Source organism: Acanthochromis polyacanthus, chromosome 12 (genome assembly GCF_021347895.1).
Source record: "Acanthochromis polyacanthus isolate Apoly-LR-REF ecotype Palm Island chromosome 12, KAUST_Apoly_ChrSc, whole genome shotgun sequence".
Lineage (NCBI taxonomy): Eukaryota > Metazoa > Chordata > Actinopteri > Pomacentridae > Acanthochromis > Acanthochromis polyacanthus.
In genome coordinates, this window is record NC_067124.1 from 11,477,409 (window position 1) to 11,621,587 (window position 144,179).

At 40.2% G+C, this 144,179-nt stretch overlaps 1 protein-coding gene and 1 long non-coding RNA gene across 2 annotated transcripts; one reads left to right on the forward strand and one right to left on the reverse strand.

The window, feature by feature from the left end:
- Positions 1-1,379: 1,379 nt before the first annotated feature.
- Positions 1,380-17,186, reverse strand: sall3a (spalt-like transcription factor 3a). Its single transcript, XM_022209677.2, is given in 7 exon segments — positions 1,380-3,058; positions 3,567-3,904; positions 4,289-4,892; positions 4,894-4,997; positions 5,000-6,164; positions 6,167-7,443; positions 15,785-17,186. Coding segments are annotated over 7 exon segments (4,002 nt in total). The 5' UTR covers positions 15,867-17,186; the 3' UTR covers positions 1,380-2,626.
- A 1,669-nt stretch (positions 17,187-18,855) lies between these two features.
- On the forward strand, positions 18,856-72,135 carry LOC110961887 (uncharacterized). The gene is made up of 3 exons (XR_002596396.2): positions 18,856-19,426; positions 19,540-19,623; positions 70,661-72,135. It is a non-coding gene; the product is annotated as an uncharacterized LOC110961887 (long non-coding RNA).
- The last annotated feature ends 72,044 nt before the right edge of the window (positions 72,136-144,179 follow it).

Here is a 144,179-nt window from a genome sequence, read left to right on the forward strand (position 1 = left end):
GTGTGTGCGTTGTGTGTGTGTGCGTGTGCGTGTGCGTGTGCGTGTGCGTGTGCGTGTTCACCCACATGCCGACCATGTGTCAAGTGTCCTGCACAAGGAGGGCTGAACGCTGGGAGGAGGCCGTCCTCGCTTTACCACTCACTAACAGACACAATGATTTCACTGAATCCCACACGGCGAACGCCACAACCCAGACACAGCGCTATCTCACAGTTTTACTCCCAAAACAGCAAAGGAAGGAAATGCTTTGGTACACTTCAAAAAATATTGTTTCATTATGACATGATTTCCTGATTTCTCACTATGTAACAGTCATGATGCATTTGGAGGTTTTATGATTATCTTATTGTGGATTTGTGCTTAACTGAACAATAATTGGCAGGTAGATATAAAATATTTGTTGCAATATGATCTAAAAATTCTAATTAAATGATTCTCTACTACACAATTTTAAATAATAAATTAGTTACCTATTAAAGGCAACAACATAGACCTGGAATAACCTCATCATCTTTGTATTTAGAAAAACAATGAAAGTACATAAAATAACAATTTATAAATTATATATTGCTACAAAATGCAATATCATTGTGGCAAACTACTGTCATGGTATTTTCATTTGCATATGTAAACTGTGGATTGGCAGGATATGAGGCAAAGCTGACATGCACGCGCGCCCACGCACATACATGCATATGCGCATTGACACACACACACACACACACACACACGCACAGAACACGCCTGCGCGCGCACACACACACACACACACACACACACACACTTATCAATCATAATTTTTTTTCCACACTAAATCAAGCAAAAACTCTCTGTCGAGTAACTACAATCCAAACACTGAACAAATGCATAAAATTAAATTATTTGTGATGATTCTATTGAGAAAAGTGTAAACCAAACATCTGGGAAAAAGTGTTTTAACTAAACAACGTGTTTAACAAAGGGAAACACATTTCTTTACTGAAAAACAAACTGGCCACAATTTTGGCCAATTTCAAAAGCAAAAATAGCCATGTTTGAGCGCTAAACTGCTTTTTTTTTGCTAATTAATTTATTGTATTAAATACTTAAATGTTGGGTTTTGCACATATTAAGTAGGAATAGTTTAAAACTTATGTGAAATTTGAAATGTTAATTTTGGCTGATATTAAATGCTCAAACATTTTGGTCTCTGCAAAATCGTTTTTTCCTGATTCAATATGTTAAATATCAAAAATAAATGAGCGGACTATTGGAAAATTTAAATAGCAATATTAGGATAAAGAAAGACATTTTCATTGACATGAGTAATCTTGCATTATTTTTTAAATTTATGCAAATAAAAGGGTGACAGAGAAAAGACAAAAATGAATGCAGATAAGGAGGATTCAAACACACCCTGTTTCTTTTTTATTTAAGAAGGTTTTGATTGAGTGATGAGTTTGCAATCTGACGAGTAGCACAGATGCAATAACAGAGAACTGACTCTGCCAATTGTAGGAGTGTTTGCTGAAAACAATGAAAACAGCACATAATAGATAGCTGAGTCAAAAGGTTAACGGTAACTCACAGACAAAACGTCTTGTTTTTAAAAAGTGCATTCACAAACATGACAAATACTCTCAACTCATGATGTCTATTTTTATGCGATACAAAATATGCATACCTGTTTTAGATTTGTCTGTATTTCTATACATAGATATTTCTTCAAAAGGATCACTTCTTTTTTCTTTTTACAAAGGTTAAAAGCAGGGTTGTTGTCATAGCAGCTTCGGATATCTCTAGCCTCTTTACTATATAACAAGATACACATAGTCTCGACAGATATCCAAATAAAACCTACTAATTTTCTCGGTTGTCAACTCATGACATATTGTCTTTATTGAAAGAGATATTCATCAGTGAAGCCTGCAGTTTAGAAAAAAAATGGATCAATAAAATGCTTGGGCCATTAAATATATTTTTGTATACCCGCTTTTTTTGTTGATATCATAAATACTAAAGACACAGGACAATATTATAAGACAATGCTAGGAGACTAAATGTAAAGATTAAAATATTTCAAACATCATTTTTTTCAAGTTTTCTAGTTCATGAGAAAAAAAAAATAAAATCAGGCGAGCACAGAAACACTATACTTCAGTCTTTTCTTCAGTCTATCCATGGCCCTTTATATTTAAAAGAGCAACCATAGAGAAGGTTGCCGGGCAAAAGTCAGACCATCTTTAAACAAAACTCTGTCCGTTTGTGTTTTAGTCCTGTTCAGATAAGACGCTTGCCCATCATAACTGAGGCAGGATCCTGGTTTTTCAAAGGAATTCATAAAAGCAGTCAAACATACTGATAAAAACCAATAAGTACCATGCAAAATCTTGCAAGACGACATATTCTCAAACAAGAGACAAAGTATTGTTCGTATAGGCGAAATATCAAGTGAAGAGGAAATGGGTGAATAGCAAAGACCTCTAATCAATACTAAACACTATATTTCCAAAACCAAACGAAAAATATTTAATCTGTACATAATATAGTACGCATGAGTTCAGACTGGATCAGCAGTTTCTTTCCTCACTGTCAGACTCTTAGTCTTTGCCAAACGCCTACCTTGGAATAAAACAGAAAAGTCTCTTTAATTGATCCCAATCTCTTTGTTCTCCTCCATAAATCTGGAGAAGGGACGACTGGCCGCCACCTCCAGACCAGCTTTCTCCATACTCGTCATGGGAGGGCTGTTGCCGGTGTGAACACGGTCCATTCCTCCAGGCATGGCTCCCAATGAAGTGATTCCTGCACCGCCAAGGCTGACAGGCAGCTGGGTGATACCTCCATTCTGGATCACAGAGATTTCATTGTTCTTCATGGCCAGGCCGTTTGTGATGGCGGCTGCGTACTGGTTCCAGAAGCCCGGGTCAACATTCATGGCCCGAGCCGCCAGATCCTTCTGAAACATTTCGCTGAACTTCATGGCATCCCCACCCAGCAGGGCCATGGGATTCTCCACAGACAGTCGCCGACCCCTTCGGGCTGGAGCATTGTTCCACATGTGTGTTCCCATGTGAACCTAAAATTAGCAACAACGATAAAAGAAAAGAAAAATGTAAACATCATAAGCATGTCATTGAAAAATAGCATCTAACAAAACGTTATGGTTTATAACGGAAGGAAAACGGCTCAAACTGAACATGAAAGCATTCAATTTTGTGGTACATAAGAATTTTTTTAAAGTGGAAACTGTTAATAAATGACATAAAATGTGCAGACATGAACTAAATATTATGTCAGCAGCTATTTAAATCAGTCAATAGCACATCATACCCAAAGATAAATTTGAAAGTTTGGTTGTAGTTTAATATCAGAAAATGACTGAATTCTAATGTATGCTAGTTGTACATATAAATTGTTCCTGCTTTATTGAGCAAATAATCAGAAGAGAAGTGGTTTAGATATGATGAACATCTCCAAAAGTCTTAAGCCGCAACTGATTCCACATTAAATGCATATTGGGAACCAGAATGACCCCATCTATATAAAATCCAAATTGGTACCATGTATATTAAGCAGGATCATACCTTCAGATTGCCCTTTGTGGTGAAGGCCCTTCCACAAATAGAGCAGGCAAAAGGTTTCTCCCCAGTGTGTGTGCGCTCATGGATTTGCAGAGCACTGGCTGAGGAAAAATTCTTCCCGCACGAGTGGCAATTGTGCTGCTTCGGAGTGCGTCGTGGAGGCGGGGGAGCCAACATGGGGTTGATGCTGGGGCTCATGGTGGTCGGGGGCGCTGCAGCTGGAACCTGAATGCCCACGGGCAAGTGAGAGTTGTCGCTCAGAGACAACGACTTGCCGTGTCCGTTCATTTCCATTTTGATCATGTTTGATGCAGTGCTGGCCAAATTAGGAGGGTTTAGCCCTGAAGAAAGAAAATATGAAATGTATTATAATATTAAGGCATTAGACCTACGCAGGATCTTTTTCATCAACTGTGAGCCTCAAAACTGCAAGGAAGCATCTTGAATTTGTCAGATTTGAAAATTTACAACTCACTCTTGAAACCCTATTACGCTATTTAGGCTGATGTTTCTTTTGTGTGTTTTAGTAATTCAAATATATAATGTTTTCACCTACATTTCCTCAATCTCTGGTTATCTGTTTATCATTTACCAAGCTTTTTGTGTCATAATTATTTAATTAGTGTGAATACATGATTTAGCAATAACTATCATGATATCTGTAAGAATTTGAAATTCACTTTATATGATTGTGATGTTTTTTAGCTGATTTTGCACATACACACCTCGATCTCTATTTAGAAACAGCATGTTGAAGTGGCTCTCCTCCTTGATAAAGTGTCTACCAGGTTGAGTGGCAGTCAGGTCAAGGGCCCCAGTGCCTTCAGTTGCAGAAAGCGGAGATGGGGTCTCTGATTTTTCTGACTTCACTGTTGCCAAGCCAGCTGTATTGTTCTCCTGGCCCTCCTCTGCTGTCATGGCACTGCTGTTGATATTATTGTTGAGTGTAGCTGGGGACTTGGATTGCTGGATCTCAGAATGGCTGTGAGCTGGGGACAAATGCTGCATGGAGCCAGAGGACTCGGACAAAGCAGGGCTCCCCAAGCTTTGACCTTCAGCATCCCCCACTGCAGACAGGGACATCGTGGTAAAGCAATCAGTCTCCCCTCCAAAGTTGCCGCCGTTCTGTGCAGGCTTCTGACCAAATGAGCGAGTCATGTTGCAGTAGAGTCAATCATCTTCATCTGGGTTCTCCATTGCAGCAATGCTGGACATGATGGAAGTTGGTGGGAGCTCCCCAGGTGAATATGGTTTCAGTGGGTCCATTTCTCCATCTTTTAGGTCAGGTTCATCATCCATAGCCTGCTCCATTTCATCCAGGAGGTCATCAATCATAATTACTCATCGCATCTAAGCTCTTCTCATCAAAGGAGAGGTCAGTTTCCATCTCCTGCAGGCTTTCGGGGACAGGAGTATTAGGGATCTGCCCTCCATGTGCATACGGATGTGCTGCTGCAGCACAACGGCATTGGTGAACTTCTTCTGACATATAGGGCAGGAGTGCTGGACCCGAAGTGGAGGTTTGGACCTATGAACACCAAAGTGTGTTTTCAAGTTTCCCTTGGTGGTAAATGCCCGCCCACATATCTTGCATTTGAATGGCCTCTCACCAGTGTGGATGCGGTAGTGCATCTTCAGAGCACTCTGGCAGCTCAGAACACGATGACAGATAACGCACTGGTTGGGGTCAGTCATCTTCTTGTCAATATTCTCAACAAGCTGCTGTAATTTTGATGTCTCTGAGGTTTGCATAGAGTCTAGGAGGCCTCCGAAGGGAAACTTAGCCTTAAATTGATCTGATAGCATGGGAAGGACCGGATGGGACACAGGATTGGAAACTGAGTTGGGGCTACTGGTGGGTTCAGGGACCTGGCCGCTGCTGGATGACGTTGTGGATGTGACAGCAGAGGAGAGAAGCACTTGCGTTACTGTAGTTGTGGTGGTCGTGTTCTCTCCTGGCCTAGTAGAGCAGCTAGGGGGCAAAAGAATGCCTTCAGGTTTCAAGAGAGGAGGTGCATCGCTACCTAGGCTCGGTTTCGGGGACAGTGACGTAGTGGTCATGCCAGAGTCAGTGATGATATTTGGGGACAAAGATGCACACTCGCTTGAGGGTGGGGATGGCCTCTGAGGGGATCTGTTGAGTGGAGTGAGGCTTGGAGACTCACCAAAACCACCCATCATACTAGGGAGCGTTGAAGGCAGCTGGAGCCCGACAGAGGTGGGAACAGTGGGGAGGACAGGTTTACTGTCTAGCCATGTGGTTACAGGTTTTTCTGGAGGCAGCGACATGCCATACGGGATGCCTGAGCTTGTGGGCACATTGTCCAGGTACTCTGGCACAGGATAAGGGTTCATCTGAATATGTGGATATTTTTCTTTGTGCCTCTGGAAGTGGACTTTCAGATTCCCCTTGGTGGAGAACCGATTGCCGCATATGTTGCATTTGAAGGGCCTCTCTCCAGTGTGGGAACGTAGGTGGATCTGTAGGGCGCTGTCACTGCCAAACACCTTAGCACAGAACCGACACTTATGCTTGAAGAAGGGGTCTTCAGAGCTGGGCTTAGTGTCAAACACAGACACATTCGGGGGCTTCCCCTTACGTGCTTCATTAGAGCTGAGAGGGGGTCGAGCGCGTTGGCTGTGGCTGCTATGCTGGCCAGTGGATTGGGGAAGATAACGCTGCTCGAAGAGCTGTGAGGTATCAGTGGTAGACTGGAGGCAGAGCTCAGGAGGCTGCTGTGACTGAGTGAGGGAGGGGTGGTGGAGTTCCTGGGAAGAGCTGAGCTACTGCTGATGCCACCACCTCCTGTTACACTACTGCTAGTGCTAATGCTGTTGTTTGTGACTGAGGATGAGCAAGAGGGAAGCAGAGATGACAATCCTGTACCACTTTGTGAGGGAAACATTGAATTATTAGAGGATGTGTTTGGAATTGAAGAGTGAGACTGCTGACTGCCACTTTGTGGTGTCTGAGAGAGAGGCCCCTCTATTGCTGAGGTCAGAGGTGAAGGGCCTTGACCACTGAGTGTGCCTGGCAACCTAACAGGCAGCTGATGGACAGGAGGAGTGATGAAATTATGCAGCTGTAGCTGACTTGTGACAGGGGGGACACAGGAGGATACAGGGCCCTGGCTTCCAGCAGCACTGCTGTGATGGTGGCTGAGAGCAGGCTGTGAGGCAGACTGTCTGTTCATGAGAGCCACCTGACTGCGTATTTGTTCGATTAGCTGCAGCTGATGGATCTGCTGCTGCTGGAGGGCCATCAGCTGGTCTAGGATCATGGGAATAGCCATGGTGGAAACCCCACTGCCTGCCGCTGCCCTTACACTCTGTGAAAACTGGGCAACTGCAACCCGAGTGCCATGCAGGGTCTCCAAGGTAACATTGGTGCTTGGCATGGTGTAGCTTGTAATAGCAGAGGGAACGACATCATTGAGCTGAGGTAGAGAGCCATCTGGCTCAGGGGATGTCACATCTCTCTCTTCAGGATCCACATTTTTTCCAGGAGAAAGCTCCAGCTCCATCTGCTCGTCCTCCTTTTCCAGGACATTGACCCCATTTAAGGTTGCTGTCTCTGGGACATCATCCCCCTCACCAGCAGGACTGTGGTTGCCCTCCCTGGGGTCCTCACTGTCAGCCTGCTCACTGGGGCAGCTGGGTACAGGAGAGGGCTCTGAAGGGTACTCCTGGGAGGGGTTAGGTGTGTCCTCATTGTCATTCACTATGAGCACCAGGGGGTTCTTGGTGCAGCTCTTTAAATGTTCACAGAAGTCTGACCACTTGAAGAACTCAGCACAACACTTCTCACATACGTGGGTTTCCTCACTGCCGCTACGGCTCTCGTTCCCGCTGTCAGCATCATCCAGCACCTCACCTCGGGCTGCAGGGAGAGAGGGAGGGTCAGGGCAGTGGAAGGGGATAGGAAAGAAGGGAGGAAAGAAAGGAGAATTAATGAATAAATAATCAATACAGAATCCACACATATTTTGCAGTGCAGTGCTGCAAAGATTTAACCTTTGATTTTTTTTCTTTCATTTAACATAACCAAAATCAATATTCTTTTTTGTTTTTTTTACTCTGAACAAATTGCCCTAGTTCACCAATTCTCAAACCCAGATTTGTGCATTCACACCCTCTCCCATAGAGCCAGCTAATAATTTTCTTTGTGCAATCCATCAAATTATGAGGGCCCATCAATTGTGGATACTGCCGCTTAATGAAATTCCATAGAACCTATTGATTTCCAATATTTCATACAATTCACAGCTGCCTCATCTGTTGGGTACAAATCAGGACTTTGATGGTCCCATTAGGATTCCCCTTGGCTATCAAGCTCCGTCATTTCCACCTGAATTTCAAATGCCCAGGCCTTTTCATTTAGCATTACAAAGGTAATGTTTTAGCTCTGAATCTAAGCGAGTCCCCACTTGCCTCAAAAGGTCTGAATTTTAGTTATATCAGAGAAAATGTATCATCCAATGGAAGTGTTGTTGAATCTATAACTCTCTGCACTTACTGCACAGTGAATAATAATGAAGTTGACTGTTTAAATTGTGTGCCACCATGATCTATAATTTAAAAGTGTGCCCACTTTAAGATTTTTTTTAATATGTTCAAAATACAAAACATTCCCTCTCACTTAAGAAATGCTTGCTGTTGCCCCCCCCCCTCCCCCCCTCCATGCTCTCTGATATAACTCAACAAATTACATGCTAGTACCATGGCAGCAAAGTCTCTGATTAGTTACACATGTTTAATCACAGTTGTAGGAAGCCACTTCCTCTTCCACATACAACCAAGAGTCAAACAAACCAGCACAAGCTCTGAACATGGACCTAATTCACACCTGAACCAAACCATGCAAAAATGGCCTCCCTTGTAAGTTTATTTTTTCTGTTTAAGTATAGTTATCATGAGTGTGTGTCTGTGTGTGTGTTGTTTTTATAAATACGTCCCTTTCATGATGAGTAGGAAGTGAAGTCAATCACTGCCAAGGCATCTAGCTCGTACTTTATTTCAGTCTCCTGTTCAGTTTACATTCAAAGGCCCAGCGTATATCTGGTAATATAACTATTTATCCAGAAATTAAACCTCCTTTATATACACTTTACGCTGTAAAAATGTTAGGACAATTTCACAGGCCTTCGTTGCAAATTAAAGTGATTTATTTAATGGTCAGTGTAAAAGGGCTGCTGCAAGTTGCTGTAAGTTGTTAGCTGCTTTTATAAATGTTTAAATGATGAATGACTAAGAAAGTAGTTAAAACTGGGTTAATAATTATCTGTATGTTTATGCCTGCAAAACTAAAAGCAGCGTAAAAAATATGTCTGAATGTGGTAATACTGCTTCTGCAAGTAGAAATTTGTTTGCACTAATCATGGGAGAGAAACTCGCCCAATAGATTTAGAGATACAAAAAAAAAAAGATGCCAAGAGCGACCTCAGAAAAAGGAACTACTTTCTGCACGTTAGCTCAACAATAAAAATCCTATTGTGCTTTGTAATGAAGCGACTGTAGGATTCATACGGTGCCTCAGCTAATTTCAAAGGTTAAAGTGGAATGAGGCATGGTGAAGCAGACATGAAGCATTTGTGCCAATTACAGTGACTCATTAGTAAAGAAATTCATCACTCCTTCTATAATTTGCGGGCAAAGGGGGTGTGCGCTATCACGGTCTGGTGTCTGTGACTTAATTATCAACGCAATGGTTTTGGACAGGCTCCGTGTTCTCTTCCTTACTGGGGGCAAGAGCTGACAGAGGGAGATATTATTTTACTTAATCATGTGTGTTGCCATGAAAAATAAATAAATAAATAAATAATCTGAGCAGCAATGAAGACCAGCTCAAAATCCTACACACGTTATTTTGGAATGTGCATTATATCTACTTGGCAATATCAGTGTCACTTATTTGTAAGTATAAAAAATTATAATTCATCCTCAAATAGAAAACAAAAACTGAATACTGAAAGGGAGCAAGTGACTGGAAACGTCAGCGACACGTGACAGCAGGCTAAAAAGCTCCTTAACCTCAACAGCGAACAGCAGCAAACTCATTTCCATAATTGAGGGTTGAAGGGTCAACACAAATGAGTAGGCATTGTGTTGAGCTGATTAGTTATTAGAATGGTATTACTGTCAATCTCTTTTATTCATTCATACAATTACAAGTGGGGGCCTTTGTATGCCTCTGACCTCTTTCACTCACTCACACACACAGACACACAGACACACACACACACACACACACACACACACACACACACACACACACACACACACACACACACACACGTTCTCTCAGACAAAGACCATTAAAGATTCTGTCCATATGTACAGAGATAAACGCCTAAAAATAAACACACGGCAACACACTTGCAGCTGGAGTGTGCAGTAGTGCTATTGCACAGGGCTGCCTTGTTAAATTCACCCTGTGCATGTTTAAAAAAAAAAGCTAATTAAGTTTTTATTCTTTTCTTAAATTATATTTTCTAAATTTAAAATACCCTTTTCTAACTGACATTTTTAAACCTTTTTTTGATAGTGTGTTAGAAAATATTATGAAAGACTTGTCCACATTGTGACCACTGCAATAAAAAAAAAAAAAGATTTAAGAAAACAAGTAAGGTGCAACAAATTTGCTGTTGTTTCTGTCAGTTTAAACTTTGCTTCAATTAGTCACTATTACTTACAGATTTTCTATGTCTCCACTGAAAACAATAAAACACTGTTCACTCTCCTAATCTGAATACAAGCTGTATTTGGATCAGCATCACAGTGTCGTACCACTGCAGCTGTAAAGGCGACATATTTGTGGTTGTTTTGTGTTTGCAAGACAGTGTAAAGGTGAGTGTGTGTTTGTATCTGTGTGTGTGTGCGTGTGTGTGTGTGTGTGTGTGTGTGTGTGTGGGTGGGGGTTGTATTGATTTTCCTATAGCATGAGGAAAGGAAGGGATGAAAAAAATCCAATCCGTTTTTCATTCGTTTAAGAGTCTTCATTTACTGAGATGCAAATATTAAGCTGAACGCAGTCCAATAGCGGGATTGTAGACACTGAATCTGTGTGTCCGCTATCATGCTCAGCAATCTTTGGCATGCTAACTGAAACCGCTAATCTGACATATTATATCAGATGAGGTATTCATTGCTTTCCACTGATTCTGTGAAAGCCCACAGAGCTGGGCATTGAGCGGAGCATTGGGCAATTACAAATTCTCAATTCTGAACAATTTCCAGATTCACGTAATGAATACACAAAGACAATGACACTGGTAGCATGTAGTCCGTGTTAAGGTATTGGTATCTCATTAATAAAAGGGTATTATAGTTTAAATAATTGGAAGCTTAAACCCTCTTCGTCATACAGTGAAAACTTGAATTTCATTCACATAAAGCCAAGCAGTAATCTGTAAACAGCATCTGTACCTCCACTGTTCCTATAGAACTGCCCTCCTTCTGCCCCCTTTAAATGCATTATTCTAAGAATCTGAGGATAGCTTAGAGGACCTTTAACGAGATGCATCACTGTAGGTTCTGCTCAAGCTGGGAGGGGAGAGCAAAAAGAGGCCGTTTAGGTTGGCAACAGTGTTGAAATATTTTAATTTTCTTGCTGTACTTCATCAAAAAAATAGAGTAAAAATCACACTTTAACAACCCTAATGTTAAGTGCTCATTTAATTATTTAAATAACAATTTATTTTGAATTGTCAGCAGTTTTGGAGTTTATTCTGCGAAGGATAAAAAAAATGGTGAAAAATCTGATTTTACTCGCACATCTGCGATGTGTTAATTTCCATTTTTAAAATACTGAGGTCTGTTATCGCACAACGTTTAAGCCTTGCATTAATCCTAGTACTTAATTTGCATTTGTTATTTTTAAAATCTTTCAAAAAATTAGATTTTTTTCTGCTGTTACACAGTCCCTGAACAGTAATGTCTCTGAGACTGCACCCTGCTAAGCATCTCCCTCGGATGATCCCATGCATCCTCAGAGCTGCAGAGCGCTGAGCCCAGCTCTGAGTGTGTGTGTGGAGTGTGTGTGTGTCATCGGCCTGGTCAGCCCTACTTGCAGAGTGGTACAGTCATATCTGCACTAACAGAGAGACCTTTGTCATCGCCTGCAGATGTGGAGCAGCAAAACATTAACGATTTGTTTTGTGTAAGCATTTGCAATACAGTATTCATGACGGCACTCTGTCCAGATGACCGTGTCGCCCCGTCAGATGGCTCTGTGTCTCTGGATTCACACAAGAACTCGAGGTGAGCAGGAGGCTTCGATATCGAATGGATGTCCATCCTCTGCAGTCAGGAGAGACGTTTGAAAAAAATTTTGCTTTGTCTCTTTGTAAATTAAGATTGTTGGAGTCTAATTTTCAAATAATAAAAAAAAGAGATCCCCTGCATCATTGTTGGACACATCTCAGCTCACTGTCTCCTCAAATCATCGAAACAAAAGCAAAACAAAATCCTCACAAGAAAGTAGAAAATTTACCTCTTCAGCTGATTGCTTGTTAGCTCCCTCTTAAATCCCACCAAATCTGCTGCTTGCCTCATGCTAAATAGACCTTCCCTCACCCCGTACAGTCCTTCCTCTCAATCAGGATCTCACTTGTTCATATGTGTGTGTTCAGTGCTGAGTAGTAATTAAGACACAGCCATATTTGAGTGCCTTCTTGAAGACATCTTTGGCACAAACTATGTGGGTGGTCCACAGGCCTGCACCCAATGGTGGAGAGGGGATTAAAACAAAAGGCAAACAAAATCCCCGCTGCAGGGGGAAGTGGGCAACAAGCATGTTGTCACTGTCAGCAGGGACTTTCTCACTATATTATACATATTTTTTGCACCTCATAACTACTCATGTAGCGGCCTCGAATACTGAAGAGAAAGGGGGGAAAAAGGTTCCGCCTAACAATTTAACTCTGTTTGAGAACGATTTTGACATTGAACTATCATGTACAGTGCTGACAATGTCTGCATACAATAATATAAACTGTTCAGTAAAGCATCCCCACCATGTCTTTCCTGAGAAGTCTCCTCAGATGTTTCATCTAATCTTTACACAGCAATTTTACTGGGAAAAAAAACTTATTTTCTAAGTGCAAATGATCCTTTGCATGTCCAAAAATAACCTGAGCAAATTTACCTTTGAAATTCCTCTAAATCTTACTGTGATTATACAGAATTTGCCTCACAACTGCACCCCCACATGCACACCTGCAGAGACGCTGGATGCAGAGGAAGTGGTGGTGAAAAAGGAAGACGCTGCTTACACTTTCTAGGACACGAGTAAGCTGTGCTGCCAAGGTCAGCGGCACACATGTTCTAATTGTACAAGGAGCTTGACATCTAGCCGGCAGGATCTGGCTGGCCGGGCGAGACAAAGGTTAAGTCAGCAAGCTTTGTAAAGCACTCCTAAGGCAGACCCCCCCCCCCCCTTCCCCCTTCTCCTTCCCCTTCCCCCTCCCATCCTAACACACAAACCCCCCACCCTCCGTACCCCCAGGGGGGCAAGTGTCCGGAAGGCCTAAGGGGGTGATGATTCGCCAGACAAGGCATTTCATTTTAGGTTTCGTGTTTTGGGAGATGTGGCACATTAAAGACTCCTCACTGAGCTGCAGTGGCCTAAAAGACACATTTAAAAAGCAAGCCAAAAAAAAAACGTCAGATCAAATTGATGATTTGGGGAACAAAACTGAACACAAAAGGTGAACTTTACACTCTCTGATCTGGTGGAAGATTTTTGGTTTGCTGGCTAATTTTCATGAAATGGATGCGTGTTTTATGAAATGCTTCGGAGACACCGTGTGTGTCCTTGAGCACAATCTGAACACCACCCGAATGCTTCTCTTCCTCTCATTTTCCCACCCCTTTAAGCCCAACAAATATGGATTTTAAGTCTAAATCAAACAGTGGCTGACAATTGGAACTTTTGAATTCCTTCGACATTATATGCAATGATTTGTCAAGTCCAGCAATCAATAGTGTTCGTCACAAGCTGCACCACAGCAGCAGGGAGCGGAGAATCTGATCATGCTGCAATGATATACTGACAGTGTGACATTTGTAGCTCATCGTGTAAGGTAGCTTTGGATGAGACATGGTATTTATTCGGTTTATTTAAGTGTGTATGAGCTCACTGTGCTCTGCCAAAGGCTTGCAGATTGTTTCACTGCTGTGTCTATCCTGAAAACAAAGTGCGCCAGTATAGTGCTCCAACAAGGCAAGAACATTCCACGGCCACTTCCAGTCTTAAGCACAATGGCACTGACAGCATTACAGTATATGTTTTTTATTTTTATTTTAAAGCGAAACATCCACGTCGAGGTTAAAATGTAGAACAAAATCCAAAAACAGAGTGTTCAGATTTTTAAAAAATGCTACATTTCTTTCCCTTCTCGGTGGATTCGAGCATTGTCTGTTTTATAAATTACAATCTAAATCTGTAAACAAATTACACCTAAATCCAAATCATCCAAATATGAGATTTTACCACAGGAAAAGAAAGACCTCTTTTCATTCCATGATCCTACACGAGAGCAACCTGATGGATGCTTCCTATCTCTGAGCAAAATATGACATCTCAACTCTGAAACAGTAACAAGGTTTGCCTTTGTGTTTAATTGCTCATAAATTACGGAAACCTAAAGTGCAAATTGGACAAAAGAGCCAAGAGTCATCAGTGTGATCCCCCTCCAAAACCTCACGTCAACATGCAAAGAGAGCTGCTCCCCTGAGATTACATCAGGCATTTCTATTCTGAAGAAGCCCTGGAAAGTGTGTGTGTGTGTGTGTGTGTTGTGTGTGGCTGGATGTGTGTATTGGCCAACATGGGCCAAGAGAGAAAAGGTAGAAAATAATAGCAGTGATTTGCTGCGCTTCGTGGATAAAATGAACCAAAACAACATACATTTTTCTAATAGAAATGAAAAGGATTAACAAAATGTGAGTGTCAAAGAAAATTCTAGTGTTAACTGAGGTGAGGTGTGGTAAAGTAATATAAAACACTGAAAATGATTCTTAGGTCTTTTCTTTATAAATCTAATGTGATTTTTCTAACTGATTTTTATTAATGTACTAGTTTTTAATAACAGTGTGTCAGTCATATTTAAGAGGATTTCTGCAAAGCTCAATAAGTCAAATTATACCCATCAAGTTGTCCTGTTATTCCATAATTCCTGCAGCTCTCCACCTTGTTTCAGAGCTGACTTTAGCTCTATAATGATGGTTTTGTTGCGCAGAAGCCTGTGTACAGGCTAAAGGATAAATAATCCCCTTTTTTTCCCTTCTACATGGCGAGGACGAGCTCTGTCAACGGATCTTGTCGAATGTGAGCAAAAAGGGCAATCAAGTGTGCTAAATTTATGTGAGGGGGGTAAACAAAACAAATTTTCCATAACAAAACAAGGCTTCGACCTGCAACAGATTCCGCATTTTGCTCCTCGCAGTGCCAGACAGGCGAAGTTGGACAAAAGACACGAGTGGTAATTTAAAACACAACATTAAATCTAACTGTTTTCATTTTTTAATATAATAAAAAATGTATGATTTACTTATTTTTTCTGCCGAGTTAAAGATTCCCAGTTTTAGCTGCTCGGTAATTTCCCACTTGTTAATTTGTGCGTGTGTTTACAGATGGTGTTTGTATTTCGGTGTGCGCGCATGCACGTAGAAAATCAACTGGAAAGGACTGACAACAGTGGGCTTTTTAAGCACACAGCTTTGATATTAAACCACGTAAAAAACATAAATCTGTTCTATTTTCGCAACCAGGGCCTTTGAAATAAAGGCCTCCAAACCGTAATGTGAATGTTTTTAGTGTGAAGACTTCCAACTCTTCGATGCTCCAATAATCCTAAAAGTCATATCAGCCAGGAGCCGATCATATGATCCAGTCTGGATGAGATGCAGGTCAACGCATTCTTTTTTTTTTTTTAGGTAGGGCGAAATAAAACAAACTGCAAAACTTCCTAATCAAGAAAGGAAAAAAGCGTCCCTGTCGATTTAACTTATGAATCTATTGTAATGGATTTATTAGAAATTGTCGCATCTATATTTAGGAACTAAATCTCACACAAATCCGACAATAATCCAAACTATAAGGGATTTGATTTGAGGTGAAACGGCTTCTAAATCGGAGTGAAGTGTGGAAACAGCAGACGAGCTGTTTGCGTGAAGAGCAGCTGTGGGATAAGAGAAGCTGACCTGCTCGGATCACTCACCGTGCTCGGAGATCACCCCGGCTAGTGCGGGATCCTCGTCCGACTTGAGGTGCTGCGGCTTGGCTTGCTTGCGTCGGGACATGCTGCTGCTGGCGTTGGTGCTGGCGATGCTGCTGCGTTTGCGCTCCGAGATGCCTCTGCGTTTTGCAGATACATCAGCGAAGAGCGAATGAATCAACACAGTAAAAAGTTCGCAAATAGTCTGGCAGCGCAGGAGAGAGCGGAGAGGGGAGGAAAGGCAAGGAGAAGGAAAAAAAACACAAAACTGAAATTAGCCCGTGTTTCTGCTGCCGCCGCTGCTGTTGCTGTGCGTTGGATTGCGCATGTCGGTATAATAATTATGATAGTGAATAATGCCTCGCGATTAATGGCACCGTGTGAAGGTGGGGAGGATTGGCTGGAGTCCAGCGGACGCGCATTGAATATGTTAATAAGGGACGGACTAAGCATTAGCTGCTTCACTCTCAGACTTCATCCGTCTCTTTTCTCTTTACTATCCAACCTCCCCCAACAACACAACACAACACACCAATCTCTTGTTATGCCCAGTTCCAGGGGGGTCTACAACAGGCTTCCTCCCCCCTCCTTTCACTAAGCGCACAAGTGCTAAGGATTCCACCGGCGCGTTTCTTCATGAAATGTCTCTCATCTTCATCACTCTGACCTCTATGATCCCACTTTTTTCCCTCACAACTTCAGAAAGCGTCTTCTCGTCAAGTCTATATCGAGATCTTGGCTTCAGTTCTCACACTTTCTCTCTCGGTAACTTCTTTTTTTTGTGGCGTGTGTGTGTGTGTGTGCAGAGGCTGAACACACACCTTCAGAACTGGACTCAAAGGAAGCGACGTTTGCGGTCTGTGAGATGTTTCGAAGTTGCTTTTTTTTTCTTGATGGACACTTTCTGGTGAAGTAGTTAGGTCTGAAGACGGAAGCAGGAGAGTGAACCAGACGAGTTAAGTTACTGATAAAAGCCAATAAACTGTTACCGTTTTTCTTTCTTTTCTAATGGTGCAGCTCCGCTCTCCAAACTTTGACGCGCGTCTTCCGAGAGAGCGGTGCCACGATTAGCACAGCCTTCCTCTCGGTGGCAATAAGAATGTCAGTGTGATCAAAAAGTCATTTGTCCGGCAAAAAGAGACGCCCTCTTCAGTGTCTCTTATCGCGGTGAAGTTCCTCTCGTACTCCCTCCGCTCGCCGTGTTTTAGCTCCCTGGTTGCGCCCTCGCCTCCGTGCGCTCTCCAAAAAAAGTGGCTTTCCTGGATATCTGGTGACAAATACGCTAACGCCGCTTGTTTCAAACGAAAGCTTCAACTCGGCGTGTTTCCTTCTGTCGACTAGCGGGACTCACATCGGAGCCAACTTTGAAGTTATCTTCTGGCAACTCACTCGCAGTGTCCGGTCTCTCGTTTGTCGGACATCGGCTCGCTCTCTCTCTGTGCGTGTGGGGGACTGCGCTGTGTGTGAGTCAACCCCCAAGCAGGGGTTCAGCCCATTGTTTCAGCCACCACTAGGATGTACCACCACGTTTCTGTTCAGTGGATGTCCTCAGACTCCAGTGTGAACACCCAGATTTGACCTCCCATCATATAATATCTCCCAGCTCTCAGTCGCCGCCTGTAAGGGATAGCTGTCATATTAATCTCGTAGAGTGTTTTCCTTTTCATGAGATCGGCGATTTTGTGGTTCCACCGGTAGGCTTTCCATCACAACAGGCCGCCTGTATTTTAACTGATTTCTACTTTATGAACCTTTACGCACAGCGGCCAGCCACTGTTGATGTAGTTTTGTCCCGTACAGTCAGTAATCATAGTGAATTATTGTAAAAAAAAAAAAAAACTTTATGAATAAAAGTATTTCAAAGCGACATGTGTGAGTGAGTGGCCTGTTAAGCACATCATACTAGGTTTTGAAAGATGATTATTTGCCATTATTACGCACAAAATCAAAAGAATTCAAAAGTGGAGACATTGTTGTGCTTTGGTACCAGCATATTGAGGTATTGAACAAACACTTCAACCCTTTACTTTGCAAATTGTTATTTGCATTGAAATGTCCAGACGCATGGTATGGTGGGAAGAGGATTCAGAGGATTAGGCTGTGAGACGCCGAGTGGCATGTAAATAGGGCAAATCAAAAGCCTGCATATTCCTTTTTTTAAAAATTGAATGAACATGATTTGCGCAGGGAACCTCTATGTAAAACGATTTAATTTTACCATCCTGGTCATTTTGCAGACTAAATCATAATTCATTTTAATATTTCAGAATTGTTCATTGTAAAAATAGTTTAGAAAATGTCCATCATCACGTGTAAAGCCTGCATATTTCTGAATAAACCTCAAACCATTTTACTGTAATGATAGATGCTTTTTCAGTTAAAAAAGGGGGGGGGGGGGGGGGATTCAAATAGAGCCTCTGCCTTCTCTCTCTCCCTCCCCCACTTGTCTGTTTGACTTGTCTATTCCCCTGCGTCCACCTCATATGAGAGACAAATCTGTTGACAACAAGGTCGTCCTGTGACCAAACTTTCTGTTTTCTTCTCCCTCTCCTTCTCCTTTCATCATCCCCCTTTTGAAGTTATGTCCAAAAGGCTGTTATTATCTGGTATTAATAGATGCAGCCTCCAGGAAGACAAAATCAGCTATTGATAATTGCAAGGAGTATACGGCAGCTACTGTATCGATCGGCGTGTCCTCCACTCCCCTGGTACCGAGAGATAAGGAGACACACTCTTTAGAGCAATATAATTTCTTTTGACCTATCTGCTTGCTACAGACTTATGATGAATAGCCACAGTGGCTGAAGTCCTTTATCACCAAGTTACCCCCTTGATATAATATTGATTCTTTATAACTAGCTCGCCACACAAAAATCAAACTGTCCACTTGGCCATCATCATCATCAATATCATCACAAAGGTGGGAGGAATGAAGATCCCTTGCCCCTCTAAAGGCGAGACTGCACATTCTCCTCTGTAGGCCTAATCTTTATTTTGCTGATGATGAAGGGAACGGGGAAACGAGGCGAGGTGCCATTTAAGACGAGGTGCCATTCAATCCGGTATAGACACACGAACACACAACGCACACACATAACAGACAGATAGAAAGCTTTTCTGGAAGTAATTCATTTGGTGTGAAATCTTTCCAACACAAAAGCTTTTGTGCCTGATTTTAGGTTCTACAAAATGTGATATTCTGTCTCCTTAATCCTATAGTTTTATAGGATATGTCTGTTCCCTATGAATCATTAATTGCTCTTTACTTGACTGCAGTGGAAAAGTTAAAAAAAATAAAATTACGCACGTGTGTTCCATGATGCTGCAGATACATGGATGCGCCTCATCCTTTAACCTTTACGCACTGTTTTTTTCCTTGCTGCATAGCTGGAGCCCCATAGGCTTGTAACAACGGGGCCACTCTCTCCATTCACCGAGAGAGGGGAGAGCGGTGCTGGTAGAGGAGGCGAGAGGCGAGGAGGTGGTGGTGGTGTGGTGGGGGGAGGCGGTAGTGGTGAGAAGGAGGGTGGCAGAGGAGGGAGAGGAGAAAACGTGTAATCACCCAAACAACCGTTTCTTTTTTCTTCTTCTTCTTCTTTTTTTTTTTTTTTACCCATTTCACCCCCTCTGGATTCGTGTGGCAAGGTAAGAAAAAAGGCTACTTGGCTCCTATGCTCTGGCCCTCTCTGCATCATAAAGTGCACCGGCAGACTTCTGTTACAACTCCTCTGCTCCTCTTCTCTCTTCTCCTCTCTCAGCCTGCAGTCTGCCGTGAGGCTATGTGTCTTTCATTGCGGATACCGTGACGGGAGGCCGGACCACCGGGAGGAAAACACCAAGAGGTAAATGACGCCCGGAGTTTGAATTTATGACTCTCGTGTTCCCCTGTGTCATTGTACTATTAGAATAGTGTCATCTTAGCTCTCTTTAAATGCGATATGATATTTAGTGTGTGGATTGAAACGCATGTGATTAGACCGCGAAAGTGGCGCAGCTTCAATTCGAAAAAAAAAATCGCCCTGTGCGTCAGTGTCCAATCAGACGCCTCTGCGCCGCCGCAACTGGTGCCAAGACGCATTTCCACGTACCGCAGGCTACTGTAGCAGCCTATGGCAGCCTATGGCACACTCCTGAGGCTGCATCTGCACCAATCAGAGAGCAGATGCAACTTTTTCCTGCTCGCGGATCATCCTTATAAGTGTCTCTGAAGACAAATCACACCAGTGTATCTGTTTATTTCATTTTATTGAAATCTTTGTATGAGTTTAAGAATAATGAATGGTTCTTACTGTGTAGTAATATCAATAATGAGCATAGTAAAGTTTGATACTGTGTGATTATCCCATGATTCATCCCATAATATTACAGTATTGCTTGTTTGCTATTAATAAACATAAATATTTAGTTTTAGTGCCTCCAGTAATAATAATGTCAGCAGGAATATTTTATTATTAGTATTATTTAAGTGATATTAAAAAGGCATCAGTGATTTTTCACTTTTTTAGTCGCACTACACTTTGATATATATATATATATTCTTTTAACACCTTGTTCTAGTCATTGCATTTTAAATTGTAAAATAAGATCACTATAGATGTATAAAGATTACGGTGACATGTGCAACTACTAGGGGTAGTGCATTAAGTTTTTGTAGTGACTTTAACTGCACATCTTTTTCCCTTCATCCTGTGTAGTTTGTGTCATTATGATACGGTGGCATATTCTTCTAGTGTCCTTTGATTTAAGGATTAATTGTCTTTAACTGTAGAATATGATGACCAGACTTGCTTTTATAAAGATCATTGGGACATGTATTTTATTAGGGGTCTCTTTCCTAGGATTTGTTAAAGGAAATAGTGAGGAAGTAACTGTGTGTAGTATTATTACACACTTTACAATACCATTGCCTGTCTGAATAACATGACACAAGAGAGTTAATTTCTTTTATGTCATGTTTTTGCTGTGTAACACATATCCATTAGCTGGATGTGTAACACACACACACACACACACACACACACACACACACACACACACACACACACACACACACACACACACACACACACACACACACACACACACACACACACACACACAGAAAAGTTGATAGATAATTGTGGACATCATGCATAAGTAATGACTATTGTAGCTGGGACTGTACTAAGTGGCAACTGACTGTGATCCTCATCTGAAAACAGAGTGTTTTAATTGCACTTTGATCGGACATCAGGAGACTTTTGAATCTGTCTGAGAGAACCCATCATTTTTTAGTTATCATATCAGGACCCACTTATCTTGCTTCAGTCGAGGCCAAGCTGAGATAAAATGTGACAGGCAGCTCGTACCTGAGATGAGTAAAATTTGATCTGACTGTTCCAATCTGGCTTAATTGAAATGAATTGAATCAAGCCATTTCTTCTGCTACTGTAATTAAATTAGTAGCTGGGGCGTAATTGGACATCGAGTTGGCACTTGAGAGGAGATGACAAAATGCTCATTGCTGCCACCAAAGGACTATGTGTCAAATTCAGTGTGAACGGCATCGAACCAAATAGTGTCTGACACGCTGACGAGGCTGCCGCTTCGCTCCAAGTAATCCACAAACAAAGACACACTCAGATTATCTGCCAGACTGAGACACTGCCTCGTGAGAATATGTTGAGATATGCGTGAGGCTTGTTAAAACAAACTAAGTGCAGAAATAAGCATATTTACTGAATAGAGTACATCAAAATTGAGACTTCTGTGATTTGTTTTATAGCTCAGAATATTGCTTTTGGTGGGACTGTAAAACTCTAAAATAGTTTCAGTACTGGCAGCTCTTAAAAGAATTGAAATACAGGATGAAAAACTCTGGATTTTATGATTATCAGACGAAAGACGAAATTAAATATAATCCTGCCGCAGCTTGAAATGTGCACAGGTGCAATACCTGCAGACGGATATATTGGTGTAGATATAGACCTACGTAAGAGCATTATTGCACTTTGAAGTTTTCAATGGTATCACATATCTCTTGTATACACTTGGCCCACCACACAGGAAGGGAAGAGGGTTTTACTGCTCCAAGGCCTTGGTCATCTGTGCCTCTAATGCCATTTCCAAGAACAATGAGCAGAAAAGGGCTAAAGCCGCAGTGATGACACTTAATCTCATTGGAATTCCTTGTCAGGTTTGACCTTGGAAAGATATTAGCCACTCGACAAGTGACTGTGTGTGTGTGTGTGTGTGTGTGTGTGTGTGTGTGTGTGTGTGTGTGTGTGTGTGTGTGTGTGTGTGTGCGTGTGCATGCGAGGGGAGGGCTGCCTCTCTGTGTGCAGTTATGTGATTGTAAGTTTCTATTTGTGTATATGTCTCTGTGTGTTTTATTATGTCTTCGTAATTAAACCAGGTCCAATGAGCTTAACAGCAATTTTAAGTTTACAGTTGCAGTGTGATCTTCGCTGTTAGTTTAACTGTATTCGCATGGAGGTGTAGCACTCCTAATGTGTTGCTGGAAAGGGTGGGGGAGGAGGTAGTGGTGGTGGCAGTGGGGGTAAGAATGGGAGAGACGTCGCATGTGCATGAGAGCAGCCAGCAGCCAGACCAGTGGGCTGCAGGGATCTGTGGCCCAGTGATATGTGTGCCACATTGTCTGTTCAATAGGGGCCTTTGAATTTTTAAACAGCATCAGTTACTTTATACTGTCATTGTTTTGGCACCATTTGGATTGCTTAATCCTGGTAAGTGCATATCTGCACTGTCGTACAGTGCAGAGGTGTGTGTGCGTGGGGACCTGCGTACATAGGCTGTTGCATTACTATTTAAAAGTATTGCAGTTTGTCATATTGGTAAATATATGAGGTAAGCTACTACTATAGTGTGTCTTTTGTTGTGATTAGTGTGCAACTAAAGTTACGAGTTTGTGTAGGTGAACACCTATGTAAACATGTGAGAGTGAATCCAAAATGAGATAAAAGACAAAAAGAATTCATAAGGTTCCTAACAATAATTCAAGCCAGCTAGTTTTAACAAAATGCAACATCCTGCTCACGGTCAGAAGTGTGTGTTTTTGCTCCTGAAACGACATCTTCAATTATGTCCACACAATCTTCTGTGGCTTCAGACTTAGATGTTTACACTACAAAGAGGCAAATAATATGAACAGGGTGAGGTTGATTGCAAAAGGCTTACAAGCTTTAAAAGCAGCAATTAGAGTTTTGTTTTGTTTAAGGGACTGGTAGGAAAGTCGATGATAAATTTTTGCATGATATTATGTTTATATATAAAATGCCATAATGCATAATGCAATAGTATAATAAATACCACCGACATTCTCACAGAAACCTCCACTGACTGTTACAAAAAAACACAGAAAAGATTCCATTTAAAATTTCATGCGCTCGTCTCGACTGCTCTTGGGAAGATTTTACGTTCCTGCCTTTGCAGTACTGGATGCACTGACATGTCAACAGACCTTCAGCCTTTCACTTTCTCCCAGCGTCTCTGTCTCCAGGGAGAAATATTTGCACAGGGAAGCCTTCACTGTACAGTTTCTATAGTCTTCCGTCTTTGTCCCCAGCCTGACTTATTTATGGTAACCCGCTAATGAGCTATACGGTCTTTTGTAGTGAGAGACAGCATGTGTAAACATTTAGATTTTTTCCCTCAAGTACAAGGCCAGATCCCCCAAATTAAAAGGCACAAAGTGAAATGAAATCACGGAGCAACATAACACCTGATCAAATACAAGGTTACCCATGCAGTGTTTTGTGTTTTGCCGTGTTAATGCCCTATGTTGCTATCAGTCTGCCGTGTGTTTTGGAGGACTGCCAGCCAGTGGAGGAAGAGCACCTATTTTGTGGAGAGGTAATTGCTACACAGTAGCCTCTGATTGCCAGGATCTTTCACTGGGAACGGCCCCGGCTCCCTTTTCACTCGCACCGACAGCCTGATTACAAATCATCTTATTGATTTGATGAGTGCAAGATGTTTGCTAATAACTGTTCTCATACCATCTGTTAATCTTTGTTGTGATTAAAGAGGTAATCCCAATACCCATTATTCCCAATGACAAGAGCGGGGATCATTCTCTTACACAAGCTTTAGTCCCTCACAGGCCAAGCAGGGTTGAGAGGGGGGAGCTTTGAAGGGAGGGGGTGATGCACTGCCAAGGATATCAGTGATCTCCGAATGCAATTGAGAAATCTGCTCCACCTCCCACATAATAAATGTGATACAAAAAAAGAAAAAAAAGAATTAAACCCCTCGCTAAAAATCCATTACCTCGCATAATCACGCAAAATGATTTTTCTTAAATATGATAATAAATCACCGGCTGAATCAATAGCCTGCAACTGCTACCAACCAACTGCTATGCCCTGATAACGGATCAATCAATATTTAGTATTTAGATTTTAATTAATACCTCGGCGGGGCATGGAGAAATATAATCTTTGATTTAAAAAAAAGGGCCAAAATAAAGAAACTTATAAAAGCGAATGTGGGGCTTGTTAGCATTCTACAGTTGTTCCTCATATCTGTCATTGATCAGTCAATCGCTTTAGTTGTGATTAAGGACCCTTCAAAATCAAGCTTTGTGCGTGAGTTTGTGTGTGTGTGTGTGTGTGTGTGTGTGTGTGTGTGTGTGTGTGTGTGTGTGTGTGTGTGTGTGTGTGTGTGTGTGTGTGTGTGTGTGTGTGTTGCATTGGGGAGGTATGGATGCGTGTGTTTACATGGAAACATACTCATCGATCATGCTTGGTTAGGCTGAGCTAAGCCTCAAAAGCACCTGCTGCAAACTGTGCATGCACAAGATCACAGACTAACATCATGTGTTGGATTACAAGTGAGAGATACGACAGCACAGGAAGCTCCTATCAATCTTATTGTAAAGTTTTGGAATACATGTATCTTTTAAAAAGCATATTCAGTTTATTTGACAGTACAACGCAACGCTTTGTTCAGGCCGTTTTTCTCAACACAAAATGCAGAAACCCTAATCTTTACACTCCTGCATGGCTACAGATTTCTTTCACGCGCTGGCTTGAAGCGGTTAAACAGTCGCTTCCTCCAACTACTCTGCAGCATACAGTAACGACCAGCATTTAATTGGCTGTTGTGCAACTCTAACAGAAACACTTAGGCAAATAGTTTTAGAGTGATGCATTTAAGATCTTTGCGTCTCGAATATGCACGCGATGGCCCTTCTGTAATCTTTTCTTAAGGTTTTAAGTGTTAAACACAGGGCTGCCAACTGTTTTTCAATTGGATTGGCTCTTGGGGCATTTGTAATTGGAATCCTTCTGCTTTATAAAGAGATTAAATTCGATAAATATAGAAAGAGAAGGGCAGAGTTTGACCATCAGGATCTGCATGTCTAATACTAGATTAATAAGACACATTGATAAACAGGATTCGGTGTTAATCCTCCTTTGAACGAGTGCATTTGACTTGTAATCTGTTGACTTGTGTCTTTCTAGACTTTCTTCTTTATTAAGATATAAAATGCTTAAAGTAATTTGTACTAAATCACTGTGGAGGTTAGCAAAGAGGAAGCAAATAATACGTGATGTGAAGTAGCGCTTCAGTGGTTTGTACTTTAGTGTTATGTTGCAACTTACCCACCATTTGGAGAGGAGACTGAAGGGATGCTGAGGCTTTTGGCTGAAGGCCGGGGTGGCTCCTGGTCCTTGGGCAAGTCAAAGTGTGAAGTGAGCTTACAGGACATGTGCGTGTTGCTCCGGGTTACGGCTGGATTTAAGTGTCTCAAGGCTGCCTGCTGCCTTACCGGGGTCAACAGGATATTAGGCCATAGCAGGACAGCCTGAGTAGTTGGTGTTTCTTTTAAGCTGATCCCTGACACACACATCCACTGTCACATTGACACACACAGGAAGACATATAGTGGAGGTCAGTTTAACCAGCCTGGGTGGCCTCACCTCTACCTTTGGGGAATCTATTTGGCAATGAATTATCGAGTACGTCTTTATTATTCAAATAGAGATGCCACTTATAGTAACAGAGCAGATTCCCCAACCATGTATTGTGATGTGCATAGAAGACATTACAATGCAAATGGAATATTTCCCTGCATAACACACCACAACCATCAAATTGCAGTTATCAGTATTGAGCTGGAATATCAGCTTAGCTCTGTGATAAAGCTCACACACCATGAGACTGGACTGGATTGGTAAGTCCCTATTAATCCCTTCTTACTGTTGGGTGGACAAGGTGCCAAGGGGGCCCAGTGTGGGGGCTGGCATGGGGTGTGCAGAATGAGTCAGCTGCTGCCCGAATTACTGTAATTCAATTAGTGTATGTGTGGTCATACACATTTGTAACAGTGTGGGTGCATGAGCTGTTAGAGGCAAGGTAACATCAACAAACCACTGACTGTGTGCCGTTAAATCACAGCCCTAAATGTGAGACATTATAAGCATCATCAACATTCATATAAAGATGTCAACAGCACCATCTACATTGTATTCGTTTACAGGGCAGCAGAAAACAGGCAGTTCTGGTTGGCTTCAGCGACAGATGTGAATAGGATGACTGAAAAAAGTCCAGGGGCAGAAAAGCAGCAACAAACTAATTTTCATGAAGATTTATGGTCCTAATTTTGAGGGACGCTAGCATTAGCAATACCTCTGGTGTCAGTATGAGTCCACCAGTTGTCATGGCAACCAGGTTGAAATATTTGTCCACTATATATATAGTCTAATTAAATAAACAAAGAAGCATTATTGAATATTTTTATATTCATTTCCATATTAGAGGTGTCACTTGTAATAAAACATAAAACTCAGAAAATTGTCACTAACTGGGCCTTTAAGCTCTCTGTAGCATTTTAGCATCTTTAAGGTGCTGGAAAAAATTACTTTCCAGTTTTACCTGAGAGTCACTGCTCTAATCAGTCAAGGTTCGAAAAGTTGAGTTTCTAGCAAAAAAAAGTTTTGTTAAATTTTTTTGACCAACAATAAACAACTGACGAATAACGTTAGCAATTAGCTTGTGAACATAGTGGACCAGTATACCAGTTCATAAAAGATTAAGGCAGGATAATTCAGTAAACTGAGCTGTGTAAAGGTTTAGAATTTGTTTAAAGTTTGTAATTTTTTATAGGTACAAATTTCTGGTAACACTTCATTATTCAGTTAACGTTGTCATTTCTTGTGGTACACTGGTTCAGTTAGCAATTCGGTAACACTAGCAAAGCACAGGGGTTGTGAAGGATTTGGACTTCTTTAACCCTTTGGGCAATTTTGCTCCTGTTACATTTGTACTCACTGTTGCCTCATTTCTTTTACTGCAATATAAAGTCCTGCACCTCTATTGAAACAGCACAAGCATGACTACAAGTAGTAAAAAGTCACAAATGTCTTTTATACAGCATAACAAAATTACAAAGCCATGAATTATAATAAAGTTTTTCTTAATAATCTGAAATTAAATTCCACTGATTATTCATTCAACAAAATGTCTTGTAGAACATTTTCCAAGTTCCCCCTGGTAATACCAGGAAATAAAATGTGGCTCTACACACTATAGAGATTTCATTACTTTACAACTTCAGTAAACTAGGCTTGTTTTTTTTTTTTTTACTACTCTGCACATGAATTCTAGAAAGAAATTGTACCATGCTGAATGTATCTTTACATGATCTATCTTCTTGGATCGTTTTTGAGTCATGCTGTATTTATTTTATTGCTCAAGTTTGTTTTATTTTCCTCTCAGTCTGTCTAATTTGTTTCCACACTTGTCTCCTATCTGCTCTGTGTGAGCACAGTTTGCAGTTCAGTTGCAACAAAAGTATCGATTTGTTATTATTTTTTACAGCATACGATTACAGCAGACGGATTATTTTTGGCAAATTTGTGAATGAGACATGCAGAATAAAGTGAGTTTGAAGAAACAACAGGATTTATGCTTAAATGTGAGTATTTAGTTGAAACTGGAAAGTTGAAAATCCAGTGATTCTTTTGGTTTTTAATGTATCTGGCTCTGATAAATGGTGTAATTTTGGTGATTTAAAAGACAAGAAAATATGCCTTTCAGCTAGACGGGTTTTGTAGTTCAGAAAGTTAAAGAGACAGGAAATAGGATTAATCTTGAAAGTAACATATTGACTAAGCATTATTTCAACAATGTGGTTATGCAGACATAGAATCTTTCCTGAAAGTTGTCTGACTCATTACTCCTCCTTTCCATGAAGGCATTTTGTTGAGTTGGCATCTAGTTCACACATAGTTCACCAGCATATGCAGAAAGAGGAAATTTAATTTTAAACCCCTGAGTTTTCTCATTTTCCCAACACGTTTAGTCGAAAACTAGTAAAAAAAAAAAAAAAAAAAAGATAATTATAACCATTGCACTAAATTATGTTGCTTTTTTAGATAAATAAGCTACAACTGACAAAGAATGAAAAAAGAAGAGGAAAAACAATGAAAAGCAGTGAAAAGGAAGGATTGAAATAACCCTGAATTAGAGAATGAAGATAGCGAGTTGATGGAGGATGACAGACAGTTGTGGAGACAGGGTTGTTAGTTTATGTAGGCTGCGGGCTGAGTCGACTGGAAAATTTTGATCACTTTAATTTACTATATCCAGCATTGCTTCTCTCCCTGTCCAGCGCTTTTATCAAGCCCTGTGAGCCTGTATTGATTTTTTTATTTTCTGCCCAGGATAAGAAGACAGAGAGTTAGGGAGCTCTGGTGAATGGAGAACTTTCCTCAGATTGCTGCTATTCTCCAGCTTATTGCATCCTGTCGTTTGTAGTTTCAGATGATGTCCAGTACGCCATGGCTGCTCCAGCCAATAAACAAGGTGACTAACAATGGAAGAGGGCCAGGAATGAAGAGAGGGAGACAGGCCAAGCACCACACTAAACACAGATAGAATACAAGGGTGGAAGAGAACGTTTTATAGGCAGGTTGCTTTGTTTTATGGCATTTTTTGTGACAGTATTATGGTGACTTTGCTGTGGAATAAGAGCTTGTTTGTTTTTCATGATCATATTTTCAAAAAAAATCTTTTTGGAACATCTGGAGGACACCAGACTAACCTATTATTTTTGGTATAAAGCTTGTCTTTGTTAATCGTTTGTTACAGTAAACTAATTAATACGAGGCACAGATCCTTTCTAGGGCTGTGTAATGCTTCTCTTTGGAATACTGTAATGGTCAAACTTTAACTTAAAGGGACTATTTTCTTTCATTTTTTTGCTTCTAATTGTAAATTAAAGCTCAAAAATAAGCTTATTGTCAGTGAACAACTAGGCATAGTATGATTATTTTTTTGTCATTTTGATTGCTTTGCCACTGTCTCTGTCCCACACCATGCTTTCATAGAGTAACCATGTTAGAATTTAAATTCTTGGACTGAAGGCAAGAATACTATTTAACATTTTTGTGTATTCTTGTTACTAGTTCATGTGTGTCTCCCTGAGCAAAATTAATTATCACCTTTGCCCCAAAGAAAATGCAATTAGAAAATAGAGGTAATGGTTTTTTTTTTCTCCAAAATGAAATGGGACAATGGTTTTGTCCCCAGTTCATTGCTATTTTTTCTTCTTTTTTTTTGATAAAGTGTATCAGACAAATTGTTGCATAAAATCTTTTCTTTTTTTTCTTTTGGTGTTTTTTCTTTCTTGTGGCTGTGCATTTGCATTTTCGAATGTTAGGGGGAAAGGTGTGTGTGTGTGTGTGTGTGTGTGTGTGTGTGTGTGTGTGTGTGTGTGTGTGTGTGTGTGTGTGTGTGTGTGTGTGTGTGTGTGTGTGTGTGTGTGTGTGTGTTTTTGAGAGAGGAGGGGGTGAGGGGGAGAGAGAGAGAGAGAGAGAGAGATTAGTGACAGTCTGATAAAAGATGTCTCCAAAACCCTAATTAAAATTGAATACCCCTGCAAATGCAAAGCAACATGCAATCTGCAGGTATTTCATTTAGAGCAACTATCTCAGTGCGAGGCTGTTTTTTATGTCTTTTTCATTGCACACAAATAGCTATCCACCTTTCGTTTTATTTTTCACACTTCCACATCTGCCGTCGTCTTTGTCAGACCTCACAAGTTTGCCCTTCTCTCCCTCCCTTGATGTCAGGCACAATGACAAAATAAAATCAAACTGAGGTACCCGTAGTGTGTCCCTTTTTTTCTTTCAAATCACTTTCAAGGTTCAGCTCATTAAACTGCTGAAAAAAAGAAATGCTTCTCCTAATGAAACTGCGAGCTCTGCGTCAAGTCGTTGTATTTTGATAGCACAAACAGGCTCATAAATAAGACTTTATTTCTGATCAAATGCTAACACTGCTAATATTTTAAGATGGGCTTTATTATTACTATTTGAAATAATTGTCTTTTTGTTGCAGAAATAAAGCTGAGTCAGTTCACTAATAAAAACAAAATGAACAGAGTAATATTTTAATTTGTGCATCTTAAAAGTTGTCTATGACTTTCTTCTGATGCCTGCTGTTAAATTAAAATTTAATTCCTCCCATCATCTCCTTGTTACATCATTAAAACAGAGACTCATCTTCTGTCCTTGGCCTTCAAATATCTGTCACAGTTTTGTGAGTAAAACGAGAAGAGTGATTGCACTGTACAGCGGAAAACCATGTTTGAGATGTGACCTGTGTTGTGGCTGCAGTAGCACTTTCGCTTCCTCCTGTCTGGATTCAGACTGCCGGCCATGTGATCTCACTTCAGAGGAATCCACACACACTTGTCAGTGTTATCAGCCACTGGTGACCCAGGATTTACCCGCCAATTTACGTGAATCACTTCAGGCTCTTACGCCAGTCTGTCAGCAGACTGGACTGGTATTATATTACTGTTTATTTTTGTGCATTGTGATTCAACAACCAAGTTTTAATTCCTGATTTCATTTGTGAGTTCTAGTGAAGGTTGAAACTAAGATTTTCTCTCTCTCTCTGGGAGAGAAATGTTTTTAGATTGTAGTTTTGGTATGCCAGGAGTTGTATAATGCACCAATAAACCATAAGAGCAACAAAAGTTTAAATTCTGAGCATTTCAGATCCAGAAATCTGGTCCTGGACCTTTATATATGAAACAAATATAACTGTACAATAGGAGAACAGGAGCCAAATCTCACATTTAGATTAAATTTTGTCTGTAAATACAATAGAATATGAACAAAATTTAAAAAAGGTTAAATTGCAAAATGAAAACTAATCAGAAAGAAATGTTCAATTGATACAGAGATGGCTGATGTAACCATGACCATGCATGTCCAACATTTTGCAATGAAAAACACTGAAAATGAGCTATAAAAAACAGAAAAAAGAAACAAAAACAAAGCAGAAGTTGACAAATACAGTGTAAGGAAAGAAAAAAACATTCCATTTTTCAGGAGCTTTGGATTTCAAAAATACTCAAAGCTCACACCTATAATCATTTTTACTTGGCTGCCTGCCAAACATATGAGGAAATTGCTCTGGGTTAAGCTACCGTTTAGTCATAAGGATCTGGTCAATTTGGTGCACTGCCAAAGCCATGGCCCTGAGTCACTTTACTGTATGTATTTTTTTGTTATCCATTCCCAGAACACCAGTTGAATCATACAGCAAATAAATAATCCCCAGCACAGACAGCTTAAAGCGGTGAGTAATAAACATGTGTCTTGGGCATGTGGTAGCTTTCCCTGAACCACAAAGAGCAGACTTTTTTAACCTCCTCATTTTCCATCCAGACAGGTATTAACTTCTTAAATGACATCTTGTCATGTTAACTATTGATTCCTGTCATCATTAGAGTGTCAAATAACGAGGGCCTTGCCTTGACAATTTTGTTATATGTGCCAGCAGTGACAGTCCCATGTGTTAAAGACATATTTACTTCACTCTGGGATCAATAAATGCTGTGAGCCAGCATGAGAGTATAGGCCCTTACCAGCGTTATCGATGCACAATGTATCACATTATGAAATATGCGTAGGAGGAAGCTGCCCACAAGATTAAGGAGTCCTCATAGATCAATGAAGAGTATGAGCATTAATATAGTGCCGCTACTTCCCTCCTCCTGGACACCCCAGGTTATTTTTGCTCGCAGGGTGAACACGCATGCACATAGACGTGCTTTTGCGTGAACTAGGAGAATTAGATTTGCTTGGTGGTGTCACAATCCAATATCTGTCATTGAAAGGATTCTTTTCACTCCCACGGCCAAAGGTCTCTCATTTTCAGCTCGGGCAAAGGCTGTAAAAGTGTAGTTCTTGAAGATTTTATACTTATTTACGTGTTAGAAAAGCTTACCTTACCTTACTAACAATACCTCTGTGTGTGTGTGTGTGTGTGTGTGTGTGTGTGTGTGTGTGTGTGTGTGTGTGTGTGTGTGTGTGTGTGTACATGTACGTGTTTATCTATACCGGTGGGGACCTGGTGGGGACTTCAACCTGACTATTGCTATATAGGTGGGGACTCGTCTCACGGTGGGGACCTAAAATGAGGTCCCCACGGGTGGCAACAGCGTTTTCTTGGCCATGTTGTTATTACTAAAAAATGTAAAAGTGCTACAACGTTTCTTTAGGGTTAGGCATTGTTTTGGTGAAGGTTAGGGTTAGGGTTAGGGGTTAGATATGAATGGGAGTCAATGGTAAGTCCCCACGGGAATAGCAGAACCAGACGTGTGTGTGTGTGTGTGTGTGTGTGTGTGTGTGTGTGTGTGTGTGTGTGTGTGTGTGTGTGTGTGTGTGTGTGTGTGTGTGTGTGTGAGTGTGTGTGTGTTTGCTGTCAGAAAATGTTCTTTCCTCAAGTCATTTCACTCTTTTATCTCATGCTGAAATTTAGGTGCAGCAAGTTGTATTAACCCTTGCGTGAGCTTGTTTCATTTTGCTCAGAACTACAATGAAATCTTCTCCTTTTTTGTCTCCCATAGTGTATTTTCAATTCAAAATTACTCACTCACCCTGTGCCATAAATCTGGCATTTTTGCCCGGTAATCATCGTGACCACATCCAGTTGACCTCATATATAAACTGAACTCATAAACATCATTTCCCACGTTGCACGTCAGGCCTATATGAGCTCTTCATCTGAATATATCCCCACGGCGGATCACAACAGAGAGCGTGTTGTCATCCGGCTGACCCTTGAAGTGGCCAGATGAAGGGCAGCGAGGAGGAGGAGGGGTGAAGGGTGGAAGGGAAACTTGGGCCAAGGTCAAGAAAGCTAATTTGTTTCCTGCGTTCCCTGCCGTCCCTGAGAGGCAGACCACACACTGCCCATACAAGGGGGACTTTAATGTGGTTAGGAGGGATAACATAGTGTTGAGCTCATCAGCTACTGGGTCCTATATCACATAGGAAGGAATCGTGTGCTTCTGTGTATCAAAGATATTACATTTGTGCTGTTTAAACACTGGTCTTGGAAAAGGAGAGCCACACTTAAAGATTAAGATAATAAAAAGATTACTTTCATGTTCTGGAGGGACATCACATATTTTCATATCAAGTTGTACTATGTAATACATAATCATTTTCTTTAGGTAAAATAAGCAGAACAACATTGTTAAAGCAAAGTTATTCTGGATCATTCATGAATGAATTCATGAAACAATAGATAGATAGATAGACAGATAGATAGATATACATAACTGTCCAAAAGTTTGGGATCACCCAGACACTTACATGTTTTCCATGAAAACTCTCACTTTTATTCATGTGCTAGCATAATTGCACAAGGGTTTTCTAATCATCAATTAGCCTTTCAACGATGTTAGCTAAAACAATGTAGCATTAAAACAAAGGAGTGATGGTTGCTGGAAATGTTCCTCTGTACCCCTATGCAGATATTCCATTAAAAATCTGCTGTTTCTAGCTAGAATAGTCATTTACCACATTAACAATGTCTACACTGTATTTCTGATTGAAGTAATGCTATCATCATTGGGGGGAAAAAATGTTTTTCTTCCCCAAAATATGGACATTTCCAATTGACCCTAAAATTTTGAACTATAGTGTGTGTGTGTGTGTGTGTGTGTGTGTGTGCATGAACAAATATTTCTTTTTATTATTAAATACTATCATTAAAAATGACCTAAATCATGTTTCACAGACAGAGTCATGCCCACTTCAAACCCCTTACAAGATCATAAAGAAACAAAAATGCACAAATCATGTAAAAGAGCCATTGCCAATGCAACATGCTGAACAAACAGCACACACAGTATGCAATGATAGCTTATCAGCATTTCTGATTATTAATTCTGAATATTTCCTTGTCTTCTGTCAAAGGAAAATCTGACTATTATCTACATGCATTTGTACCTATTTATCAGTATACTGTCGCTCAGTCCATATTAAGACATTGTGTTTGAACGATAAGTGTCACATGTGAAGTCTTCACCTGCAAAGTAGCTACTAATTACAAATTTCAGGTAAATGTAGAGTACAAAAGTGCTTCACTGTGAAACTGAAGTAAAAATATCGAAAAAATACAGAACTTAAGCAGATGCACTCATTTATTGAGATAAATATGTGATTAATTCTATGCTACCTGTAGTTATCAGGAGCTGATATTTGTTTTAATCAGTGAAAGTGTAGAAGCATTCAGGACAAGCAGAGACTTGTGAGTGTAGTCTTCTGTCAACAGTCATATTCTCAGGACAGGGATTTATCTTTCCACACATATGCTTTAAATTATATCCGTGGTAGTGTGTATATATGTGTGTGTGTGTACATATTTGCATTCAAACTTTCACTTCAAAACTACCAATTCAAGCTGTTTCCAAAGCAGTTCTACTTTAAATATATTTGTCAACATACATATTATTGTCACTGGTGTTCATTTTGACATTATTTTTACCATTTTTTTGCACATTTTTATGAACTTCACTTAATATTAAAGTTGGCCTCCTCCATCAAGCGCTTGTTCTATTATGTGACTTGAGATTCTTTTTTGGTGGAGAAGCTAAGTGCCATCTTTTTTTGAACAGTCAAAGTCATAGAGGAAATGAATGCATTTGCCACCTTAAGGGCACACATGGTACCTCTGCTGAATCTGTAAAACAGTGGTTAATCACTATCTTCATTAGAACATAGCCTTTAGTGCAGCCATAGAGAGAAAAAACTTAAATTACTGAGCTTCCACATTTTACAAAGGCCAGACCCTGTAATTCATGGCGCAAAAGTGTGTCTATGTTTGAGGAAATAACGTTGATTCATTCACTGTACAAAAAACCACATTGATTATTCTGGCTTTCAAAACACTCAAAACTAAAAAAGTTTGCCAACTTTGTAATGGATGAATATATAGATTGATGGACTCAAAGTTACCAAAGAGATCAGTTTTTTTTCTTCTCTTTAATTAGCACCTGTGAGCTGTTTCCCATTAACACTGTGCACATTAAAAATCCCTCTGCTTTTTCTAATTAAGTAAAGTGGAAACAGATTAGATGGCTTCTTTGAACAAAGGTCAGTGATTGCACTTTGTCTCGCCCCTCTGTTTGTTTGTTTGGCCGGCACTAGGAGAGAGTCTGCCACTTCTTCCCAGAATGCCACTTCACAATCACTGTTTGTTTTACGGAACAGTCTTTTCTTACCCTTTGTCTTCATCTCCTTTCAATCTTTTTTTTAGTGTTCTCTTTCAGAATGTGATCAATAGATAAAGACGTGCCTCTCGCTCGCTACTGTTAGCTTTTTTTCTTCTCTTTTTGGTTCCATAAAAGCAAACATATATTGTGCTCCACAAGTGGGAAAGAGAGTCTGATGCGATATAGATTTTTTTGGCTGATATGATTATGGCACACATGGAATGTCAGCTTAAAGGCGGCCTGATGAAAGATAAGCATCAATCACCGATGTCTCTGGAGAGGCTGCTAAGCATGACATGGTTGTCAAGAAGCAGGAATATGGTGACTCATCCCTCGCTAATCTCCCTTTCCTGGAGAATTGATCTGACTTTCATATCCATTACCATGGCTTCCATAGCTGCTGTAATGAATGGGCCAGACTACAGACATACTTCAACACTGAACTCGTCTCTTAGACAGAAAAAAAATAGAGGACAGAGCAACTGTGATTCATGTGTATATCCTGAACATCTCAAAGTGGAGCCTGTGCACCTCCATGAATCCTCAGCAACGTGAAGAATAGTCTAATTACGCTGCAATTTAATTCACAACAAAGGATTTCACACAAAACGTTCAATAAAGTAAGCTCAGGTGACGATCTGTGCTATAAAAGTGCCAGTTATGAATCTCTATTTTCAGTCCCTGATATAAAAATGAATGTGCGTCATGCCACTTTTAGTTTGACACTCTTGACATGTATCCGTTCATATTGCAAAGAGGAGTAGAATTTTGTAGATACGCAGTTCAGGGATGCACTGTTGGTACAGTGTTGTATGAAAACTGACTTTGTCAAGCAGATCAGGTGCCAGATACACATAAGAAACACTTTCTAGACCAAATAGTCCCACAGCAATCCTTGGCCTTACATAAAAAACACTCCGATGCCTCTTGTAATGGATCAGTTCTCCATGTCGATGCATACTATAACATGAGGTAGCAGAAGCAGTAGTGAGAGAAAAAAAGTCAGATGAGTGCATTTTTGATAAACAAGTGTCCTGATATTACCTTGACGTTATACCTTTTACTGTTTGTTTTACTGTGTTTAGTGTTTCTTATTCATGTGAAATATTAGCTGAAATGCAATTAAATATCAGCTTGTGTGAGGAGAAAATATTGGAGAAGTGGAAAAGGAGGCATATTTCTGTTGATTTTTTAAGACTTTTTATTATTAGTTAATTTCAATCATATTGCCTAGTATCTTAAATGAATACAAAATATGACTTTTAGGTAAACTGGTCATAAACATAATGGAAACTACTACAGGTAATGTCTCAGATTTTTTAATGGCCTGTAATTAAGCTACAAAAAATAATTGTGTCCTCCTTTTCATATTAGCAAACAATTCCTTTGAAAACACACAAGCAGCAAGCAGCAGACCTGCAGAGTGAACACACTGCAGCCGGTCAGGATTCAGAAATCCTCACTCACTCTGACCTTTTCTCTCCAATAAGTGGTCAGCACTCGCCTGCACATTTTTTCCCCCTAAAATCCATCCCTCTGTAGGATTCTTATTGGTACATTGTTGTATGATTATCACCAACACATTCTTTCCTGAATGCCCTTTGTAAAAAAAAAAAAGAAAAAAAATCTGAGTTACGCATGAGAAGAAGCTGACAAAAGCAAGCAGACAGGAAGGAGAGAACGACAGAATTTAATAAAGTTCAACAAGGCAGAAAGGATTGCACAAGCAGTGAATAGCGATTCTGCTTTTTTTTCCTCTTTTTTCCTCCTTTACAACTTCTGCCTACTTAAACACTTTTACACCCCATCCTTTTATCTGCGTCTGCATTCACAGAGAGGAATAGCTGGACACAGAGGGAGATGCTCATTCCGTTTTTATTTGAATGTTGACCAAGGATGGCCACCATCTGTGCAAACTGTCTGACTCTGTGACTCTCCTGCATCTCCAGCCATAAATATCAGACGGAGCTCCACTTCTCAGATAATTCACACATGGCAATTTATTGCCGCTGCTCTGCTTCGCCACTATTTAGGCTTTTATCACTATTCTCTTAAGTTGACGCAAAGTGAGGCACTATATCATTTTCAGCAAACAGCCATTTCTGTCTAACATCATCTCCTGTCCCATTCACTGTGGCATCTGGTGCTTTTGTTTTTCTTATTCCTCATCATAAAGAAAACCTCTTCAGTCTTTCCAGAAACCCAGCCTACACTTATCTCTTGCTGGGTGCGTTTTTTCCCTCGGTCGCTGAAAAGCCCTCCACTAAGCTCAAACTCACAAGGGGAGTGGTGGAAATGGGGTAGATGACATTGTTTTCAGTGATATGGATGTGCGGCTTAAAGACAAAAGTGTTGGTTGAATGTTGTCATGTCAATAAGCCATCAGTCGCGCTGCTAACAATAAGTTAATGATTCCCCAGCAGTAATACATTTATGAATAGAGAAGTGTCTTCTTCAGCCCAGCGGGTGTGCCCATTAAAACAGAGCATGAACAAAATAATTGTGATTTGCAGATAAAATCCACTTTAGAATGGGATTCCAACTGAGGAATTGTTGAAAGAGCTGTAATTTTCCACTAAAACGTGACACACACTCACAGGAGCCCTGCTAATCAACTTGAGTGTGGTGTGTATGTGTGTGTGTGTGTGTGTGCCTATTGTAAAGCCTACATGTTTATGTTAAACATAGATGAAATTAGAACAAATGCATCTGCCGAATTCCAGTATATTTAAAGTTTAAAGAAAGAATATCTCATTTTTTTGTTTTTTTCTTCCTGCTTTACCTGTAACACTTTTTGATTCAGCGTATAGTTAGAAATAGTTTTATATTGATAAAGGAGACTTCAAGAAGAAGAAAATGTATCTACTTTTTAAATTTTGTGGAATAAACAATATATACAGAGTGGCTTAAGTAGGCTTACAGTTGTTTCATTATTTGTTTTCAATCTATTTTATCCAAACCATAATTCCAAACCAATATTCTATATCCCTTTTTCACATTTTGCAAATCTTATCAAGCTATTTCTTCCAATTTTGGTTTAAATTTTTATGTTGTTTTAATTTTTTACAGGGATTGTGAGCTATGGGAAACAAATTAAATCAAGAGCAAAGAAAGTGGATACTGAAGCAGCTTTGGAAGTGTTAAAATGTGGAGCAGGTGCACACGTCATAGCAAGAAGCCTTTAACACTCCCCCACCTTCATGCCAGGCAATTTATCGCATAAGAAATGAATTTGAAAGCACAGGGTCGGTGGTTGATTTACCGAAATCATACCTATTATATGAAAGCAAACTTTTGGCCCATCCTTTAGAAAAAACGTATTTAACAATAAACATGAAGAGACGTTTGTACGGAATACATTTAGAATGTAAAGGTTTCAGTCTGGATTTAATGTTTTCGTCATTGCATTTTGTTCTCCAAAAGAAACATCAGCATCAAACATTGCTAATAAGCTGCAGAATGAACAGAATAAGTTACTTTATCTTTTGAATGAATAAATAAAACAATTGAATCCAAATCATTTTTCTCGTAAACACCTGAATAGACTAGTTTGAAGTGAAATGAATGGACTACAGGTTGTCACTATAACATTATTGGGGTAGGAAACATAACAAAGTCAGTCAGCTACACCAAAATATGTTAACTTTATGATTATGCTGTGATATTTCTCTGACTTATTGAATAATATGTCTTTGGAATGACATGTAGTAAATGGCCATAGGCTGGATTTGAATCCATGGCTGCTGTGTTGGAAACTATAGCCCCTGTTTCCATACAGCTCTACTACATTCTTAGATATGTTTTGAGGAAACATTTTTTGATACAAGATCTATCAATGTATTGTATCTTTGCCATGTATTCCGTAGCTTTCCCACTGTGGCTCCTTTTTAGCCAACCAATCATCAGGTGTGACAATATAATGTGACGGGTGAAAATATTGCCAAAATTCAAAATGTAGTGTTTGTTGAATGTGAGTTTTTGGAGACAAATTTGGAACAAATGACATCTTAATCCTAACTGTAAGCTCATTTCTATCATTAAAATCAGCTACTATCTTACTTTAATGCTTCCCACGATTGTTGTGTGTGAAACAACACACGAAAAGTCTAAAATGCGTAGATATGACAAGTAAAACAAGCTCCAGATAGCATGCTATTTATACACAATCCAGTGATATCATCTTGGCCTTTGATTAAACTGATGATAAGAAAAAAACTCCAGAGTAGTTGTCACTTTGTGATTTGGTAAAGTGCACATGTGATAACGTTTCTGAACCACCACAGTTAAATTTGACATTTTGTGGAATCAACTCCATAAAGTCATTTCTTTCTTTCTAGTCTATGTGTATTTGTTTGGGCGTAAAGCAACCTAAGTAGAAATTTGTGTTAAATAACATTGCTGAGGGAGGAAAAAAACAATAGAAACTCAATATGACAAAGGGGAACAGCTGGGTGAATACGTGAAGCATCTGACTAATGTCAGAGTCCAGTCCGGTTAGAAGATGAAAAATAGCGGGGATGAAAACTTGCAAATAAGCAGTAAAAATAACCAAAGGATAGACCTTGAACTGGTTGAAACATTTACACAAGCTAAGTTCATTTGTTGGTTTGTGAGTAAAGTGTTGACTACATATGCAATGTTATTTAATAATAATAAATGTTATTCCTGAATTTTTGAAGTGAAACCACCAAGATATTTATTGTGAGCAAAGAAAATTACCAGCCCTGTGTCCTAAAAATAGCATTCCTGTCCAACTAAAGTGCATTCTCAAATATAAGGGAAACATATTTTCTTCGGGGTCTTAGCCATTTATTTTGTTACTCACCTTCCATCCTTTTCACCCATACAAACATGTATTTAAAGGGATGGGACTCGTCACCGTAGCAACCTACAAAATGAAGGAGATGCTTCAAAAATGAGACAAAAAGGCTGTATTATTATAATGCTAGCTATGAAGTAGTTCTGGTGGCAAACCTATGCAAACAGTGAGTGAAAGACAAAGAAAACAGCACTTGAAAATTAAGCTTAAATCAAAGAATAATGGTGATAAATATAGTGTCAGGAATTTATAGCAAAAAAATATTCATTTGACTATCATTAAGTTAATAAGCTAAAGTGAAGTAAGCTGGACATTCACTGATACTTCCTCAGATGTGATTGAAAGATGTCAATTAGCCAGAGCTTTTATGCCTCTTAAGTATTTAACTGAGTCTTGGAAATGGGGACAGAGCCATTCTTTGCAGCTTTGGCCAAGTAATAAAACGTCTAGACACCAACTAACATGAATTTCCCCGAAGAATTAGTGTCATCAGTGTGAGAGCGCTGCCCTGTACTCTGGGGTGCAGTTTGAAATACTGTCATTTAAATCAGTGCTCACCTCTCCTCTCCTGCTTTAATTGAACTCTGTGGCCTCCTGTTAAGACCTCTTGTTTAAGAAAACAGTCAAGTCCTTTAGCTGTAATGAAGGTAAATCAAAGTTGTTCAAACTACTTTCTGGCTAATGTGTGTTGTTATGCAGGCATCTACAAAATTTGACTCTTCTTTTATAGCGTCCCCTGCCTGCTTCGCTATTTGGAAAAGAAGGAAAAGTACAGCACACAATAAAACAGCGCTTACATCCACCTGTGGCTGTTGGAGGCTAATTACTTGAAAAGAATGCTGATGCCTCCTAAATGGAAAGAGCTCAAAGAGAACTTCCAGAAGAAAGAAAAAGCAGTAGCTACATGTAGCATCAGTGGCATGTAAGGTGATTTAGATAATGGCTTTTTTATTATTATTTGCTTATTTATTTATTTTTGACTTTCAACAATTGGCACTTCAGAGGAAAGTCCACGCAGAACGTGTCCATCTATCACGCTGGCTGCTTTTCCACAGCAGTGTTATTGACACAGTAAATTAAAGGAGGCACGCATCAGGTAGCTGACAGATCCGAGGTATCAGCAGCAAACTGCATATAATTGCACTTCTTCACACTTTCCCCCGCTTATTTTAACATCCATACTTCTCATCTATACTCTGTAAGTCCCTTCAGGAGTTTATTTTATGTACGTCTTAAAAAAGCAACAAAGAAAAGGTAGGTCCTACTTTATTGGGCACATATAAAAGTCGTCCTCTTCACCTGAAAGCATGCATGTGTTGGGCAAATAAATTCACTTTTATTGGGTGCACAAAATAAAACAATGTAAAATTTTCACATTTCCCATAAGGTATTTAATTTATCTATTCTAGCTTTGATAGTCTAAAGTGGAATGAGAAGGTATTTCTATTAAACAAATTAGGATCATTATAGGATTTTTTTCTCCAAGTTGTCCCTTTATATTTAAGAGAAAAATAATTTCAGGATTCATTCAAATAGGTTTGTAAGAACAGAAGAAGCGTTGCTTAGCCCAACTTTTAAAAAAAATAAAATATCTCATGTGTCTTACCATAGCATATTTCTGCAATAAAAGCACTCTTAATCTTTCCACTTTTAGAAGTTTCATCTAAAGTCTCAGGTCAGGACTGACACGTGAAAACATCTGCTTAGCTCTGTCTGTGTTCAAGTGTTTAATAATGGTGTCCTTGTTTTATAAGAGCTTCTATTTTAGCTGCTATAACTCAAGGCCTTTCATTCTGAATATTCTTTGCAGCAAAAACTAGTTAAGGACAGACAGATGAGTTTGGCGTTTGCATAGCAGAGCTGCTAGTGGCCATACGGTTACTGTAAAGATGTTTTTTGCTTGTTGCATTATCATGTTATGTAACAACATTTGGCTTAAACAGAATGTTGTTTTGTTTCCTCTTTCAAACAGTCCCGGCCACTGAAAACTCTTTAAGACTTTAACTGTTTAGAGCTGAGCAGATATCAGTGAGAAACTTAGAGAGAGAGAGAGAGAGAAAAAAATGCCACTTTTAATTCAGCGCCTGGATCCTCTAAATGGCATGGCAAACTGCCCTGGTTACCATGGCTATGAGAGGGTTTGAGAGCGCATTAATCATGAGGATTTAGGTTTCTTTCTCTTATTCGAAAAAAAAAAAAGACAGAATCTCTGAGGCGTCCTTTATGAAGCTGATTTATGATGTTCAATATCTGGGTGTACAGATCATGAGAAATGACTCAGAGAGGTGACAGTAAAAATAGTGGAGTGGAGCTTTGTTTTTGTCATGTTAGTGGGAAACAGCAAAGTGTAAAGAAAAATTTGATCACTTGAGCTCAAATCTAACATTTCGGGATTATTACATAGTAGAATTCAGCATGTTCTCTCACATATTACAAACTTGTGCTGTGTCATGTGTGGATGTCAACTTGTGAAAAGAGCTCCTGAGATGCAGGTTTTATGGCTTAATGAAGATTAAATGTCTTGGAAAACCTTTGGCGTTCAAAAGATGTATACATTTGCTACAATGGCCACATTTGGCACGTAACCAGCCCCGTCTTAATTGTGCAATCTGGAACTAGTAGATGATGTCTGATGCGGCTGCACTCAGACTCATCTTGAGTAAATGGAGCTTTTTGTGCCGACACATTCTACCTATGACAGACGGGCAGCTGATAAAAATGAGATCATGCATAAAGAAGTATCGCTCTTGCCGCTGTGCCACTTTTGAGCAGCGATTTTTCCCCCCTTTGTCTTTGGTCAGAGACAGCAGATTGATGATGGTGTGACAGAGTGACATTGCATTCTGGGAACCAGGGAGTATGGCTATAAATCCATGGCGATTCAGCTTTACAATGGCCTACTGTTTAGCCATCAGAGGGGTACGAGGTTGTTACTGCAACACCCCAGTGAGCTGCTGGGGTACGACCATTATGCTTTCTTTTGGAGGAAAAAAAAGGGTAAAATGAAGACACCAGGGGGAAAATAGCCAGGATGGTAATGAATTATGAAAAACCTAATAGAATTTTACAAAAAAGAAATAGAAAGGGGAGAGAGAGAAACTTCTTTAGGGAGTGGAAATTTCCCACACTCTTTGGACGCTATGATTCTTTTCAAGAAGATCTGTCAAATCAGAACCTCTGCTGTATTAGAAAGCAAATAAAACACATCAACAAATAAACACTCCAAGTTCCTTATTGACCTTGGAGAAGCAGCTGTGTTGTGAGTGCAGCTCAACTTGGCTCTCTGCACCCTACCTCATTGTGGTGTGAGTGCATGTCTCTGTGTGTGTGTGTGTGTACGCGATCGCTTGTCTCTCTGGTGTGTGTGTGAGTGTGTGTGTATGAGGAGAATAGAGCTCTTGAACATGAGTGTGTGTTTTTGTTTCAACTACATGTATTTGTGTGTACACTGAATGGCGACCACTTTGTAGTTTGGCTGGTTATAAACAAGTTAAAAACAAGTTACAAAGCTCTCATAATATTTTCCTTCCGTTCCTTTGGGCATAATTTCTTATTAATATATTAATAATTTTATGATTTCAGACATTTTATCATTGACACCCATGAGAACAATGAGTTTTTCACAGCTCTCATGTGCACACTGTAGAGGAAAAATACACCAACAATGACTTTAAGATTAACAATAAAGATAAGGCAGAGAACAAATTACTTGTGCACAGATTGTTAATATGTATTGTCTGTGCAGGGTTGTGGCACACGCCTTGCAAGACAAATAATGTAACATAAAGTATTGCATGAACACAAGGGGTGTCAAACTCATTTTAATTCAGGGCCCACATTCAGCCCAAGTTTATCTCAAGTGGGCCAGACCAGTAAAATCACAACATAAAAACACAGAACGACAACTACCAACTATTTCCCTTTGATTTAGTGCAAAAACGTACATTCTGACAATGTTCACATTTAATGATCTTTTTACAAAACATTAGGAACAAACTGAAATTTCTTAAGAAAATTAAATTCAATTTCAACAGTATTATGCCTGAATTTATCATTTATACATTACAACTTCCAGATCACAGTGTCTACAAAGGCACAAAACATTTAGTCACAGGTATCTGGAAGTGAACAATCTAGTATTTTACTTTAAGAGCAAACCAACTTGTCAAAATCTAGAAATTATTTTAAATTTACATTCATTTTCTCTTTAATTTTTATACTTTGCAAAGTCATCCTGCGGGCCGGATTGGACCCTCGACAGTGGGGCAGTTTTGACCATGTGTTTCACACGTCTGTTCTGCACTACTCATGCAGTGTGCATATACTGAAAGTGTGTGTGTACTATATATAGTCTGCAAAAATTCCATGTGACAATGAAACTGTGCTACTTACAGAGATTATATTACACGTACTGAAAAAAGTATGTACAGTAAGAGGATTTAGTTTCACAGTTGTTTACAGGAACACAACTGTTCATGAAAAAAGAAACTATTCTAATGTCTTGTTGTTTGAAAGAATAATTTAACATTAATCTGATATTTAGGAGAAGAAATGATAAAGTCTGGCTCACTGAAAAAAAATAACCTCTGATGCTATGCTTCTCAGAGGGTGAAACAATTAATTGAAGAAGTTTTGACACAAAATAAGAAATGTAAAATTCTGACTACCTCTTCTGTGCCTCCAATATTCCTTTGAAATCACATTTGCTTCCTTCTTTATAAACCTGAAACTGTGAAATTTCCAACATTACAAGAAGAGTAATAAAGTAGATCCAATTTAAGCAGTTGCTGGGACGCATTTTCTGGAGATGATGTGTTTGTTGGATTTTTTCTCAAATTTTCAATGCTCTGCCCACCACAAACTAAACTTTACTGGGGCGCCGGCAGGAATGATATCTGCAAATACGACTGTAAACTGTCTGCATGGCTCCATCCCACGAGAGGTGAGAGAGAGAAATTGCGTTGGTGTTGGTCTGTGGGTGAAATCTGGGTGAAGCAGCCCTTTAAATAACACAAGTGAAACTGAAATACTGTAAAACCAAACACCCCCCCCCACATGAATAAATGGGCACAGTCATTGAGTGGAAAATATTTGACTCCTCCATTTGATCACCACAAAGACTCTTGGTGATTTTGGCTTGGTAATGGGAGCCATACCTCTACTACTAGTGTTCCCAGAGCCTCTGCTTCCTCTTTCCCTCCCCGATGAGCTGGAGCTGGAGGCAGCTCTACTGTATGTCCTCTTCCTGTGTGTGATCGGGCCTGCAGCACTTGTCATCTCCCTGGTGGCAGCTTAGATTCTCCAATTTTTAGGTTAATTAATCAAAAATGATTTCTTTTCTCATTAGCCATGCAGTTGGTTTGCAATCTGCAAAATCGATGTTTTACAGATGTTTCCCTGGGTTTTGTTTTGCGAGACGGTGCTGATTTTTATTGGGTATAGATTTAAGAGGGTGCTGAGGGATTGTGAGTTAACTCAGCCACACACCATCACACACACGCAGCCACAGACACACTAAATGCATATTATAAACAGTCACACGCCCAAACAAACACCAGCGTAAATACAGTGCGTACAAAACTGACACAAACTCGCAACCTGGCTCCTGCTAACTTACTTTCAGTGCCTATAATCTTAAAGAGAACAGCGCGTTGAATGCAATCTGTTCATCTAACTGATATGGACAGCAGTTCTCGCTTTCTCCAGTTTGGTTCGCCTGTATCGACTCGATTGTTGCCAAACCCAGGGGGTTGAGCCACACACACACACTCTCTCTGGGTAGCACTCTTTAATCACGTAACAGCTTCTGGTTCTAGTTCCTGTTGGTTGTAAACAAATGTAATGTTGCATTTCCTGCAGTCTAGACATAACAACAAACCTGGCAGAACCAGAGAAGGGAGCGATTGCGGTTGCTAAGCAGTGGTTGGCACGAGGCATCAAACAGGGACTGAGTTGTAAAGGAAGGAACACGGGGATGGATTCAGCTGAGGTGTTGGACACCTTCTGTAGCCTTAATTTTAGCTTTGTATCATTGAGAAAGTTCAGAAATCTTTTAAAAAGTTGCTATTTGGTTCAAAATTGTTTGTCTTTAATCACCTTGTTTTGTTAATGATGAATGCCGTAGTTTACTTTGTGTATAAAAAAGTGTTTAAAATGTTACAACATTCTCATTTTTGTCTTTTGGTATTGATTCAGTCCTTCATGGAAACTTTTGGGATCCTGGAATGTGCCCATTGTGCCCATCTGTGATGCAGTTGTTCTGCTGTGTGTACTATATGGTTGTGTGTGTTTGCGCTTACATTTGTACTACATCAGTCCCCACCCACCGTTCCACTCAACTACACAGGAAAAAGAAGATGAAGCAGAGGAGCAAAGGAGCCCAAACAGAAATTATTATTGATTTAATCACATAATCAGCCGCAAACACTTCAGGCCAAGATAGCAAATCCATAATAGCCTCCCCACATAACCACCCTTACAAATTTACCATCAAAGCCCTCTGCGCACACACTGCAAACACGGGAACCAGGGGTCACCTTCAGTCGCTGGCAAAATATTGACTTTCCTAATGCTTCTATATGTTTTTGAGTTAAGCATTATCAATCACCGATAAGGGCCTGATGTCTCTAAAACATAACTGCTACGGCAGAGGGATTACAGCATCGCTTTTCTTGTCATAATCTAAGCATATCTCTTCAGACAAAAGGACAGAATGGCAAAATCAATGTTGTCAGAGCCAAACATTTCCCACTGCGGCTGGTTTAGTCTGTCTCCAGATGAGATACAGGAAGTCCGTTCATGAGACATCTAGGTTCATCTCAGTGAAAAATGCTGCAGTTATTGTTTCAATGCAAAGTATTTTAATGATGCTTTTAAAAATAAGGTTTTCCTCCTCACACTTTGCTCCAAATTTGCTCTTTTGTTTTACTGAAGCTATTTTAATACTTCAGTAGTTTCAATGAAGCACAATAATAAATTGGGCCTTGTTGAGTGAAAGAATGAATTTCATTACAAAACTACTTTTATTACCCACAGCAACAAAAGCCTTTGTGCTTTTTTTGTGTTTGTTTGGCTTAATCGTGCATTACATGAAAACTTTTATGGAATATAAGAAAAAAATGGTGTTCAGAATTTGACATCCTTTGGCTGAGCTCTGTTCCCATTAAATAAAGATAAAACACTTCAGTTGAATTTTGTTGCCTTGAGAGCAGCTGCAAGGCCTCAGCATCCAAATGTAGAATGAGGGGGCAGGAAATCTCTTACTGAATTGGTTTAGGCAGTTTTTCCAATTTTCCCCTGCTTTTGATCAGAATGTGTCATTTTACAAATTAAGTACAATGGATAAATAACATTTGCATTGATAATGTGTAGTGCCAAGTCTGTTTGTGACATAAAATACAATGATTTTAACTCAAAACTGACACTAAATGGTTCAAATCAAAGCCAGGCTGATGAAATGCATTTAATACTTGAATGAAATCTTCATTTTTGAAACTACTTTTCAATTTGCAACTATTAGCCATTTATCCAGTCCACCTTAAAACACAAACACTATCTTTTCCATTTCACACAAAACATGTCTTCAATAATAAGGAAAAAAAACCTTTCAACATCACAGGTTCTATATTTTTGTGGATTTTATGCTCAAAAAGAAAACAGCATCCTATCAACGATGAACAACATTTAGTTAATAAAAGCCAGATATCGACTTCAATATTTGCTTTGTTGTTGAGCACATGACAAAACACAATTTCTTTCATTTGGCTCGGATGCATAACAATGAATCCGATTCAGATTTTAACACTCCCTCAACATCCATCTTTCCGGTGATCTATCCATTCACTTGCCTATCCTTGTCCATCTAGCCCGGGGCTATGGAAGCCTAATTGTTTACCAAAGGGTTGCGGCTCATTTGCTCCTGGAGATTGGGCCTAATTAACACTAACTTGTCTGAACACCAAGGAGCGCTGTCCACTCCACTTTAATCTAATCTGTACTCTTTCAAAAAATAATGAGATCATTTACACCTCATTAACGAGCAATGTAATGTCTGGGCATTAATCATAATGATTGCTTATCATTTCACTTTGCAATATTATCTCCTCTAATGAAACTGTTCACACAACTGCCAAGAGGGCCTTAATTGGTCGTGTGAAATCACAGAGCACCCGGCAGCTTGCAGCGACGTGTGTGAAGTTCTAATTTGCATGGGTGGGTTGTGGGGGTGGGTGGGCACAAGAGGATCGCATCACTTAAGAACATACTCGCACATACATGCACACAGAAACACAAGATAAGGTGCATGGATAAACTGAGAAATTGTGTTAGGCAACAGACAACAACGTAGTTATATAGTGCAAGTAGGGTTTCTTCAAACTTCAAATAAAACCTCCAGACTTTTCCTTCAAGCCTTTTTCTTTTTTAGATGTTTGAAAATAAATGTAGGCCCTGGATGTCTGCTCTTCCTCTCTTTGACATAAGATCCATGCCAGTGGTGGATGTGATTATCCAGGTGACATGGCATCCACACTGATCCCAGCTTTGTGCCACCGCCGTGAAGCCAAGACAAGAAAAACACCCATCCAATATTCCACTTTTCTCCTGCATTGTAACCTCTTACTGTATACCCCACCCAGCTGGTCATCCACTGGCAGCCCGGCCTCCTGGAGGATGTTTTAATACCAGTTAGAATATATCATCCCTCCAGAGTGTGTGTGGACCACCTAAAGAGGCCATGCTTGACTGGAAGGAGGAGAGCGCTGAGGCTGCTCTGTGCCCTGGCTCCACAGGCTTAGGAGGGGCTTAGGTGCGGATGTCATTTACTCTTTCTCCCTGGTCAGAATGGCTAGCTGCTAATTGTGGCCCCTGGTCTGTGAGTTGAGCTTGTGTAGCTGAGGAGAAAAGGCTTGCCTAAATTGAAATCTGAGCAGCGTGTCTGAGAGTCAGAGCCACTTCCCCATTCCGTTTTAAGACACGCTCATAATTCCTTCTGGGGCTAATTTTATCATCCAACAAAACAATATTTTTTTCTGTCACGGCACCTAAATCTTACATCTTTTCCTCTTTTTTGTGTCACTTCTGTTAATATGATCTCCCTTCCAAGACCCCAATCATAAACTCAAGTCCAAGAGTGTAACTGGGTCGAGATTGAAGAAAAACACTCATTCCTAGTAAAATTGTGCAGTTCATAGTCTCCTTACAAGTGTTTATTTGTTCATTTTAGTCATATTTCTTGGAATGCATATGTACATTTTATTGCCTGTAAGCCTTTACTGTGTTGCAATGTCATTGTTCAAGTACTGTTCACACATGATATCCATGCTCTGCAGTCATACAACTGCAAATTTGAGTTGGCATTTCCAAATCCTGGCTATTTTAAAACCTAACTGCTCTGCTAATGCTCACCTAGCATTACAGCAGCTAAATATACAGAGCTGCATTCACTCACTTGTTCCCTAAAATGTTTGTTCATTATCTGAGTGGACCTCCACAGAAGAGGCTAAAATATGAGTATTACAGTCTGATGATATTTCTTAAGAAAACTTAACTAATGTAACAAGTCCAGCTGCTAAGTTCAGCTCCAAAACGGAGGATTTTTAGTGTGTGATTCCACCAATAAATGTAGGATATTAAGTAGGACTTTGCATTAGGACTGCATTTGTCCATTCACTTGTCCTCATTGTTGCTTTTTATCATGTTTCTTGTGGCAGTAGTTAACTTTTATTTAATTTCAATCTTATTTTTGTTGTGAAAAGGGGTCACATATTAATACAGTTATGTTTGGCAGCAGTAAAACTGGGAGCACACACAATATCTGATCATTATTTTAGCCTTCGACACGACTCCGAATCCCAACCTTAACCCTTCCCTCATGGGTCTCACCGCAACCATAACCCTGACCTGAAATATGATTATACCAGAGACTTTCTAGGATTATTATAAGACCATTTGTAATGCAGAAATCGAAGTGGATCCAGTAGGCATTCAGCTGGCTGTGTTAAAGTCAAGTCCAAATCCACAGGACACCAGAACAAGTCCAAGTCGGTCCACAGAGCAGCTTCAGCTCCTCAAATCTCCTTTTTCTCTGTAACTGTCAGCTCCTCTCTGGCTTATTAAAGGCCCCGGTTAACATCCACTGTACAGTGGAGTGAGTCAAGCGGGCTGACTGCCATAACCACGTGCAGATATGATTTATTCTCTCCCCGAGGACCTATCTAATGAACAGAGATGTATGCTCAGCAGCCCTGTACATGTAACCTCCATGTGCTCGGAGGACGCTGCGCTGTAATATGATAAGTACCATGTCGATAGGCTGTATGATATGCTAATCATAGTAAAACACAGTGCCTCAGGCTCTCCCTGTGTTTATTTATGAAGGTTTGACCTGAGGGAGAGCAATAATCGGCTTTTCTCTGAACTCTCTAACCCTGGAGCCAAGGGAACCGCCAATCACACATATCTGAGTCCTATTAATTCCCCCACCTCTCTCCCTCTCTCTTTGCTCCCCCCTCAACCCGAGCTGAAATGGTAGATTTATGCAAACAGCACTGAGTGTGCATTTTCCTGCCCGCAATTTGTCCAGGGCACATGTCAAGCACTCAAATCATTAAACTAATTATTAATTGGGACTGACGTAAACAAGTTTGTCAGCAGCCTGCCGACTTAACTGTGTTCTCAGCTCAGCAAATATAACGCATTGATCTGATGGAGCGCAAAAGCACACTTCTCTGTGGTCCAAAATCCATTACAAGAACTCTGCATGCATATTTAGTGTAAAAAGTTGAGTAACTATAAAAAAATATATCAATATTAGTGGATTTTTTTGTTAAAAATTTGCTGATATCTGATGATAAAGGGCAAGCAACAGTATTATAATAATCCTGTAAGTTGTTCTAAAACAAAAAGCTAAAATCTTGTGTAACACCTCAACCGAGAAAAGACAAGCCAGTGTCCCTTCGCTTCAGCTTTTCTTGGCTTTGACTTTGACTGTTTGTGTCTCACTATGGATCGGCTTGTCATGAGTGCAGCTCTCAGCCACTGCAAACATAAGGCTGTGCAAATATTGTGAGAAAAGAAGAGAGGCTGGTTTAAGTGAATGCATGATGCAGAATGGATACCACTAACTGTGGACAATGCCTCATTTTCATATGCATACTGTATATATACATTTTTATAGCCATTTTTTTTTCTTTTTGATAAGCCTGTTTTTTCATACAATGTTAATCTCAAAGAATTTTTTTAAAAATGTGCAAATGTGTCTCGGGGTGGCGGGCGTAAATCAGAGCTCAGGCCTTGCATCTGTGAGCTCGGAAACAAAGGTTTGTTTGTGTGCCTCAATCACTCTTGCTCATGAAAGCAGACACTTACTTGAAAAAAAAATCCTTCTCTTTTTTTTTTTTTTCAGGGAAACACTCTAAACCAACATCCTGGGTATAAATTTGCAAAACGCAATACAGGCCTGATTGTGTGTTGAGTGGATGTGGGGTGCATACGAATAGACCCCAAACCCCTTCCTCTCTCCTCCTCCAAATAGTACTACTCATTCCCTCCACCTCCCTCCAACCCCTCTCTGTTCTCATGCAGCCAAGTAATGTACCAAAAAAAGAAGGCTCTGAAGTTTTTCTGTTTTTCTTGTTACAGTAGTGACTTTCAACATGACAGTGTAAAAAAAAAAAATCAGCTGATGTGATGATTTCCTCTCCATTTATGTTTTCACAGGTTTGCCAGTAAAAATGCAATGTCATTCTGAACATCTGTGTAAATACTGTGAAAGTTGAAGTCAGTTTTAGCTGCTGCCAGACAGTTTCACACAATATCACAGTAAAAATTTCAAGTAGCTTGATTTCATAGTCGAAAAAATACCCCAAAAACAATGGAGTCTGACTCCGGGCAGAGCTGCCTTCATCACGTCATTTTTAGGCATTCGTGAGATAGGCAGCATAAAGTTTCATATGCATTACCAGTCTGCAGTGCCACAGTGAAGGCTGAGGGCTGGGACACGCTGAATGGGAATACTGGGAAACAAGTGAAGGCCTTGGCACTGACACCAGGTCAGCCCAAAGGCCCCTCACCGCCCAGCCCTCAGCACCAGGTGTTCCCTTGCATTCAAATGATACTCTTATTCATAGACTGCCCCAACTGGAGTATTAAAACTCAAAAATTTGCAACTGAATGCTGATATAATCCTGGAAATATATGTTCCATTAAAAGTAGCCCATTTAAAGGAACAAGGCGATCTTTGTGTGGGGCTTTATGTATATTTATCAAGCCGCTAAAAGGGAACCAGGGGTGGGGGTTAAGGAGAAGGGAGGATGGGGGGTGGCAGGGCAGACTTTCCAACTGTTTACATGTTAATTTCAAACTTAACAGCCCTTGTCCTGAAACTATTTATACACCAAATGCAAATCAATTTCTTCCCCTTTTGTTATTGGCTTTTTTTTTTTGCAAACACTTGACTGTTGATGGAAAATGCTAATTAATGTGTGTATGGAAAATTACGGAGTTATACCGCCCGGATTTGAGTGACAGGTTGGATTTTCTTGATTAAATCACAGGAAGGCAACCAAATCCTATTTTCTAGTTTGACTACAGCAGATGTAAATTAGTGACCTTCCCTTTTTAGTATTTCAACACACAGGAGTTAGAACTCTAAAAAAAAAACACTCCTCATTTTATTGTTCGCTGGGTTACTATATTGAATCTAACAAAAGTTGGTTCTTATGGTCAGCTGTTCATTAAGTTCAGAAAGCTAACTGGGTGTTCAGCTTTGCCTGTCAGTAATTTTATTTCAGTTTAGCTTTATGTGCCACACATAGTTCCTGCCTTCTACAGGCATCCGATTATAGGCTGACAATTTCACTGCAGAACCAAAAACAACTGAAAAGTTCTACCTCAGATTTGATCAAACATGTCTTCAACTTTTATGTTGATTCTATAGTCAAGACAGTTTTGACAAATGCACATTGATGTGAAAATGGTTGAAAATTTTGGTTATATTTCCACTTATTTTAACCCTTTAACAATCACAGGCTGTAAGTAAAACAATTACAGTCACTATTCAAACAGTGTAAACCATTTTAAGGTACAGTATTACAGCAAAACTAGCTACAGGACTACAAGTGTGCACTTCTGTCATTTATATGGGCACAAACTTTTTGAATTGCTACATGCTGTGCATTATTTTCACTGTAAAAGTCCATTGAGCAAAATGCCTCCACGTTAAAAGTTTTTCATTAAAAGAAAAGGGAAAAAAAAGTGATTTTGGTTGTAAATACCGAAAACTCACCAGTAATGCAGAATGTACATGCATGTCAATAGTAAGCCAGTCCAGTTGCTGCTATTTTTGTGGTGGATTCAAGATTGACAGCATTTTGATTCACCGTATTTAAAACCAACAGGTCACTTATGCAACTTGTGTCCAAGCTAATGACACAATCTACACCCCAAAAAATATATTTATTTGGGCTCAACAAACCACATTACGTTGGCTCTACAATCAAACTGTTAATTACCACTGAAATTGTCCAGACATGTTTAGATAGGGGATAAGAGGATTCAAAATCCTGAACTAAAGCTGAAGAAAAATTCAAGTCAAACCATTTTAATTAAGTTGAAGTTTGGTTTTAAATCAACTAATGCAGAAATTTGAGTTCAAATTATACACGGTATTACCTTTTAACAATTATTAACATTATTATGTAAATCCAACCCATCAAAATAATGTTTGGAACTGAAAAGGTTCATCTAAATGAGCAGTTTTGTCTTGCAATTATGCATTGAATGAATGCATAGTTGCAGAAATTTGGTGGGAATATTTCCCTTGAAGTACTTTTTAGAGGAAAGTAGTTTGCCTTCATTTAAGTGTAAGCATAATCTTTAACTAAGCTTAACCCAGTGTTTCAGCTGCTTAACCTTACCCATGAGTTAGGATGTCTTAACAACTGAAAGGAAAGAAACGGCAACACTTCAATGCTGCTTCCTGTTGCAATGAACTTTTAACTGAATTCAAGTCAAATACAGTAACATCGTCGAAACTTATTTAATCTGAACCTGAAAGGAAAGCGCAGAAAGTGAAAGAGACTGAGCGAGAGAGATTTGATATGAAATGTGGTCAGCTGAAAATGCCATGGCAACTGGTCAAGAGTCCAAAGAGAAGGAATGTGTCTAATGAAATGCAACAATTACCCCCCCCCCCCCCTCACCCCCACACCTCCCACCCCTCCCTCACTCTGAGTGAATGAGTGAGTATGTTTTATGGTTGGAGTGCCAAGACTCAACTGCAGCTTTGTTTAGACTGGTTTCAGATGTTTGCCTCATTATGTTTAGGTTTTGCTGATTGTTTTTTGAGACAGATTTGATTGAATAAGCACATGTCATCACTTTAGCACTATCCTCCAAGGGCTTTTTATGCCAGTGTCAATAAGTGATAAAACATCTTTTCATGAGTGCATATTTTTGTCCTTCTCCCTCACTTGATATTTTTTGGTTTGAGACTCAGGAAATGACAAGGTCTTTTGGAGTGAATAGGACATCAATCAATTATACAGTCATTGTCGCATTCGCAAACCTTGTAATGTGCGCGCAATACTTTAAGGGTAAATAAATTTATATGAAGGGTAAAAACACTCACTTGTAAGAGTAGTTTGAGTGCTTCTTGCCACTTAGATTCAAATAGTAAAAAGAGCCTCTTTAATAAAAGCACCCAACTTTGACAATAAACCAATCCATTGAAATGAAGTGTTATTGCTGAAGTACTGTATGTTGGGAGAATTAGATTTTTCAAGACAGTTAGCACATGAATAGCTCAACAAAACCTAAAAAATGCACTTTTCTGATTAAAACGCACAGTAGATGCTGACTGCTTTCGCTGGTTTCTCCACATAAAACATGCATAAATCAGCCATCACTGCCGCCTCTTTCTTTCTGTGTGATTATGATGCTAATATCACCACTCTAAACAAAGAAACCATTCCAGTGACAGAAACGAGAGACATAACACTCTTGTTTACAAAAGAGAGGAAAGTATAGAGGTATTATGTGGGCTACAAGACTGTGGGGCAGAGGGTGATGCCTACAGGGAGGTTGCGTCGGCCTGCAAACCGATCACCTGAATTATGCACAATCCATTGTGTCCAAATATCAAAAATTGATGCGTGAACATCCTGCCCCTCCCTCAAACGCTGGCCGAAATTATTATTTATGTGACTGCAGAGCTGCAGAGAGACAATTAGTCATATTCGTATGCTGAAATTAATTGAGAGAGATGCGGGAGATAAGGACAGAGAACAAAGGCAGCTTTTTGTCACTTCTTTGCATCTGACAGGGATAATTAGATATATGAAATTGAAATTCCTCAATGGGGGTCCTGTTGACAACACTCTCTTCTGTTCCATTCCTCTCCCCTTTTTCTTTTGTGTTCCTGTTTATGCTAATTTGGACCCAGTGTTTTTTTCCCCTGACCGCTAAAAGCAGCATCCTCCCCAGCTTTCTGATTTAAACCATTGCAGAGCAAAGAGCAGCCTGTTCATGCCTCTACCTTACCTGTGACATGAGGATTTACTGAATTAATTACTTGTTACACATTATGATCAGTAGAATTTTACATTTGTGCATGCCTATGTGAAGCCACAACACATCATCTTTAAAGATATATAACTGATAATATATTAATTAATGCAACTTAAATTACTCTTTTGGAACTTTTGATACAAAAGTTTTTATTGTATGACTCATTTTATATCATAACATCACTTTATTAGCTTTACAATCTTGTACACCTATTACTTAACTAGTGAGAAAATGTGTGCTTTTATTCTGGAAAGTCGTGTCATTCTCTGTGAAGCATCTTCAGAATCATAACGAGGTAAATCTAAATGAACCATGAAACTGCTGGCTTTACACTGAATAATAATCCAGTCTCACAAACCAGCTTAGCTACACTACTTGAGAAATATAAATTAAAGGGCTGTTTTAAAAAAAATAAACAGTTAATTTTTTTTATAATGCAGTGGTTCATCTATTAACTAAAGTTTATTTTTGATCTAATTATTTATTTTTTAATGCCTTATTTAATCAGTTATTACTGAACATTTCCATACCTTTGTGCATTTTCAGCAGTTTGTCATTTAAGCCTGTTAGTATCATGTGAACCACCCTCGCAGTATCAGTGAGGAACATCAAAAGAACATTGTGGTTTGAGTGGAATTATGGGTTATGTCACCTTTCACCGCAAAACTATTAGGGGCCTCTCAATAGTTTTTCCTCTTACATGAGAAACAACTGCTGTCATGTTTCTCACAACGACTAAGTGGCACACAGCAGAGCCATAGAAAAATATGAAGTTTAGTTTGTGTTCTTGGTGAAAATTCTGGATATAAAGCATGATGTTGGATCGTTTTTGTGAATGTTTTTAAGTGGGTTGGCACTCCAGCTGCACTTCAGCTTTTATTAATCATCATGTCTGTAGTGCAGATGGCACTTGTGTCTTTCACAACCAGATCCTGATTTAATTTTTCATCACAAAAAAAATAAATTAAGGAGTCTGAGAGCATTTTGATTTGTTTCAAAAGAGCACAGATGCCTATGTTGTCAGATTCAGGGGTAGTTAACTAATAAAAACACAGAAGATGAGTGCTGTTAGAGCACTGCTTTGCGACCAAAACGTACATTTTGTTTTCAGAGTGATTCTATTAGGTATTTTGATGAAAGCTAAATTTAAATTTACCCTTGGCCCCTGTAATGACAGGTTGCTGGGTATTTTTAGAGATATTAATTTGAGGTTAAGACATTGGTCTGATATTAAGACTTGACCAAGACTGGCAAAAAAAGAGAAAAGAAATGGGTTTGAAAAAAAATGAGGATGGAGCGTGGTTGCTAGAAGGGGAAGGAAGGCAGGATGGAGATATGAATTGAACCGGAAAAAGCCTTGTGTCTAATGCTTGCCACATTCGCTCTTGAATGAAGGTCTAATTAACCCATCGGTATTTTGTGCCAGCGTTCCCAGGTCCCAGCAGCCCCTGGGCCCATGCAGTCACTGAGCGTCCAGAGCCAGCTGCCTCCCAAACACTTGCAGGTATACAGGCCAGGCTAATAGTCCTACCACAAGGGAGCCAAGATGAAAGAGCAGGAAACTGCTGCCAGAAGTCCTGAAAGGATTTATGCAAAGACAGGACAGAGATGTTGGCATGTAGCGGCTAATCCCACCTAAACTTACCCTTAGCTGTTTATGCTTCCCCAGATAAATTTGTACCACCCGAATCTCACGTGCAAATTAGAGAGGATGGTTTCAAAATTAAGGAAGCTAGAGGTTTGCTAAGGTATGCATGCATGAATCCTTTCAATAACTATACATGTCAATAGATATAAATGTTTGATTTTTGATCATGCTGGCAGCTATTTCCTTATGATAATCACACACTAATAGTAGAAAATGTATCATTTATCCATCACTTTTGAGAGTGAGAAACTCATTTACTGATTGAAACTTAAATGGGTGGAGCTAAATAATTATGGGGGGTGAGATAGAAGTACTTTGATGTGTAAACTAATGCTTTGATTGGTCCCGAGTATGGATCAAGCTACAGAAACAATGATTTTTACTTCCATTTAAATGACATTCCTGTTTTAAAAGACCTAAGCCTAAAAAATAAAACAAGAAAAGTGAATTTCAGATGTAAAATAGAGTGAACTGACATGCAAAAATGAAAGCCTTAGTTTGTCTGTGCTGCAGGCACAGCTATTGCAGTTCCTCTGTTGCATAAAAGCCTCGGAAACTGCATGTGTACAAGTTTGTGAGTGGTCATCTCTATGTTATTTTTAAATACAAACACACTGCAGTCATTCCTCCTGCTGCCCGGTCAGCAGCGTAATGTCTAAGCAGAGGAATAGTGAGTAATCATCTATCTGTGTGGGATGTGATGTCCATGAAAGAGCCAGGCGGGGTGGGACGGGAACATCGCCAATCAAGACGACTCCAGATCCATCCTGAGGAACAGGAATTCCCACAAGCTGGACAAACATGTAGTTTGGGGGTGGATGGGGAGGAAGTGGGGTGCTTGATAGTCTCTGTCTCTCTCTTGTCTTTGAACATTCTCTAGATATTGTTCTATCTTAACACTGAAACGCTCCATCCTTCGGGGTCATCATCCTCCCCCAACACCTCCTTTCTTCAGCTGGGCTATTTCTGCTTTAAAAATGTGCCATTTGAGAGCCAAAAAGAAACACTTTGGTGTAATGTGTAACGGAAAATATATATATTCTAAAAAACAAGAGTGCTCATTTTGAAGTAAGTTTTCTCTTGAATATCACTGAGAGGGACATTTCTCAGGCTGTCTGTCGTGATTTTAACAGGCATATTTTGGTGCATATTCACACAAAATGTACTTTAGTGTGGAGAGGATGAGGAAGACAGGAAAAGCTCAAGAAAAGGAGGATGGGTGGAGTCAGTATTCACCTTGTTTTCTTAGATGTCACTATTTGATGGCTCAGGAAGGACAGAAATAATAAAATGTGTAAATGCGGCGGTCTGGAGAATGTAAACTGTGTTTATCCTAATCTGTTCAGACAGAAGCACTGACAGACATGGGGCTAACTTGATTGACCACAACGTTTAAATTTCTGTTTCTTTTAGGGGAGTTTGTGTGTTTTCGTTTCACTTGAGGGTTGTAGGTCTTTGTGTCTGGCAGAAATGACCCCGACTCTATATTTCTTTCAGCATTCAGAATATCTAGTGTGTGTACTTTTGCAGCAGTCTCTCAGCGAGCACACACACACACACACACACCACACACACCACACACACACACACACCACACACACACACACCACACACACACACACACACACACACAACACACACACATCAGTGTTTGTGTTTTTATATGTGATTACCGTGAATCAAGTCTTTGTGCATGGCTCAAGTCATAAAACAAGAGAGAAGAACATCGTTATGCTAGTGGGGGCACCTCGCTAAACGCTCCACTGACAGAAAATGAAAAGCTGTAATTCCTCCTGTGAAGTGAAGTCTGACTTGTCGGAGTAAAGCACTTCCCTATCCTTTTGTTCGGATCTCAAGGGAATTATAGAGGAGAGAGTGAGATATGGCTGTTAGTACGACACCGAGCCCTGACCAGAATGAACGTCTAAGTGATTTAGACCATGACAGTTGTATTAAACTAATGAAACCACATTATTTTAACCTGGATATTCATGTTTTTGGATCCACAGAGAAACTGAAAAACATATTTTTTTGCAGATTGTTAGTTACGAAGCAAGCATGCAAATAATGTTTACAAAATAGCATTTTTCTGAAGGAAAGCACTTTGTGTTTTTTTGTGTTTTTTGCAGAACTGATGCTATCAGCTCTCATATGATAAGCAAAGAAGAAGTGGGGGGTGGGACTGGTGAGGTGGGGAGGTGGTGCTTGAGGATCAATGGGGCTAATAAACAAATCGATGGAATGAAACCACAAGAAAAAGTGAAGTCATTAATTTGCAGAGACAGGATGATCCACAACCATGCATTGATTAGAAATGAGGTCTGTGGGAAACCTTCGGGGGGTATCATATTAGTGGAGGGAAACAATGGCATGGCTTGGGTGTGGAGGGGGGGTGGGGGTCGCTTTTTCTCCGAGGGATTGCTCCTGAACTGATGCAGGAGAATAGGTTAACCGGCGGATCAATGGCCTCTTCGGGATAACTCCAAGAAGACACTGGCTCTTGTGTTTGCACTTCTGGTTGCACTGTCAACACAATATCTGCAGGTGTGATGTTTCTCTTGCTCATAAGTGCTGTCACATTGATCCTCACCTTCCTACGCTCTCACCGGTTTTTGTTTTTTTTTTAATAAAATCAAGTGTACTCAAGCGTGATTGTGATATTGAATACATCATAGAGTACAAAGAGGTCTGCAGATAAGGTCAGGGGTGAGGGCTAATGTTCCATTTTTATCAATATTATTATTGTTAATCATGATTTGTAATCAATAATATTGGAGTGAGTTATATACACTGAGGCCTATTACACAGTACTATGAGGGCAGTGGTGCCTGTATGATTTGTAGTTTGGAAAATGGCTGCTTGAATATGGAAGATATTCTAAGAAAAGTCGTTTCAAACAAATTGTAACAAATGTACAGTACAGTCTCTCTCCAAACTTTGGCCTAACTGCCAATCTTTTTGATTCTGATGTGAGATTCACAAAAATATTCAAGTTTTCCACTGGTCAGGGGTTTGTCCGATCTGCAGACACAGCGCAGCTTTTCTGCAAGCCGTTGGGGTGAAAGAGAGAAAAGAAAAGCAGGTGATGTAAGATTGACGACTTAAATACTTCATCAATCAATGCTGCAGCCAATGTGTTGTTTGGTGATTGGTGGAGAATTCAGGCAATCCATCTTTCCTACTAGCAACTGGCATTCAAGATTCTCTTCAGGTTCTCCATGTATTGCCGTTATTTCTTTATTTCCAGGGTTAACCTGGGCTGCAGATAATATGCGTGTGTGTGTGTGTGTGTGTGTGTGTGTGTGTGTGTGTGTGTGTGTGTGTGTGTGTGTGTGTGTGTGTGTGTGTGTGTGTGTGTGTGTGTGTGTGTGTGTGTGTGTGTGTGTGTGTGTGTGTGTGTGTGTGTGTGTGTGTGTGTTGTGTGAGCGGAGGAAGGGGTGGGTGGGGGCAATCTGTCCCTTCACCTGTTATTAGAGTGTGTTCGGCATGTATGCTGTGGCGAAATTTGCCCCCCCCAACCACCACACACACACACACACACACACACACTCACAATTCAATCCATGATTGGGCCCTTCTATGCTCGCTCAGTTATTCCACAAAAATTTGAAGGCATTAGCATAATTACTGTAATTATACGTAAATGACATCATAACCAAGAAGAAGCTTGCATCAGCTTCGGTAATGTTTTGTAAACTGTGTGTTTTAGCAGGGAATTAGCTGAATTGCTTTACATTAGACGGCTCAAGAACTAATCTGATTCCAAACTGTAAATGAACCTTAAAAGGTCAACTTACCAAATGCTTGAGCTCAGGTTTAGATTCTACTGGCAATGAGGCATTGAAGAAATCCTGATTTACAGTAAAAAAAAAATAAAGCCTTTATAGCAGGAATCACAGCTGCATTTTCTTCATTGTTACTGCACATATTCCAGTATGTGCATTATATAGTATGATTTCAAACACAACCGTTTCTCTCCTTCCACACTGTGTCTAATCCCTGCTCCTTCTTTTCCCCATCTCCCTCTCTCCACCTCCATGAGGCTGTAGTAATACTGAAGCCCCTGGGTTTAGCTTAATTAAAATACATCCTTTTTGTGTTCCCCTCAGAGTCCGGTGATAGAATAACTATGCAACAAGGTTAGCTGTATTTAGCTCCTTGAGGAGTTGGCCAATGTTGTGTCAGGCAGCCACTCACAGCTAAATCAACAACACCCAGAGAAGAGAGAGAGAGACAGAGGCAGATAGACAGAAAGAGAGTGAGGGGGGATACAGGAGGGAAAAAAGATTGGAGTGAAGGTGGGTTGAGGGGTCCCACATCATACAAACCCCCGAGTTTTTCACGCTAAGCAGCATTTTCATGCTAAGCTCCGAGCTTGAACTGAAATCCTCTCACTTATCCTCAAATCTAAGATGAAACACTGTCAGATGTACTGTGATCCAGGGAATTTGGTGGGAGACTGACAGGCCGAGTGCAGAGACGTATGAGTGACTGATGCTGAGAGGTGTGTGTGTGTGTGTGTTCTTGTTAATTTGGAGGAGGAGGAGGAGCAGTGAGAGAGTGGAGAAAAGTGTGAGGGGAGGAGATTTTATACAATGATTTGTCAGAGGTAGACTGTGTGACTCATGTTAATTTGATCACTGGTAACCAAGGATGCACTGCAGAGTCAGCCACATCGACTGAATTGTCCTTGTAATCCTGCCAATCATCTTAATATTTCAAAAGATTCATGGTTTTTTTTTTTTTTAGTTTTTTTAATGCACATAATAAATAATTAAAAAGTCTGCATTTGGTTCACAGAAAGCGTACTGTAAATGACAACAATTTGCATACTATTACATCTAATGTTGTGCACTTTGTATGCTTTGCAGTCAAATGTTTCATGTGGGGCATTGGGGACGATATTTGGAGGGTGTGTATGTCCCTCATCTCTGAATAGCTCTAAGGCATAAGCAGGAAATAGAGTCCTGGCATTTTGTTTTGCTTCAGTGCTCCTTTTTATTAGAGAGGAACAGAATCAGCATAGAATAATAATTGGAAAATTGTAAGCTTGCTTTCATTATAATTAGCGAGATCACAGGATGCAATAATCCAATTCTTTTACTTAAAAGCAAGTTTCCTCATCACTCTGCAATGTGTTGCAGGATGTGTAACCTCATCCCACATGGACATACCAGCGAAACGGTGAACTCACCCTCTCTGTCGCCCCCCTCCTTACATGTAAACACCAGCATGCTTGAGTGTGCTCAGACAGCTGAACATACACTGACATATGAGCGCCATTTAGAGCCACCAGACGTGCACATAAACACACACATGCACACACCCCAGCAACATACAAATAATTGAGTAAGATTTGCTGGCACATTAAGTTTAATGTGTTTGACATTCGGCAGGAGGAAATGGTATAAGCATGAAGTGGAGTAGCCCACGCTGCGTCTTTCTTCAATCAGGGCACTGCAGGGCTTCATTTTACAGCCCCGATGCAAACCGAGACCCGTCAAGCTAATTAGCGCTGTTGCAAATGGATGCAGGTCACAGCTCTCAGCAGATTGGTCCACAAAAGGGTCACAAAGGTCAAACCTCCAGTATGGAATGATATAAACAATCATCTATAGACCACAAACCAATCAATCCCTTTTTACACTGTCCACTTCCTGGTTGGTTGCTTTCAGAGGTCAGAGGTCAACAAACAAGAAAGACACCTGAGCCAGTGTGTATGAAATTGGAAGCACATACTGCTGATCATCTATTCATCTGTGATTTAGCAATAAATATAGCATCAAGTATCAAATACACTTAAATATATTCTTGAAAGGATCTGATGATGAGTATTTCTTTCCATGCCTGCTTTATAAAACAACATCATGCTACCATTTTATTTTTTCAAAACTGCTTACCAGATCATTTTGATGGTACACTCATTATGGTTCCTCTTTCATTCTGTCTTTGCATCCCAAATGTTCTTGCATGATTAAACTTAGGTTGACCAAGATTTCCCATTAGAAGTGTGTAACCCTTACGGCTTTAAAAAGAAGCTAACTTGGGGTAATCGGTATAGAAATTATCCTAACACTGGTTGCCACCCAACATAAAATGTAAAAAAACAAAAGACTCTTAGTATGAACTTCATGGCAAAGGCAAAGAGATCAATGAGGAAACTGATGACAGAAACTAAGAAAGAAAAAGAGAAAATGACCAAGTGAGAAATAGGACAAAACAAAATCAACTGACTTTTACAGTAATCAGTCCCTCCAGGAATTCATGATGTTGCGATCGCGTGAATTCACGCGAAATCAACCAATCTCCGCGAATTTTGTGCGACCTTGCAATTTTGTCCAATCACCGCAATTTTCCCGCAATTTTGGCCCGCCTCCCGTGAGTTCCACCAATCATAGCAGCTCCCAGGGTAAACGTAATGCACGTACGTCACCGAATTCACTTCCTTGTTTATGGTTTGAAGATGCAGACATGTGCGATACTAATGTCTCTCATTTACCAGCAAAAATTACTGCTGAAGACCATGATAAACAATTAATTCACTGATGTTCTTCACCAAAGCGGAGCTAAACAGTTTTACAACCGTGCAATATTGTGGTGGAACACAAAAAGAAGAAAAAAAATCATCGATTGACACACACTTTTTTTAAAAACACGAAACATATTAGAACGGCTGGAATGAGCGAACAGACCAGACAAATCACCATGATGGAAACTGTTGCATCCAGATCCATTAGAGCACTGAAAGAATGAAGGTAAATTAGATTAATTATTCCACCAAAGAACACAGCAGAGTTATGTGATGATCAGCGTGTGTGAATCATTCCTCTGTGACAAACATCACTCAAAACGGACTCAGGGATGAAATTTTCAGGGTCGGTCAGAAATGACAAGGACCAAATGATTAGACTTTGGCAGTGATGCGGCTTAATGTTTGGATCCACGGATTTGTTAAGGATTCATAGCGGCACGGCGTCTGATAGCAGCACCGGTAACCATGGCAACAAGTTAACACTACCTCAGCGGCCCGCTGACGATCACATGATCGTGATCCTACAACAAATCTACCACTGTGGACGTATCGGAAATGATACAAGGAACAACTGATTAAATTGTGGGAGTGTTTCTGAGTCCCATCAATTCCTCGCCCGCTACATATTCGGGGGGGCGGGGGTGGGGGGCGGTAGTGGCGGCGGCTTGTGGCAGAGACGGCCCGAAAATTCAGATCCTTTCTCATTTTTAGACAGTTCTGGCCACCATTTCCTGATGAAAGATTGAACCCAGTGTAAACCGACCTTCGTTGCCTTCGTTTTGTCTTCAGTTAAACTGAAGAATTCCCAAACAGCAGAGGTCTTCGGCATTTTGTCTTGCGTTTATGCAATGAAGTGAAGCGTGACGTCAGAGTCGGCAGCCACCCGGCCATTCGGGTCGTGTTTACAAACACGGCAGGATGAGCCAAAGTGGGCCGAAGGCGCAGGAAAGAGACGAGCTCCGAATATTTTCGTCTGGGGGGAGGAGGGAGTGATCACATAGACATTTGTGTATATGTTATAGACATATATGTATATGTTTATGTGATGACATGATGAGATGAGCCGATAAGTGCCGATGTGGACCGAAGACGTAGGGAAGACGGTAACATGGCATATTCTTTCCGCCCGGTGACGTCCGACGGGGGGGGGCGCGAATATTCGGATACCAAATTAATATCCTGATAGTGCCGAACGAATATTTGGATATTCGGGATATTCGGGTCCAGCCCTAGTCATATCAAACTAGTATCTGGCTGCTGCTGATGTCCCACCATGGTGTGGTAGCTTTTGTGGAAATGGGTTGGAACGTTAAATAATTAATTTCGGAATAAATATTGTCAATTACAGTGTTGAAACATGTTCTACAAGCTGAAAAAAAATGCAGCTTTTTAGCAATTGTCACAGTCTCCCGCAATTTCATCACAAACAAATAAGCTTAGAACATCGCAATTTTTTCGAAAAGCTGCCGCGAATTCAGGCATTTTCGGCCGCAACAATCACGAAAACGCCCGCGAAATCCTGGAGGGACTGAGCAGTTGTTTGCGAGATCTTTGCAAAATAAAAGATTAGCAGATAGATGCTGAGTTCAGGAGGACAATTCCATGCCGCTATGCATAACTTTAAAGCTGCTGTCCGGAGTTTGAATCGCAGCGTCTCCCAGAACACTGTTGGTCCCACCCTCCCTCCCTCTGATTTCGCCCCTTTATTTGTGCACGCGCGCAGTACATGAGAGGAGTGCCCGGAGTGCTGCAGCATCTCGCCTGTTTTGCTGTTTTCCCCTCTTCTACATTTAGTACATTTAGTAAATAATAAAGGAATTACGTTAGAATGCTGTATTGAGTCTAACTTGTCCTAATACCAAAATAACATGAATCTGCTAGGACGAACTAGTAAAGTTTCAATATGTGATTACACTCGTGTATCCCTCTCGATGACGTTGTTTATCAAACTTAGTGCATTTACGCGTGTATATGTGTTACATTTATTTATTTCTATCTAGAGTTCAGAATTGCATGACTCCTCTGACGAAGAGTATGTCCCAGACGCCCCAACATCTTCCTCCAGAGGTCGGGCATCTAAACGAAGCCGTCAGGTGGGCTATGGAGGGCCGTGGTCGGGGAGCGAGGCGAGCACCCCGACCACGGCATCTAAACGAGCCGTCAGCCGGGCTATGGAGGGCCGTGGTCGGGGAGCGACGCGAGCACCCCGAGCCAAAAACGTCCTGCAGTCTCTTGGCCTGACAAGCCGTAACTTTTCTGGAAGTTGCTGAGCCCTGATGCTCTCTCCTCCACAAGCAAAACAAATGTGCGCGCGGTTGCGTAGTGCGGAGCTCGCCCACCTCTGCATGGACTTGCTTGCTGTGCGCGTAACCGTTGATTGACAGCATGACAAAGCTGAAGCTCGAACTTGATAGGTCGGCAGCAACCGGCGCTTTTTGGAATAACATGGGGGTCTATGAGAGGAAGGCGGAGCTCAGGAATAAATTTTCATATCGCGTTATTCTAACTTTATATTATAGTATCGAACTAGACTAACACATTTAAGCTTTGTTAAAAAATGATACATAGATTGAAAACAAACGGAAACTCCGGACAGCAGCTTTAAGCCTTAACTCTTACGTTATGTAAGGGGTCGCCCTTCCTGCATTTATTGGAAATTAGGTATAGAAACCAATTATGTTTTGCGTATTTCTGCTGTAAAGTTTGCCATTTGAACATGGAGGTCTGTTTGCATTGACTCGCTTTCAGAGCCGATCTCAAGAGGTCATTTGAAGAAGTTTTTGACAGTTTCATTGGGTTAATTTGTCAGCCCAAGAGGTTGTGATTTTATTTTGATAGAGGGTTAGCCACTGTCTGCACATCTCAATGGAAAAAGACCTACAAATCTGACTGCAATCGTATTATGTGTTAGAAGAAGAAACAAGGAAGTGGTAATGTTTTTATTGCTGTGATTCAATATCCTAAAGTGAGGGAGGTGACAAAGTAAAAAACAAAACTAACTAACTGTGTAAGTGAATTACATTTATTAAGCCACAGTTCATGTAACAGGAAGCTGCCTGTTGCTGTTGACACTAAAATTGCTGGTTTGCACTGAGATTATGATTTTGTGTTTTGTTGCATGAGTAATTGATAGTCTGTGATTTGATAGTTTTTACCACTTACACTTAAAGCGACAGAATAGAATGCAGCAGAATCCTATAATTCCCACTTGTGGCCATGGAGGCCACTGTTGCCATTGCTCAGGTAAGATTCCATAGTGTTGCTTTAAGTCATTTTTACTGAATGTGGTCATTCATTTATTGGTTTTTATTACTTGTTTGTATTTTCAAATCTCACAATAACGTGTCACATCTTGAAAAATAAGCCATATTTGATGTTTATTTGTAACTTCTATTGCAAATACCAGCAAATAGGAAAAAAAAAATTGAAATGTCAGTCAACATTTTCTTTCTTTGCAGTCAAAATTAAACTACATTGTGTGTTTTCATGCACGCTGAATGAAACCACTTCAACATCAACATGGAGTTCTGCAATTAGCCGAACAGAGAGAAAGGACAGAAAGGCTGAGAGAAAGGGGGGAGGCGAGGGAGGGAGGGAGGGAGGGAGAAAGATGGAAACCAACGCTTGAGGAATTGAATTACCGGAGCCTTTTCTCATTATCATTTAGCCGTCTTTTATGGCCCACCAGTGAGAGATGATGTTCCCATGACCCCACACAATACACAGACATATTATTCAATCTTGCCTCGATGAAATTCCTGCAAATAAAACCTTTGTGCTGGGCAACAGCTAATTATTTGACAGATTGGCCCCCTTCTGGCTCAGGTTACAGTGTGGAGTGGCCATGTTTTAGTCCCCCCTGCCTCCCCCCTTCAACACACCACCAGCACTCACCCACTCTCCCCGGCCCGGTGCAGAGAGGGGCCACTTTGAGAAAATCCCAGAGGGCCTCATTCTTTTCAGGAGATTATATATTTCAGAACCCCACCTCCTCCTCCTCTTCCCAACCATCTATCCATCCAAAATCAGGCGAGCGTGGTGTGTGTGTGTGTGTGTGTGTGCGCACAGGGGGGGTCTGTGTGTCAGTGACAGCAGTCATTTCATAGTTTAAAGGGTGTTCTCAAGCAGAAATATTTAATCTTCCACGAAAATAAAGATCGCTGGTGGAAGAATGTGATGGAGAGAGTGAAAGAAAGATCTATAAAAAACATGTCAGATAAGTGTTTTGTTACATTGTATTTATGCTGCTTTGAGGAACTACTGTACCTATGAATCTAGCTTTTTTTTGTAAAACCAAATTAGAGAGTGGGGAACATTAAGGGATTAAAGTTTTGGGTGGGCATGACGTTGGCTTTGATTCAGTCCACTAATAACAAGAGTTTGTCATTAGTGTTCGGACATGGACCACAAGATAAATGCCAACACGTTTAAATTATCTAGAGAGTAATGGCATTTTCCTTCATCCCTTTCCCTCCCCATAAAGATCCCTTGTTGACGCAACTATGCAGACATTATGAGTTATCAGCACAGGTTTAATCTGTTGCTTATTTTGAACACCATGCAGACGGTATAATTCAAGAGGACGTACATGTTTAAAGAGGTTCAGACTAAACAACGTGTTGAAATAATGTAAGGGAACTCCACTGGGGAACAATCACATGTGACCATTATGCTAGGAAAGCATGTATCTCCCTAAATGTCATCTAACATGATGGAAGACTGTGATGCTAATTTATATTTGGATTTATTTTGTCTATTACATTCCCAGAGAGACTGCAATGTGGAACCCACAATCTATAAAATATATTGTATTTTCTATCTGGTCCTATGTCACAATATGTATTTTAAATATTAGACCTAAAGCTATTTGACATAAAATGAAATTATTACTTTTATGGCTTTTATAGACATTTATATATTTTATTTTGAATGCTGATAATGACCTCCAAAATGCTAAAACTGAAAGAGAAATCCACAGATTGTGCCTGTAAAACCCACCACACTTTAACCCACAACCCTAGAGAACTAAAACAAGGAACTGTTGCTACTGTTTGGGGCATTTCGGCTGCCGTGCTGTTGGAAATTGACATAGCTGAATATTTCTGAAAAAGGAATTGATATCATATAATGAAACAACAGAAAAATGGAAGTTGGAATTAGGTTTAAAGGAAATGCAAAGGGTGTGCCATGCATGCAATGTACTGTACCAGTTTCCCTTGAGAAATTCTCCATGTTGAAACTTGGTTATGCAGCATATAAACTCAAAATGTTGACTGAAATTACTTAATTCTTATTAATTGGTCGACTGACAGTAATTCAGCACATATCTAAGGATACTGCTTTAGTACAAATATGCATGAAGAACTTGTTATCCCCAATGCTGGCTTATTTTTATGTAAATTTTTGATGTTTTCAAAATCATACTACCTATAAAACACCACTTTGGAGAAACTCAAAGACAAGTAGATACTTTTTTCCCCTAAAAACTTGACAATGCCCCTCTTTCACACTCTCATTCTCCACCTCTCGTGCATCAAATTCTTGCTGGGATCCAGTTGCATGTCTGGGAAGCTCGACTACTGTGTTCACCTGGCATGAACCCAAGCGAGCGGAGCCTGGAGTATTCATTGCTTAACCTGGGTGAAGGTCATATAGTCGAGCCTTTCCCTGCTCCGCTCCCCAATGAGCAAACATATGGTCATGGAGCACCTTGAACATGTTTGGGTGACCACAACTACTTGGCCTGAGTTGCCACAGCAAAAAAGAAAGTGGTGCCAAAGGAGGTTCCGGCCCAACTTGTAAAAGCAGAACAAGGATAAGCAGGGAGTGGGAGGCTGCTAACCACAGTTATCATCAATAACTAGTTGCTCGCACACATTTCAACCAGCTAGGAAAAGATGTGGAAAGCTACACTCTCTAGCTGGCCTGTTTCTGTTGATATAAATGCCTGTAATCATAAGGTACAATATCATCACCCCGTTGTTCAAACAGCCAAGCCTCGTCTAATCGCTTCCACGTTTCCTCAGTGTTAAGCTCATTAGTGGGTGACCTAAAGGCATGTAGGAAAAAAGACAAGCAAGAGAGACAAAAAAAAAATCTTTGGATAATGGATGCTTGCTGTTTTGAGACAGTAAAAATAAACAGGTCTGTGGCTTTGATAATGAATATGCTGCAAACATTGGCCCAGAGTGTGAGTTTATCACAAACGTCCAGCTAATAACACAACTATGTGCGTGCATGTACAGTATGCATATGAGTCGCTGTGTCTATGTCATTGCATGTGTGCGTATTTATCTCCGGGCAGGAGGTGGGGGGAGGTGGGAGAGCGTTGAAGATGATGATGACTCGCTGTTAGACTTTGTGAATGGGGATATGAGAGTGTCTCTGGTGTCTGAGTGTCCGGCCCAGGTGGCGACTGGAAGGCTGACTTCATTAGCCTTAAAGAGGAAACAAAGGAAGATGCATTGTAAAAAAGTGCCATCCCTCATCTGTGAGGCCACCGCCTGACACATTAGGAATCTGTATGCTCAATTAACCACTGGCAGGCTCATTTTTCCTCTCTCTCTCTCCCTCTCTCTCTCTCTCTCTCTCTCTCTCTCTGACTTTCTGACTCTCTTATCCCCTCGCTGTTGATCAAACAGAGCAAGCTAGAAAGCAAGCCTTAATACATGGCATGTTTACCAATGTTTTAGTTTAGTGTCAGTGGGCATAAAACTTACATTCTCATGTGTGAAAGTGTCACCTCCTAGTTAAACATTTGCACTACTATCTCCATTTTTTTGTTACAGGGAGAAGATGGAAACTGGATGTATGAGGAGAACCATGCCAACAACACATCGCTCCCGAAGTTCTATTTGTATGTGAGTTCTGTTATTAGGACCTATTTATTGTAGGTAATTTTAAATGTGACATTCCTGTAAGTTTATTCATTTACTATAAAGAGAAAGTACATATGCAAACATATGACGCATCATACATTCCATCATAACATTATATTTTTCTGTAATGAAGTATAAATGAGATATATTAAAACAAATCAGACAATGCCTCTTAGATTCAAGCAAGCACGTACATCCATCATTTGTACAAATAATGCTTGAACTAGCACCAACTTCTGTGCTTGCGCTAGCCATTCGCCACTTCGCCATAGGCGCAGCCTTCCTCAGGATGGCGAAGCCATTTTTAGCATGTTTAGCCACGGTGGCGAAGCTAATTTTGCCTAATAAATGTGAAAAAGGGTTAACTTAGGGCTGGGCGATAAATCGAATTAATTAGATTAATTCAAGTTTTTAAAACCCGACGATTTGAAAATTTGCAAAATCATAAAATCGAGGCAAGCTTAAATATGAATTCTTCTTCTGCCTTTCACGACTTGTGCACTGGCGTTTGCTTCCGCTTCTCATCTCCTTCCGCCAAAACACTCACACCCCCTAGATGAATCTCATTAGCTTTTTTCATGAATCTCGTCAGGAAAGTAAGATTCAGTACTTTCTAGTCTTAACAAGTATTGAGTATGTATTTTATGTTACAGTGACATGATTGATATATTGATTTTTTTTACAGGAATTGTTGTGCATATTTCTTATTACTTAGAAATAAAAATAGTCCAGTTGCAAATTGTGTGTGAGTAACTTTTTTAATTAAACTGTTGAAGTAATCTGAAGCAATACTGAACATAATTTTTGGCCTCAAAATGCACCAGAAGGCAGGAAAAGGACTCAGTTTTTTCAAAATTTCCCGCACCGCAGTACAGATACTGAAAAAGTGTGGCTAAATGTGGCTAAACAAAATTCTAGCACTTTAGCCACAGTGGCTAGAGACAAATTTTCCCTAGTGTAAGCACAGAATTTAGAACTGCGCTCCTGTAAAACTGTCCTACTCATGATGGACAGTTGTTTCTTTAATATTAAAAATCATCCCAGTTATCACAGCAGAGTCAGTGTTGTTCACTTTCTCTATTGAATAGCAATTCTTTTTGCTTGTAAAACCCATAAACCAATAATACCCACACTGCAAATGAAGTACCAACTGTGTGATCAGAAATATTGCCTTAAGCATCTATCCTTAAAGCTGAAGCAGTGAGCTATCGAAAAATGTCTCTTCAGTTACTTATACAACACCGTTTTTTAAAAATAATTTCAGACTTATATTCTTCAGCCCTGACACATGTGACAGCACTTGAGATTTGTCAGTCTTAGTGCACAACTCGTGTAAACATGATGTGTAAAATCAGTGGCGTACCCATTAAATATGCAAAACTTGATGTTTGTATGGCTCTTGACTCCATTCTTCACATGTAAACACACCAACAGTTCTTCCTTTGAACTGGGTGGCAACCTGAGGCTACTTATCTTCCCATGAACCTACTGCGAAAAATGACAAATGACACCTGGCTGAGGTGGGCTTCTGGTGTGTGGACAGGGGTCACCGTGATACGCATCACCCTTTGATTAACGAGTCGAGCTGAATGCTCTTTAGAAATCACAGGGGTCACGGCTTAGGAGGCCTCCATCCAACACTTCGCCACACTTCACAACACCAACTTTTTTTATCATCAGACCCCACCCCCCACCCCCCTCTCTTCTCTCTCTTCTCTCTCATGTCCCCCATTCTCTCCTCCCCCCATCTACCCCTCTTTTGAGGTCCATCAGAGAGATGAAAAATGGCATGCAGCTGGCCGAGCACTTCCTTCCTGATGTGGGGGGTCAACAGTTCGCTATGCTGATAAAGACTCTTACACCTTCTTTAATAGTAGCTACTATAGCAGCAGAGCTACACTCGCACAGGTTGCTTTGCTGCATCGTTGGACATCTATCACTCCCACCCTTGTCTGTATTTTCTCTCATTACGTTGCTCATCATTGACTGCCTGTGCACACAGATAAGGTTTTTTTTTTGTGTGTGAAATTATTATCTAAATATCCCTCTGAATTGATTTTAAAATAACAACTAGCAGTAAAACCATTGCATCATATACTTTTTTGATGTCTTTTTGGGATTGGATTGGCAGCAGAGTTCAGCCTGGTCAGATCTTGAGTGCACTCCAAAAAAGGTGCTAATCATAATGCTGAGCTAGCCTTGTTGAGCTGCTAATTACCTCCATTATGAAGATGCAGAGGCCTGATCAGAGGTGCCTCGGTGTGTACACGTGTACTTGCGTGTGTGTGTGTGTGTGTGTGTGTGTGTGTGTGTGTGTGTGTGTGTGTGTGTGTGTGTGTGTGTGTGTGTGTGTGTGTGTGTGTGTGTGTGTGTGTGTGTGTGTGTGTGTGTGTGTGTGTGTGTGTGTGTAAACAGGAGTGTGTACCGGCCTGTGTCGATTAAGAGGAGGATTAGCCGTCCATCCTGAGGAGGGAGGCAAATCGGGGGTATGAGGAGAGAAGAAGGGGGGAGGGCAGTGGTTGTGGTCGTGATGGGAGGAGGGCGTCCCCCTCCTGGAGACGAGCCCTGACCTTCTCATTTCATCCTCATTAGTATCTCATGTCAACAGAGCAGCCACTCCTTAATCATCTGCTATCATCCCAGGACTACACACACACACACACACACACACACACACACACACACACACACACACACACACACACACACACACACACACACACACACACGGCTAGTTTCTCAGACAGTCACTCACACATCCTGTATACATAAACATATATCATCAGAAATTTAAATGAAGAGTATGTGATACACAATAAGGTGTTAATTACATTTTTCCTGCTTAACATTCAGTGGAACTTTGGAGATGTCTGGTAGCTATGATCTTCAGGTACAGTGGAGGACAGTGTGTTTAAAAAAAAGACTTGTAATCATGTAAATAACCCTCTCAACCCAACGCAGGGAAGTGCTATCAAAATTCCAACTGAATTGATATGCCTTGTTTATTCATATCTATAAACGAACAATAAATCCGATGTGTTTATTGGCCTTGACTTGTGGGATCCAGTGGTGGCCAGCAGCATGGCAGCATGGCACAGGGTGGGCTCGTCTGTCTGTGTCGGCCTCGGTGCCACAGAGGCTCCAGCAGGGTCGCGGGGAGCGGGGGCTCAGGGTGCCAGCACAAATGAGCTCCATTCATTTCCCTACTTCGGCATATGGTGGCCCATTGTCCTCGGCCACAGAGGCAGAAGTGATGCAATTTGTTGGCATGTCCTGTCATTTTCACAAACTGTCCATCCCACTGAGGCCCTGGCCAGCAGAAGACAAGCAAGGGCAGCTTGTTGTTTCCTGATACAGACATAACGTGTGTGTGGGTGTGTGTGTTTACTGAAGCTAATCCAGAGCTGGTAGCAACACCAAAAACAAGACACATGTAGTGATTCAGACAAATATTTTGATGAGGAAGAGGAAAGTCAGAAACAACAAGATCAGTCAGAGTAAATAAATGTGTAAATCTTCCCGAAGATTATAATATGCAGTATGTGTGTCAATCCCAATTGTTTACCGTGCTCTAACAATAGTTTATCCTTATTTACAGAATAGATTTAATCTGATCTGGGCTTTAAGACATGATAGCCTCCTTATTTGCGACATGATATGTAAAGACGTCAGCTTTTACAGTGTGACTCATATAGGAAAAACAACAAAACGCTAGCATTCACAATGAAATCAAAACCAACGTTTAAAAAAATAAAGAATACTGAAACCGCAGATTATGAGTGAGAGTGAACTGGGCAGCTCACCCCTGGTCTGTTCCTTGTTTCACTATGCCAAGCATGAAGCTACTGTCTGACAGGAGAGGGGAAGAAGTCTTGTTTAACTTCCTGAAAAAGCACACTTTTGGCATGAGGTGCACAATATAAGCAATGCAGCAGCAGCAGAAAGAAACAAAGAAGTGTCTAGACATGACTGCATTTAGGTCAGACAGAGGAAAACATATGATCACACAGTCATGCACAGAACGATGGTAGTATATGGTGTTGACAGGCGTTTGGATGGCCAGGGTCAAATGTCACTGAACCCATTCCACACTAACATTTGTGAGTGTGTGTGTGCGTGCAGTGCATCATCCTCCCTTCACAGCATTGTGTCACTCAATATTGGCCGTGTCGGCTGGAGGTTTTGAACACTGAGCTCACAAGAAGAAATCAACAGAGCACCTTCAGACAGAAGTCGACTTCACTTCATACCCCGTGAAGATTGATGACGGCGGTTGTTTCAATGGGTTTAAGGAACAAGTGGCCCTCAGAGACTCATTATACCTCAGCAAGATTTGGAAAATGGAGTGACACTGGTCCTGATTACTGAATTCATCATTTGTATTGGACAGTGTTGCTCTTTAACAAATGTCAGCTGGATAACTGTACCAAAACCACTAGTATGGTTCCATGTTCTCTACTGTAAAAGAGCTGAAGAAAGAAAGATTCTTCTTGCATTTTTGTTTTGTTTTTGTTTGCCACACATAAGACTTGTATAAACAGTCAGATAATCCATCTTTGTCCTCCACACAAACATTTTAACCAGGCTGGATGTCTAATACCCCAATCATATATCCCTGACCTCAATCCTGGCCACACTTCTCCATCCACCTCCTCCCCCTTGTTCAGCGAGCCACCATGCTGAGGTAACCAAGCTCCCTCACTGGCCCTATCCTTAACCCCATTTGTACCCTGCACCCCCGTCTGTCCCCCAAACCTGTCAAGGAGCGGCTTCCCATGTCCATCAACGGGTGATGGATGAGGTGGAAGGTCACCACCCCACTCTCCAGAGTTCACTGATCCCATCAGCCATGCAGACACCTCCGAATCATAGTGGGGGACATTACTAAAATCATACATTTAGAGAGAGCAACCTTGAGGAGGGATGCTTTGCAAAATTTGCTTTTAGAGAAATGTGTCATTGGCAATAAGTCATACCCCTGATATTCATTGGCTGCTGTGGATTTGTGATGCTTTTAACTATGGAAACCAAGCAGGAGTGGAATTTTAAAGTAAAAGTTAAGTTAAACTATTACATTCTTTCTCAATAGAGCACAATTGAGTAGAAAAAGCAAGTATATAACCTGTCAAACAGGCTGCACAAGTAAAAGATTGTTTGTTCTGTTGGGTAAAATGTGGAGATTTATTGCATTTTTCCTAATAACAAGACTTCCTTTCATTAAATAGATATCCAGCACTCACTTGAAAAATAGAAATGATTTGCTCAAAGTGATTTCCCATGAAATGCAATGAAATTTGATTGTACCCTGGTATAAACTAGTGAAGAGTCTCACCCCTGACTGACCTTAAATTGCCTCTTGATGCCTATGGCGCTATAGGAAAAACAGTAGCCCTATTGGCTCATTTCACATATGTCCTGGTAAACAAAGCTACAAGATATGATTGCTGATTCAATTGCAGAGGAAACCAAAAGAGCCAAACTCAGATCCTGGATGTCTGTCCCCTACTTTTCCAGCAACAGAGAAGAATCCTGCCTCCTTTGCAACAGGCAAAGGAGGCGGGATTTTCTCATACCATTCAGTGAGAGGGAGATTGATATACTATAAATACACCAGAAAAATAAACAATACACAATTGTGTCAACCTTCACTACTGACAGGGGCATAGATCAATGTTATTTCCCGCTTTTGCAAAAATACCTAATTCCCCTTATTTAATCAAGCGTCTCTTTGCTTGGGCTCTTCTGGCTGATTTATTACAACCGCTGCCTTTATGAGTACCTGTTTCATTTTCTTGTCTCTGCTCTGACATCTAAAGTGATAGGAATTTTATGCTTTTGATAACAATATGAGTTTCACTTTGGCCTGGAATTCATGGCCCTGTCAGCGGCCAATAAATAACAACAGCACCATGAAAACATTCACAAGCTTCCATGACAAAACATCCACCCAATGAGATTTACCTTGGGATGGAAGCAGAGAGGATGAAGCTATGAATAGAAAAATGAGATATAGATGGAGAGGGGGGCAACGCAGGAGCGGATGTCAATGGGAAGAACGCAGGATCACAGTAAAAGGTCATGTCAGCAAGAGTACAAATGTTTTCCGATGTTGCTTCATCAGGATTTATAATTGGTGTGCTGTCACATGAGTATTTTGATAATGTCACATGAACATAAATGCCATGCTCTTCAGCCACATTGTTTTTCAGCCATCATCAGAATGTACAGCAGGAGGGAGGTCAAACATATTCACATCATGAACCCTCAATATAAAATCGATAGATGTCAGAGTGAAGATGTTTGTTGGTATATGTTAGAAGATTTTAAATTCCTTCACTTAAATGTCAGGTTAGCAGTAGTTAGCTAGCAATAGCCATCCTGTATATTCATATCACCTTCGAATATGTGACTCTCCTCAAGAAGAATGACTTAAGACCTCTTGGAATTTTTGCAATGATGACAGTAATGAAGGAAGAACTTGAAAGGAGACAAAGTTTGCCTAAAGAGGAGGTAGGGCTGGATGGATGGGTCAACAAAACAGCAATAAGAGACAGCTGTGTGTTTAGTATTGTAGCCATGATGACAAACCAAACCACACTGTTCACTAACCTTAACTAACTACATACTATCACCCCAAAAAGATGACCTTTTTTATGTCTTAATTATAGCGTTGTAACATGATCATTATTTTTTTGAAACTTAACACAGGAGGGATTGACAGGGAACCAAGCATTTTTGCTCACTATTTACTGCTCACTCTCCTAACACTCTCTTACAGCTATTGATAATGCAAACTAAATGCTTCCTCTTTGTTCGTTTCACTGTGCTTTAAGCAGATGCACTAGTTGATGAGTCAGAAATCAAACCAGTTAAATTACCACCAGTAACCACAGGTGTCACCAAAGCAGCTAGGACAGAAATCTTAAACATTTCAACTTTCACAAGGATTTAGCAGTGAAGGTATTTGGGATTTTGTTGAAGACCCATTAAAAAACCTTTGAAGCAATCACCAGGTGCAATATCCAAATAGCTTTACAGCTCACATTAAGAAAGGAGCTCAAACTTTGTCATCAGTATATTTTTTCCTATAAAGTCAACTCCCTAGCTACCCTCAGCTCTCTCCCCCTCCTCATTCCTCTGGACCCCTGAACTGGAGCCTCATTCCCATCCGTCACTGGCAGTAAAAAAAATAAATAAATAAATAAAAAAAATGTGAGAACGTAATACACCAAAAATTCTCACATGGATATAAAAAATATCTCCTGAATGGAGCCCTGAGGGGTTAGATAGATTTATATTGACACTTCACACATTCCATTGACAAATTGGCCATTTCCACATTGTTGCCAAAAACCAGCTAGTTACCTAGGCGATGACATTAAACCGAGCAAAAACAGCTCTTTACGTGTGATAAAGTCAAACAAAGATGACGCACTGTACCCACCGACTATATCTAAGGAATAGAAAGTAAAATGTCAAGCATTTCAAAAGAAAACTGCTGTAAACTGTGGTTATAGAGACTATAACGAATCACTGCCCAGACCCAAAGGTCTCTTTGTTCCAGCCCCTTCTGGTCCTCACTAAGCGAATATTATGGGTCTGAGTGAAAGGAGGGAGGGAGAGTGAGATGTTTTTGTGTATCCCTACTTGAGCCTGTGTGTGTTTGGCACAGGGGACTAAAAAGAGCGCAAAGAAAAGAAAAGGCAGGGTCTTGACAAGTATTCTGTACTATAGGGGCTTGAACTGGCACAGGCTCTTGGCATGGACACAATGCATGGTGGGATGGCAGTGTCCAAGGGCCTTCTGACAGAGACAGAAGCTGCTTGGGGCTGAACCAGCATCTCAGTGGGGCTGCAGAAGAAGAAGGGAGGAAGACAAGATCAGAAGCAGAGGGGAAAATTGAGACAGATTTCCTTGCAGGTGTTGAGATAATGGACGAACAAATGATCTAATTGTTGGAGTATTTCAGGGAGAAGAGACTGGGGGAGGCCCTCACATGGTTTGGGGTGGAGGTTCAGAGATCACAGAGAATCAGCATTTGAATTACAAAGACAAACTGGATGACATATGCAAACCTGAAAACCATGACAAACACGGAAAATCTTTCATATATGCAGCTTCTATTGTGGAATATCTCATATGGATTGTCATGAAATTGGAAACCAGCAAGTGAAAAGCTTCACTTATCCGGTGAAATTTATTGACATGACATTTTGTTTGGAAATTCATGGTTCCCATACAATTAGTCCTGAGGCCTTTGATCCTGACTTTCCTTCAAGAGCTCCCATGAGGTTGACATTGGGGAGAATGTTAGGCATTTTTTAACTTGTAATAGAATGTATAAATTCTTGTTTCCATCTAAATGAGTTGGTGTAACCTTTAGTCTTCATGTAGCGCTACCTTCTGGTCAACATATCCATTGGAGCAGCATCTTTGTCCATTTCAGCTGTATATTTTGTTTTGGGGGCTTGCTTGCATGCTAACATTAGCTCAAAGCATCACTGTGCTCTTACTATGACTTCAGAGAATTTTAGTGGTGCAAGAGAGGTAGTTAGCTAAGAACTGGCCAACAAATGCAACTGGCAGTTGGTACGGTGCATGGACTAGGGATTCATCAGTTTAGCCAATTATCAGATGTGCTATAACAGTTTATCAATTATCAATATTCTGTTAAACCATTTTTTAGTACACCTAGTATGCATGTATTAACAAGAAGTGAACATCACATTTAAAAAGTAGCACCCCATTCATCCCTATGCAGAAAAATGGCCGCCATGTTTCAATAGACCTTTTCATGCTTTAGCCAACAAGTTTTAGTCTCAAAGTTTTTCTGTTATACGAAATATATTTTGATCCTTACATACCAAATCACTGTACAACCCAGTGTTGTTCTTGTGCAATTGATAAATTGGCTGTTTGGGACCAATAAACAGAAAAAGTCACTGAAGCAAAGCCGAAATTTTCTTTGCCTTCTGAACACATCCTTACTTTTATTTGTTTTGCTCAACATCTTTACTATATTCTGCATCGACTACAGAGTATTTAGTGTAGATCACAGTACACATAAGCAAACTAATGTAAATTATATGGAGATGGTTTAGGAAGGTTGTTACACTAATGTCTTTATTTAGAAACACATTGGTAATTGCTTAACCTTCTAATGAGCTCATAGCGTGCACTGGCTTTTTTTTATTACAAAGGCATCTGTGGAATTATTTCTGCCTTTAATGTTTGTCATTAATTTTTTATTTTATTTTTTTATCCTTGCAGGCTGTTTCTTTGTCCCCTCCTGGAGGTCAAACGATCCCACTACATCACTTACTATTTACACAAAGCTTATTTATTGCAGCGTATTAGCACATACTGTATTACATCAAAGGTGCAGACCTTTAACACAGAAACACATTTACACACCTTCTAATCAACAAGCTCCACTTTAAATTATTCAGAAACACGGCTCGACCCCATCCATACTCTCTGGTGAAAGAAACAAGGATATATTTGGAACATCAGACTTTTAAGAGCGTGAGCTTCAACTCCCCTGGGTCATTTTCTGCTCTGGTCTTAATTGAGAGTGTTCTGGAAAAATCATTACTATATTAATGATTTAACACAAAGTAACTACCTGCTTTTTTCCAGGAGGAAAGGGAGATTTGCTTCGAATCAATACCCATGCACGCTCATTATAAGGGGGGTAAAGTTATAGTAATTAGTCAGACACCAATAACTTTTTAATGATCTTTGTTTTTAATTGCATATTATCAGGTTGCACAGTCTGTGTGTTTATACCCAAATATAAGATAATGGTGAAGGGAGAAGTAGATTAAAGAGAAGAGGCACCTGCAAGTTTTTCACCTCAACGGCAATAACAGCATTGATAGTCTACAGACCACAGGAGGACGAATGAGGCCATCCCTCTGCGTCTTCTGTGCATCAGTTTACCAGTAATGTGTCTTCGCCGGCAAATCGGGGTTTTGAAATATTTGTGAAATAACACTTCCTCTCAAGCTGTCTATTAGGCTGAGGAAGTGAAAGAGACTGTGGAGAAAAATGGCATGAGGAACTTTCAGAGAAATCAAAACATTCATACCGGTATGCTCGTTGAATCATGGGATTTCACAACACTTCCTTTGAAGGGACGCCTTACAGGTGGGGGGGAATCATCAGCAGATCTGTTTATTCCACCTCTGTTTCCACTGATTGCAGGCAAGAGCCAGTGTTGACCACAGGCGTATTCTTTTATGCAAAAATAATAATAAAATTATGAAGTTTAAAGCACAACTGCAATGGATAGCCATCTGTTAGCTCTTAAAGGGAAGTGGTCTACTCAAAGCAGTGGAGGGGAGTGTGTCAAGGCGAGAATAGGAAGGGAGGGAGGGAGCAGGATAAATGTGGTGATTGAAAGAGCCCAGGAATGCCAGGCTGGCAGTCCAGGACTGCTCTGAATAAGTGAGCTAGCCAAGAGATTTTTTCTTCTTCTTCTTCTCCTGCCTGATGCCTGTACACTCATCCCACTTGTCCTCCTCCCTCGGCCTGTTCGCCCTGGCCCGCTTCCCCGAAACACGGCGGCAGATTGTCGATTCAATGACTCCCATGTCAGGTGATTATCTAGGAGCTTTAATGTAATCTTCCACTCACACGTACCATATTTCAATTACGACCGCCATCGTGAAACAAGCTGCATATTCAATTCACCAATCACCCCGCCGCGGACTCAACAATGTCAACTGTAAAAGAACGCCAGCTGAAGGCAATTACGCATGTTTTCAGAGCCAATTATGATCGCTCTCACGGCGGCGGTTATGCCACAAGCGAGGGAGTGTTCGGAAATTTTTAATTTAATGACAATATGCTCATGGTAGGATTCAGCACGCCGCTCTGGCTCCCAGGACTGCCATCTCAGAATGCACAGAGGGAACCATTAGGCAGATAGGAGAAGATTATGGCCTCTCTCAAGGGCCACACTGGGAGTGCAGGGATGGTCTCAGCAGTGCAGGGTAGATGGCATCCACTCATCCTCTCTGCAGGATCACAGCTGGCAGGGCTGAGTCCAAACTAGAAAGGCAGTCTGGTTAGCTTGTCTTCCAGTTTGGACTATGCCTGCAGAGGGAGTATAAACTCACACATTCTCACAGGCTGAGAGATGCTGTAGAGGGAGATCAAAGTCTGCTCGGCGGGGCTTTCTTCCTCGACATTTTCCGAGATGCAGGCTTGACATCATTGAGTCTGAAAACTTCTGGGAAATGGTCTCAAGTTTGATGCGACCGTTTTGGGTTCAAACTGTGAAAACCAGTTCTAAGCAAATGGAGGAAGAAGTGTCTGATCATAAACAAAGACTTCAAAAAAATTCACTCATGTAATGTGACAGTTTTTGGTGTTACAATTGCTTGAGCGTTTAGTCAGCAACTGTAAGAAAATAATACACAGAGAATCATCATAGCACAAGAGGATACGTTCCACTGATATTACCTGTACAAAATTTCAATTAATAACTTAATTTTAACTATTTGTAATTGGGATTATTTTAGTGTTTTTGGGGAGAGTTTTTGTCATTCATCCTAATACATCTTAAGGGGGAAAAACTGGGTATCATTCCCATTTTACATATATAATTACACATGATGGCTACCAGCTTACATTTACAGATCAACTCAATTTTCATTTACCATCACAGTACTGATATATAAAACAGCAAATGCATCTTCCACAGTTTTTTTTTTTTTTGGCAACAGACTTAAAAGCTCCATTGTCCAACAAACAGAATGCAGGTTAGATCTGAGCCTCCCTCCCTCCCTCTCCCACTGGGATGTTTGTATAAAACCCAGTCAGTTCTCAGGGGTAGAGGTTGACAGGAGAAGACATCGCTCCAGTCCCTGGGAGATTGGCGAGCACAACACATATATTAATGCATTAAATGTGTTGACTGTGTTCAACCCAGGGATGCAGGAATAAGAGAGGGAGGGAGAGAGAAAGGTTAGGGGGAAAAAAAAAAAGCTGTTGTAATGTATGGTGTTGTCTTGTATAGTGTGTCTGGTAGCGGAGTGGGGGATGTGGGGGAGACGTCGGAGGAGCGTCGGCCAGATTATAAGGCCTATGGTGAGAGATGAGGGATGGCCGACTTGTAAACAACTGACAAGCGCCCTGGATGACAATTCCTAATCCATCATAGTGCTGTCAGCGGTGACCGGTGAGGTGACGGACAGGACCCAGGAGAGGGGACAGCTGCTGCACGTCAATCCACATCATAATTTGAAAAGCTTTTCCACATGAGCTGAAATAGAAAGAGAACGAAAAGAGGAAGGAACCAACTATCTGCTGCCTTCTCCTCCATCAGTCACCTCCATCTCCCTCCCATCCTCCTTCTCACTTTTCCGCCTGTCTTCTGTTTTCTTCACGGCTTGAAATTATAGTGTCCTCTTGCTTTTTAGATGGTGAGGTGTAAAGTTGTGACATTCTTTGGTGCCTACATCAACTTGTGTTTGCTAAAGATGTTATGATCAAAAAGTGCATTAATTTTAGTTGTAAGTTAAATCCACATCTCATGACTGTATTCAGACTCATGCGATATATAATACAATACTGGTATGTATAGTATAGCATCTATAGAAGAAAAAGTTTATCTTTTCTACTTTAGAAACTTGTCATACTTGAACATTTTTTTCAACTGACTGAGTGTTAAAGGTATTAAATGTTTATTATTTCCAACTGTTACATATAAATCTAAGTAATGCATGTGGACTTCACCCTGTTTAAAGCACTGAAATGATGCAAAAAGTACTAAACTACAGAATTGTCCATAAAGTATTAACATGTTGAATAAATAATTGTTCCTTTTTTGTGGTCAAATGTTTTTATTTGTTTTCCAGAAAAATAAATAAATAAATCTTATTCCACATGGTTACATTATTTATGAGTATAACTGGGCACTGCATAAACAGAACTATCAACAGCAGTTACAGAATAAATATGAAAATCCCTTGCATTTGAGAAACATGTACAAGTTGTTCTTGACTTACGTTGGAATTATGTTCTGACGGCATGGGATAATGCCATTTTTGCCGTAAGTCCGAACTCACATACTGTGATGTATGTGGCGTACAACCGGCAAATGTAAATAAAACCGTCTTCCCCGGATAGCGTCGTGTGACGGCGTATTCATCTGGTCCTCTCGTCAAGTAGTTCCCTTGCGAAACTTGTTTTGACGTTGCAAACACCGTACATCAGAAAGATGGAACAAGACTTTCTTAATAAATTTATGGGAAATGGCGACATAACCATGAAGTACCATAAGTCAAGGACATTGTAAATCGAGGATCTACTGTATTATAAGAACCCTGAATCAAAGATGGCATTCAATGACTCCAAAGAAAATTGACTGCAACAACATGAGGCAAAAAATGTGCGTTCACCCATTCCTGACTTTACCACTCAAATTATGGCAAAAAATGAAAATAACACATCAAGACTCTCTTAAGCATCTTATTAAATTTACAATACAAAGAGTAATAAACAGCCTTGTTGACAGTTCAAAGTATCCTGTCTACAGTTTTACTACTGTCTCCCTTTATAATAGCAAAGATGCCTTCAGGGGATTTTTGGTTGCAGTACCGCAAATGGCCACTAGATGTAACTTGCCATATCCTGGTCGCATAAAGTCCGACTCAAATTTTCCATATCTACAAGGGCCTGCAGGTGTACAAACGAAGTAAATTTAATAATCTACCCAAGTCCATAAGGGTTTACGTGGACCCCTCCAATGTCTTCACGCAACCCAAAGTTTAAGATTGTGTGGATTGTACGAATTGTAAGTGCGACAACTGCACATGTGGCAGGAAAACAAATGGTACTTGAAACAAATGCTTGCTATGAAGAGAGACTGTGTGAAGAGATGCTCCATCATCCACACCTTATACAGGGTGACACAAAAAACGGGAACTTTTAACAATCCAATAAAACCAAGAGTGATGGAAGAAAAATATTTTATTCATAGCAATTGAAACCTTAAAACATGCCATTTAAGAAACAATGATGGAATTTTCATTTTTTGAAAATTAGATGGCGTCCTCCTGTACGATCCTTTAAATCTGCTGTTGAGATTCCTCATTGACCACTGCAACATCTCAGCTGGGATACTATGAATTTCATCCTGAATTCTCTATTTTAACTCATCCAGAGTTCTTGGTCGAGTTGTGAACACTTTACTCTTGAGATAGCCCCAGGTAGATTTCAAGAATGCATTCGTAGAGGAGGATGCCCTCTACAGGAAGTAATTTTTTAAAAATGAAAATTCCATCATTGTTTCTTAAATGGCATGTTTTAAGGTTTCAGTTACTATGAGTAAAATATTTTTCTTCCATCACTCTTGGTTTTATTGGATTGTTAAAAAGTTCCCTTTTTTGTGTCACCCTGTATAAATATATATATATAATATATTTATATTAGGGGTGTAACGAAATGGTCAACTCACGAAACGATATGAAATACGAAACAGGGCTCACGATACGAAATACTCACGATATGAAATAAAGATTAAAGAAAACCCCTAACAGTAGGATGTTATGCAAATCTCATTTTCTTTATTTTCTACCTTATGCAGACATACAAAAATAATGCTGCATCAGTACAAAATAAATGTTCTTTGAAAAAGAACAAACTTGTAGTTTTTTTCCCCTTATTTAGACTACAGTGCAAATACAAACATAAAATCTCAATAAAAAAGTGTTTTGTTGTTGTAACAATCAGGATAACTACATTCTTGAATGAATAGAAAAACAAATAGCAGTCCTAGGAGCTGCATTCTAGACCTATAAATGTCTCAACTGTGAACTAGTTGTACTCGCCGCAGTATGTAGCAAACTGTAGTAGCATATTTTGCACACGGTTTTTGTTTTATCCGCAATCTTCCGTTCTCTCGTCATTTACATAGGAAGCCACAACCGATTTATTTGACGAAGGAGCAACAGCTAATTCCTCAACCTCATCGTCCTCCGTTTTGAAGCGAGCGTTTTGCTACGGTAGGCGAGGAGGGTCAAAAATCATCAGTCTCAGTGGTGCGCGGCGCCCCTTTGCGTTTTTTATTTTATATTTTTATTTCATGCGTCTTTGAATTTTATTTCGTCATCTTTCATTGCACGAAATTTTGTGCCACGAAATTTCGTTACACCCCTTATGTATATGTGTGTGTGTGTGTGTGTGTGTGTGTGTGTGTGTGTGTGTGTGTGTGTGTGTGTATATATATATATATATAGATATAGATATAGATATAGATATATCAGCCCTTCCAGGATTTCGCGGGCGTTTTTTGTGATTGTTGCGGCCGAAAATGCCTGAATTCGCGGCAGCTTTTCTAAAAAATTGTGATAAAAGTTGCGATGTTTTAAGCTTGTTGTGATGAAATTGCGGGAGACATTGACAATTGATAAAAAGCTGCATTTTTTCCAGCTTGTAGAACATGTTTCAACGCTGTAATTGACAATATTTACTCCGAAATTAATTATTTTGCCTTCCAACCCATTTCCACAAAAGCTGGCACACTACGGTGGGACATTAGCAGCAGCCAGATACCGGTTTAGCATGACGTAGTTGGTAAATTTGCAGCACAAAATGCTCATTTACTATTGAATGAATCATATTCAGACATATCTGTCAGTGGCTTAAAAAATTAATTTCACATCCTGGCACACACGTGTTCACACACACACACAATCACGGCTTGTCATGTCAACTAACAAGAACAGCACTGAGAGAGTGCAGTCCTTCACCAAGACAGGTGCGTGTTCTCCATGTGTACATACCGAATCGCGTGACCTAAATATGTAGCTGGCAACTAGAATTGATGGGACTCAGAAACACCCCTACAATTTAATCAGTTGTTCCTTGTATCATTTCCGATACGTCCACAGAGGGAGATTTGTTGTAGTATCACAATGATGTGATCTTCAGCAGGCCGCTGAGGTAGTGTTCACTGGTTGCCATGGTTACCGTGCCGCTATCAGACGCCGTGCCGCTATGAATCCTTAACAAACTTTAAGCCGCGTCACTGCCGCAGTCTAATCACTTGGTCCTTGTGTCATTTCTGACCGACCCTGAAAATTTCATTCAAATCCCTGAGTCTGTTTTGAGTAATGTTGGTAACAAAGGAAGGATTCACACACGCTGATCGTCACATAACTCCGCTGTGTTCTTAGGTGGAATAAATAATCTAATAATCTAAACCTTCATTTTTTCAGTGCTCTAACGGATCTGGTTGTCCACTCATTTCAGCCATTCTAATATGTTTCGTGTTTTTTTTTTAAAGTGTATCAATCGATGATTATTTTTCTTTTTTTGTATTCTACCACAGTATTGCACGGGTGTAAAACAGTGTAGCTCCTCTTTGGTGAAGAACATTAGTGAATTAATTGTTTATCATGGTCTTCAGCAGTAATTTTTGTTGGTAAATGAGAGATATTAGCATCGCATATGTCTGCATCTTCAAACCATAAACCAGGAAGTGAATTCGGTGACGTACGTGCAATTGCAATGCCGAGCAAAATTTGCGGAGATTGGTTGATTTCGCAACATTGTGAATTCCTGGAGGGACTGATATATATATATATATATATATATATATATATATTTAAGTTCCCGTTTTTGTGTCACCTTGTATATATATGTTATTATGTTATTGCACTGTGCTTTAAATGGTCACAGTATGTATGGATTCAATCTCAAAATATGCCTCACCTGTGATTTCAGAAAAAGTGAAAATATAACTGTAGTCAAAATGTGTTCACTATCAATTATATAAGAAATAAGTATTTGGAAAGAAAGTGAGATTAAATTTTTTCTCTCTTCTTTTCTTTGAAAAAATCTGATTTCACCATAGATAAATTTTAAGGTCAGGTGTAAACACAATCTAGACTTAGTCCAGATATGAGATGCCTGGTCAGGGCAGGTGTAAAGAAGCCCCATGAGTATTAATCTTCCTCTTGGCTGCTTGTGGGTTGATTTAGTCGCTCATGTTAGGTCAAGGCCGTCATTCTTTTCTTAAAGAGCTCACTTCCCTGCCAAACCAGGATTTCCGATTGAGGGGCCTCAATAACAACTTTGATGTGACGACGTGTTGGAGGGTGAAGTGAAAGGCAGGAGGGAGGAGGAATGCACAATGGCCCGACCTTCCTACTGCATCTGCACAGATCACACTCTAAATGGTCACATTGATGCTGCTGCTTAGCTCTTTGCTGGGAGCCCTGATGGAGCCAAAGCTGGGGTCCGGGACACAGCAAAGCCTGGGCACCTGCCAAAAGACAGGGACAAATTGATTGAGATCAAGCCAGCTCTTATTGCATTTAACCCTCTGCTCTTACCAGTTAGCGCCCCTTAAACCAATGCACGTGGAAACTGGAAAGGAAGCCTAATTAGAGCTGCTCTTTTAATCAAGGTCCTCATTAAAGATTTATTTTTCCATTTGTTTTTGTGTGTCATTATTAATGTGTTTTTTTTTTTCTTATTTGCTGATTATATTTGCTTCAGTTTATACCCTGCTTTTGGTCACTTGTATTCAGATGGATCCTGTAATGTTCAACACAATCATTGAAAATGTTGTCCTTCAGTCTTCTTGGCTCAGTTTCCAGAGACACTTGTGAATAAAGACATAGTCAGAAGAGACTTCTTGTATTGTGCCAAAGACATTGTCAATCATAATGGTGAAGGTAAAATTAAAAATCCCTCCAAACAATGTTTCTTTTACTTGAGCAACTTAATGAAAATAACTGTTTTCATCTTCATCCAGTTCTAATATGAAGTACCAAAACTAAACTGGTTGTATGTTTCAGTCCCATTTTAGTGAAGATACTGAGGGGAAAAAAGTGTGTTTGAATTCTTAAATGTAAGTGAAGCTGTGTTAGAAGTACTTCCAAGTGAACCTGAAACGTTCTACCTTTTCATTTTATATCTGAGCTACAGTTTTTTAAGGTTCAACACAAGCACACAAACAGACACATTTCCCCCTTATAGATGACTGTGTCTCGGTCATACACTTAAGGTCACCACAAGACAAGAGTGGGAAGAATCGGAGAGCAAAAGGCAAAATGGTTTGTGTCGATTTAAGCAAGAGGGTAATAGGAGGAGGGGGAAAAAATCAATAACAACATAAAATTGATTTAGTGCGTGTCATAAAACATAAGTAAGTGCTCTGAGATGGAGAAAACTGGAGTCTCAATTTAATCTGTGCAAAAGCTGCACTGTACAGATGAAGTGATGTCAAGAGACAGAGAGATAGAAAGAGGGGTAAAAGGAGAGTGGGTGGGATGTAGAACAAAGTGGAGGAGGGAGGACAGAGTCGCCCCACAAGATAGAGAGAGGAAGATACAATAAAATCTAAAAGGCAGACACTTAATTGTCATATTAAAGACTCTCTCCAGTGCTTGGCAGAGTGGAAGGTTAGCTCCCATTCATCATCTGGCTAACAGCCACTTGAATGAAATCACAATTAAAATCTGCTCAATATTGTCCTGGGACGTTTTGCGAGCATTAATTTTTTCCCATTGATTCTCTACCCCCCATAAATCAGAAATGTTGCGGCGCATGTAATGGTTTATGGAGAAGGGATTATGGTGTTATGAAGCTAATGTAGCAGAACCATCTCATTTACACACAGCCTCCCCGGCCGTCTTACATGAGACAGAGTTATTACACTATTACACAGCCTATCACAAACACAACACACTGACGCTCTTAAAAAGCTACACGTAATTGGACAATACTGTAGATTTACAGCTTTTATGATCATAATAGCACTGTGTTAAAAGATTTTGTTTATTAGCAGCATAAGTGCTACCGCCAGGGAAAGGAGAAAACTACAGTCCTTAAAGGGGGAGATCCCCAAAAAATGAAAAAAGAAGTCCTTTACCACTTTCCATTACTAATTACCTTACATTAACATAAATATTGATGTCAATAGTAGAGACACAGAAACACTTGTTTTGTATAGATTGTAAATAATAAACTAAAATAAATGTTCCTACACTAATGAGTTGAAAGGATAAGACAGCAGGTAGAACATAGTTCTTTAGGTAAATACTGAAAGTAGTAGAGCATCACATGAACCTGCTCAATCCAAAGATGCAGTATCTGCAAATATTTTGTCTATGGAAGATAGATGCTTGAGGTACTTTTACATGGATATTTCCATTTTAGGATGCTTTTTTTTTAGGATGATTTATTTGAAACTTTTTAATACTCCCAAACTCCCAAGACTTAAAGCCTGTTTCCTTTCTCGCTATCTATTATTTTGAACCTATTATTTCTTTTGAGTACATGCTTAGTTTCAGACTTTATTATTTCTCATAGATTCACACATTTTAAATAAACTTGTATTTTGATGATTATGATTGCGGCTTTTGATTGAGGATTTTTTGTCTAAGCTCAGCAAGGTCACGATGAAACACAAACACAAGGGTATTATTTAATTTTCAATTTTCTTGAAGTACAAAGAATGAAAGAAACACATAACACAAATAATCCAACAGCATCACATGGAAAATGTGAGGTGGAAACATCGACATGGTCAAATCTGAGTGTGAGGTTAAAAATAAAAAGTACCATCATCTGAGTTATGTCCAAAAACACTACTGAGTATATTGTTGTACAGCTCATAGTTTAATCCACTGTGAGCATTATATTACAAGTTAAATAATCTCAGTGCTTGTGAATCATTGTCATTATGTGATATGCAAAAGAACTTTTCTAGTAATTACTGTGCATTGCATTATTAGATTGTCAGCAGATAGTGAACTCCCCCTTTTTTTTTTTTTTCATCTTCATTTTTTAAGTGCAGTGAATATATATAAATTCATATACAGTGTTTGGGCACTCAGATATGATATGTAATAGTAAGTATGGTGCAATACATAGTAAATAGAGAATGATTTTGGACACAGAATGGGGTTAGTGACACCACACAGCTCCAAGCAACAACCCAGAGAGGCGTATAATTCATCCATGTTTTTTCTCATATTTCTTACTGTCACATCTTCCATGAAAACAACAAATTCTATATATCCTAAATGTCCACAAATTAAACTAACAATACGTGATCAACAATCTGTCTCTCATTTCTTTCCAACTTCCCTACAAAATGTCAACAATTTCCTAAAAAAATTGTTATTATAGCACTACATTATGGTATACTTTTATAATCCAGCTGCTTAATTTGTAGTTATTTTGAAAAAAGAAAGTTGAGAAGCCAAGTAGGGATACATGAATGCAGTAGGAAGGGGATTCGGTCTCCTAAAGGACAAGTGCACAGAGCTTTGTGATGGCTGCAGCCCAACAGCTCAGTGATCCCAGTGATCCCAGCTCTGACTATCATAGCTCAATCTGAGCGAATGAGAGGGAAACCCAGTACCCAAGCATCAAATCATCATCACATAAAAGCTCCTGACACCAGCTAAAAAGGGAGATGGATCATGTGGCTTTGTGGTACAGGAGAAGTTTGTCCCTTGATAGACCCCTTAACTCAGAGCTAGTGCACCCCTACTTCCCCCTTCCATCGCCACCAGTCATCCCTGTATAGCGCGCACACACACACACACACACACACACACACACACACACACACACACAACACACACACACACACCACACACACACACACACACACCACACACACACACACACACACACTGCCTTTCCAACAGAGGTAATGCTCTCTCTTCAGGGTCAACGGCTTAACAAGGCCAAATCATAGCAAGCACCTCTGGCTCAAGCACCCCTCTGTAGAAATATGGACAACTTTATATCACAACAATAGGTATGATATATACATATACAAGCAGTAGGAGGACTAACCCCTCTGGAATTTCAATATGAAATGAAAAGCAGTAAGTCTCTTGACAGCCAGCGGCTACCAGCAACTACATGTAAAAATGATGAATGCAAGAGAAATATCTATAAGTGCCACAGCCTGCAGTGTTTCCCCATACATGGTTTTACTGAGCCTCGGCGACATGGTGAGGGCACTGTATGCACAGACATCAGTGACAGCTTTACAGTGTGCATAAAACCACTCCATACAGAAGAGCCACATACTTATATTGCCCTGTGTCTCCAAACTCTTAAAAAAACAGTGTCAGGGACGCTCTGGTGGTAATAGCTTGCAGCAAACTGGAGTTAGTGTATTAAATGGTGAGTCAAAGTACCTCAGATTGTGGCCAGTTCATTCATTGTGGAATATATTGATTATAATCAAATTTAAATCACTAAATGTCTGTACCTGAGGGTTTCGCGAGACTAAATGATGCTTTTCTTCTTGATTTAAAAGATTTACAGATTTTCCTCAATTTGTGTAAATTCACTGACAAGCAATTTAGTTTACAATTTTGCTATTAATAACATGCAAAGTGTAATTTTCCAGTTATACTGAATATTTTCATCTCCTTTTAACACATCATCTCAGGCTGGAATAAGTAATATTTACCTACTATAAGCTGCATCATCAGAGAATACAATACAAAGCCACCCTACAGTATTAACAATACTACCTCAGCCATTAAAATACTCTTTACATATGAGTCCAGCACTGACAGGCACTATTCAGCTACAAAATGAGCACTTACTCTGCGTTTTAAGTTATTTTTCTAGTAAAAACATGAATGTAAACCTTGTAATGGAATATTTTTAAATATCTGATAATGCTGACATCTGTTGGGCAAGAATATAGACTGGACCAATGCCATGCACCAGTGCATCCATAGTTGAAATTAGCTTACAATGTCTCTCACTCCATGGGCCTTTAAGACACAAAATTAACACATTCACAAAACTGAACAAAAACTCCAACTCTGATTGATTATGCTACTTCAAATTCTTTCAGAAGTGCAAAGAGACAAATGCAACGTTTCTACACAGACCTCATTATGTCAAGCCTTAAGCCCCGTTATATTGGGCGTTTATGCCTAAACTTGACAGTATAACATAATGAAGAACATAATTAAAATAGGCATATTGTTTGCTACATATAGGAATAAACAAAAAAATGCAACAAAAAGGCCACACTGACAAAAATTATGTGATTTCTCACTCAGAAGATGCTACATGCACCTTACCAACCACTGAAAGCAATGAACATTCTAATATTACTGATGTCCTGTTTCTCAAACTGACACACATTTTATTTCTTCAGCAAACCTTTTTCACTCAGAGTTTTCTTTGGTTAAAGTCATTTTCACTTCTTATATATCTCTAACCAATGCACAACCTGTAATGACAAAAACAGAAAAGGTACAGTTTTGCTTCAGATTCAAGCTTTCAGCTCTGACTGTGCACTGTAAAGACATTGTGATGATTCAAACAGCTTTCTATCAAATTGCAGAGGCTGTTGTTGTGCTGCTCAAAATGGCAGTTACTATATACTGTACCCCGTTTCACATTTCAGGCGGTTAAAAGGCACATTAACAGAACCCCAAACAGATTCAACTGTTACCTTCATTTTATACTGACTGCTCCTAGGACTGAGAATAATGAGCAGCTTGGTGAAAACCTCAGGAGTAATGTAGCAGCCCTTGTTATACAACAGAAAAACAATCATGGCTGTAAGCTTATCTAAGTAATGATATCACCATGAATAATGTTATGAGTGACAAAAATGGCTCCTTGATAAGAAGGGCAGGATTTACAGTGTCTGCGGGACAAACATGATAGCAGTGAAATAAATGTATTCCAAAGCACGATGTGTAATTCAATCTTTGGCTAAGATCTTTACGGTACAGCCGAGGCCTCCGCCGTCAGCTGCAGTCTGCCACAGAGCGCACATCCTCCAAATAAATTCTCAAGACAGTCGGCGAAACGCTCCCATAACCAGTGACACGGGATGATTTCCCGCCTCTGACAAGCCCCAGTATTGAGTATGAACACACTTTGTCTTCATCCTTACTGGAGATAATATCAATCCGTTGATGATCCAGCAAACCGAGTCGAGCACTTGTGTATCAATCTCATACATCGCTGCCTGTGTCTAACAAAGAGGCCAGAATGGATCATTCAATCACTCCCGGGCTGCGCTGCGTTCAGTATACTTGGCCTCTCTGCAGCTCAAGTGTTTCACTCCCTTCAGCATCTATCCTATTTTTCATCCCCTTCTTTTCCCTATCTATTTCTCTCCCTTGTGGGGATAAGACACAAATTGCAGATGATCATATCATTGCGTGCTCGTCATAACTAAATGTCACATGGTCAAATAGGCATTACTGCCTGTTCTCATCTTCCAAGTCTCCTGACCTTTCTCACGAACTGCACGACTTACCTTGCTTTCAGCAGCTATAAATCATCACTCCTTTACCTTTTAAGCTTTTAACAATACAGAGGGTTCAGTCTGTCACTCATTATCATTCATTCCTTTGGCTGAATATCAAAACTTATTTTAAAATCTTTCTCTCTTCAATACTTAATGACCATATCTATAACTCTTGCCAAATTGTTAAGCAATATCTACTTGCACAAAAGTTACATGAGAAGATTTATACCACCTGCATAGCTGTTTGTTGCCTAGCTTAGCATAAAAGTTCAAAGGGTCATCACTTAAAAATGCCTAAAAAATGCTGTCAGTCAAAAGCCCATGTTAAAACTTTTTATATATCTTTTTCTACAGATTAACAAACTTTATATAACATTGTTTGGAAAGAGACAAGGTTAGCCATTTCCCTCAGTCTCCGTGCGAAGCTAAGCTTAGCAAAAAAACAAAAACAAACAAAAAAAATTGTATTACTTAAAAGAATGAGCAAAGTGTAATTATATAGTCATTAGGTTAGCATGTAGTGCTGTAGAAGTGTTACTAACTTTGGTAACATCAGCTATATGCACAAGGGTCTTAGATACTATTCCAAATGTAAGCCAGAGTATTTCATATGTGCTTTTTCTGACACATTTCATTAACTCTTAGATGCAAAAGTGGGTCAAAAATTACCGGATGAGGTTGTTTTCTTGTAATACCTTGTATTGAAAAGTTGTTCCCATTTCATCTTCCAGTTATTCCTCAAAAACATGTTTTCGATATCATTCCATTTTAATTTTTTATTTTACCTTTAATGCTTTTAAAGAAATTGTAATATTTCTATTACAACCCCAAACTCTTTATCACTGATATCATACAAGAGTGATGAAGTGCACAAACCTGGAGGGATGGAAAGCAGCAACAGCTGGAGGAAAAGAGTGGAAAATGTCAACAGGATGGGATGTTAACATTGTTCGGTGTTTTTTCGTAAAATGCATCTTTTTCATCACCAAATGTTCAAATTGTGTAATAAAGTGAAAATAAACATATTTCAACATGAAATCATTATTGTACATTACACATATTTTTCTTATCCAAATGACAAAATTACATAAAAACACATTACTTACATGGGTCATTTTGACCCACTTATGGAAGAGTGTAGGGTCCAATCACTCATGCATCTAAGGGTAATGAAAACACTAAATTAGTGATGTATGGCACAAATGGCACAGTTTGATTCTTATTAGTCAAACTGAGCTGATTCTGCAATGAGATGCATGAAGATGATATGAAAATATCACATTTATGACGTTGGTCATTGTAAATGGGGAAACAACCACAATATGTTTTTTTTTTTTTTACTATATCATATATGTGTATAATAAAGTTACCAACTGTAGCACACTGGCTGATTTCTATGCACAGCCGTCTCTAATAAACGTGGCTCTGCAGCAGGGCTTGTGCACTGTGAACAACTATGAGGCTGTGCTCCTCCAGTGAAATATAGCTTAATCAATAGACACTCAGCAATCAACTTTTACTTGTCAGTTTTGATATATCCAATCATAGCTTAGGGTTGTTTTGTTGATTCTAATGTTCTGTGAAGATGGGCTTTTCATATTCTTTATTGCTTCCCTCTTTTTGCCCCATCAACAAAAAATGTGCTCACACTTTTGTGAAATAAACTCAGAGGGAGAAAAGGAGGAGGAGGAGGAGGAGGGCAAAATGAGGAAACGATGAAATTAAACCCGTTTAAAACTGTATCATTTTCTGACCATACCTCAGGGCGCTGGGTGTTTATCGGGGCGGGACTGGGAGAAGCAGAGATCACCGGGCACTGGTAATTGTTTCTCTAAATCTGCTGAGCTCTGAGGAACACCAAGTGCAGTTTTTCAATCAGACAGAGAAATGAGAGGGTAAAAGGACAATACTAAGAAAGCAAAATGCTTTAGTCCATCATGTTGGTTTTTATCACTTCATCTAGGGAATTAGTAAGGCCACTAGCCTTCCTCACAACATAATTATAACACAGTTTTTGTCATTGGAGGAAAGTTGACTTTGGCTTCTGCTGCCACTGAATCACATCCAGCATCGTCTTTGAATAAAGCTGGCAGACAGAAAAAAGAGGGAGAAAAAAAAGAGAAACAATAAATTGCATTTTAAATTTGATAGAACCAGAAAGAGAATTGAGTGTTTTGAAATGCACCTTTGCGCTAACTTGATTTGACATTTTCCTATTGAGTCAAAGCTCAGCAATGGGCCTGATATCTCATTAGCTGTAAAGTGATGTGCTCTCCACGCAGCCACAGAAAGACATCAGAAAAGCAAAGTACTGCCACACTCCACTCGGACCAATTTGTCTCCATCACTCCAGTCATATAAACACTGATGATTTAGCTAAAATTGTGCAGAGAATCTTATGGGGATTTTTTTCCCCCACTTTATTTCATATTCTTGCGAGTATGTTGGAGGTTTCGATTCTATGCGTGCATTTGGCTTTGAAAGTCTCAGATTTAGTGCTGTGGTATTGGGCTCATTTTCATATCCATTGTTGGCTTGTCAGGGTGTCATAGCTGTTCCACAGAGCTTGTTAGATCAGTCCAAATGTTATAATCATCCAGGATCTGACACACTCATTTAATTTGGGGGGGCCCTGGTGCAGCAGCAGGCCTATTAATGAAAATCCCTGCCCTGTTTGCTGAGTGGGAACATTCAGCGCGTATTATTTTATTTTTATTAACATGGATATTCTGTATGATTTCCCCTCTGTAGTATGTTGCCTGCCAACCTGGCACTTTATCATTTATCATCATAGGTTATGTTGTCAATCTGCTGAATTCTTTCAGTCAATAGTCCTTATGAGATTACTTTGCATATAAAGAAAAAAAAGGGGCAAACTCGGAGGGCGCTAGGTGAGCCAAACCTCTCACATTCCACAGTGCAGCAGTGGTTCCAACCCCGGAGCCTGTGTTATTGTTTTCCATCTGTGAAATAAGTAACAGGTACTTAATGTACCAAAAACAATTGTACAGCAGTTCTTTTTCCCCATTGAAGGCGTGCATGGCTCGCTGAGGGCTCCCCTTATCTCAGCGAGGCTAATCCATTTTCACACTGCGCTCTGGCGCTCTCATTTTACAGCTGAGGAGCTCTCCGGCTCCACGCTGGGCCTGAAATGGGACCCCAGTCACTGTGGCCCCTTGGAGTTTGCGTAGGTAAGTGTGCAGAACAAATGCTGAAAGTCTTTAGAAAGTTAAAGGGACTAGTTTGGCTTTCTCCTCTCTCTCTCTCTCTCTCTCTCTCTCTCTCTTTCTCTTTTCTCTCTTCCTCCCTCTATCCTGATCCCACCTGATCACCTACAGTTTTGTGCATTTCACAGAGTGAGCTGCTGTGCTTGAGTGTTTGCAATTGGAGGAACATACAAAAAAGTGAGAAATGGTATATGCATGAGAGTCGTTCTGTACTGGTGTGAACCTGATAAGCTGTGTTTTTTATTTTTGCCATAATATGAAAATATATTTTCACAGGTGGGAGTACGATTGATCAAATATAGATCTTAGCATGAATTTCTCAACCTGAGTCACTAGTCTAAACATTATAAAAATGTATTATTACCACATGTGCCACTTGCAGCATGAGCTAATGGGAGCAAATGTGGTTGAAAGTAATAACCAGAATATTACTCCCCAAATTACCAAATTGCTCAAATAGTTGGTTTATTTATTTAATGTACAAAGCTTACACCTTGCCATGACAAAAATACACATTGTATCTTTCTTAAACTTCTCACAAGCTTAGCAAAGAATTTGCATCATGACAGACTGCGGCACAAGAAAAGCCGGCAGGTCTGTTGCTTGATAATGATATTGGGGTCCCAGCAGCTTCCGCATGAATTACTATCTAATGGGGGCCCTTCTGTCAGTCTGGTGTCATGGGTCCTTCAAGTGCAGGTTGGAAGCCCTTGATGGGGTAGCTTTGTTTGAGAGAGTACACCAAAACACTTCAGAGATGCACAGTTCTTGGAAAAAAACGATAATTCTCTTTTTAATACCAGTGTAATTAAAGCCGAATACTGAGAGATTTGGAAAAGTTAAATATAAAGAAATCAATAAAAACATTTCTAAATGCATAGCTTGTGTGAAAGTGTGCACAAAATTCATTCGCTAAACTTACTGTAAGTACAGAACTGGAACGGGCTTACATGTATTACCAAACATTGTGCTACACCCTGATTCCACTCAGGTGTGACTTTCACAACATGTCTGTCTGTTTTTTTGCTTGTTTTTCTAGATCCTGACACCCGCTCACATATCACAGAAAAACTGTTTTGATTTACTTGCGTGTCGTGCTCCTAACCCTTCACCATCCCATCATGTGAAGTCGTTTAAGGCATCTGTGGCCTCTCTGGCCCAGCCTCTGCAGCCCCATCAACCCCCTGCAGCGGCCCATAACAGCGCATGCCCACTTGGCTGGGCCAGCCGGAGGGCAACCAGGCCAGGACTCCCAGGACTCCCAAGCATCCGAGCAGCTGGAAGTCCCATCTTCCATCCTGCTTCTCAGCAAAACAATCAAACACAGAAAATCTATAATAAATCAGTCTCAGGCTCTACCTGGGAAAAAAATAAAAAGGAAAGGAAAAGCAGACTCAGTCAAGGAAATCGCTGTTTGAAACTAAAAGCAATGAATTTTCTGATGCTGTTTGAGGAAAGCGTGTTGGACAAATGGCTCGGAGACGTCTAGGTTGCCAGTTCAAATCCCGACAGATTGTAGCCCACCCAAAAACAAGAGCTGTCATAGTTTCTACAAATTAACCCTTATATTAATAGGTCAACAGTGTGATGTATTAGGGCTCTTTAAATGTGATTACTTTTGGCTTTTACATTTGCAGTTGTGCATAAGTGAATGCGTAAGTCTGCTGATGTGATTCGCAGTTCAAACTGACTTAGCCTCATTGAGTTAACCCCTCTAACCTAAACAATCTTAACGGAGAGCAAGAAAAATCCCTCCACCCCCCTTTTACTTCTCGCACCCTCCAATCACACACACACACACACACACACACACACACACACACACACACACACACACACACACACACACACACACACACACACACACACACACACACACACACACACACACATACTGACCACCCCAAAGCTAATGCAGTTGACTCAGGGGGTCATCTGTAGTTCACCGTGAGGTTAGAGATAAAGAAACATGTACTCTCTTTTTGTGTTTGCCTGCTCGCCTTTGTGGGATGAAAAGAAACAAAGGTAGGAGGGGGTAAAAAAAAGATTTCCAGATTACAGCTTGAACTAATGTTTTGTTGTATTTTAAGAACTGCTGCATCCTTTTTTCCCGAATCCTTTAGATGCTTTAATTTGTGCTGTATGACTTCTGTAAGTAAAATCTGATTACAAGATTCTCTCAAAACAGAAATACCTTTTTTTTTTCCCCCTCCACAGCCGCGTCTATTTTGGTGGGCTCACCACTGGGCCCAATTGTTTACATTAGGATGAGCTGGATTCGCTCTCTCCCTCTCAGTCACTTGCAGTGATTTGAAGTTTGCTTTCTCATCCATGTAGCTAATGCTGAGCGAGGCCAAGCTAGAATGCGTCTGAATGGGCCTCCGAGCTGCTAGAGGAAGAGATTCATAATTGCAGGCGAGATGACAGGTGGATCAAATTTCTAAACTTTTTTTGTGTGAGCGGTAACAGGCGATCAGTCAGAGAGATGGTGTTTTCTTAACCCTAGAATTGCATTAAGGTGACATCCTGCTGTAGTGGAACTAGGTGACATATTGATGTGGAGGAAATATAACAGGCGGAAAGCTTTAAGACTTTTGGACTCAACAAAAGAAAAAAATTACAAGCAAGAGGGCTTTGGTGGGTTTTATGGGTAACGGTCAAACAAAGCGACCATCTTTATGGCCTGTCTGTGAATATGCCTGCTTCAGCTCAGTAGACAGCATGTTAAAGAAGTTTGATGCACCAGGATAAAAGTGCAACAAAGCACAAGGATTTAAAAAACAAAAAGGTGCAAAGCAAAAACTGATGCTGGTTATTTAAATACACTAGCAGAAAGCAGATTCTCCCTAAATCAAAAAACATTATTGATTAATAGACAGTAAATACCTAATGGACACCCTACAGCAATTTTTCAATTTAGAACCTGAATAGTGATGCCCCCCACTCCCCCATAAGCCGAGGGAGTATATTGGTGAGGCGGACTAAAACCCGTGCATCAAATCAAAGTGCAGAGTGTTACCATAAGCATGAAGACAAACCGCTCTCACGTTTCTAAGTACAGAAGTCTATGTTCGCTTACTTTGTCACAAATCACTGCAAGGCTTCCCTCCCAATCTGTCATTTCGGGATTACCGGGAGTCTGCGTGGCGCTGCCGTCGGCACACAAGCCTGTCACCTGCTCAGTGGGGGTAATAATTGCTATGAAATAGCGTTATGGACAGCTGAAAAGCAAGTGCTCTGATTGACTAGGAATCCACTCCGAGGATTCCTGTCTTACACTTTGTCAGGGGTTCTCAGTTAACTCTACCTCTTTTTCCTTTCTCTCTTTCGTTCTTTTTAGTGCTATGGATTTGTTACCATGGAGGCTTGACAATATTGCTGACACCTCTGTCAGAAAATGATTTTTTTTTTTTTCCAGCCGGCCCCTTGATTGACTCTGTTTGTGGGGTGTGACTCTATCAAAAAGTGCCGGTCTCCTGCTCATTCAGTCATCCTGTCTCTGACTAGTGGAGTGGAGAGACAGAGAGAAGAGAAAGAGATGGGAAAGGAGTGACAGAAGGGAGAAAAGAAAGCCAAGGCTCGCATTAAAATATTAGGTAGATGCGAGGAATTAGGCTTTATAATTACATGCTTGGTCATGATGGGTTTTTTTTGTGGTTTCAGTCAATCCTGAGTTGTTTCCTTTAACGACGGGAGGACAGATGCGAGTGGAGATGGCAGAGAGTGAGCAGTCACGCTGCATGGTGACACGCTGCATGCCTGTACAGAACAAACAAGCGTAGAAATCTCGACGAGACGGGGATGTGTATAGCCAATCACACAGTACACGACATGCATCTGACAGTGAACAAGAGGAATTTGTTTCGGTCTTACACTTGAGAAAAGATGTAAAGGAAATGGAAGGAGGAAGACAGAGGAGTGTCAGTTAAATGTAATAAAACGCAGACCTGAGCTCTGAAATGATGGTTATCTTGTCATACAGATATCTTGCACAAACTGATTAAAAATTTGTAATAATGATGTAATAATTTGTAATAAAGAACATGAGGACAACAACCAAACACTTTGAATTTGTCCACCTGTGAGGGACAAAAAAGAACACAGAAAAAACATGGAGACCCTCCGTCAGATCACCCAGTTGTTATTTGTGCCTTACTTCACCAGCTGGTATTAGTCTCTCAAAAGGCAGAAGCAGCGGCCGCGATGCTCTGAGCCTCACATAGTCTTTTCTATGGCTTATCAGTCGGAGAGCCAGAGGAGCTGTCCAGTCTCATTCTCTCATTGGAGAGCACATGTCAGGACCTATTTGCCACTGGTTACTTTGAGAGTGACATCAGTGATGACCCCTTGACCCCCACTGACTGAAAAATGCTTCTGCAATAGTTTTCCATTACAGAGGCGAGAGAGCGCCGACACCAGACGGATATGTTGAAATGGGAAAATAGGAAAACTGGAAAAGGCATTTAGACCTGTATTTGACCTATCATGTTTCAGTTTTCTGCAGGAGGCTTTTATGAAATGAGGATTTGACCCTCGAACAAAGCCTTTGTCATCTCCCTCCCATGTTTTCTACACCCCGACTGTCCACCAAAGGCTATTACTGAGGATGAAACAAGGGTGATTACGACAAGACACTCTGCTCCTGTTCATTTTCTTTCATTTTCTTCTCCTTCTTTACTCGATGATGTGAACCTCGCTTGTCAGTGTGGCTATGTGTGAATGTATCTGTGGAGTTTTGAATTAGGGGACAAATTGTTGTCACTGAGCTTTCAACATGCCTCTCAACAGGTTGAAAACCAGGGCTTCATATGGATTTGAGCTGAGATAAGTCGATGGTGATGTTTGTTCATCCAAGAGCACTCTGCTTGAGACCGCAGTTGCAGTTTTCAAAGACAATAAATGATATGAGAATAGATATACAGAATACATGCACTGTACTGTGTTTTTGTAATAACGGCTTTGAAACTTGGTAAGTATAATAACTGAGTATGATTTCTTAAACTGGAAAATGTGTGCTTTGAGGATAGAAAGTGAAATAAACATTGATTTGAAAATGATTGTTTTACAAAAAAATATCATCTGAAACAAGACGAAAACATGTATTTGTCTAGATAGATGGTTTGTGTGTATATTGCATAAATCAAACACCTACAACTTCAAACCTTTTCTGACAACCTAATGGGATTTCTATTAAATTATATTTAATCACAACCACCACCATTGCCAAACTTTGCCAATTTGAAAATTTGGGAAAGCTTTAATTTGCTGCCTTAATTTGACTACAAGATCCATATTACTCTCAATGTAAAGCTGCAGCCAGCAATCAGTTAGTGCTCTTTAGCTGAGATTGTAAACGGGTCAACAGCTGGCTCGCCTCAGTCCAGAAAAAAAAAAAAAATTCACCAAGCAGCGCCTCTAAAGCTACAGTAATTAATTCACTATATGTTGTCATTACCAGGAGATTGCCAGGCAACCAGCTGAGACCAGAAAGTTATTGCACCCATTTAAGACAAGCATAAAACCAAAGTCAAAAGTGTAGAGTAACTAAATTACAGTATTTTTACTGGAGTTTACTTTAGCACAATTTGAAGTACCGGTACTTGCAAATTGAATATTCCATTTTATGCTACCTCTCTATATTTTAAAACAGATAAAATATATTTATATTTGGTTACCCTACTGACATGTCCTTATTTGACAGCTGCAATTGTTTTCCAATTGAAATTTTACTTGAAAGCCCATGACAATCCTGTGAAACAAAAAAGATTTAAAATCACTTAGTCATCCCTAACATTTTTGTTTGGTGACCTCAAAAAAATGAAGACAAGCAAACAAAAATATGTGAGCAGTTTGTGCCCCTTGTCATGTTTCAAATAAATTGACAAGACATACCACCTAACCTTTTCAGGTGGTTTGATTTAAAAAATCTGCCTTTAGTTTAGAAATTTGACAAACAGTATTAGAAAGAAGAAAACAGTTAAGTGTACCACAACTTCATTTAAAATAGACAAAAGTAGCTTCACTTTGACCGGCTGGAACTGCAGAATACTGTGTAAACATCAGGAATAACAAACTAGTACTGTCAAATGCTTATTTACAAGATTTCTAGTACATTGTGCAGCTAATACTTCTGTGAATTAATTTAAATAGGAAAAGAACTTCAAGCGCAGTACTCTGCCAAAGCTGCTCACTCGTATCATTTCCAACAGCTGAAATCTTGAAAAAAATTGTGCCAGAAATCACAGCCCTATAGAATGCCACCATTTAATATAAATGATCTTGCACTGATCACAGGCGTGTGTTGTGCATGTGTACATTACGTACGGATTCCGAAACGCGTGACCGAAATATGTAGCGGGCGGTGGGAATTGATGGGACTCAGAAACACCCTCACAATCTAATCAATTGTTTTTTGTATTATTTACGGTGTTAAGTCCTGATAAGTCTGCAGCGGTCGATTTATAGTAGAATTGCAATCAAGTGATCATCAGCAGGAAACTGATGTAGCATTCTCTTGTCATAGTTACAGCTACACTATATTGCCAAAAGTATTCGCTCACCCATCCAAATAATCAGAATCAGGTTTTCCCAGGGGTGAAAGTAAGCCGGAACGGTCCTGTACTGTGTACCGGCAAAAGATCTGGTGGCGGTACACAGTACCGGGAAAAGATCCGGTGGTGGTACGCTGCTCTTCCACCGGTATCTATGGGTACGCCGCCCGGCTGCCTGCTATCGACCGTTCACTCAGCAGTACGTGAGTGCGCATGTGTGTCTACTTTATGTGTGTCTACTTTATGTGTGCCTACTTTCCGTAACACAGCGACTGCTATGGCCAATAGCAAGTAGGTGCGCTTGATTTATTGCACTGGGACATTTCCCAAAACTTGTCAACAGACGTCAACAAGCGCCACTTGCGCCGGGATGGAGCGAGCAGTAAATTACACTTGAAATTCCACACGTTGTTGTGATTGGCTGAAAAACTTTAAACTGGATTTACAGTGGTTATCATCGACAGATGGATATTTTAAATAAAAACGGAGAGAAGCACCACAAAACAGTTAAAAAAATTTTGTCAAAGTAATAATACAGAGGAAAATAACCGCTTTGATTAAAAGAAAAGACAGGGACACTGAAGAAGAGTTACCACAGAAAATCAGAAACTAACTACTAGTACTGTAACTACTTTAGGCCTCCGTGGAAAATATTTTAGGAGACGTGTTTTGATGTGAAGTTTGCTCGTGACCTCATGTCTGTTCTTAGAGCCTTGTATTCTGGATGTTTATCAGTGTTTCAATTGAAGCAAAAAGCTTTCCATATTGTCAAGTGTTATTAATTCCTACCTGTTCCATTGGCCTACAGTAAAATATTAATATGTTTTTATTCGTTTGTGTTTTAACTTTGCTATTTTAAAATGCATGAAGTTAGAACGAGACGAGGGTTTTGGTAATAGTACTGGCAAGAATTTAAAACTACTTTCACCCCTGGGTGTTCCAATCACTTCCATGGCCACAGGTGTATAAAATCAAGCACCTAGGCATGCAGACTGCTTTTACAAACATTAGTGAAAGAATGGCTCGCTCTCAGGAGCTCAGTGAATTCCAGCGTGGAACTGTGAGAGGAAGCCACCTGTGCAACAAATCCAGTCATGACATTTCCTCGCTCCTAAATATTCCACAGTCAACTGTCAGCTGTATTATAAGAAAGTGGAAGTCTGTGGGAACGACAGCAACTAAGCCACAAAGTGGTAGTCCACGTAAACTGACTGTATTCTGAATGCTTCAGCATATCAAGACATTTTGGACAATTCTATGCTCCCAACTGTCTGGTAACAGTTTGGAGCTGGCCCTTTCCTCTTCCAACATGACTGTGCACCAGTGCACAAAGCAAGGTCCATAAAGACATGGATGACAGAGTCTGGTGTGGATGAACTTGACTGGCCTGCACAGAGTCCTGATCTCAACATGATAGAACACTTTTGGGATGAATTAGAACGGAGACTGAGAGTCAGGCCTTCTCATCCAACATCAGTGTGTGACATGACAAATGCACTTCTGTAAGAATGGTCAAAAATTCCCATAAACACACTCCTAAACCTTGTGGACAGCCTTCCCAGAAGACTTGAAGCTGTTATAGATGCAAAGTGTGGACCAACGTCATATTGAACCCTGTCGATTAGGAATGGGATGTCACTTATGTTCATATGCGAGTTAAGGCAGGTGAGCAAATAGTTTTGACAATACAGTGTATCTCGCAATGATACAGAAATTTTTAACAAATCTGTGGATCCAGACTATAAGCCGCATCACTGTCAAAATCTAATCAACTGATTCTTGTGTCATTTCTGACCTTGTCATGGCCCCTCCCTCCTCTGTGCTGCGCTCATGGCCAGCTGACAGCTGCGGCTGGTTGGGAGCGGCTGATGAGGAGTGCAGCCGCTTCCAATGAGCAATCAGCGGCTCATAAAACCTAGCTCACACCACCACTCCGTGCTGGGTCATTGTCTGAGTTGCTCTTGTCTGAACTGCTCCTGTCTCGGTTGCTTCAGCTTCTGCTGACACCCCACCAGGCCACCCTGACCGGATTCACCCCAGCTCTGGATTCATTTGCCAAAATCAAAAAAGTTCATTTGATTTCTCATTATTGTACACTCAGCACCCCATCTTGACAGAAAAAAACAGAAATGTAGAAATTTTTGCAAATTTATTAAAAGAGAAAAACTGAAATATCACATGGTCATAACTATTCAGACCCTTTGCTCAGTATTGAGTAGAAGCACCCTTTTCAGCTAGTACAGCCATGAGTCTTCTTGGGAATGACGCAACAATTTTTTTACACCTGGATTTGGGGATCCTCTGCCATTCTTCCTTGTAGATCCTCTCCAGTTCTGTCAGGTTGGATGGTGAACGTTGGTGGACAGCCATGTTGAGGTCTCTCCAGAGATGCTCAATTGGGTTTAGGTCAGGACTCTGGCTGGGCCAGTCAAGAACGGTCACAGAGTTGTTCTGAAGCCACTCCTTTGTTATTTTAGCTGTGTGCTTAGGGTCACTGTCCTGTTGAAAGGTGAACCTTCGGCCCAGTCTGAGGTCCTGAGCACTCTGGAAGAGGTTTTCCTCCAGGATATCTCTGTACTTGGCCGCATTCATCCTTCCTTCAATTACAACCAGTCGTCCTGTCCCTGCAGCTGAAAAACACCCCCACAACATGATGCTCCCACCCCCATGTTTCACTGTAGGGATTGTATTGGGCAGGTGATGAGCAGTGCCTGCTTTTCTCCACACATACCGCTTAGAATTAACACCAAAAAGTTCAATCTTGGTCTCATCAGACAAGAGAATCTTATTTCTCATAGTCTGGGAGTCCTTCATGTGTTTTTTTGGCAAACTCTATGCAGCTTTCATGTGTCTTGCACTGAGGAGAGGCTTCTGTCGGGCCACTCTGCCATAAAGCCCCGACTGGTAGAGGGCTGTGGTCATAGTTGACTTTGTGGAACTTTCTCCTATCTCCCGACTGCATCTCTGGAGCTCAGCCACAGTGATCTTTGGGTTCTTCTTTACCTCTCTCACCAAGGCTCTTCTCCCACCATTGCTCAGTTGGCTGGACGGCCAAGTCTAGGAAGAGTTGTGGTCGTCCCAAACTTCTTCCGTTTGAGGATTATGGAGGCCACTGTGCTCTTAGGAACCTTGAGTGCTGCAGAAATTCTTTTGTAACCTTGACCAGATCTGTGCCTTGCCACAATTCTGTCTCTGAGCTCCTTGGGCAGTTCCTTCGACCTCATGATTCTCATTTGCTCTGACATGCACTGTGAGCTGTAAGGTCTTAAATAGAAAGGTGTGTGCTTTTCCTAATCAAGTCCAATCAGTTTAATTAAACACAGCTGGACTCCAATAAAGAAGCAGAACCATCTCGAGGAGGATCAGAAGAAATGGACAGCATGTGAGTTAAATATGAATGTCGCTGCAAAGGGTCTGAATACTTCTGACCATGTGATATTTCAGTTTTTCTTTTTTAATAAATTTGCAAAAATTTCTACATTTCTGTTTTTTTCTGTCAAGATGGGGTGCTGAGTGTACATTAATGAGAAATCAAATGAACTTTTTTGATTTTGGCAAATGGCTGCAATGACACAGAGAGAGAAAATTTTCAAGGGGTCTGAATACGTTCCGTACCCACTGTAACTCCGTCGTTCCTTGACGGAGTAATAAAATTATGAAAACATGAACTGTAATGACATACCTGTATTTTGCATTGTATTAATATTTATACCTAACATCTAAATACTTCTACTGTTGTTGTTCCAGTGGCATTGAACCCCTTTTTTTTCCAAGTAGCCTTAACTGAATGGTGGAGACTGATAGAGGGATACATCGTGTCTATATTGTTGTATTTTCTATCAGCAAATGTATATTAAAGAATTATAATCCTAATACAATTAATATTAAAATACAGTAGAATAATCTGTTCATGCTTATTTAACTAACTCTGTTTTCACTGATGCCACAGTTCTGTCTACATACCTCTCAGCTACAATGTCCTCCCTGCCAGCGCTGCTTCTGTACTGTACAGACTCCACGACACACCAGCTCATCCATCAGAATCCTATTTGTTACACTACGATATGCTCTTTGACACTTTTAAATCTATTATATGAACGTCATTAATAGCACCTATGCTGCTCTGTCAAATTGTGATTGACAAATTACCCGCAGTAAACCACGAAAAAGAGGAAGGCAAACTGAGTGGGAATAAGTCCACATTAGAGTGTTGATTTATGTAATATGACAGGGATCCTTTGATGGGAGTAGTTCTGCCTTATCGCCCATTATGCCTCCCTACAGCTCATAAAGACATATGTCATCATGTGAAAGCTTCACAGGTCAGTTTGAAGAGACAGCGTGTGTGCTAGCTAGTCAGCTACAACTGCTGGCCTTTGCCTTGCTGATAAATTACATTTATGAAATCTGCAATTACCTGATTACCTCGTCGCTCTGGCTCCCACTCACTTGCAGGATTCATCACGGCCCTGTAATTTCATTCAAATTACCCATGAACCTTAGTCCACAGTGTCAACAGCAAATGCCATTGTGACCCTACAGAGTGTAAGTAATGTCCTCTGCGGTCAGCGCAGTAGCAAGTGAAATAATAAGCACTTTCTTAAAATGAACATCAGTAGGTGAGATGGACAGATATTAGAGAAGTGACATCTCAATTACTCCGTGGAGGACAGGAAAGGTGGAGTTTGGATGCTGGTGTACGCTGTGATTTTGGCATGCAGTAGCTGACACTTTGACACAGCCCCCCTGGACCATGTACACCGTAAGCCCCATAAGAAGCTGGTAGTCGATTATCATTTTCCATACCTCCCTTTCCCCAGGCAAACTGACCTCCTCAGACCTTCCAATATAGAAGCTCCTGTATCCTCAGACCAGCTGCACCCCAAGGATTCACAAAACAAACTAACTGCTGGGCTGGTATAGGCCCTCCCACGGTCTACCATCTCTCTCTCGGCATGGAGGCGGCACTTCTGATTCTGCTCCCACAAACTGCATCAAACAGAGCTATGAAATTATATATAGAGCCGAGCGTACATCGCACAGCGAAGGTGATCAAGTTGTAAAGGAGCGACTAAGTTTTCCATCTCCAGGAGGTGCCGTGCGACGTGAAAGTTGGAACGAGCATTTCCTCACGCATTCATAAATTCATTAGTCTAAACTTTTCAGTGTATCAGTTACATTAAGCCTCATTAACTTCTTTTTTCCTGCTTTATATCAGCTAATTAGCTCAGGGGTGGCCACAAATTAATTACCATCTTCTACAGCCTCATGCAATTGCATTGTGTTTATTTAGTCTCTCCTATTAACTTTTAATCTTTTCCTACTCGTAAAAACAGGCAATTAACATTTTTTGATAAACAAAAATGATGCTAGCTCAGGGATAATCAGCAGCTCTGCATGCCGCCTCCACAAAATTACTCTGTCAGCTAATTTGACCCTCGAACCATCCTCAGTCCAGACAGGGCGCTTCGGTCTGTTAGACCAGCTTGTGTGTAGCTGAAGAACAGCGTGTAACAGTAGTGTGACCTTCCTGTTTGCTCTTTTCTTTTCTCCAGCACATCTTTTCCTGCACATAGTTTGCTCACATCATAATAGATGACATTGAACATGTTTTTCAAAATGTTGCCTTTCATTTCTGTAGTAGATGGCAATCAGAAGATATGACAGCAGAGCAGAGAGATGCCGCAGAAGTCTTCAATTTTCCTCAGTGTATTTCAATAAACCAACACAATGGCTGCTTCATTAGCTCATTGATTCATTAATGTAGCCATCAGTCTTCCTCATATTCACAGAGGACAAACACTGATGATACAAAAGGTAACAGTAATGATAACTCCAGCCACGGTCGAATTCCTGTTAAGGCAGCAGGCGTCTATCCGCTTTGATAAAGAGGCCCATTTATACGTTGTCTCCCAGCACAGGGTCATCCTTCTCCATATTCTGTGTATTGACCCGGGTTGTTCCTTTTATTACAAGCAGGTTTTTTTATTGAAGGATGATTACATTGAATGATGTCAAGCGAGGGGCGAAAAGATCGACCAGAATAATGACGTTCCGGAGAGGGAGAAGGTGATGGGGGTGGGTTGGAGGGGTCGATGGCTGCACTTGCCCTGTCTTTCTGTGCGGCCTCGCAAATTGAGTCGCATCCTTGCTCATCCATTATTTAAGGACGATCGGACTCTCTTGGCAACTATGGATTTGATAATCATTCCCATGTCCATATTAAATATGTGACATAAATATCACAGGAGGGGCTTGTCAATAAGAGAGCAGCAGAGTGAAACTGGGGCATAAAAGAGAAACTAATATATGGATATGAGGTGAGAAAGGAGATAAGAGGCTTGTGCAGATGTCTCACTGCTTCTGAGACCGGGAGCTGTTCAACATATTGACTCTGCACACCTGAATAAGTGGGGGATGCTCCAGAACACCTGCATGAGGCTTCAGGAAGAAAGCTGCAAAACATGCTATTGGTATTCTGTGATTTTCTTGCACTGTACTCTGAGCTAAGTATGGTTCATAGGACAAAACACTGTAATACCTGAGTGTTTAGGGCTTATTAAGACAAACTAAGCTGTGATCTTGGTAAGCAATAACTTCAAAATCCTAACCACATGTAAACATTTTATGTGAGCATGTTAGCATGAGTCCCTAGTGAGGATAAAGCAGTGTATAGAGAATGGATGGATGGATGTTAGCATGATGTTGCTAGCTCAAACACCAGTGTATCTAAGTAAAGCCTCACAGAGCAGTTATTTGGCTTGTTTTCCTGTCATCATTTACACAGCACATGGTTTCTAATTTGCAGCCTTCTCTTCAAGCCTTTCATCGAACTTTAGTCTAATGTTGCCTACTTAAAAGGATTTTGCAACTCATGATGGCCTACATTGTCAGGAGATCTCAGCCAGAGGTTGTCTGTGCTACTGTAGTACCACAATGTGCTCTGTCTACCAGAAAACAGGCAGCAAAAACAGACATTTATTCATATGAAAATGTGTCTGTGTGGGCAAAGAAGCAGTGTGTGAGGAGGAGAAAAAAGAGGGTGTCGGGTTGTAAGTCACCACATAAATAAGGTGGAGAGAGGGCTGATAACAAGAACCAGCATCTGCCAGGCAGGCAGGCGGGCAGGCAGTATGTCTCCTCTCTCCACGGTGGACTCTTCGTCTCCTGTGATTTTCTCCAGCTGCTGGCCATGAATACTGGCCTATGCACTCTAGATTAAAGCACAACACATGTTTCTCTGCAGGCTAGACTATATATCATCCCCTGATAACCAATGACAAACGTTACAGAAAAACCATGTTTGGATGTGAGCTGTTGAGGGCATGAAATATCTGCGCAGTTAGTCTGGCTGATCAACCTGTTTGGTTCATTATGTTCATATCAATATGTTCTATCAGGAGTGTCGTTTTCACCTTATTATATTAAAAGCATGCATGTCGGTGTCGGGTACCAATTTGTGTGCCAGAAAAATTCAGTTCTCTTCAGTTTTAGAAGTGATGCCGAGCGGAAGTGACCACACTATTCTGCAACCAGCAGACAACATCACTTTCTATGGAAGCCCAAGAGGACTGTTCACAGCTCTGCTCTTCCTGCTCTCAGTCACCACGGTTGAACCACACCAGAAGTGGTTTACGTGTTTTGGCACTGAGGATGTTGCTGCAAGTGTCCTTCCACAACCAGACTGAGCTTGTTGGCTTGGCTGGACTTCTTTTCTGTCATCTTTCCAAATATAGCTTCACCATGATGACAGTGAGGATGAAGTCTGAGCTCTTCAGAGACCTACTCTTGTGCTTACACTAAACCCTCTCGAGGGTGTCAGTGATTTAGTGCTGCTCAGTGAGCACGATGCTCCATCATCCTTTTTCTGCCAGGGTGGCCTTGCAACTCACTTTTCTGCCTTCACAGAAGGAGAACTTCCACTGTTATGTTCTGACAAGCACCATTTCATTTTTGACTTTTCCCAGATGTCTTTTTACTATTTATGACAACTAGTTTTAAAATAAAAGTCACTTTTCTGTCCTTGCGTCTAGAAGGCCATGTTGGAGGATTGTCTTGCACTCTGCTACTTGTTCCTCATGCAGCTCCTCCTACAAAAACGGTTAAAAAATGTTTAATTTCTGACATCAGGCCTCCCTCCAACTGGGCTTGATATAAACATGGGAGTGATGCTGGAGGAAGTGGCACCCCCAAGCTGCTGTTTCCCTCCATCCACATCTGACGCCAGAATGTAGTATATGAAAGTGTTAGAGAGAAAACCAAGCACAAAAACCACAACACCAGCTTTTGGATGTTACCACAAGGAGGCACCAACAGCAGAAATGTTTGAAATCATCACTCAATGGCCTTAAAAGACCTGTTTTTATGTTGGACACTTTGATTTGTCAAACACCAATGTACTTTAGAATATTTAGCAAGGCTACCATTCACTCGACATTCCAGCCTTGATATGCGGCATCATGCGCATTTGAACATGATTTTAGGATATTATTTTTTCCCAGAGAAAAGCGGGAATTCTATGTAGATAAGTCACAAAACTACAAACCTTATCTACAAACTAAATTAGCAGCCAAGTGAAAAATAACCTCAGCAAAACATTGTCAATGGTACAACACAGATGCATATAATACGTAGCAAATTCACAATAGAGGTGGTCTAATTGTAATATTTTTGTAAAGGCTTTTGTTGCAGTGGGCCACATTACCATAGCAACCTAGAAAGCAATAGGAGTTAGGATTTGCAAGGGTGTAATTTAAACACAGCTACAACCTTGTCCTAAATTTAACCATGTTTTACCCATATTCTTTTCTACTGTGACTCATCTTAAGTTTCTTTGTTTATAGAAGCAGCTGCAAAAGTCATACAAGGAATTTAGAATGATGATGGGGACTCAGGTATGATTTAAACTTCTTTTTTTTTTGCTTTATTTTTTCGTTTGTTTGTGTTTTCAGTGATTTACTTTTGTTTTCAGTCACTGTTTTCAAATTATGTTTGGCTTACACTAGAAAACTACTTGGTTAAGTTTGTGAAAAGATCATAGTTTTGGTTAACATACATCTGGTCTAGCTTTGCCAGCCCATTCTATAAAACATAATGGTCACCTGACTGTTATTCTACTATAGGGGGAAAGATGCTCTTGGTTGTTTGTAATTCTTTAAACCAATCACAATCATTGTGGGCAGGGTTAAGCAGGAGATTTAGTTTTATTGGCCACATTTCCATGAAGTTTTTTTAATTTGGAATTAACTCATTCAGAATTAAAGTTTTGTGCTTCGCATTTGCATGGAAATATTAATTCCGAATTAAGGTTTACATGGACCACGCGTGTGCTGCACTGTGGCGTAGTGGTTAGCACTTTGGCCTTGCAGCAAGAAGATCCCTGGTTCAAATCACGGCTTGGGCCTGGGATCTTTCTGCATGGAGTTTGCATGTTCTCCCTGTGCATGCGTGTGTTTTCTCGTGGCACTCCGTCTTCCTGCCACAGTCCAAAAATATGCTGAGGTTAATTGATTACTCTAAATTGCCCGTAGGTGTGAGTGTGATTGTTTGTCTGTATATGTAGCCCTGTGACAGACTGGTGACCTGTCCAGGGTGTGCCCTGCCTTCGCCCAAGTCAGGTGGGATAGACTCCAGCACCCCCCTAGTGAGGAGAAAGCAGTGTATAGAGAATGGATGGATGGATGGACCGCACGTTTATTCCCCTTCCTTAATTCCGCTTATCGCTTGGGTATTGGAAAGGATTCTGATTGGACAGGGAGTGGTCCTGACGTATCTCTGTTTACCGCAAGAAAACAAACTCCATTTGCCGCGGCATTTCTTTTCCCCAACAATATGGAGGAACAACTAAAAAGCATGCCTTTCGCTTTGCTTTTTATTGTTGTTTTGAAACTGCAACTCGACTATGGTGTACTACTTCTGTTATGCCAGTAAGGTCGCAGAACGTGTACGTCGCTACATCGCTAGATGACGAGCCAAGCATGCGCAGAATGACCTGAATTAACTAAAGCGGAATTAACTGTATACATTAATAGAACATACACAGGAGTTAACATTGGAATAAACCAGGTAGTTTATTCGGAATTAAGTTTATTCGGAATTAACATTTTAATTTGGAATTAAGTGTTTACAAGGAGATTTTAAAGCAGAATTAACTTTAATTCTGAATTAAAGAGGAATTAAAGGTCTCATGTAAACATGGCAAGTGTAGACTCCCAAATCATGACTTGAAATTTGCTTTGGTGGAACACTGGCATGAAGGGAGATGAGCATTGTGATTAAAATAGAAAAATCACCAAAATAAATTTGTGTACTCCAATTTCTTTGGAAAATTTGAAATTTTCAGTGTGGTAGGTAGCTGCTGGTAATGAGTCAGACTAAATTACACCTAAACACAAAGTTTGGTCACAAGACTGACCAGTCCCCCCTTACGAATAGACCCTAAAAAAAACATGCAAAGCACATTATTGTACAGATGATTTTGTGAAAATTGTTTTGCAGAGGATTGGGATGAGACATTTTGGTGTCCAGTGGGGCTGCTTATGAACACATCATTTTATTGTCAATTCGAAATGGCCCAAACTGTTTTACCTGCTATGTTTTTACATTCAGTGGACAGATTAATGAATGACACAAGCCAAGAAATATTTTGAAAATCACACTGACAGTGCTTTATATTAATTTTCACACCACACTTCATTTTCTTATTTTGTTTTTATTGAAATCATGTCACAATTACATTATTCTGTAAATATGTGACCAATTAAACTAAAAAGCAGTCCTTTTTTTAATACCGCTAGAGGTAGTTTTCAGTAGGTGCTAGATTGGACTTTTATAGAATGTAAGATAAAAATGCATTCAGAGTAAATTTTTTTGATGCAAAAAAACAGAGCGATATCTTGTTTGTGCTAATTCATAAAACATATATCTGAGCACACAACAGTTTTGTCACTTAAATTGGTGAACTCCACTGTGAGATGATTTGTGCTTCATCTGGTTTGCATTCAGTCATGTCAGGGCAGAAGGTTTATCTGTACTTGATGATTTATGTCATGTCTCTTTGTGACAGCACTGACAGCCAGTCTGCCTCTAAACCTTCCAGCAATTACAATATGCTATATTCCATGTCCTACAGTCTAATTTCAAGATTATGCATTTGATTGAAGTAAATTGTCTTGACTTTCACTCCTGATATCCTATCATGTTAGCTCTGTCAGCTTGCTAATTTACAAGCACACAAAAAAACTGACGTAAGGGAAAAAAAACATGTAGATGTTTTTAAAATGCCATGGAAACTCTGAGCAATGCCTTTTGCCTTTTCACACAGATGTTCTTGCCCAATATTCTGTCCGTATGAGTATTATTTCTGCCAGTATGAACTGATGATGCATAAAAACCGAATGATAACCATAACAAACGATGAAGTATAACAGGTTTAGATAACATAAACATGTTTTTTATGTGAAAATTAGGCAGTCCTTCCTGGCGAGTCACATCCTTTGCCTTAATGGGAGAAGCCACTGTCATTGTTGCATCAGGGTAGAGGTAAGTATCAGTGGAGCAGGGAAAACAAATTCAATAATAATTAACTTGGGTCATCTACTCATCTGCTATGGCTCATAAACCTTAGAGAAAATTTCCCCCAGAACTTTTCCAAAGCTTTTAAGTCTCCCACATGCCTGCAAGAGATGCTTTATACAAGCCAAATTCAACTTTTTTTTCAGCCCAGCACTCACTTTGTCCATGACAGATATGTGATTACTTGATTTATCCCTAAACTCAGACACCTCACAACCTCTTGAGAAGAAATTAAACATACTTAACATTTGGGACTCAGCTACAAAACATGCATTATATTTCACTATGTTCTCTGCTTTTAGAACCTTTCCTCTCAAAATTCCTAAAGTTTCTGGAATTTTAAATTGAATTTTTGTTCTTAAGAGGACAAACATTTCAATCTCGAATAAAGTCATCTCGTAGAACACATGCTTTGCATTTTATGAAAGTATTTTTGTAAGCAAAAGGAACACACACTCAGCGGGCACTTTATTAGGAATTTCTGTAATAGTGAAATGGACTACATTATATTTGAACGTGCCACCAGGGTTTTGTTCATCTCACTTATAAAAAAAACAACGAGAAAAATGTTAGAAATACATTTCCGTATAATCCAGTGCAAAACAGCAGCATCTCTGTTGTACAGCTGGTGGCAGATTTGCAATGGTGGAATGTATACGAGTACATTTACTCAACTACTGTACATAAGTGCAAATTTGAGGCACTCGTACTTTACTTTAATCCCATATTTTTATGAATCTTTATCCTCCTACTCCACTACATTAATCTCACAGCTTTAATCACTAGTTACTATACTATAAAACACCTGAAGAGCTTCTAAAATATGATTGTTTGTTTGTAACCATCCAGCAGCTTAAGTACAGGTGACAAAGTTGATTGAGCAATCAATTTAAAAGAAAATTGTCAACTATTTTGATAACTACTTGGAGCATTTGTGACAGCATTTCTTACATATTTCAGAATGCTTTAAAATCAAATAATCTATTGATTAATGGTGAAAATAATCCGCAGATGAATCCATTATGAAAACAAGAAAAGCGCTCAGAGAGCGCAGTACTCTACCAAGGCTGCTCAGTCATTCATCCGACGGATGAAATCTTTTAACAGTTTGAGCAGAAATCACAGCACTATAGAATGTGACCATTCAATATAGATACACCCACAAACAAAATTACCTTGCGCTAAGCACAGGTGTCTGTTATGCATGTGTACATTATGTATTGATACTGAATCGGGGGACCCAAATATGTAGCGGGCGGCAGGAATTGATGGGACCCTGAAACACCCCCACAACTTTATCAATTGTTCCATGTATCATTTTCAATGGATAAGTCCCAATAAGTCTGCAACAGTTCATTTGTAAAAGGATTGCAATCATGTGACTGTCAGCAGGCAGCTGACGTAGTGTTCACTTGTTGTCATTGTTACAGTGACGCTCTGCCGCTATCTCACAACAATACAGAAATCTTTAACAAATCTGTGGATCCAGACTATTAGCCACATCACTGCCAAAATCTTATCACTTGGTCCTTGTGTCATTTCTGACTTTCCCTGAAAATTTCATCCAAATCTGTTTTTGAGTAACGTGTCTAACAGACAGACAGACCAACCAATGTCGGTCGTCACATAACTCCTTGTAATAATCATTAGTTGCAGCTGGAAACTAAATAGTTTAAAGTGAGTTCATAATTAACCAGCTGCAACAGAAATCTGCTTTTACATTAATGTTTAAGTAGTAAATGGAATGATAATAAAGTATATTATATCGTAACAATAAACTAATTAACATATAATAGTATACCAATCTCAGTAGATTTACTTTAATTACTTTGAGTAAATTTCCGTGATGATACTAAAATAACATACTTATATGCAAAAAATCTTTTACTGAAATTACATTTTCAGTGCTCGTTGTTGCAGAATACATTTACATGTTATTACCTTTATTTAAATAAAGGATCAGAAAAATTTGTTCTAAAGTGCAGTTTTTCATATAAACTTGTAATAAACTGGGCTGATGAAGCTAATACAAAACAGGAAGTGTATATGTGTTAATCCCATTTATGTAACATATAACAGTGTAATGTAGTAACTGAGAATGCACAATGATGTCGGCATCATTATCATCATCATCAGAGGGCTTTAAAATCTGTCATGTTACATAGAAATAAATATGACAAGTACGGCACATAGCGTTGCTGCAAAGTTCTAGCAGACTTGATTTCTAACACTCAGACAACAAAAAGTTCCATTTCATGTGTAGATGCAATGATGGAGCCATGCAGATATAATGTATGTATCCAGCTGAGAACAGCAGAGTGAACCAGTAAGCAGGGAGTTCAGCGTTTCTCTCTGGTCAATCTTTAGCTCTTGGAAACCACTTTCTCCTATTTTACATTTCTTCTACTATCTTTTACACTCGCCCAGACAAAGTGTAGCCCTTCAGTGTGCCGGCTTTGTTGTTGTGTGTCGTATAAGCTGCCCTCTATGCCGGCTGTCAGCTGGCTGTAGAGCTAATATCAGGGCTGCCTCTCTGGCTGGCAGACCCAATCAGACTCTGGAAGCTGGGCTGATTGGACTGACATACTCCATCAAACCCAGCATCAAACCGCCTCTGACCATACACTGGGGTCTGACTGCTTCGGACATCAAGGAGTAGGCTGGCGCAGGCCTTTTTTAAACAATCCTAATATAGATCACCATGCTTTCTTTCTCACTGCCTCTCCCTGTAGTTTTAGATGCATTTTCTCAGATTATTTCTTTGCTTTTCTTCCAGATGAATCATTATGAAGATTTGGATTTTTAAAATGTTTGCAGTCATTTTAACTGCAGATGTTAAGTAGTTGCAGGGTGTTTGCTCTTTTGTGTTTTTATGTAATATTTCCATTTCTTATTTGAAGTAAATGAGCTTCAAAGGCTCCATTCAGATGTTCCAGACTTGTGTACGGTGTTGTATTTAATATCAAAACATGTGGCATCAAGACTTGCATGCTTTGAACTGCTTTTAATCTGAGCATCTCAACTAACCATACCGCACTTCCCAAATAAAACTGTTACTAGTTTGACATAATTAAGTATTTCATATAATTGGGTTGACTTTAATCATCTTTAATCACCCAAATATATTCTAAAATTGAAATGTTTATGAGAACATGGGATTTTTGTGGGAATGATCACAACCCTGAAAGCCTTGGACAAACATGTTGAACCTTCTAATTATCTAGTATAGTTAAGGAAGTACACTCAGCATATGTGTGTGCGTGTGTTTCATTCATTTCCGCCTGGAGGGGAGAATAAAACGTTGTGAGAATTTGTCAGATTGTGCTTGAAGAGCTTTACAATGTCAACAACATTGAGAGCGTCTTTAAGGAGAGGCATCAGAGGCCTTGCTTCTTGTTTCCAACTTCTTAATAACAATGGATTGCTTTCCAGAAGGAGATGCAAAAATACTATTGTGGGTTATTACAGACACCTTAATGGAGCATTTGTAAATGATTTATTTGACTGATTCTGCTGAGGAGCTGTGCAGCCAATCACAAACCGTCCTCTCCAAGGCTGGAGATGTGTGCCATCATGCTGCCATTGTATCCAAAATGGCAACAGTATGGACTAAAATGCACAAGACTTTGACAACATTTGATGGATTTGACTCTGAAACATTGGAGCTTTATAAAGTTGGATCTTGTGTGCCTGAAAAAGCATCAGGCTTTAACTGACACCACAGGGACAGATATCAGCACCAATGCTTCCCCACAACAAGACTACTAAGTCAATTTTGCAAATATTCAACAAAAAGAAGACATTCAGGATACAAATATACCGTGGTGTGATGCATTTTTATAAAGAAGAAGCTATAAAAACAAGCAATGAAAAGCAAATTTATACTATAAACAACCTCAAACGTATCATTGCATAAATGCTATGTCAATTTAATGCTGTTATTTAAAAGAGCATACAGTATCCCTGATTGCAAAGCAGCAACGATCTCCTGTTTTCTTTCCATGTATAAAAGGCTCCATTATGACCTGCTTTACTGCCTTTTGTCATTTCCAACAATGTGTGAAACCGAAAGGGCTGAGGACACAATTATGTTTTCCTTCCTCCTGGTGGCAAATGTTCAATGAGTCCACTGAAGGCGGAGTAGGAACTGATGATACATTTATTCATTATCATTTTAATATAGCCACAATGCACAATCAGCAGCCATACAGCGAGCCGGAGCTGAGAAAACAAATTAGCAGGAAGCCTAAGGAATATTTTTTAGCCTCTATTCTGCATCCTCGTGGCATATGGCTACCTATTTGCAACAAGAGTTCATTTGCAGATATATAAAGAAATCAGTGCAGGGACAAATAAAATTATGTAATAAAACTCAACCAAGAAGAAATATTGCCTGCGAAACATATGGCACTGTCAAAAATTATCACTTGAGACGCTAAACACAAATACTGGCAAGTACAATTGCAACACGTTCCAGTCTAAATGAATTAATTCACTTCATTATAGAGGAGAAAGGTAGGAGTTATAATCGCCTCAATTAGAGCGAAGCCATAAAGTGAAGATAATGTATATGTAATTTCTTTTAATTTAGCTGCCATCTGTTTGTTGCAATTGAACACACTGTAATATTTAGCTTTCATTAGTTTGTTTTTCTTGTGGCAAGACGAATTATTGTGTATGAACATAAGACTTTTGGAGTTCAATAAACCCAGAATGACTGATTTCCTTTTAATGGAGTTTATGTTGATTACTCAGTATAAAACCATCCGTTTACAGTATGTGTCCGAATTAAAGAGGCAGAATCTAATCACACATTTTAAGGCAAATTATGTACTTCTGCGGCTCCTCCAAAGCCCAGTAAAGGCAAAGAAAGGAGAGACACAGTTACTGTATACAGCGGTATAAATACCACGGGGTTGCAGACCTTCCTTTCATCTGGTTCGACTACTAAAACTCTCTCAATAGTTCTCCAGAAGCCTCTCAAGCATATGTCTCCTCATCTGCTTATCTTGGCAAACACTTGGCTGAGTAGATGAGGGGTGGATGGAGGCAAGTAAGAATTGAGTCGACTCCTTTCCCTGATGGCCTCGCAGGCCCTGCTGCCTGGCTCGGCTGCTTCACACAGAGCGAGCGCTCTCCACAACCTGCCATATGGGAGCCATAGCGCTTTTCTTTATCATCTCTTCTTTATGCCTACTGGTTGTGTGTGCCTTTGTTGTTCAGGAATAATCAAATGTTGATAGCATAGTTCAAATGGACCATTAAGTATGTGAGAATGCTCTGTGGAGATGGAGCAGATAAGAGACCAGGAGCCAGGCAGTCTGCCACGTTCAATAGCCAGCCTAGTGGTGGTGCTAATTTGATTATAATATAGTCATCTCCGAAGATTAGAGCTATTCAATTAAATATTCTAATTAACCTGAAGTATTAGGCAAATGATGCTAATTACAAATATCCTCAAGAGAGCCGGCTGGATGAAAGGCTCAGCTCACAACTGATACTTCAGACCACTGTCTCGTAACAAGATGTCCTATATCATAGACTCGGCGAATATTAAATTCCTGGCTAATTTGCCTCAACCCCATTTGTTTAATGGCATTTGCATTTTGTTTGAAATTGTAATAAACATGTGTACCCGGCTCTTAACTTCACAGAGAAAGTGCACTCTTGGGGTAGCTTAGTATTTCTGTTTACACAGCTCCCCAGAACATTCCCTCTCACACACACTTGCAAACAAACACACACATGCCCACCACACACACACACACACACACACACACACACACACACACACACACACACACACACACACACTCAAAGCCTGGCCCATTAAGCTCAAAGTGCTTGTACTGGCTGAAGTGTAGCAGAAATATTTTCAGGCACTGTGCACAATGTGGGATCAATATTCTGGAAAGTGGGTGTTGCTCATAATTAGGAACATATTTATTTATAAGGGGTGTTTGGAATAATATTTATATTTTGTTATTGATTCTACACCACGTTGAAGATTAAATTTATTTGTGTGTGTGTGTGTGTGTGTGTGTGTGTGTGTGTGTGTGTGTGTGTGTGTGTGTGTGTGTGTGTGTGTGTGTGTGTGTGTGTGTGTGTGTGTGTGTGTGAGAGAGAGAGAGAGAGAGAGAGAGAGAGAGAGAGAGAGAAAGGCTGCTTCCGCAATTCAATGTGGAACTCGGGCCCCAATGCTTTGTCTAAAATCATGAAATCATCATATTTGACAAAGGTGAGAGGCAAAGCAAAGCTATCATGGTGGCGAAACGTGTAGGTGCCTTCCGTGATTACTTTATATTCATAGTTTTTCCACTCCAAGGTCCTGAATATGTCATGTGCATAATGCCGGCCCTCAGTTTGGCATTATAGTCACTCCAAGCAACGTGTTTCAATAAGGCAATTTTCTCACTGCCTAAGAACATCAGCGGGGCGCCATTCTCAACAAAGACAGAGTATGACATGTTATCCAAGCATACATCTGCAGGACAGAACTATACTTTATTAAAGGAAAATAGGATTTCACAAATGTTTTGACAAGCCGGGGGGAGGAGTTAGAGGAGGAAGAGGAGGAGGAGGAGGAGGAGGAGGGGTAAGCGTGGGTTTGCTCGGGGTGGGTGAGGTGGGTGAGGGGGAGTTCAAGGGGACGAGGGAGGCTTGATTCATGGTTTTTGAGCAAGGTTCATGGAAATAGGTAAAGAAAAGCAGGAATTGTAGCTGGTAGACATCAAATACCTGGAGGCTGTAAAAAGCACAACAATAGTTTTGAATAGAGGTGATGTTTTCTTTGCGAAACAAGGAGTCGCCAAGTAGGGGCAGACATGGGTGAGAGGTGTTCTTTCTCGTATGAAACCATACACAGATCAATCACGTGATCGCAGATTTGTTGGTCTGTGGGTTTTTTCCCCCTGTTTTTGCACTTACTGGCCAAAATGTGCCACTTGTATAAGCAGAATATGAGAGAAAGGCTTATTATTTTCTTTTAAAATACATTCACTATTACACTTTCCATATACCCTCTACCTATCTCCAGTACTTGATTAAATGAGTGGTTGCAAGATAAAAGACCCAATGTGCTGATTGAAAGCAGCAAACATCATTTTGATGGGTTGGATTGACAGAAATTTGTTGGTAATTGTGCACCTTAATATTATGTGTAATTTGAACTCAAACTTCAGCTTTATTTGAAATAAGATTAAATTTAAATTGAAGTAATTTAGGTTATTTTTCTCCAATTTAAGAATTTCAGACTGTTCATGCTGGTAATTAAAGCATTTTAGGGTTGCCAGGTTGTGGAAAATCCCATTACTTGCACTATGTGAGCTCCTAAATACAAAAAAAATTCCTCTAGAAAAGAAATGGACACAATTTGGACTGAAAATTTTATTTAGAACAGTTTAAGCATGCTTGAGTGTAATTTAAGATGGCTAAAACTGGTAATTAAATATGTGCAGAGCAAGCACAGTCATTCAAGTACTATATTCAAGTATAATTTAAAGCTAGTTGTGAGTGACACTCTTGAACTTTTTAATCATATATTTCTAGTCAGGGAAATGTAGCATACAATATACTTTTTACTATAAATATACACATACAAAAAGCTCGTAAACAACAATTCATTGCTAGTGATTGAACCAATATGCCATAACTGTAGCACAGCTAAGTTTGGCATCCCCTTTTTATCTTGCTTATATGTAAATAAGGATTTGAGCCACAAAAAGGTGGTAAAATTGTTCAGTATTTCGAAAAACAGGAATGTCAGATTCAACATCAGAACTGCCCTTCTTTATTCGCAGTCACCTAAATGTATCTTGCGTTTCTTTAGAAAGTGCATAAAAGTTATGGTACCTACACATTTCTGCATCAATTTCAATCTATTTTTGTAGTTTATAATAGTTAGTATTTAAAGCTGAATCCTTTTTCTCAAGCAAGACAGCAGGACTGGCAATTTTACATTGTGTTATTGGAGCGAAGTGACAAAAACCGTTCTGCCATGGCACTGTAGAACCACAAAAGGTATCCTAGTAAACCTAATTCTCTACACAGAGCTGGGATTGTTGGATGAAGCTTGCATCTGACTGTGAAAGAGAAAAAGCACAGAGAAAGGCATTTTAAATCCTCCTACAATGTTTTATTTCTTATTTTTTAAAATGGCCATTGGCACCACAATCCCCCGGCACGCTGTGCAGCCCAGATCGCCTCTGAGCTTGTTGGATGTCTGCATTAGGGTTGATACAGCGACTGTATTTACTACTAGGGGATATCATATGAGTCGGGCTAAGCCGGGAGGGATGATATCAGCTTTTGTTTGAGCCTTCGCTACGTGGAGAGACAGTCGTAAGTACTGTACACCTGTCTCATTAGGAGAACCATGCTGTTGACCCAGTGTATTAGCCTGGGCCTAATCCTGGCGGATCTGAACAGGCTTCCCTAAGCCTCTCATATGGATAAGTCTTCCCCTGAGCCACCATGACAAGGCTGCAGCACAATGGAAAAGCGGGCCATGCTAACACATCATTATGCTCTCCCAAAAAGATACAGATTATGAGTGAGGCTGGGTTTTGTTTGTTTATTGGCAACATTACTGTCAAATTATTGCTTTTACTGGCAGCACTGCAAGAGGCTATTTGCACTGCAGACACAGATATACAGGCTTCACACAGTTACACAGATCTCATGCACACACAGGCTCGTAAAAGCACATCCAATGTCTGAGTGGAATTTTTGAAGATTCCCAGTGTGAAATTAAATCATGCCATTTAGACTCTTATTTTGGTAAGTAAGATCTTTGCTTTATGAAGAACTGTTCATGAGTCACTTACAGGAATCGTTTTGCATTTTAGGAAGTATACTTGCAAACAGGAGCACTAGATGAGATTGATACTACTGTCATGTCTTTAATCTGTAAATAGAAGCAGAAGCCCATTGGCTTGTATTAGCACCAAGAATGGAAATAGCAGAATGGATAGCTTTGCATTAAGCTAGCATAGGCAGCCATTTTTTGGTGCCATTGGCAAAAGGTTTCTAAAACTCTCTTGATATTATAATTCAAGTGATTGGACAGGAAGCTGCTGCACATCCTTTTGCTTCTGTTTACAGTCTTTAGAAATCATAGACCAAAAGAGGAGACTTTGGTCAGTCATGGGTGTCATAAGACGGGATAAGTGGAGATGGTTTGAGAACATGCTGTATATTGCAAGTAGAATAAAGACAATGTAACAGTAGAATGAAGGATGCATAAACTGAATGGGTTCAAGGGATTACTTTTATTTGGGAGAGTATTGTTACGAGTCCTTTGGGTGAATGTGGACTTCTGGCTTTGGCATGTTTGAAGTTTATGCATATTCTTGTGCATATTTGTTAAAAGGGGACTAAGAGAGGGCAAAGCTGCAGGAGGAAGGCTATATTTTAAATTTCTGCCACTTTTCCAGATTTTTTTCCCCACCCTGGCTTTAATAGCATTGCTCTACCTAAAGTTGCCTATCAAGACCTCTAAGTTAGTTTGTGTCAAAGTTTAGCGAAGAAATTTGAAACTAAACTAAAATTATACTGTCAAAAAAATAACATCTCCCGTGTTCCTGGCCAAAATTGGCCATGGTTTAATTGATAAATAAAGAATATGGGCCCAAAACTACACAGGACAGCTTCACCATAACTCTCAATCAATATCATTTTGTGTAACTGTGTTCATCTTTAGGTGGTGGCTGTTGTAAATATATGCACTGCATTTATGGAACATCATACTTGTTTTGAAATCTCTTGGGGCACACATATTGCACCTCTTCCTTTTTTTCTATTCCGCCTTTGGTTACTGTAAATCTTGCCTCTGGCTCTTGTATGTCTGAGGTCTGAGGTGAGGATGTTGGCGCCTTTGAATGAGGGGTGCCACTGCGGCTTTTACCAGCCCTTCTGGGAACAGTCTCCTCTTGAAGTCATTTTCCTGCTTCCAGTCTGGAATCACCTCCATCCTCACCAAGAACACAGATCTGGGATGTTGAACACCACCACCATGGGCCAACATGCTAACATCCTCTTAGAAAAAGTGTATGTGGAGTAACCTGCAAGAGTACAACAATCTGTATATGTGTCTGTTCTATCACTGGGTTGTTCTACATCTCCTGATTCTGTGCATCTAATTTTGTCACTTCATCCTCTAATTTATCTTCACAGTCAGTTTCCTGGCCTCCTTCTTTTTCAAAAGAGTCATGAAAAATATGATTTTTTGACAAGCAGACTGAATTAATTACATTTCTCATTAAGAAACTTGTAAATTTGTCAAAATCAACAGGAACACAATAAAAGTGGTGAACAAACAAGACATAATGAGCTTTAAAGGTTCTGACAGGCCAGTTTTGGTACCTTTTGAAAGAGTCACATCAGCTCTCTTCCCAATTCCTGTCTTTTTCATTTGACCAAATGAACCATCTGACAGCAGTAGCTTCATATTTAATTCACAGACACAAGAATAGCATCAACCTGCTCATCTGACACTTAATAAAAGAGCAAAAAAGCAAATTGCAAATAGTGCTTCCAATGCTATAGTAGAGCTGCAACTTTTATGTCAGAATATACCCATTTTATCAGCCCAAGTGAGAATGAAAGTTAGGAAGAAAAGACAGAGTGCCTCATCCTCACTAATTAAGGTTGAATTGATTGAAGCTATTTTCCTAAATTAAGTTCTGCTTTTGGGCGTGAACACTTCTGGTGACAGTTTTGAACTTCTTCTAACTGCCAGTAAGTGAGTCCTCCATTTGTGGTATCATTTAAAGCTTTAAGTTCTTCCAGTCTTACAGAAATTCAAAGTGTTGCAGGTTTATTTTTTCAAACCTGCCACTATCCAGAGCCACCAGCATCCTTCTTCTTATTGTTCAGGTAAGTTTTATGTCACAGTCTGTCACAGAAGAGTGTTTAATGTCAGCAAAGGAATGCATTCGTCGTTTCCCTCAATGGCCTCTGTCACGTCTACTGTCATCAATGTCATATCGAGAGTGAGAGAGCCAGAGACAATAATGTCTGATTTGGACTGGGGGTAGAAATCAAAGCCAATCACAAAGCTCCCTCTCCACTTATTGACTCTTTTTTGTAAACATCAAGATGAGGAGATTGATTATTGAGAGAAGATAAAGCAGTGTCGGCTGCCTCTTTTCACATGTCCTTGTCATTTCTCTCTGTTGTTCTGCTTTTGATTTGTTACAGCCAGCAAAAATATGCCTTGTATAATCTGGAACCACAAATACAAATATTCTGTGTCTCCAATCAAAACACCTTCTTAATTTTACATGCCTTCCTTTATGTCTGTTAGTGGTTTATCAGTTTGTAATGCTGTCATTCTGTACTGTGCAAAACAAAAATCAGCTCACCCACAGAGGAGTATACTCAGTCTCATCATCTCAAATCTTCCAACTCGACCCTGTTGAAGATGAGAGCTGCCAAGCGAACAAAGCGCTCAGTGAAAGGAAGCTGTCCAACCTCCGAGCACTGTGTGCATCGCAGCTCTTCCTGGCAAAATGCAAATGTCAAGTGACACTCGACAAGTCTGTGATTAAGATTTAATAGAGAAAAATGTGAGGCGAGGATATTAGCCTAACTAAGACACATCAGCTGGCTCTCCTCAGGGTGCCCCACCCCGTCTCCTCACATCCTCTTGTTGCTGAAGGGAACTACTATGACCACTATGAGATGTTGCAGGCAGCAAATAAACCAAAGCCATTATGTGTAAGAGGTATTTCCAAAACATACAGTGCATTCATGTGGTGATTGAACTACCTGTTGAGCTCATTTGGATTTCTGTTAAAACATGTTTCTAAATTCAATGTATTGTAGATGTGCAAGGAAACTGTTATTTTAAAAGTGTAGCCAGCGAGTCCCATCTTCCATCTGTCCAAAGTACCCTCCACACATATACAACCTTGTAACTCAAAGCTCTTGATTTGTGACCAGCAACTGCTCAGGAGGTCAAACAGCACAGAGAGGGGAACATGCAGAGGAATCCCATGAGCACGCTCACAGACGAAGGTCAGCTCTGCTCTAGTAGCACTTAACAAGCCACCGCCATCACCAGCCAATGTCTCTGCTGCAAATCTCCTCTGAAATTTAAAAAATTTAATTTGTCAACATGTTTCTATCATATGCTCCATCACTGTCCGAGTCAGTGGCAGGGGCCAGGGGCCCGGGGTGGGGAAGGAGGGAGGTGATAGGGTGGGATGGGCGGGTGGGGGTGACGTGCTACAGGGCCGAGGCAGCTGCTCTTGGATGGGAAGACGGGGCTGTGATTAGGCCCTCAAGCTGGCTGGAATTGTCCTGGACAGCCTCGAAATCAGATTATTAACTCTGATACCAGACACTCTGTCTCCTGGCTGGGATTAGCATGAAAATTTTGATATGGATCGATAAGCAATCTTTCCCCTTCTTCACAATCTCCCAAGGCTTCATTAATCTGTGTGTATGTTTATGTCAAGGAATTAAGACATCCCAGTTACCCCCTCATCCCCTTCCCCAACACACACACACACACAAACTCACACCCCTCCTGCACAGACCTGCTCTGTTCTCTCAGGATGTTAGATGGGAGCATCTCATAGAGATTTATTAAATCAAGCACTGACTCTACTTACCTCAAAGAAAATTGCCTCCTGTTCCTCTATCTGGCCTCGCAGGTCTTTACATAAGCCTGAAGATCACTCTGCTGTTCTAAGAAAATCCACTGAGTGTTAAATTGTAGCATTTCTGGACAATACTAGATATGACTGACATACAGCAGCACTCCTTGTTCCCCATGCAGTGGTTATACAGAGAATATTGTTTTTGACAAAACAAACAAAAAAAATGAAAAAGGACTGTTCAGTGTTTTTTTATTAACATACAAATATGTTTACACATCTTAATAAAATAGAATGCTTGACTAAATAATGCTGTAAGTTACACTTTTGTTGCACAGACAGAAGTTTGTTGTCTTTTTTTGCACTACTCATAAGCTCACAATTTGTGCGATCATTCTGCAGGATCCAATATCCCCCTCTTTCATTCCTAATGTCAAACACGAAGACAAAACTATGCAACCACAGTAAATAAATAACATGCACAATGAAAGGAATATGTGAATGTGTTGATTGATTATCTGAAATTCAAGGCATAGGCGAAGAGTGCCCGAGCGTAGCCAGTGGAGAGGATCAGTGCTCGTATAATTATGACCCATACACAGAGCATAATTAATCTCGCCTGCATCATTAGGAAACACGAGTCCAGCCATGTCATTAAAGTGCTTTTAGTCGTCCTACTGTCCTCCCTTTGCCCCGACGCACTCCCTGTTTTACCAGCCCACTGCTGGTCATTTACAGAAAGAGCACTCATCTACGCGGCGGCATGACTCCTCACATATTGTCTTTATGTCCAATCATGGTTAATAATGAAGAGATTTAGAAGGGAGGAAATGAAGAAATGAAAGTCTGGGGAAAATATGGAGTCAAGTTTGACAGTGACAAAGTATTTCTTTAAAGTCCAACTCAGGCTATTTTATGATTTGATGAACTGTGTCGGTCAGTGATCTGATTAAAAGTCTCCTCAACATGAAAGGAGAAGAAATCTGACTTTGTTTTGAGCTGTAGTATTTTTATTATTTCAGTGGAAATTTAAATGTCCTTGTGCCTTACCATGTTTTACTTCATGTAAAAAATGCAAAAAAAATCTGGTTTAAATGCAGCATAATTAGCACAGTTTCCTTTGTGGCTTCCAAGCATCCTATTAGTAGAGTCATATTATTTACTAAAGTGCTAATACTAGTCTCTCATGTCCATTAACAAAGTGAGGTATGTGTATAGGTAAGTGGATCCAATTGGCTAAGAGCTTGCGGTTTCAGCAGAGAGTGCTTTTAAGTCTGCACACTCAAAAGTATTGGACTAGGGGTCAGGTTCAAATTAATTAAAGGGCTATAAATGAAAGAGCCCGCTAATGACTGCAATCTTACCTACCCAATATTTAATATTTCATCATTAAACAGTAAAATGACCCGATATGATCCTAATACAGTCCCAATTATGCAGCATTGATCAAAGTGACCTTTTCATACCAGGGAGTGGAAAAAAATCAATCCAACACCTCCTCCTCCTTTTCCCATTCTTCCTTACTATTCCCTGCATACTTAAGCTCCACTGGGCAGCCTGTACATACATCTATATAATATATACCAGGCAAAATGCGGCTTGTCAAATCAACTGACCCTGGCACAGAAAGCAATCTCCCCATGCCCATACATCTAATTCTTTTGTCCACAAGCATGTTGTATTTCTCTTTGTGTTTGTTTGTTTTTGCCTCCCCACCCCACGCCTTGCCTTGTCTGCTGCCAGACACCCAGCCATGTTAGATCCCAGAAGCCGAGACAGGTGATGAAAACGGGGCCAGACTTCTCTTCTCTCAGCCGAGGCACTGCGCTAGGAGCCATCATAATGGCTAATTCCTCCCCCGCGCCCGGCCCAGGGAGCAGGAAAAGAAGCGAGACGGGAAAAGTGAAATCGGTACAATGCCTAAACACATTTCACTGCAGGATCTGTCTTGATTTGGTGTAGTGCTTGACACTCTCTATTTTCTGTTTGACTGGTAACTGCTGATGTGCTTTTCCCTTGTCAACTCACCATGAAACAAGTTCAACGTATTTCTAAAGATTGCCAAGTTTGACTGCTGTTTAGCTCAAGAACAATCAAGCAGATCTACTTCATTAACGTTTCAATGACTAAAAAGACATTCTTCTTCATGTTCAGCCTGTAAGAAAATGTTGGATTTATGTTTTTTTTTATTTACAAGGTTACATTTCACTAAAAGCTGAAAGGAAAATATTTGATCATGTGGAACACAAGATATCTACAATGTGAAACTGAAATCTGAAGCCATTCATTTTATCCCTATGGAATTAATCTTGCACAGCCAAAAGGGGGCCAAGTTACAAACTAATCTCTGAGCCTGCGTATGAATCAGGCTGTTTATGAACCCGCTTATGAATCATAGCCCTGGTAAAACTGTGAGGCCTTAGCACAAAGGTAAAAGATTGCTTTTATTCTTTATGACCTGCCTGAGGAACAGCAGCTTATAATCCACTAAGCACATCTTAATCAATGTTCCCCCTCTGCCATGGCATGACCTGTATGGAGCAAAACAGAACATGATGGATATAATCTGTGTAAAACCTCTCTCCCCGGAGCAGATTAATTATGATCTTTGTAAGTCATAAACACATCCTCTTAATTATTAATGGCTCCCCCTTTGAGATGAAATTGAAATTAAATCTGTCTGATTTACAGTGGCAGTATTATGAGCCAGCTAGCTCTTGACTGCTTTATAGAGACCGAGGAGGTAAGTCAGCAATTGCATAAAACATTTCATTGGCTAAATGGAGAGGGACCATACGCTCACATCAGAATTAGTTCGTTTTCATTGGTGCCAATCACGTGGTTTCAAGGTGAGCAGGTTGATGGGGGAAGCGTGTGGGTGTTGTGCGTGCAAAAGGAGGGGAGGGACTCATGGTTTGCCATGACAGCTCGGCCTGAATCAAGTGTGGCACTCTCATATGAGTGAAAATAATGGAATCCTATATGTCTTTGGGCATGTCAGCATTTCATGGGAGGCCCAAATGGAAAGTGACGGCTGGTTGCCGCTGAGGAGGAAGACAGGGACGCTGAAATGGGAATAAGGCGACCAAGAGGTCATCCCTGTGGCTGACCTGCAGTCAAGGCAGAGGCAGGACTCACTGTCATCCAACATCAAGCAGCTAAAAACTCCATCCTCTCATTTTCTGCCTTTGTTTACTCGCCTGCATATGGGACACAGCAGTGAAGTGAATAGGGATGCAGAGGAGCTCACATGATATACATCCTAAAAAGTAGGTTGTTTTGTGTAACTTTAAAGGGTTGATTTACCCAAATTTGAAAAAAAAAAAACCATGTCATGGTAAAACATACTCAAGTAATGCTCATTCGCTCAGCAGTTTAATACATTTTTTTACTCCATTTTTCAAGTTACAGAACATTTAACCAGCCTTTTAAACATAGGTATATCTTCACATTAACTACAAAATGAATAAGCTACCAGCAAATACAGTGACAACGCACTGGCCTGTTTGCTTGTACCTGGGTTCCTCTTCTTTAGCAGGTTATTCTGATTGGTAGAACCTGGACACAGCTCTTTCTGTCACAATAAAAGCTGCAAAACCAGTCGCCTGTGTATTTTGTGTGTTTCCTCCTCACATACATCACTGACCTTACTGACATCAAGCTCTCATCTCTAAAGTAATGAATCCAACATTATAACATACTCAACACTTTAAGCATATTTCACTGCTGTACCTTTGCATGGTTAATATTTTTAATGCAGTGATTTTCTTGTCATTAAGTGTTTTTACACCACAGTTGAAATGAGGGTCTCTCTGGTTTGGTGACGCATTTGCAAGCTAATAATCCACAAACCACACAGTGAGTCTTAAGTCGAAAGTAGCTTGAGTCGAAATTTTTGAAGTGCAAATACTGATGAAAATAAAAGCAAACATTCCTGCAAATTCACTACAGGTACATTGTATGTATTTGTTGTTGTCGTTTTTGTGCTGTTTGATTAACTTGGTAATTAATTAACTAATTTATTTGTGATTAATTTATGTAAAAAATATTAAATGTCAAATACACACAGCTGATTTGCCCTAAAATGAAGACTTCTGATGTGACACGAAGTTAGTTCAGTGTTTCACTGTGTATCTTTACTCCATAACTACATTTAAGGGCCGTGTATTGTGGTTGTGAGGTGGAGTATGGAATCACACACACACTAACACACACACACACACACACACTGTGACATCTCTATTTCATCCTCTTGCGCTATTTAAAAACCGCCAAAAAATATAATTAGAAACCTCCAGCTTAAGATAAGAGGCACTGGTGTATGGGTGATTTAAAGCATCATAGGAGTTTCTGGAGTTTGTGGCTGAGGGCAACATGCTTAAGTAAGTATGGGGGACGGCTAACCTGGAACCACTTACAACAGAGGATGTCCTTTTTCTTCCCTATCACCGGTTTCCTTCCACTCTACTGTAATGCACATTAAAAAACAACAACACCTCCCTCCCCCCAACACAAGTTCCGCTTAATACAGTGATCCCCCCACCCTGAAAAATAAAAATAAAACATGCTTTCACATGACTAAGCCATTATCCCCTCTCACCCCCACCAGCACCACACATTCTAATCAAAGATACAGAGATGAAAAGACTTTATTAATAAAAGTTCCCCTTCAGGAAGATGGGAACTAAATGATTGCTCAAATGTGCTCAATTTTAGGCAGATCTGCTGGCAGACTGGGCATCTGGACTGGGCGGGGCCAGCAGGAAACTCTTACATCTGGAAGCCGTTTACTGTGCAGAAATTAAGAGACGCACCACGCACAGATATACCACCCGCAGTCACTAACTTGGAGTGTAAGTGAGTGTGCGTCTGCGTAAGTAACACATGTTTTTTTTCCCCTGCTCTTTCTTTTTTTTGTTTGTCTCCTTTATATTCCTAATTCCTATAAAAAACTGGGTGAGATTTTACTTCATCTCAAGCATCTTTGTGTAACCATCCTGCAGCAGAAGCTCTTCTTGGCGTCCAGATGTAGCGCACAATACTGTAAACTTCAGCTAGTTTAATGGATGCAAAGTGAAACAGATGCAGCTGTGATGCTTCATAAAAATCCATTTGTGCACAACAAGCCATTACACTTCTGCAACGGCGAAGGACATCCAAAAAACACTTTACAGAAGATGTGGAATCTGTGCCTGTACAGCACAGCAGTGCTTTTCTTTTTTTTTCTCTTCTACTTCTCCCATGCTACTTTTTGGCTGCTCAGAGGCTTTTCTCTGGTTGCTGTGGTGATGGAGGAATGTCACATTAGTCTGTGATTATCTCTATGAGGTCTGCATTCGGTTTCCTCCAACTTGAGTAATTGCATTTTTCGTCTTCCTTCTTCTTCTTTTTTTTTTTTCCTCTTTTTTAATCAAACTCACAAACAATAAGCGGGCAGGCGCTGACAGAAAGTCAATGCGCCTGGGACAGCCGTTTGGTCTGAGAAGAAGGCCCGACACCGATGCCTTTTATGCCGGGGATGACGAGGCCAAGTGGGCCCCATCACATGGCCGCCAGGTTAAACAAAAAGCTTCTGAGCGATCGGCCTCAGAGGGCTCTAGCGAAATCCAGTGCAGCGGCGCAGACAGCCACCACTGTGCAATTCTAGTCGTCTGACAAAAGACTGATGCTATCTAATAAAGAGGGCTGCATCCATCTCAAGCACACAAACATCACAGACAAAACAGAAAGGCAGAAAGAGGAAGAGAATGGGTGTGTGTAGGAGAGGCAGGCGTGACAGTTGTTGACTCTCGAGTACCATAAATAGGAGCTGTACTTTGTCAATAAGAAATGAACTAAATAACTGAAGACCAGGATGGGGCAATGTGGATGCAACAGCATGAGGTCATTCTCTACGATGCTGGTGCTCACAATAGGGTCTAGAGACTCGGCTGTAGTGTTAAAGGGGTTCAGAGGAATCTGCAGCAACATAAAGAGTAAGTGATAATAATTTAATGTTTGGATCAATACAAAATGTGCAAACTTTTAGAATATTCAACTAGAGGATTTTATTTGATCCCAATTTTCTCTATATGCACAATATTTGTCATGAGATATAATTTCAACATGGGTGTCTATCGCAATGTCAGTCTGTCAGTCCACAATTTAGACATTCATGATCCACAGAAGATGAATCCACACAATCATAACTCAGTTACAGGAAAATGAAACAATTTATCTTCATGGTTACAAATGACTATGGTTATACAAACACTGACAGGTTTCGTTGACCCACTCACCTGCTCCAACCTCTTCCTCATCACTTTCATATTGCTACCTGAAATCCTCTTGTGTTTGTAACATACACTACCATTCAGAAGTTTGGGGTCACCCAGACAATTTCATGTTTCATGTTTTTCAAGGGTTTTCTATTCATCAATTAGCCTTTCAACACCATTAGCTAAAACAATGTAGCATTAGAACACAGGAGTGATGGTTGCTGGAAATGGGCCTTTGTACCCCTATGGAGATATTCCATTAAAAATCCAGCTAGAATAGTCATTTACCACATTAACAACGTCTAGACTGGATTTCTGATTCACTTAATGTTATTTTTATTGAAAAAAAACTGTTTTTCTTTCAAAAATAAGGACATTTGTAAGTGACCCCAAATTTTTGAACGGTAGTGTATAGGTGTCACAATTCCAGCAAAAAGACACTTAAAAGTAATAAATGATACATTGCGGAAATCCTTGACATTGACCTTTTTCTGAAGAAGAACTTTACACAAATCTAAGATGGTGAAATCGTTTTGAGTTCTTTTGTTCAGACCTAAGGTGAATAGATAGATGTTCAAGGTTGTCAACATCTATCTATTCACCTTTTATCTGAACAAAAGAACTCAAAACTACTGCATCAATAAGAAGACATGATGAACGTTTCTCAGCTAAGATGGTGAACATTGTAGCAGCATGCAGACATTAGCATGTTGCTCAAAGCATGAGCCTAACCAAAGCCACACACAACTCAAGGTATGGATGAAGACTCCTCTTCTTCTTCTTAACAATCTCGCCAAAGAAAACACCACAAAAAACACCAAAAAAACATTTCAGTTGGTAAATCCATGAGGGGACAACATGGTAGGTCAAATTGCTGCCATTGCAAAACTAATAATAAATACAACCAATAAGTGATATGTGCAGATGTTTGAGTAGTGATTTGGGGTGAAAAGGTGTGGGTAAGGCTGGAAGAGAATGAGACATGACTGCTGCTAAAATTGAATACTCAGTGAGCACTCGGTGTGCACTTTCATGGAAAGACGAGGCTCATGTCAGACTGCGTGAGATCCCCGCTAACATATGCATGACAGCGGCCGTGCTGAGATGTTTGCTAATTTCCCCCCATTTTTAAAATTCCATTTTATTTGTACTCATTGATTTTGTGTGAGGATGGGAATAGCCGGCCATCAGTGCTCCAGGAATAAAATGCTGGCACTGACCTGTGCATAGATAATTCACCATGAAAGACAATCAATAAATAACAAACACTCCCTAATCAGCCAAGGAGCTGACAGAATGACATTCCATTATCCCCATCTGGCCCAGTGCAGTCGGAACAGCCAAATCTCAGAGGGCCAGGTTTCCCCCAACACACATTTTCTTACCAAAGCCTGTCCAGTCCCTCATGTCACATCCCAACACACACACACACACACACACACACACACACACACACACACACACACACACACACACACACACACACACACACACACACACACACACACGATCAGACAAATAATTACCTTACAGATGCAATGTGTCTCGGCTAACATCTCCACCAATAGCATCTCATAAAATGTTGTAAAATAAGCATATATCCCAATATGCAGATTATGTTTTATAGAGGGCTTTAATGTGAACATTATGTCTTCCGTAACAATCTGATTTATGTGACAGATGGATATAACAAACATTCCCTTGTGTTACACAGGAAAGGGATGCTAGTTGGAGTAATTAAACAGCAATTAAATTGGTTAAGATAAGCAATAAAAGCAAGGCAGCCCACAATTTCTGCTTTGTTTATTATAGTCTGATAAAGCCCAATAGGCATTTGCTTGGGTTATGGGTATTGCCAGTGCACAAAAATTAGCCGTAAGTTGTCTGTGGACACTTCTGGGCACCTAAAATCCAAAAGACCTGAACTCACTTATCACTGACTATAAAATCTCCTAATAACTGGAATGTTATACGGATTAGATGTTGTATGTTGTTTGGGCTGCTAATAATATAGTTCGATGCAGAAAAAGGATTGCCCCACATGGCATAGATATTAAAAAGGACTTCAGTATACTTCAAAGCAATTGAATCTCCCTTTCAAAAACAATAGATCCTTAGCAAGTGTATCTCTGATACCTGAACATGAACCCTTCCTTTATCTGATTGGATGTATTCACAGCTCAACCAGCATATTGATTTACCTGTTCAAAAGATCTCATTTTTACTCCACCAAGGAGCAGTGGAGTTATGTGATGATCGGCGTACGTTTGTCTGTCTGTCTGTCTGTCTGTCTGTCTGTGTGAAACATTACTCAAAAACGGTCTCACAGATATGGATGAAATTTTCAGGGAAAGTCAGAAATGATACAAGGACCAAGTGATTAGATTTTGGCAGTGATGCAGCTTATAATCTGGATCCATGGCTTTGTTTAGGATTTCCCATTGCCAGATATAACCATAGCGTGAACACTGTGTCAGTAACCTGCTGAGGATCACATGATTGCGATCCTACTACAAAACGACCATGATTTATCAGTTGGAAATCATACAAGGAACAAATGATTAAACTGTGGGTGTTTGTAAGTCCCATCAATTCCTGCCGCCCACTACTTATTTAGGTCATGCAATGTAGCAAACCCCAGCCAGACATGTTAAGTTCAGCCATTGGCTTTATTGTGAACACAAATTCACTTTTCTGTCCTTCACTCATTTCTTCACCATCAGAAATTGCCCCTATTCCTGCTAGGTGTCTCCGGTTGACTCCAAACCACATCTACCTCTGATCATACATGGAAAGTTTTGTTGGTTTATTACCAGACTACATTCTGCCCTCTCTTTGGAATAACTTTATAGATGTAGGTCACTGTCCTTGTCAACAAAGGAGCCAGTATTTTTAGTGATACCAACAGCAAAATGGACAGAAAGTTCAAAACCATCGCCAGTAGCTGTTTCGGTGTGTGTGGTTTTCAGTGAGGCTCCCCCAGTCGCTGACTTTGGGGAGTGAGGCTATAAAGGCTGCAAAGCTCTCCATGTCTAAGCGGTTTACAGTGCACCCCGACTGGGAGGTAACAATACCACTGGTGGATGTATACACATATTGTCACAGATGTGTGAGTGTGTGTTGGCAAGGTGGACAGTGCAGTCAGTGGTGATAATCTGTCATTGGTGTGAATTATTCCCATTCAACACATGAAAAGCAGTATGACAGACAAGGAACAATTACCACTCTGGGTTTTGTAAAGGATGAATTTAGCAGCATAAACAAAGCCTCTTAGCATGCTGCTGAATTCATCTACTACAACACCATGGGGTGATTATGCCTGAAAAAAGAATAAATAACAATATAGGTACATTGTGTGTCAACACTCCTGATTCTACAGATTATGTTTGCTTTGTGAGTGCAAGTGTGTGAATGTGTGTGCATTCTCTTACTGGAGGTTCCTGTTTCAAACAGCCACCTCATCATTCATGCTCCTCAACAAGAGCAGCTAGTTTTCATGAAGTGCCAATGCGTAGCATACGCTGAAAATGAGCGCTGTATCATGTTGCCTCAGTGCATGCCAAACCATTAAGTAGGTTTCCTTTTTTTTATTTAAAGATGGGACGGAAATGGCAAGCTGTGAGTCATGTCTCCATCTCATGCTCCATTTTAGAAATTAAACATTCTTAATTAATCTAATGGAGCTAATGTGGCGATACTTCCTGCCTGGGATCCTCTGCCTGGAATCCTTCTGTAACCTGAGAAGCACCTCGCAAAAGTGAGAGGTGCTGGAGGGCGAAGTGCTACAAGCCACCACAGGCCCTTGGATGTGTTCCTCACTGACATCATAGCCCTGGCTGGTTGAGCTGTCTCAGTGGCCACTGAAGCATGGAAACAGACAATTTGGTATCAATGGCTAGCCACCGCTATAATACTAATTAGTTAAACTTGTAGTGCAAATCACAAATAAAAAGCTGCACCACGAGACAAAACCATTTGTGTCCAAGACAAACACACTCTATGAGAACATAGTATCCAGTGACAACCCATAGTTTTCCTATGAATTCTTAAAGAAGTTAAGGTTTAATTATTCAAATGACTCAGTAGTAAGTACTCCAAGTTTTTTTTCTACTCAGTGCTAGCATCTCTCACTTCTTCTCAACTGCATGTCACACATTTTCTCTGAGCACTCAGGGCCAAAATGAGTTTCAGTCATGGATCATGGCAAGTAATGAAATAATCCCAAAATGACACTGTGAAATTGCTGGATGAGAGAAGGTGCCGCTTGTCAGGCAGCTGATTCTATTCCCCCATCTATCTCTGATCTGTTGAAGTCACACACTATCAAGGAGAAGTGCCGCCGCTGTATATATTTGTTTGAGATGTGGCGGCTGGTGACAGGGGGTGAAATCAGCCGTGTGGGAGTTATCGGATGTTCCAGTTTGTGCCCCCATAAAATCGACATAAGACACCCCCTGGTTCTCCCACCTCTCATTTTTGTAGGCAGCGGATGTGGTTAAAGGTGGGGAGTTGAAAGAGCAAACAAGAAGGCAATGGCCACTCACTGACTTAACCTCTGTCATCAGAGTGCTCCAGTGTCAGCATGCGAATCAAATCAAGATGAATGGGGCCTATCCCGGCCACTGGAGGCTCGCCTCATTGGGCCCAATTTCATCAGCGCCAGTAACTGTTCATATAGAAAGATTAATAGAGCGTCTGACCATGCTGCTGTGCGAGGAGGAAACTCAGATGCATACAAATAGATTCCCGGTCGACAGGAGAGAGGGAGATATTAGGGAGTTGCACGACAGGAAGAAAAGGTGGAAGCACCTCAGAGGGGGCATCCACTTTGACGCTTAATTGATAAGGTTCCACAGTGACATGTTCATTTTTGAGATTTTATTGTTTTAATTGTGTTACACTTTGACTGTCTGCTGCTTTTTCCATCTCTCTTTCATCCTCCCTGTGATCGTACAGTGCTTTACATGGTTATTTGTGTGGCACAGGGAAGCGGGGTGCTTTACGAGTGCCTGGATTGGCCCTCTGCCCAGGTGCATTAAAAATACTGACAGATTTTCCCAACAAAACATAAACGTCATGTACTGAGCTGGTACATCCAGATTGAATTGAATGCAAGGTGATCTCTGTAAATGATGTGCTAGTGTATAAAAATTTATATTAGAAAAACGAGGTCAAACTATTCAAAGCTTCAACAATGCAATCAGTGGTTTCAAAGCAGCCAGCTCATAGTCTCACTTGTGTAGAGGTTAAACCAGCGTTTTCCCTCCAGTTATCATCCTGCCAGAGCCACGCTGACAAGCTTATGTTTATGCTGTTACAACATCCCTTTTTACAGTTTCGGATGTAATCTTGTTAATGGCAGATGCTGTTTTGTGTACTATTGTTTTTGAGTATTCACTGAGTGTGTGTGTGTCCTCATTCACTCTCCCTCTCTCTCTCCGTTTGCCTTTTTTTTTGCTCCATTTTGGTCAAGCAGTACAATGCAAGGTCTGTAAATTCTATTGTGGCCCAGTTAAGAGGCTCCACTTTTCCGTTTTAAGGCTAAATTTCTTGTTTTCTCCTTCTCTTAATGTGATTAGAAAGAAGTTGGGAGTGCTTTGGAACTCCTCTCAGCTGCTGTGTTAAATGGGACCCTTCTTTAAAAAAACAACCCCTTCCACTGCATTCCTCCTTGCACTAAAACTATCAGTGAACATAACTGTTGTGCGTCCCTGGTGTTTGGTATTTTAAGTAATTGAGTGTAAGTTCAGGCTGATAGGATAGCTCTACCTCCCTCACAGTGAGAGCACAGCAATTCATATTATGACAAGAGAGTGGCTCCACTTTCAATCTGATATGTGATGTTTATGATGAAAACGGATTTTACAGTGACAATAAAACATGACAGATAAGCTTTTTCAGAAAAAGGGAATATACTGTTCATTCTACTTTTATATTATATTGTTGTGTTTATCTTATTGATTCTTGCTCAGAAACAAACTGAACTGCTTATGTCAGATTTTATCAGGTTTAGTATGGTAGGCAGATTATGAGGCGCTGGATACTGCTCTTGGTTGAAAAATGTACCATGTCTTTGGGGAAGAGATGTCTGCCAAAGCTTTCTGCCACAGTACACTCACATTGACACTCAGGGATTATGATTGCATATACGGCATATTTAAAAATATTATAGGAAATCATCACAAACATACAGCATATTTCTACTCAGAGCAGATTAAAAAAAAATGTTACACTGATTTTAACGTCGCCCACTGTAGACTAAGATGCTGCATTATGTCGACTAAAATTATAATACAACATCCATACAAAGGTTAAGGACCAGGTGCTAGCTGTCTGACACTTTGGGCCTGTTTCATGCAGGTTGATCACAAGAGATGTTACATTTATGGTGTTATCACATTTTATAGTTCAGGGGTCACACCGCTGCATCTGGTTGCAGGCAAACAAGCCGGAAAAGGCATTTGCCTTTTCAGTTGCCCCTGGGGACAAATATAGTTTTCTGAATCTGAATTTCTGTCACTTTGCTTGAATTTATTTTGAGCATCTTTACTGTCTTTAAGCTATATGTTTGTTGCTTAAAAGTTAAAAGTAAGTTCATTAAGTGTTATTCTGTTGGTGCCAATTGTTCTTAATCTCTGACCTTGAATAAAAATCAGATGCAGACTTTTGAGTGAGAAGAACCTCTTGATTTAAAGCATACTTTATGATACAATATATGTTTTGTCTCACAAGGTAATTCCACTGTTGTCTCTCTCTCTCTCTCTCTCTGTTTCTCTCTCTCTCTCTCTCACCCCCCCCCCCCCACCTACACCACCCCCAACAGCCATTGGCATCACTCTTGTCCTGAAGCTTGCATTAATGAATTCAATAAATAAAGTGCCACACCAACCCATCCATTACGCGCATTCGTTTCAGAACAAAACATTAATCAATTCCACTGTATGTACTAATGCAGCGGCCCCAATCAATCTGAACTTCTTATGACAATTAACAAAGCTTTAGCGGCCACTCTGCAACATGCTGACCCATCAATTACTGCATCTATCAAACTGACTGGCACTAATGGCAGCTCGCTCCCAACTCTCTCTTCCTACCCAACTCTGCTGTGAATATGCAGACACACATATATAAGCAGCAGAGCCTTTGTGGAGTGCAGAAAAGAATCAATTCATATCAATTATACATGCTTGGCACAATGTGTTAATTCGCAAGCTTGAATAGAGTTCTTATTCACGCGGTGACTGGAACGAGTAGAGAAGATCACTTCTTCAGTTAACATATCCCCTATTGCATATTTAGGCCAGACATGCTTTTAATAATTCAAGTGTTTGTGAAGTCTTATTTGGTCGCTGGGTTTTTTTGAATGGAACAGGTGAGAACAAAACCAGAAATTGCAAGTCAGTCATCTGTTAAACTGAAAAACTCCAAGAAAAATGAAAAACCATGTCTATGAGATTAAGAGACATTAGTCTGAACTATTCAGCTACACTGCTCATCCAAAAAAAAAAGTCACACTCTAATATTTCATTGGACCACCTTTAGCTCTGAAAACAACACCCATTCACTGTGGCACCTTTCAATAAGATTCTGCAATGTCACAGTATTTATTTCTGTCCAGAGATCTATTAATTTTATTCCAAGATCTTATATTGACGATGGGATAGTTGGACCACTGCGTAAAGTCTTCTCCAGCATGTCCCAAAGATTCTCAGTGGGGCTGAGGTCTGGACTTTGTGGAGGTTGATCCATGTGTGAAAATGATGTCTCATGCTCCCTGATGCACTCATTCACAATGTAAGCCCCACGAATCCTGGCATCGTCATCTTGGAACGTGGCCGTGCCATCAGGTAAGAAAAATTCCACTGATCTAAAGACCTGGTCATTCAGTATATTCAGGTAGTCAGCTGACCTCATTCTTTGGGAACATAATGTTGCTGAACCTGACCAACCCCAGATCATAACCCTAACCCCCATAAGCATGTAGGACACTAGGCATGATGAGTGCATCACTTCATTCGCCTCCCAATGGAAGGCTCTTACTTATTTGCTTACTTAAATCTAAGTGGCGATCTTTTTCTGGAACATGCAGTGTGCATTGTCCATTTGCAGTTAAAAGGCCTACATTTTGACAAAACTGAGTCAAAATCTAACAAATTAATATAATGTCACAAGTGCTAATTTTCAGTTTCCTTATTCATTCGGGTGCAGATTTTCTTCATTCTCAGCTGTCTCTCTCTCCCACCCTCCCCATCCTCCAGCGGGCCTCAGCAGTGGCTCCGGGGCCTTGATCCCATGTCAGAGGCAGCATGTTGGTACCAGAGTTCACCCCAGAGCACGTCTGCCTGCATAATTAGAGCAGTGAATCCAACCACTCTGTTCGGCAGAACAAGCAGAGCCCCACTCTTTCCCTCTCCACCACCACCACCCCCCTTCTCTCCTGCCTGCCTGCTGTACACGGCTTAATGCGAGCGTGTCATGATTATAACAAAGGTGAGCGGAAGATGGTAATTAAAAATTAAAGTGGACAAGGGGTGGCTGGATACACCTCTTTTAACAGCAGGCAATCGAGGTGGGGGAAAAGAAAGAAAAAAAAAAGAAAAAGGCATGCCGGTGGCAAACGAAATGAGTCTGCCTCTTAGCTACTGCTGCTAATACCGCTCTGCCTCTGAGTGATGTGGGTATGATAGTACTGTTTCTCAGCAGTGTGCAGTCCTTGCATTAAACCTTGAAACTCAGAGCAGTTTAATGGATTACTTCTTGTACTTAAGGCATTTAGCTTACGTTCTACATACCTAAATGTGGCTGAGTGATACGGCATCATGAATGAAATAAATGTAGGATGAGTTCCTGATTTGTGGTCACCAAAATTTTTCACTACCGTTCAAAAGTTTGTCACCCAGACAATTTCATGTTTTCCATGAAAACTCACCCTTTTTTTCATGTGCTAACATAATTGCACAAGGATTTTCTAATTATCAACTAACCTTTCAACACCACTACCTACACAACATAGCATTATAACACAGGAGTGGTGGTTGCTGGAAATGTTCCTCTGTACCTCTGTGTAGATATGCCATTAAAAATCAGCCGTTTCCAGCTAGAATAGTCATTCAGCACATTAACAATGTCTAGACTGGATTTCTGATTCATTTAATTTTTGCTTTTTTTATTTTATTATTTGGAAATACCAGAATTTGCACATTATTTTACATTATTGTCTGTCTCATCACATCATTTCAAAACAATAAATCAGACATTACTACCAAACAGTTATTCAGTACTTGAGTAGTCTTTTCATCAAATACTTTTTCACTCTTACTTGAGTAATGTTTGGGTGACTACTTTTTAATTCTACTTGAGTGATATTATTTTGAAGTAACGTTACTCTTGCTTGAATACAATTTTTGGCTACTCTACCCACCTCTGCAAATGTCAGATCTTAACAATGCAGAAAAGAAAATTTGTGCTTTTTTATACATCTTCAGAAAATGCTTTACTAGTCCCTTGTATTCTGTCTCACAGCTGATTACTGACTAAATGATGTTCGGTCCCGTCACAGTCACCTGGATTATACGAGGCTGGACATCTTGCAAGAAAGAACTCTAGCGGTACATTTAGTTTTGTCTTTTTCTCAGTGCTGGTTGTTAAGTCTGTGTAGAAATGCAGTGAGAAAGAGCAGGGAAAGTTGTAACCTGGAAGTCTGCGCCAGCCAGCACACTGGAGTCTATTAAAGTGATCGCTGCAAGTAGTCCTAAATCATTCAAATGATGTAAACACTTTGTTGTTATTTGCTCCTACCGTTTGGCCACCAGTGCAGTGTTTTAAAGAATTACCTGAACCATTTACATAGCAGTGGGTCACAGTTGGACTATTGGATTTTATGTGGCCTAAATATAATTTAGGTCTCCAAAGCGTGAAAAAGCTGCATAGTGTTTTAGGAGTG